This window comes from Artemia franciscana, chromosome 16 (assembly GCF_032884065.1).
Source record: "Artemia franciscana chromosome 16, ASM3288406v1, whole genome shotgun sequence".
Lineage (NCBI taxonomy): Eukaryota > Metazoa > Arthropoda > Branchiopoda > Anostraca > Artemiidae > Artemia > Artemia franciscana.
In genome coordinates, this window is record NC_088878.1 from 33,441,977 (window position 1) to 33,586,155 (window position 144,179).

Genomic DNA, 144,179 nt, shown 5'->3' on the forward strand with positions numbered 1-144,179 from the left:
TCTTCTATATATCAAGTTTTATCGAGATCCAATAACCCATTCGTAAGATACCTCGATTGCACGTTTTCCAAGAACTCCGGCTTCCCGCTCCAACTCCCTTCAATGTCACCGGATCTGGTCGGGATTTAAATGAGAGTTTTAAAGCACAAGATCCTTCTAGATATCAAATTTCATTAAGATCTAATCACCCGTTCGTAAGTTACAAATACCTCATTTTTTCTAATGTTTCCGAATTGCCCCCCCTCCAACTCCACCAAAGAGAGCGGATCCGATCCGGTTATGTCAGTCACCTATCTTGGACTTGTGCTTATTCTTTCCACCAAGTTTCATCCTGATCTCTCCGCTTTAAGCGTTTTCCAAGATTTTCCGTCCCCCCCCGCCTAATGACACTGGACCCAGTCGTGAAAAAAAATAGATCTGAGTTTCGAGGTCCTTCTAAATATGAAATTTCATTAAGATACGATCACTCTTTCGCAAGTTAAAAATACTTCATTTTTTCGAATTTTTTAGGATTAACCCCCCCCCCCCCCCCACATCCCCAAAGAGAACAGATCCGTTCCGGTTATGTCAATCCCGTATCTATTTTTCCCACCAAGTTTCATCCCGATCCCTCCACTCTAAGCATTTTCCAAGATTTTAGGTTCCCCCCTCCAACTCCTCCCAATGTCACCGGATCTGGTCAGGATTTAAAATAAGAGCTATGAGACACGATATCCTTCCAAAAATCAAGTTTCATTAAGATCCCATCACCCGTTCGTAAGTTAAAAATACTTTATTTTTCTATTTTTTCCGAATTAACCGGCCCCCACTCCCCCCCCCCCCCTAGATGGTCAAATCGGGAAAATGACCATTTCTAATTTAATTTGGTCCGATCCCTGATACACATGACAAGTTTCATCGTCCTAGCTTGCCTGGAAGCGCCTGAAGTAGCAAAACCGGGACAGACAGACAGACCGACAGAATTTGCGATCGCTATATGTCACTTGGTGAATACCAAGTGCCATAATAATCTGTTCAGAGAGAAAATACAAAAATTGCCAGCATTCCGCTTAGGAGAAATATTTCTGATTATAGTGGCTTCATACATCAGCTCATGGGTATTCTTGTAATGAAAAATTAAATAAAAAAACAAGTTTTTTTAACTGAAAGTAAGGAGCGAGATTAAAACTTAAAACGAACAGAAATTACCCCGTATATGAAAGGAGCTTTTCCCTCCTCAACACCTCGCTCTTTGTGCTAAAGTTTGACTCTTTCTCTCAACTCTATTTTGTAAAATTTCCGTTCGAATAAGCCCTCTCGCAAAATTCTAGGACCAACTGGGTCGAGACGATCACCTGAAAAAAAAAAAAAAAACAAACAAACAAATAAACACGCATCCGTGATCTGTCTTCTTGCACAAAATACAAAATTCCACGTTTTTGTAGATATGAGCTTGAAATTTGTACAGTAGGGTTCTCTGGTACGCTGAATCTGATGGTGTGATTTTCGTTAAGATTATATGACTTTTTGGGGGGTGTTTTCTCCTATTTTCTAAAATAAGGCAAATTTTCTCAGGCTCGTAACTTTTGATGGGCAAAACTAAACTTGATGACACTTATATATTTAAAATCAGCAATAAAATGCGATTCTTTTGATGTAACTATTAGTATCAAAATTCCGTTTTTTAGAATTTTGGTTACTATTGATCCGGGTCGCTCCTTACTACAGTCTGTTACAGTACTGTTTGATCAAAAGTTGACGGCATATTTTTACCAGAATGACCCCTTATTAAGTTGTTTTTCTTGTTTTTTTCTATAATCATACGAACTTTCTTGCATACTAATAACTGCAGTAATTACTAATAATCAAATACAGATTGGATCACCATAAAAGCGGATTCTTTGATTGAATTAAATAAAAAAAACTAATTTTTTTAGCTGAAGTAAGGAGCGACATTAAAACTTAAAACGAACAGAAATTACTCCGTACATGAAATCGGTTGTCCCCTCCGCAATCCCTCGCTCTTTACGCTAAAGCTTTTAATTGTTTTAAAAAGTAGAATTGTGACAAAGAGTCAAACTTTAGCGTAAAGAGCGAGGGATTGCGGAGGGGACAACCCATTTCATATACAGAGTAATTTCTGTTCGTTTTAAGTTTTAATGTCGCTCCTTACTTTCAGCTAAAAAAATTAGTTTTTTTTTTATTTAATTTCTGAATGTTTTTGAATTAATGCATGTTTGGTTTGGCTCTCCGCACATAAATTATTAAAATGAAATTTGTATATTAATTCTTTTTTGGCTAAATGGCTTTCTCTTTTTTTGATCAGACGATTTTGAGAAATAAGGGGTGGAGAAGGAGGCCTAGTTGCCCTCCAATTTTTCGGTTACTGAAAAAGGCAACTAGAACTTTTAATTTTTAACGAACGTTTTTATTAGTAAAAAATATACGTAACTTAAGAATTAACTTACGTAACAAACTTTCATAACCTTATATTTTTATTATGTATACGAGGGGGTTTGTACCCTCGTTAATACCTCGCTCTTTACACTAAATCGTAAGTTTTGTCCCAATTCTTTAAGAATGACCCCTGAATCAGAAAGGCCGTAGAATAAATAGTTGTAATTACTTAAAAATACTTTAGCATAAAGAGCGAGGTATTTATCTCCTCCTAAATACCTCGCTCTTTATGCTAAAGTATTATTAGAACCCCTCATATTCGTAATAATATCTGTTCGTTTTAAGTTTCAATGCTACTCCTTCCTTTCATTTGAAAAAAGTTTTCATGTTTATTTTTCATTGTTTTCTTATAGTAATGCTAGAAAATCCTGCGCCCTTTTCATTGAATTTTTCTTCCCCCATGGCAGATTCCTCCAAGGAAAGATCCTCCAACATAGCCCCCTCTCCTCAGCCCCACCCCCAAACAAAATAAAATCCCCCTGAAAACGTCTGTACACTTCCCAATAACCATTACTATATGTAAACACTGGTCAAAGTTTGTAACTTGCAGCCCCTCCCCCAGGGATTGTGGGGGAGTAAGTCATCCCCAAAGACATAGTTATTATGGTTTTCGACTATGCTGAACAAAATGGCTATCTCAAAATTTTGATCCGTTGACTTTGGGAAAAAATGAGCGTGGGAGGGGGCCTAGATGCCCTCCAATTTTTTTGGTCACTTAAAAAGGGCACTAGAACTTTTCATTTCCGTTAGAATGAGCCCTCTTGCGACATTCTAGGACCACTTGGTCGATACGATGTCCCCTGGGAAAAAAAACAAACAAACAAATAAACACGCACCCGTGATTTGTCTTCTGGCAAAAAATACAAAATTCCACATTTTCGTAGAGAGGAACTTGAAACTTCTACAGTAGGATTCTCTGATACGCTGAATCTGATAGTGTCATTTTCGTTAAGATCCTACGACTTTTAGGGGGTGTTTTCTCCTATTTTCTTAAATAAGGCAAATTTTCTCAGGCTCGTAACTTTTGATGGGTAAGACTAAACTTGATGAAACTTATATATTTAAAATCAGCATTAAAATGCGATTCTTTCGATGTAACTATTGATATCAAAATTCAATTTTTTAGAGTTTTGGTTACTATTGAGCCGGGTCGCTCCTTACTACAGTTCGTTACCACGAACTGTTTGATGTTATCAATAGTTAGGTTCTTATACATTCATTATTGACAAGAATCGTTATTTACTTACCATTCATTACTATGAAAAATTTGATCTTTTTTTTTGTCACTCAGTCACAAATTAGAACTTATATTTTCTTATTAAGCGTAAAAATCTATTGGCAGGCAGCTAACAATGGGACAGCACACATTTTTTTCCATAGCTTTTCCCTATACATCTCTTTTTTCTTTGGTTTCCTTATCATTACTTTATAGTCCCAAATTCCCAGGAGGGCTTTACCTTCCCCCCGTACCGGCGCCCATTGTTTTAATGTTGCTCTTTATTTACAACTGATGAAACTCCTTTTTATTGAGTTCATGTTTGTTTCCCAGCTTTGTTCGTTCGACGGGGAACTCGTAAACTACGTTGAACAAGTTAGAAAAATCATTAACATATTTAAAAAATTTAAATCATGTAATGTAATCATAGAGCACGACTCCCTCCCCATGCCTCTTATATGTGCCACGGATCAAACTTGATTTGAACGACATCCCAAGGAAAGTAGGAAACCTGGGTAAAGAAAATCTGCTCTTAATTTCCGAAACATAGCCATCCATACCTCATGAAATTTGATTTGGAATTGTACGCTTACACACAAACATATATATACATTCATATATATATATATATATATATATATATATATATATATATATATATATATATATATATATATATATATATATATATATATATATATATATATATATATATATATATACAAATGTAAATACATATATTTGGAAATGGTATCAAACTGTCTCAGAGCTCTTATTTCAAATCCTGACCAGACCTGTTGACGTTGGGGGGAGTTGGAGGGGGAAATCGGAAATCTTGGAAAACGCTTAGAGTGGAGGAATCGGGATGAAGCTTGGTGGGTAGAATAAGCAAATGCCGTAGATACGTGATTGACGTAACCGTACTGGTTTCGCTCTCTATGGGGGAGTTAAGTGCTTTGGCGAGTTTGGTGTTTCTGGACGTGCTAGGACGATGAAAATCGGTAGGCGTGTCAGGGAGCTGCACAAATTGACTTGATAAAGCCGTTTTCCCTGATTCGACCATGTGGGGGGCTGAAGGGAGAGGAAAAATTAGAAAAAGTGAGGTATTTATAACTTACAAGCGGGTGATTGTCAAATTTATTTTTCAGGTCAACTAGAGAAATTTTTAAAAGGGTGTATGTTGTTAAAAATTGTTAAAAGATTTTTTCCAGCATACAAATAGCAGGCCAAACTATAAATTCTTAAAGAAAAATCAAAAAGATTTACACTATTATTTTCTTTTTCCCTGAAAAGACTGTGTCAATACAAAACGAACCGAAATTAATTAGAAAAGCTCTTTCCACAAAACAAGTTTTTTAAAGAAAAGTAATGAACTCCGTTAGGCCAGAAATGGGCAAAAATAAAATCAAATAATCTGCGAAGCTTAAAATACCACAAATCAGCATCGATAAATATATGAAAGCCAAAACAAACAGAAATTACAATAAATAATCGACTCAAATTCAAACCGAGCAGAAATTAATTTGAGTAGGGCTCAAAACCATCCATGCCTTCCCAAGGCCAGAACATAATTTGAACTTTACTTGCACTTATGTTTTCACTTTTATAAATTTTATATATCAAATACTATCAACATTTGAAGGAATAAATATCAGCATATGTGTATTAAACTGACAATGCACATTCATTTGAATTTTTTCAGTAAAAGTTTTTTTTAATTTATTAGTTCTAAGACGAATCGAAATAATAGTTACCATTCCTGAATCAGTATTACATGAGATTTTTTTTTCTCACAGGGCAGTTTTTCAACTTTTGGTTACTATGGCTGTGGTTCACTCTTTACTAGATTGCAGCTACTGCTGCAACCATGATACAAGGTTTTTAACCATACTTATTCCAATGGTACAATTTTGTCTTGATCTGACACCATTTTCAATGAGTTTCAGGATTTTTTTTCAAATCTTTTCGCAATAAACTCTTACTTTTAATATCAACCGAAGTAATAGTTACCATTCCTGAATCAGAGTCAGATGGCAATTTTTTTTTCACCAGGGAATTTTTTAATTACGTTATTCCACTTTTAATTACTAGGGGGCTGTGTTTTGCTCTTTACTATTTTGCAGTTACTGCTGCAACCATGATAGAAGGCACAAAACCATGATTAAAAAAACACCCAACGCCGATACGCGCGATACCAATACGCCCACTACCGATACACACGATACCATGTATAGCTCTTTCTTTAGAGACTATAGAGGATAATATCCTCACCAAAACCTTAGCTAATATACCTTTAAAGTATGCTGAATGAAACGACTATCTCAAAATTTTGATCCGACGACTTGGGTGGGGGGAGGAGAGGGCTAGCTGCCCTCCAATCTTTCTTTACACGTCTCTCTATGATGCTCTGGTCACCCATTAGGCCTGGTAAAAAAAAAAGAAAAAAAGGAAGACGGATCAGTGCTACCCATGCAAAAAACTGATTTTCTATGTTGTTCAAGGAGGGGGACTGTAATTTCCCTGAGCAAGGTTTTCGACCATGCTGATTCTAATAGTATACTTTTCATTCTGATCTGACACCATTTTCGAGGGGTTACGGGCTTTTTTCGAAACCACCCTAAATTTCTTTTCGGAATAAACTTTTACTTTTGAAAGGAATCGATAGAAGTTACCATTCCTGAATAAGTGTCAGAAGGCATTTTTTTTCACCAGGCATTTTTTTTCTAAACGCGTTTTTTAACTTTTTCTTACTATGGGCTGTGCTTCGCTCTTTACAAGGTTGCAGCTAATGCTGCAACCATAATCAGAGGATGCAACTTACAATTAAAACAATAACTAAGAAAAATTGCCCATAGTTTACTTCTATAGACTAGCCCTTCTAACCTATAGCTGCCCCGGCGTATGTTGGGCGTAAGATACCCAATACTCTGATACTAAATATCTCTAGAAATAACACAATCCAAACTAGGGGACTACAGATTCCCAAGCTGAAACAATATCTGACAAAGTTTCCACTTTGTTCAAGGTAAAGGAAAAAAAAACTAACACCTAAGGAAACTCAAATGTTTTATTTTTAAGCTAAGGGCAAAAATATAACTGACAATTATAAAACAACAAAGAGAAAGTTGCCTTATTTCACAGGCCATGAAAAAACACAATGAATGAAAACAAACTTAATTCAAACATATCCAAAACTATATTCGATAAGACAATGAATACACGTGAGGATAAAAATTTGCCATAAGACATACTGAAATAGCAATAAGTCATCCGATTAACAATTACGTAATATCAGACAGATATTCAAACTATACTTTTTAAAATAGGTTCAAAAGGATGTAAATCAACATTTCAAAGAAGCACACATTAGACAGATCACTATGAACCCTTCAAGGGATGTCCTCTAACGTGATTTCTCATGATATTTTGAGATGTTAACTAAACAAAACATCTTTTACTACTGCCTTATCTTACCCGTGTGTCTCCCCTATTGAGTAAGGTAAATTTTAACTTTTACGCTTCGGTTTAGGAACATTCTCGTTTGTATGTATTTAGTATGTGTCATTAAAAAAAGTTGAAAGAATTTATTTTATATATTAAGCATTTTTAAACCAACGATTTCACATGCTTATAAGGCCTCAAAACTCTAATCAACCGAATGTCCTCTAAGAATCTTTGTTGAATTGAAATTACTCATTGAAATTACTATAAATCTCATTCATATTACTATTTTCATTGTGTGTCACGTTTTAAATAATTATGTAATATATTTTATGGGTGTTTAAAATCATACTACAAGTCAAATGACGCATTTGAATTTTTTTTATTAGTTACTAGTCATAAGGTTTTTCACCACAGTTTGACCGAACGTGTCAAATAAGACTTTTGAGCAATTTTTTTACAACATATTTGGCATTTATAAGATTCTTCGCCTAAGCATAACCTCATGCGGACAATCAAATTACTATTTTTAGATTTTTTTTTTTTTTTACATACATTGCATTTGTACATTCGTTCAGCATAGTGTAACCGCATATGATTTAAATTAATATAAATTTCGAAGTAAAATTTTAATTGCATACTTAGCAATCATAAGGTTTTTCACCACAGTATGAATTAAAGTGATGAGTCAAATGACGCTTTTGACTCAATTATTTACTACATACTTTGCAATCATAGGGTTTTCACCCGAGTACAACCTCAAATGAACAATCAAAATGCTATTTTTAGCATGACCTTTATTTCATATTTTACATTCGTACCGCTTATCATCCTTGTGTAACCGCATATGAGTAGTTAAATAAGACCTCGAAGAAAACTTTTTACTGCATACTTTGCAGTCATAAGGCTTTTCACCTGAGTGTGAACGGAAGTGATAAGTCAAAGTGGACTTTTGAGTGAATTTTTTATTGCATATGTTACAGTCAAAAGGTTTTTCACCAGAGTGTAGCCTCAAATGAACCACTAAATTACTATTTTGAGAAAAACTTTTATCACACACTTCACATTTGTATAGTCGTTCACCATCGTGTAAACGCTTGTGTTTGCTCAAAGATGATTTTAAAGAAAACTTTTTAGTGCAAACATTGCAGTCAAAAGATTTTTCACCGGAGTGTGACCCAAAGTGATCAGTTAAATGACATTTTTGATTGAATTTTTTATTACATATTTTACATTCATAAGGTTTTTCACCAGAGTGTAGCCTCATATGAATTATCAAACTGCCATTTTGAGAAAAAATTTTATTGCATATTTTACATTCGTATGGTCTTTCACCACTATGTAATCGCATGTGAATACTTAAATAAGAACGCGAGGCATACTTTTTATTGCATATTTTACATTGGTATGGCATTTCACCACTATGTAGCCGCATGTGATGGCTTAAATAAGATCTATAAGCGAACTTTTTATCGCATATTTTGCAGCCATAAGGTTTTTCGCCAGAATGTGATCTAAGGTGGCGAATAAAATTAGATTTTTGAGCAAACCTTTTATTACATGCTTGACACTTGTACGGTTTTTCACCTGTGTGTACCCTCATATGATCATTCAAATTGTATTTTTGTGAAAATTTTTTACTGCAGAACTTACAGACAAATGGTTTTTCGCCAAAGTGAAACCTCATATGAACAATCAAGTGACTATTTTGTGAAAAACTTTTAGTACAAACTTTACATTTGTATGACCGTTCACCAGTGTGCATCCGCATGTGACTAGTTAAACAAGATCTCAAAGCAAACCTTTTATAGCATGTTTTACATTGGTACGGTAATTCACCACTGTGTAATCGCATGTGATAAGCTAAATAATATCTCGAAGAAAACTTTTTATTGCATACTTTGCAGCCATAAGGTTTTTCACCGGAATGTGATCTTAAGTGAAAAATTAAATTCGACTTTTGAGCAAACTTTTTATTGCAAATTTTACACACATATGGTTTTTCACCAGAGTGCAGCCTCGAATGAACATTCAAACTGTTGACACTTGAAAATATTTTCTTGCAAATTTCGCATTGGTATGGATTAACACTACTGCTTAGCGTTGATTGTCTTTTCACAGACGACTGGTTTGGTAAACTTTTATTGAAAGTTTTAGGCTTTTGGGGATCCTCACTACTGTTATGTACAAAAGGGCTAATTGAATATTGTTTTTTTGTATCTTTAGTTGACAAATTGTGATCTTTAGTGCTTGAATCGTGACGACCAGACGGATTTAAATAAAAGCGTCTACTAGCTAACGGTAAGTTTAAAAATGATTCAAATCGAGGCGAATTATATGAAAAATGACCTTCCAAATGCTGTTTTATGTCACCAATTTTTTCATGTAGACAAATTGGACATTTCCTAGTTTTTCCAAGTTGATGTTCCACAAAATGTGTAACAAAGTCAGAATAATCTTTAATTACTGCAGGGCAGATGTCACATTCAATTGGAGATAGTTTTTCACATCCTGTGTTCTGATGGAGGTCTAACATCAAGAAGCAGTTTTCAATTTTACCACAAAGATCACATCGCCATATGCCATTTGTCACTTCATCAATATGCCTGCTGGTCAGCTCCGGTAGCATAATCATGGGTATTGCCTTCACTAGCACCCTTGGCTGGATATTATTCAAATTATTTCTCAGAGGAATTGTGTCCATATTGAACTCTTGAAAACTTGAATATTTTTCGTCAATATATATATGAACTGGATGAGGTACTACAATTTCAGAAACTGGACGAATTTCTGGCTCTGTATATCCACTAGGAGGGCAGGAAGAATTCAAAACATCGTTTTCATTTGTGGACTCTTTTTTGCATAGCAGTAGATCTGTTTGCAAACCTAAAATATATATATATATATATATATATATATATATATATATATAAAGAAAAAAGAAATTACCAGTGCAACAGCACAAACACAGAAAGAAACACCATAAAAACAAACATACAAAATATAAACTATTAAAAAATAATAAAATATATATAAAATATTATCTATATTATATATATATATGTATATATATATATATATATATATATATATATATATATATATATATATATATATATATATATATATATATATAAATGTGTGTCCGTCTGTACTCTAACCAAAAAAAAAAAGAAAGAAAAAAACTAAAAAGAAAAAAAATAATAAAAACTAAAAAAGAGAAAAACTAAAAAAGAAAACAGCTAAAAGAAAAAACTAAAAAGAAAAAAGCTATAAAAAAGAAAAAAGAAAAAAATTAAAAAAATTAAAAAAAAAGAAAAAACTAAAAAAAAGGAAAAAGGAGAAAGAGCTACTAAAAAAAATAAATAAATAAATTGATAAATACGACTTAGTAATGTATGACTAAAAATTTTTCAATGTCAATTCCTTAAGGTGCTATGCTATATAAATGATCACTCAAATAGCAATGAGCGATGCAAACTTTTTAAGAAAAAAGTTAGTAAAAAAAAATAAAATTAATGTTTTAAAATGTGAAGCAGAGTTTTGCAGCGCTTCCCAATTGAAATTGCGTAACTTTCGACAGTCCTGACTATAAAGCTATTCCGCTTGGAATAGAATTACAAATAAGAATTTTGATGAAGGGAGATACCTCAGTTGCGTAGTAAAAGTTCAAAAGCATTTCAAGAGTTAGTTCAGTGCCCTTCAAGTTCAAAAGTTAAAAGCGACTGAAGGGAAACCAGCCCCTCTCTCACGTTCCTTTTCGTCCCCCTACTCCAAAGATATCCGATTAATTTTTTAGCCACTTTGCTCAGAATATTTTAGAGGTTCCTTAATTGTACTTCTGATGTTGAAACAACTTCCGAAACTCTTATGACAAGGACTATATATTTCGTCATTCGGCCATTGCTTACATATGTAATTTCTTAATAGAAAGGCGGGAGGGGGGTACGTGTTATATCTTAGGTCTGAAAAAAGGATAAGCGTATTAGGTACTAAATCCACTATTTGCATTTGTTGTCTAAGGTGGGTATCAGAGACATCTAAGGAAGAATTAGGTTATATGACCTTTATAGGGTATTCTGACGGGATAGGGAACAAACCAAAAGGCACTATACATACTACTACTACTACAAGTGCTGCTACACCAATTAAAACTACTATTACTACTAATTAGCCTAGGGGTATTAAGGTAAACATTCAGGCCATGTTGATTGGAATATCGAACTACATCAAAACGTTCATGCAGGCGTATCAGCAATATATCAGAAACGGCTTAAGAGTACTAAACTGAAACTTTCAGGGCATGTTGAAGGGGATATTGAACTAACCAACAGGTGAGCTAAATAAAAACACACTGTGTGCAAGTAGGTTATCAAAAGAGCATATCAACAAATTCCAAAGTTTACTGGACTCTCGCCCAAATAATACATTTTCGCTATCTTAGAGAAAAGCGGTGTTAAATATTATATTCTACAGCTATATAACTATACTGACGCGCAAGGTCTATCTCAACTTCTTTATTTTTTGCGTTATATATTGCAGAACAACATGCATGAAGGTCGTGCATGAAGATGAACGACGTGCATAAGGTCGTGCATGAAGATGAACGACGTGCATGAAGGTCGTGCATGAAGATGAACGACGTGCATGCATGAAGATGAACGACATGCATGAAGGTATCTTGCTCTGCAAGCTAAAAAATCGTGGACCTGCTGAGGTATTTTTCAGTACAATTGATTCACATATAAAAGAAAAAAAAATTACAGTGGAAGAATTGTCTCGGTATATGCACTGACGGTGTGCGGGCTATAAGCAGGAAAAATAGCAGTGTGGCTACGAGGGTTTTTGAACACAGTCTGTGTACTTTGTGGGACACAGAGTAGCCTTCATAGACAAGTACTGGTTTCTAAAACATTGCCCATTGATTTCAGAGCAGCACGTGATACAGCATTAAAAACAATAAAATATATTTAACCAAATCCCTTACAAGCCCACCTATTTCAAAAACTTTGTGAAGAAATGGGTAGGACCGATACATTTCTTCTTCTACACACAGAAATTCGCTGGTTTCCCAGGAGAAAAGTAATGACGCGATTAGTGCAATTGGGTAGTGAAGCTTCAATTTATTTGGAAGGAAAAACTGGATATATTAAATATCTACTGGATAAGCAGATTAGACATTTTTGCAGTTCAGGATAAAATCTGACCGTTCAAAGCTTATGCTAAGGAAAAGTTGCATTGATAATGGAAAGTGTGATTGTTTTGAGATACTTAAATCTTTTAATGAACGTAATGTCTGAAGTTTCCTGTAACTTATCATTTCCATAGTCATTTCCTGTCATTTATTCTTAAAAAATAAGTTTGGCAACTCCACCATAAAATGCCCTTTTGAAAAAATACCCCTCCCCCAACCACGATTGGTTTGTCTTTTTTCCCTTTTGACTTATAAAAAAGACTAGCAAAGGACTAGAATTTGTGATGTAATGAGCATCTTCCGAAGTCTCTGTGACCTTGAGGTGAATGGGGAAATAATGAAGGTAGTTCTACTCATTTTGAGATTGAATATTTCTTTTTACTTTCAAAAATAGAGCGTAGACCTGAAATATTCCCAGAAACCAAGAAGGATTAAGTATCAATTTCACATTTTGATGCGTTTTTTTTAACTTTTTCGGTACCCCCCAAACAAAAGTTTTAATCACTACCCAGGGGATTAGCCATCAATTTATTGGAGAAGAAGTGAAAAAGTTAGATTCGTTGAGTTTAGATTTGTAACCCATATCATGAAGAATTAACAACCTGTATGTCAACAAAAGAGATAGAACAAATCATTGATTTATCAGAAGATACCTCACTGAAAAATAGCTTTAATCGTAAACAGTTATGGAAATGCAGGTTCTCAATTACTTGTCACTCTCCTTGCCTTTTTGATGAAGTTCTGAAAATCCTCCCCCTAGGCACTAGGTCATAACTATGTGAGGCCCGAATTTCAGCTATGGTTTACATTCTAACTAAATATGGAAATAAGTAGGAGTTATCAAGCTTACTAAGAACAAACAGAGAGAAAATTATTAATGAAGAACACACAAACGGGAACTCGGCCAGTAGATGACGCGGATGGTTTTGCCTGTATGAACATGAAGTGTCTTCAACGCACAGAAACAACCTTAAAAACAAATAAAAACCAAAACCAAGGAATAAAAACAACTAATATTAATATCCACAAATGTCGCAACTGATCTACATAGCTCATAGAAGGTATTAGTTATTTATAGTCAGGTGGTTTCAGGGGCTTATCCAGGCTTCTTTTTTTTTCAAGGGGTGTTTTACTCAAGGATTTTTTTTCGGGAAGGAGGGTTTATACACAAAAAAACAAAACCCATTAAAACTTGTTTACTTCATTTTTGTTACGTTTTTGCGAGTCAGACACACATATTTTTTTGGGAGGGGGAGGGGTCAGAACACTTAACCCCCCCCCCCTCCGGATACAGCCTCGGTTGCTTTGTTGTTCTCATCGAGGCAACTCTATTAGCTTCTGTAACCTGCGTGGATTAGCTGCAACAATGGTAGATATTAATATTGGCTGTTTTTATTCCTTGTTTTCGGTTTTTATTTGTTTTAGGTTATTTTAATTTTTTCTTTGTTTCATCAGCATTGAAGACGCCTTGTTTTTATACAAGCGAAATATACGCGCCATTTTGGTTTTTAGTTTCTCTTTCTACCTGCGTAGTCCCATTTGTTTGTTCTTTGTCATGGCTGGCCAGTTCGGCTTCAGATCTTTCATTAATAAAGCTCACTGCTTAATGAAGTAACTAAAGTTGAAGTTGGTCAAGTCAAAGTCAAGTAACTAAAGTTGAAGTTGGTCAAGTCAAAGTCAAGTAACTAAAGTTGAAGTTGGTCAAGTCAAAGTCAAGTAACTAAAGTTGAAGTTGGTCAAGTCAAAGTCAAGTAACTAAAGTTGAAGTTGGTCAAGTCAAAGTCAAGTAACTAAAGTTGAAGTTGGTGCTGACTGTTATGAAGAAACATCGGAAACCAAACAAATCCTTCCTATTGAAATAACTTTGTATAAAAAAAAACTTGCAAGTGTAATTATGTAAATAATAACAAAATTATTTACGTCTTGTTAATTCCGCAACTCCGCATCTGGACAATACCAATATTACTGCTCGCGACCACGACCCACTCAATATTCGCTCGCACCTTACTTATGGGTTATGACCCACAGCTTTGGAGCCACTGGCTTAGGATATTAGTTTGAAATTTTTAGGGTAGGTTGAGGTTATTTGATACTGAGCTAACTAAAAGATACTACTTGCTGCTACTCCTGCACAAAAACTAGTACTAAGCCTAAGGGTGTTAAGCTGAAACTTTAAGATCATGTTGCTGGGGATGTTGAAGTAAACTACTTGCTGCTAAAAGATACTACTTGCTGCTACTCCTGCACAAAAACTAGTACTAAGCCTAAGGGTGTTAAGCAGAAACTTTAAGATCATGTTGCTGGGGATGTTGAAGTAAATCAAAACATACATCCAGGTTGTTAGAAAGGGCGTATCATCAATACACCAGAAACCGCTTAGAATCTGTAGCAGACAAGCTGCAGATTCAGCAGCATGTGCATATTCCCGAATCTGCAGCGGACAAGCAATGTATCTGAAACCTATAAAGCCTGGCTTAGGATATTAGCTTGAAATTTTCAGGGTAGGTTGAGGTTATTTGATACTGAGCTAACTAAAAGATACTACTTGCTGCTACTCCTGCACAAAAACTAGTACTAAGCCTAAGGGTGTTAAGCTGAAACTTTAAGATCATGTTGCTGTGGATGTTGAAGTAAATCAAAACATACATACAGGTTGTTAGAAAGGGCGTATCATCAATATACCAGAAACCGCGTAGAATCTGTAGCAGATAAGCTGCAGATTCAGCAGGATGTGCATATTCATGAATCTGCAGCAGACTAGCACTGTATCTGAAACCTATAAAGCCTGGTTTAGGATATTAGTTTAAAATTGTCATTGTAGGTTAAGGTTATTTGATACTGAGCTAACTAAAAGATACTACTTGCTGCTACTCCTGCACAAAAATAGTACTAAGCCTAAGGGTGTTAAACTGAAACTTTAAGATCATGTTGCTGGGGATGTTGAAGTAAATCAAAACATACATCCAGGTTGTTAGAAAGGGCGTATCATCAATATACCAGAAACCGCTTAGAATCTGTAGCAGACAAGCTGCAGATTCAGCAGCATGTGCATATTCCTGAATCTGCAGCGGATAAGCAATGTATCTGAAACCTATAAAGCCTGGCTTAGGATATTAGTTTGAAATTTTCAGGGTAGGTTGAGGTTATTTGATACTGAGCTAACTAAAAGATACTACTTACTGCTACTCCTGCACAAAAACTAGCACTAAGCCTAAGGGTGTTAAGCTGAAACTTTAAGATCATGTTGCTGGGGATGTTGAAGTAAATCAAAACATACATACAGGTTGTTAGAAAGGGCGTATCATCAATATACCAGAAACCGCTTAGAATCTGTAGCAGATAAGCAGCAGATTCAGCAGCATTTGCATATTCATGAATCTGCAGCAGACGAGCACTGTATCTGAAACCTATAAAGCCTGGCTTAGGATATTAGTTTGAAATTTTCAGGGTAGGTTGAGGTTATTTGATACTGACCTAACTAAAAGATACTACTTGCTGCTACTCCTGCACAAAAACTAGTACTAAGCCTAAGGGTGTTAAGGTGAAACTTTAAGAACATGTTGCTGGGGATGTTGAACTAAATCAAAACATACATCCAGGTTGTTAGAAAGGGCGCATCATCAATATATCAGAAACTGCTTAGAATCTGTAGCAGACAAGCTGCAGATTCAGCAGCATGTGTATATTCATAAATATGCAGCAAACGAGCACTGTATCTGAAACCTATAAAGCCTCTCGTGAAGAGGTTGTATGTTTCAGTTTTGAATAAATGTTGCAAGAAGAGAGTCGAGAAACAAGTATGAATAATAACAAAAATTTTCACAAGAATAAACACTACTCAGAATCATTCTGGATTGTCGATTATGTTCTGGATTAGACAGAAACAACTTGATTTTATATTTGTATTTTTGTCATCTTTGTTTACTTTCTTTTTCTAGTTTCTTTTAGTTCACCGTTGGTTTTTACTTTTATGCTCTTTTTTATCTTTTTAGGTTAAAGTAATTTTTAAATGTCCGCCCTTTTTTTAATTTGCACTGAAGACGCTTTGTTCAACCGTTCAAGGCAGTGGTTCTCAAACTGCGGTGCGTGTACTGCTTGGGGGTACGCAAAAATTTTTAGGGGGTACTAAAAAATGAAATTTTTATGACAATACATACATCACCAGAATCCTTTTTTGCACTGATTTTGAACATTTGAAATTCATTAGTTTTTTAAATTTAACTAAATTTAAATTTTAGAGCATGTTAAGTGGGATATGGAAGTAAAGAAAAGAAAACTATGTGATGTTACCACTACTGTTATAATTGCTAGTAATGCTACTAAAACTACATATACTAAAGCCAAGAAAATTAAGACGAAATATTCAGGAAATGTCGAAGATGACGGTGGAATAAATCAAAACGCATTATGTGCATACAGGTTGTAGAAAGAGCGTATCAGCAGAAGCTCAGGAGTAGCTTTGGGCATTAGTTTGAACATTCCTGAGTACGTTAAGGAGGATTCTCAGCAAACGAAAAAACGATATTTGTAAACTATTACGACTACTTGTGATTCTGTTAGGGATTTAAAGTGAAGCTTAGAGATAGTTGAGAGGGAGGGGGCTCAACTTTCTAATTATTAAGTGTATAATATTACAATTAATATGTACATACTACAAACTAAGTGAATGTATGTTGTCAAAAATCCTTATCAGCGACATCCCAGGAACACCTAAGGGCTATAAGTTGAAACTTTCAGCGTTTGTTGAACAAACAAAAAGTGACTGCGTATATGCTACTACTACTATGTGTACAAATGCTTTTACTATTACTACTACTGCTACTAAAACTGCTACTAACACTTCTAAGGGTAAAAATATTACGATGAAACTTTCAGGGAATATTGAACGGGATATCAAATTAAACAAAAGGTATTGTGTGTGTGTTAGTACTACTACTATTACTACCACTCAATCTAACCCTATACGGATGAAACATTCATGGAATTTTAAACTAAATAAAAACACCATGTATATGCAAGTTGCTAAATGACATACCAGCAAAATCTTAGAAACGGCTAAGGGTATTCACTTGAAACTTTCAAGGCATGTTGAGTGGGATGTTGAACTAACTAACAGGGACTATGGAACTACTACTGTTGCTACATATACTACTAAAGATAAAATTATAAGGGCGAAGATTTCACATAATTAAGACAGAGGCTTTGATCTATCCAAAATGTTCTGGTCCGAAATATTCTGGTCTTTTTTTCTGGGCCATTTTATACAAAGATTTTGTTTTGAGAAAGTTTATATGTTTCACTGGATTTCACAAAATAGTATATTTGAATGAGGAATTTGTAATGTTTTCCATTTGTGATTTCTTACTAAAATCTTATGGCTGAACTCCTATCAAGGCGAAAAAATCGCAGATGAGATATTTTTTGTATATTTTTTATTCTGTTTTTTCACTGGCTGTTATTGTCCTCATTTCTCTCTTGTTCGCGATTTTTCCTTTTGACATGACTAGCCAGTGTGGTCTAAGAAATTATTTATACTCCTATACATTTACTGAAGTGTTTTAGCTAAGCCTACTATGAAACATTTTTAGCTGAAGCGTTTATGATTAAGGGTTATCAAGGAAACCAATATTATAGAGAAAGAGAACTTCAAATAGAAATCTGTCCGATATACATAAATTTGTCCTATATCTGTTCTCAATGAAACAGTCTCCAACTGACATCAGCAAAGAGCGGTGGGAGACAAAGTTTCCCTCGGAGAATACGATTGCTGTACCATAGTTAAATTAAGTACCAACATGATACCGTTTATGCAATTTTAAAATGACAACGAACCGCCCCCACACTACCTGAAAATAAATTCTGAATCTAATAATGGGATACGATTCTGAAAAAAAAAGAAAAAAAAGAATTCATCGTCCATTTTGGCCAACTATCTAGGGCAAAACAAAAAAAGAAGTCTGTACCAAATACAGTATTTTCAGAAAATTAGGACTTCTTGGAAAAGCATAAAGATGGATGTTTAAACAGATTCGGATCAAAGGAGAATGTTCCCAACAGCTGTCTTGGGCCCAACAGCTTGGTGCTACAGTAGGTTTTGAGTAGTAGGAGTAAAAATTTCTAGGAGTCTTGATTCTATAGTAAAAAAGTAAGTAAGTAAGATGGCACTAGACCCTTAAGGTCCAAACCGGCGGTGCTGATCTCCGTTTCAAGGCCCTTCAGCCAGGAAGTGCAATGAGGGGTTGGGGGCCAGCCATCCTGAGCTTTCACACACCCTTCCTGCTTACCTTCCCCGGATTTCTTCAGGTACCCATTTAGAGCTGGGTCGACTCTAGCTGAGCTTACAGAGTCACGCCAATAACCCCCGTCCCAAACTAAAGGACTGGTCACAACTGGGATTGAATCTGTGCCCCTTGAACACAGAATTCCCACGCCAGCGTGCCAACCACTCAGCCAAGACGGCTGTTCTATAGAGAGGTTTCAAAATAAATTAACAGATACTTTGTAGGAGATGAATATTTGAAAACATACATTCGTCATTGATAATAGCTGACTCAACTTTCAATAGGTTCGGATCATGTTCTAGTTTTGTACACGATTTGATAATATTTGCTGAGAGACCGTTTCCCTGTGAAGGTGACGGAAGAGGATCTGCAATTTCACATAGCTGTTCATAAACAACTGGAATTTCGTCTTCAGCTTCTGAAACAGAGTAAAATAAATTTACATTCCAAAATGAATTCCATCCCAAATGAACAGTAGAAAAAAACACGTAAAAGGAGCAATTTGCTTAAACAATGCTAAAATATTTAACCACAGCTTAAATAACGTGCAACAAAACTGTTTTCAACTTCACAACTTTGCCCAATCCCAATTACGATGTTTCAAAGATCTGCAAACATTTCTTAAATTTCGGGAAACGCTTTGGTATGATTTAAAATTCTACTCAAATAACAGGAATAGGATTTCCAGAACTAAAACCAGAGAAAAAGAAAATGATCACTGAAATTTATATAGAAGTTATTTTGAAGAAAAAACAAGAACAATATCTGGGGCTCTGCTACCTAAAAAATAATATTACCAACAAATCCAAACCCTGTTGTACAATGCTTTAGTTATTCCACAATTTTTTATTGTTTCGTCACCATCTGGAACATTTTTTTTCTGCAAATAACAGAAGAAAGCTGCATTCAAATTTTTATAAGTTTTATATAAATATTTATAAGTTTTATAATTTTTATACAGTTTTTTTTATAAATTTTTACAAATTTGTAAAATGTTTTCTTAACTCACAACTGTGGGAAAAGAATTCACCAGCGTCACGTCGTTGCAACATTACTGACTCCATTGCAGCTTTTACTTCGTTTTCGGAACAACTCTGATAATTGATCCTGAATAGCAGCATTGTCATTGTTTCTGTGTTTAAGTCCTTGTGGGTAAGCAAAAAGTATCTAATTTGTTCTCGTTCTTTTTTTATAATACGTAGTCTTTTCTTCTTCCACTTATTAAGCACAATTTTTATTTTGGCACTGTTTTTTCGAAAGGCTATCAAAATCAACAATCAATTAATCATAATGCTCAAACATAAAAATAGAAAAATTTCAGGAGAAAGGTAAGGTTTTTTCTCGATAAATAATGGATGGAAAAATAATCATAAATCCGCTAGTTTGCAATATGATGATATATGGGGGCAACAGCCAATGGTGTTTACTTTCAACGGACGGTGTTCTCTTTGTCAAATTTATGAAAAATATGAACTTATTCTGCAAGGGAAATATATATTTATTTGTTTGTAAAATATTTCCCTACTTTTTGAACTTAAAGTAGAAAGAACAAGCGGAGAACTGTGCTTATTATTGCTTCTATAAACATGTAGATCTACAATTTAATGGTCCGTTCACGGAAATCTCCTCCCACTTTGCATATGACATATTCACATTCAATAAAACTTAAATCATTCGAATATGAACTTTTTGCGATTAAACAGAGTAGAATTTTATTTTTAAATTTCAGGAAAGAGCAGTCCCGAAAATTGCTCTTGCATAACTGCTAGGAAAGCGTTAAAAACCACAAATGTCCTTATTCACGTGAATGTTCGTTGCAGTATTAATAATAAAAATATATCCATTCTTTTTTGCTATTTGACGTTTCTGACGTCTTTTTTGCTATTTGACATTTCTGAGCCTTTGACGTTTTCTAACATTCTGCAGATACAGGATAATTGCCAAAGATCGTCCTTGTCAGTCAGCCATCAGCTGAATAAAGTCAGATAAGCAGTCAGCTGAATTAAAATTTGGTTCCATCCAACTTTTTCGGATTATTATAAAAAAAAGTTGAGATGGCTAGCAAACGTTCGGCAGATGAAGTAGAACAAAAAGTATGTACCCGAATGAAGTAGGAGGGGATAATAACGGACGATTTGAGGGCTAAGAGAACTTCTTGGAAGGGTGTAAAGAGGGAGACTTTGAATGGGTTGAGATGGACGAGGAGCGTGCTTATCTGTGATGGCCTCAGGCACATTGTTGCTGCAGTAAGTTGTTAGTACAGTATACACAGCGATTGGTTCAGACAATATAAGCTCTTGAAGAAAGATTGAAGTAGATTCTTAATTTATTTCTAAAATGAGGAGGAGTAAAAAAATAAATCAGTTTTATGTCAAAATGACAATTAAATTAGAGACAAGCAAAAGGGAACATCATAAGCAGAAACAGAATTATGGTGAATGTTTTCAGCACTAGTTTAATTAACGGTGCGGGATGAAAAAATCAAATCGGTCACATAAAGTTGTTTTAATGTTGTTTTTCTATTGGATGATTTTTTATACCCACTTCAAAAGTAGGCCGCATAAACTATGCTGTGTCGTTATTACATATCGTCCAACTATTCCTCGTAGTGAAATTCAAACTAGGCAATCAGAACCAAAAATCAATACTTAGGCGTCAAGCACAATAGCAGTGGCATCTAAAAGTATACTCTAGAATCATGCATTACCTAAATTAGTAAAGATGATCAAAAAATAAATAATTATAAAATACGTTAGATGACACGGGGTGCCAAACTACACACGGCCAGATTATCGAGGGTCCACTTTATAATTTTCTTAACCATTAAGAACAAAATAGTCTGCAGCAGAGAGAACGTCCTACCACAGGAAGTCCCCGTATGCAGTTAAAAAATTACAATTTTACACAGTTATTACAGTTTAATTGTACAGAAAGAAAACTATTATTTAAAAAATTAGCTAGACCAGAACAACCACAACAATTTTTTTGGCTGCTATTTAACAAAATCGTGACATTATCCTTTATTTCTAATTATCTTAATCGCAGCGCTGTTTCTCACCCATACACAAATTTATTCAAAAATATCTTTTTACACTCAATTCTTCTCACCCCAGCTGCCATTCTCACTGCCATTTTTATATACAATATTCAACATTAATCTAAAAATCAAAATAATAAAATAATCTCTCTACTCTTTACTTACTTTCAATAATTCAATTTTCTTCTCGTCTAAACTCCTAAAACCTCCCAAAACACCGTTTTTTTTTTTCTTTTTCTTCTACACCAAACATTTGGACACATATTTCCAATTATTTAATACGGAGTTTTTCCTTTTCCATTTCTAACTCCAGATTTAGAATAATTTCCGCCACTTCTTCTTTTCTTCATCTCTCTAAAACTTAGTTTCGTATCTTTCACTTAACCCAAAAACTAACTAAAAAAGCCCTTCATTTTCATTATAGTGAAGAACTCGTGATCCAAACCATCTTTCACTACTTACAAGCAAAAAGGGCACTTTTTATCTTCAGTTTACAAGACCATTTATTTTTGGTAAAATCAGGTTTATAGTACATCTCCTTCGGTAATTTTATCTTCAGTTTACAAGACCATTTATTTCTGGTAAAATCAAGTTTATATTACATCTTCTCCTTTGGTAATTTCGTAATTTTACCTACAGTTTACAAGACCATTCATTTCTGGTAAAATCAAGTTATATTACATCTCCTTTTTTTCTTAGCGATTTTATACAAAGATTTTTTTGGAGAAAGTCTATATATTTTACGGGGTTTCGCGAAATTGTATTTTTGAACATGGAATTGGCGAAATTTCCAGCAGTTCTACTGTTCCCTAAAATCTTGTGGCTAAATTTCTATAAATTGGCTGAAGTATTTTAGCTATTAAGTAGTAAGTAAATATGACGGCACTAGACCCTCAAGGTCCAAGCCGACAGTGCTGATCTCAGTTCCGTGGCCCTTCAGCCAGGAAGTGCGACGGGTCGGGGGCAACCATACTGTGCTTTCACACACCCTTCCTGCTTACCTTCTCCAGATTTCTCCGGGTACCCATTTATAGCTGGTAGTATTTTAGCTGGCAGCATTTTAGCTAGGCTACTATGAAGCATTTATGGTTAAGGGTTATCTATGAGAAAGAGAACTTTATGAAAAAAAAAAAAAAAAAAAAAAAAAAACGATTAGAATTTTCAATTAGTCTGGAAAATCATCCTAAAACAAAAATCCCTAGCGAACAAAATCAAATAAAAGTTGTTCCTATATACATAAATTGGAATATAACTATACCTGTTCTCAATGAAACAGTCTCCAGCCAACATCAAAAAAGAGGGGTGGATAACAAAGTTACCCTTGGAGAACACGATTACTGTGCCATGGTTCAATAAGTACTAGTATGATACTGTTACGTAGATTTTACAACGACAATATACCGCCTCTTAATTCCCTGACAAGGTAATTTGGAAAAATTGGGGATACGATTCTGAAAAAAAATTATCATCCTCTTTGGCCAACCAACAAGGGCAAAAAGAAAAAAAGGCCGTCAAGGAATAAAGAATTTAAAAGCCTTCCAGGAATATAGGGCTCAAGACGAAGTGGAGGCAAAGGCTTTGGCTCAATGGGAATTGATATTTCACGAGCCATTTCAGCAAAACGAAAAAAAGCTGAAGTAAATGTAAATAATATTAAAAAAAAGTTTCCATAGGCTCACTATGTTATGTTAACTATGTTATTAAAGATATGTTTCGAGAAATACGAATTTAACGCCCAATTTTAAACATGCCTAACGCCCAATTTTAAACATAAATATATAATGGAAAGGCAGTGTGGTCTTCTTCGCTGGATACGATTCCGAAAAAAAAAAAAAATCATCCTCTTCGGTCAACCAACAAAGGCAAAAAGAAAAAGAGGCCGTCAAGGAATAAAGAATTTAAAAGCCTTCCAGGAATATAGGGCTCAAGACGAAGTGGAGGGAAAGGCTTTGGCTCAATGGGAATTGATATTTCACGAGCCATTTCAGAAAAACGAAAAAAAGCTGAAGTATTTGTAAATAATATTAAAAAAAAGTTACCACAGGCTCACTATGTTATGTTAACTATGTTATTAAAGATATGTTTCGAGAAATACGAATTTAACGCCCAATTTTAAGCATGCCCAACACCCAATTTTAAACATAAATATATAATGGAAAGGCAGTGTGGTCTTCGTCACTGGATGCGATTCCGAAAAAAAAAAAATCATCCTCTTCGGTCAACCAACAAGGGCAAAAAGAAAAAGAGGCCGTCAAGGAATAAAGAATTTAAAAGCCTTCCAGGAATATAGGGCTCAAGACGAAGTGGAGGCAAAGGCTTTGGCTCAATGGGAATTGATATTTCACGAGCCATTTCAGCAAAACGAAAAAAAGCTGAACTAAATGTAAATAATATTAAAAAAAAGTTTCCATAGGCTCACTATGTTATGTTAACTATGTTATTAAAGATATGTTTCGGAAATACGAATTTAACGCCCAATTTTAAGCATGCCTAACGCCCAATTTTAAACATAAATATATAATGGAAAGGCAGTGTGGTCTTCTTCGCTGGATACGATTCCGAAAAAAAAAAATCATCCTCTTCGGTCAACCAACAAAGGCAAAAAGAAAAAGAGGCCGTCAAGGAATAAAGAATTTAAAAGCCTTCCAGGAATATAGGGCTCAAGACGAAGTGGAGGGAAAGGCTTTGGCTCAATGGGAATTGATATTTCACGAGCCATTTCAGCAAAACGAAAAAAGCTGAAGTATTTGCAAATAATATTAAAAAAAAATTAACACAGGCTAACTATGTTATGTTAACTATGTTATTAAAGATATGTTTCGAGAAATACGAATTTAACGCCCAATTTTAAGCATGCCCAACACCCAATTTTACACATAAATATATAATAGAAAGGCAGTGTGGTCTTCGTCACTGGATACGATTCCGAAAAAAAAAATCATCCTCTTCGGTCAACCAACAAGGGCAAAAAGAAAAAGAGGCCGTCAAGGAATAAAGAATTTAAAAGCCTTCCAGGAATATAGGGCTCAAGACGAAGTGGAGGCAAAGGCTTTGGCTCAATGGGAATTGATATTTCACGAGCCATTTCAGCAAAACGAAAAAAAGCTGAAGTAAATGTAAATAATATTAAAAAAAGTTACCATAGGCTAACTATATTATGTTAACTATGTTATTAAAGATATGTTTCGAGAAATACGAATTTAACGCCTAATTTTAAGCATGCCCAACACCCAATTTTAAGCATGCCCAATACCCAATTTTAAACATAAATATATGATGGAAAGGCAGTGTGATCTCCGTCACTGGATGCGATTCCGAAAAAAAGATCATCCTCTTCGGTCAATCAACAAGGGCAAAAAGAAAAAGAGGCCGTCAACCAATAAAAAATTTAAAAGAAATCGCCAATTTTTGAAAAGGCATAAAAATGAAAGTTTTGAATAGATTGAAATGAAGGAGGAAACGTGCAAACTGTGTTACGCCGCTTTCTGCTGCAGTAATTTTTTAGCAGCAGGAGTAAAAAATATTAAAGTGTTGAATCCACAAAAAGGTGTTGAAACAAATTAACAGAAATTTTATAGATTCAGGTGCTGGATATTTGTAAGCATACCTTGTTCATTGATGATAGGCGACTCAACTTTCAATAGGCTGGGATCATGTTCTAGCTTTGTACACGATCTGAGATTCTTAGCTGAAAGATTGTTTCCTTGTTTAGGTGACAAAAGAGGATCTGCAACTTCAGAAAGTTGTTCATAATCAGCTGAGATTTCGTCTTCAACTTCTGAAACAAAGTTACAAATAAATTTATGTTCATAATCAAGTATACACAATATTCCAGGTTGCATCCCAATAAACTGTAGAATAAAAAACGCAAAAGCAGCAATACATAAAGAAGCTGCTCAGCATAGCCCCAATACCTATAAAATATTATTGAGTCAAGTATGGTTTCTCTGTATGCTCTGCAGATGTCATTTTGAAGAAAAAGCAAGAAAAATATCTAGGGCTCTGATATCTACAAAATGATACTATCAGCAAATTCCAACCCAGTTGTACAATGCTTTAGTTGCACCACAGCCCTTTTTTGCTTCGTAACCATCTGGAGTATTTTTTTCTGCAAATAACAGAAGAAAGCTGCAATCAGATTTTTATAAGGAGGTAAATGTTTTCTTAAGTTAATACAATGGAAATAAAAATCACCAGCGTCACATCGTTGCAGCATCATTGACTCCATTGCACCTTTTACTTCATGTTAGCCAGAAGTCTGAAAGCTGATCCATACTAGCTGCCTTGTCATTCTTAACTGACAACCGTGGAAAAAGAATTCACCAGCGTCACATCGTTTTCATAGTCCTAGCACGTCCAGAAGCACCAAAATCGCCAAAGCACTAAACCCCATCCCATAACTCCCCCAAAGTGAGCGAATCCAGTACGGTTACGTCAATCACGTATCTACGACATTTGCTTATTCTACCCACCAAGCTTCATCTCGATTCCTCCACTCTAAGCGTTTTCAGATTTCCAATTTCCCCCTCCAACTCCACCCAATGTCAACAGATTTGGTTTGGATTTGATATACGAGCTCTGAGACATGAGTTCCTTCTAAATATCAAATTTCAATAAGATCCGGTCAACCGTTTTTAAGTTAAAAATACCTCAATTTTTCTAATGTTTCCAAATTAACACCCCTCCAGCTCCTCCGAGAGAACAGATTCGTTCCAATAGTATAAATCACGCATCTAGAACTTGTGCTTATTCTTCCCATGAAGTTTCATCCCGGTCTCACTGCTCTAAGCGTTTTCCGAGATTTCTGTTTCTCCCCTCCAACCTCCTATGTCCCCGGATCCCATTCGAGTTGAAAATAGAGCATCTAAGACATAAGATCCTTCTATACATCAAGTTTCATTAAGATCCGATTACCTATTCGTAAGGTAAAGATTAAGATCTGATCTCCCGTTCGCAAGTTACAAACACCTCATTGTTTCTAATTTTTCTGAATTGTTCCCCCCCCCCCCAACTCCACCAAAGAGAGCGGATCCGGTCCGGTTATGTCCGTCACGTATCCTGGACTTGTTTTTATTCTTCCCCCCCCCCAGTTCATCCTGATCTCTTTGCTTTAAGTATTTTCTAACATTTCCGGTCCCCCCCCACAAACTGCCTCCCCCCCCAATGAGGCTGGATCGGGTTGATATTTAAAATAAGAGATCTGAGTCACGAGGTCCTTCTAAATATGAAGTTTCATGACGATCAGATCACTCCTTCGTAAGTTAAAACTCCATCATTTTTTCTAATTTTTCAGAATTAACCCTCCCCTTCAACTCCCCCGAATAGAGCGGATCCGTTCCAATTATGTCAATCACGTATCTAAGACTTATGCTTAATTTTCTAACCAAATTTCATCCCAATCACTACACTCTAAGCGTTTTCCAATATTTTTAAGTCCCCCTAAACTCCCCCAATGTCACCAGATCCGGTCGGGATTTAAAAGAAGAGCTTTGAGACACAATATCCTTCTAAATATCAAATTTCATTGAGATCCGATTACTGTTCACAAGCTACAAATACCTCATTTTTTCTAGGTTTTCAGAATTAACCCCCCCCCCCACTACCCCAAAGAGAGCAGATCCGTTCCAGTTAAGTCAATTTCGTATCTAGGACTTGTGCTTATTTTTCCCACCAAGTTTCAGCCAGACCCCTCCATTCTAAGCGTTTTCCAAGATTTTAGGTTCCCCCAACCCCCCATAATGTCACCAGATCCGGTCGGGATTTAAAATAAGAGCTCTGAGACACGACATCCTTCCAAACATCAAATTTCATCAAGATCTGATCACCTGTTTGCAAGTTAAAAATATCTCATTTTTTCTAATTTTTCCCATTTAACCGATCCCTACTCCACCCCAGATGGTTAAATCAGGGAAAAAACAATTTCTAATTTAATCTGGTCTGGTGCATGATATGCCTGCCAAGTTTCGTCGTCCTAGCTTACCTGGAAGTGCCTAAAGTAGCAAAACCAGGACCGACAGAATTTGCGATTGCTATATGTCACTTGGTAGATACCAAAGTGCCATAAAAACAAAAATACTGACTTCACAACTTTATTAGTAAATTTTACCATCAATAGAGAAAAACAGACCATCCTTAGACCATGGTGACCTAAAATGTGAAGCATGGGACTCGTAAAAATTGCCTCTTATTATGAATCTAGTCCATTGTCATTTAAAATTAAACTCACTAAATTTTAAATAGATTTCGGGGTTATTTGGTTTAAATTAATACCTATTAATGGTTTATGTTTATCAATTTTTGAATAGGAAAAAGTTTCAATAGGTTGTAAAATTTTAGCTCCCATTGTGCACGGGCTGGGGTTTTACGAATACGTCACTGGATGTGCCATTCCCAAAAATAGCAACAAATTGAAACAAAAGCTGCACCATTGAAATCAACATAGACAGGATACAGGAATCCAATTTGAGACTTACAGTCCATAGCGAATTTTTTTTTTGGATGGCAGACAGTAATGCCTTTCCTTTTTCTATTGATCCTAGTGAGCCAGTGACATACTATAAGTGACGTTTAATGGCTCAGTTTGAAGGAGATTTCTGCATATACGTGCTTCTTGTAAGTAACAAAACATAAGATTAAAAATAAAATGACAAAAACTGGCTCTTCATATTTCTCACATCTTCATAAGCATCATAAGCTTGCAACAACTGCGTATCTTCCGCTTGATAGGGCAAGAGCTTTGCTTTTTTTTACGAAACGGTCAAACTGGCCACCATTGGGATTCACATAGACATTTATTTGCAGAATTTAGATACTCAGCCCCTCAGCCCCCTCCCAAAAAAACTGACACTGACATATTATAAGTGACATTTAATGAACTGAGAACAAGATGCAAAAACTGCACCTTCGTAAATGACGAAACAACACACAAATGGCGTGAAATGCTGAAGGTTACAAGAATAAATGACGTCATCATAGTTACAACAACAGCTACAATCAAGGTTGCAGTAGTAGCTTCAACCTAGTAAAAGGCAAACCACATCCCATAGTAACTAAAATTCAAAAGTTGAAAAACACGTTTGAAGAAAAAACCTGCAGTATGAGAAAAAAAATTGCCATCTGACATTGATTCAGAAATGGTAAGCGTTATTTCAGTTAACCTTATAAGCAAAAGTTTATTACAAACAATATTTATTGTGATTCCAAAAAAAAGCCTGGAAAAGATCCTGTAAAAAAGAAATTGATTATCCTCTTCAACCAACCAACTAGGGCAAAACAAAAAAGAAGTCGTCAACCAATAAAGAATTTAAAGGAAATCGGGACTTCTTGGAGAGGCATAAAGATGGAAGCTTTGAATGGATTGATCTGCACTGAGTTTTCAGTACTAGCAGAAAAAAATTCTGGGAGTATTGAACCAATAGAGGTGTTGAAAAAACTAACAGATTCAGGTGCTGGATCTTTGAAAACATACCTTCGTCATTGATAGTAGTTGACTCTGCTTTTAATGGGTTAGGATCATTTTCCAGCTTTATAGACAATATGGGATAAATAGCCGAAAGATTGTTTTCCTGTTCACCAGACCTATGAGGATCTGTAACCTCATGTAGCTGTCCATAATTAGTAAGGATTTCGTCTTCAAATTCTGAAACAGAGTTACAAATAAAGTCACACCCAAAATCTGATATGGACAATATTATAAATTACATCCCCATTTCCACAGTTAACAGCATATAAAAAAAACAAAAGGGGTTAATTATGACGAAACTACACGACGTAACCCCAAAACAATCAAAGGACTATTGGGTCGGATAGTTCTGTGTATACCTTATAGATGTCATTTTGAGGAAAAAGCAAGAAAATATATAGGGTTCTGCCATTAAAATATATATATATATATATATATATATATATATATATATATATATATATATATATATATATATATATATATATATATATATATATATATATATATATATATATATATATATATATATATATATATATATATATATATATATACATATATATATATATATATATACATATATATATATATATATATATATATATATATATATATATATATATATATACATATATATATATATATATATATATATATATATATATATATATATATATATATATATATATATATATATATATATATATATATATATATATGTATATATATATATATATATATATATATATATGTATATATATATATGTATATATATATATATATATATATATATATATATATATATATGAAACATTTATTTAACATTTATGAAATGTTTAATTTCCCCATAGTTTCTTGGGATTTCTGACAAAATTAGGACATTTATTAAGAATCTAGATACATGTGTGACGCCTTTTTCGGGGGATTTTACAGTATACAATTATCCAGTCAAGTCAAGCCCAGTTATTAACACATTTTCTGTCTAACTTTTTACCCTTTTTGAAGTAATTAGCAATTGTAATGTTATTTTTTTTGTAAAGAGAGTTTGCTTTCCACAGCAAAATAGAATTATCTTTGATATTAGGGCGTTTATTCCCCCTTTTCAGGATAAAGTACAGCTTTTAATGGATCAATTTTGGAAACTGTCATTTTTCATTAAAATCTACGTTTTTGCAATAGAAGAACTACCCCCCACAGCACCAGTATTGCACTGTTAACCCTAAAATTTCCCTTTCAGTGGGATATAATAGATTGATCACTGGTTCTAAATCACTATGACATAATCTGAGCCTAAAATGTACTTTTGAGGCTTCAGTCTTCTTCCCCCCCCCCATCCGCTACAATACTACAGATTAAAGCTAATCTGTATTTTCTGATATACATGCTGTTTGCATTACTAAATAAAAAAAAGTGCTATTTTATATCTGCTGTTTCGAAGGTTTTCCCCCCCCCCCTGAAAAAAATTCTTGCATACGTGCCTGTTTTCAACACTATGATTTATTGGATTTACAGCCAAGATGATTACTTTCAATTGATGGTGTCTTATTTATAGCCTTTATTCAATTCAATTCAATTTATTTCCGACCTGTCAACAAAACAAAAGAGGGTGTGTAGCCCTAGTGACAGAGTAAGACAAAAAAAGAGAAAATAAACAACCAACAAAAAGAGAGATTACAATCAACAAACATAAGCACATACTATACAAAGAGGGAAGGCAACTGGTGGTTAAGCGGAGGACTTGAAATCTTCCACTCTTTTATCAATAATGTTTGCAGGTAAAATCAATTTGAATTTTCGTACCAGAGAAGAATTACTGATCCAAGGAGGCAGAAACAGCAGTTACTTGGCGAATTTAAAATAGATTTGGTTGATATTTTTTTATATGAAGCAGAAAAGATTCCAAATGGGGGACATAGCAAGAAGATGGGACACAGTTAAACTGTTGTAAAGTTTGGAAAGGTGAAAAAAGTTATGATCAACTTGAATGTATTTTGCAAGGGAAATATGTTTTTAATAACTTTGAAAGTGTTTTCCTACATTTTGAACCAAAAGTGGCAAGAACAAAAGGAAAATTTACTTATTATTGCTTCCCTTGACAAATATAGCTGCTAGTTTACCTTGCTTCACAGTGGCCTGGTTTGAAAAGTTTGCTGTATTCATATTGTTCTTATCCAGTAAAACACTCAGGTGGACATTCTTCAGCCAAGTTATTACTACTGTTGATTTGATATCTCCAAATTCTAAAAAATATCCAAATTCAATATGTTATATCTACTTATTATACTCTCATAGCTTGAACAACACAGAAAATATGTTGGCTTGAAAAACCAGATAATGGGCTTTTACTATGATATTCCAGATCAAAGGCATCTTTTTTCTTTTTTAACCAGCATAAGAACATCATTGAGAGCTGTTTAATTTATTTTAAAGAAAATTACTACATTTAGTGCTTTTGGTAATAATTTTTTATTAATAGAATAATTTTTTATACAAAAACTGCATTTTTCTGTAAAACTGTAGTAGCAACTGTTATTAATATATTAACATTGCATACAAAGATCAAAATATAATTTTTAACATTATAAAAAGCATGTAGATTTAGTTGTATAAAATGTAGTAACTATTTCAGGGTTTAACAAAAATCTTATTTGTCAATCAAAACTAGATTATTGCCTGAAAATAATCTAAAAGCATGCTGGGCCCATAACCCAGAGGTCAGTGGATCAAAACTGCTAGCTGCTAATTTTATGTCCTGTGGTGGAGCAGTGGATTTGACCTTAGCTTGGTAATACGGGACCCAGAGATCGAATCACGCTGCAGGGACACAGGGACCATAGTAGTCAAGAAGCGTCGTTAATTATTAAATAATAATAATGGTAAAGAAACATCCATAGTCAGGTTAATATTTAGCAGAAGTTTAAAATGTTGAATTAGGATATGTAGTTTGTAAATTCCAGCAGTACTTGCAGTGCATTCATAGAGAAAATGTTGCAGTTTCTTCGGTCAAGCTTCAAAGCCTACAATTTGGGCCTACAAAAGCCTACTATGTTGCTTCAATCTGTATTTTCTCCTACCAGTATTATGGCTAACCTTTTTATTATAAAGTAGGCCTGATTTTTTTCAGGCTCTTTGAAGATTGGAACTAGAGCAGGAGGAGGCTTTCTATCAGGATGGTGGTTTATAATTGTGTCTCTAAGTGTGATTCAATACTTTTGAGCAAGCTGTGGGTTGATACACCTTACTGTCTCAACAGCAAGACTGCCTGTTTAAGACCATTTTAAGACTGTCCTTCAATAAACAAATCTTCTATTGCCTTAAACTGAGTGTCAATTTCCACTTTAAGTTCAACTTTAAAGCTAGCAAAAGAGTCCTTAACTGCCTCCTTAATCTTAACATCCAGGGTCTTTACTGCATTCACAAAACCACTAAGAGAGTTCTTAATAGATGCATCAACAACTTGCACAATCTTGGAGGCATTAACATTGCTTGCTTGGGGGCTTCCCTTTCACATTGGACATTTCCATTGACAACCTATACAGCAAGTCATTTTTGTAACTAAGATGTATTCTGGTTCCAAAAGCTCACAACATTCAATACATAACCAGCAATAACAATCATCACAATTCATAGCACTTGATTCCTTGCTTAAATTAACTGCACAAGAAAAACACTTGTCCTGTCCTTTTACTGGACTAGAACACACCTGATTGTTACCAGCCACAACTCTTGGAAAAATAGGCAAATGTTCAGTGGCAATTCATGGACAAATAACAAAATGCAAAATTTAAAAGCAACCCATGTTGTGGCTGCTATCCATGGAAGGAATCAATGCTTCACACTTCACTTAATGTCTATAAACTATCTATGTAGGTTTTTAATGTTCATTGTACAACATTGTAATAACATCAACAATAACAAATCCATGTGGCTGCATAAATTTGAACCCTGGATATATATGTATTAAACTGTAAGATAAAACTGTTCTTCTTTGTTTTTTGCACTATCCCTGGTGTTGTATTACCCTAGGTGTTGATTTAAGGGACCTACCTCAGTGCTGTGATTGATATATTTAGACTTTTGGGCAATTCATTTTGGAATTGCACATCTTCCCGTTCTTCATTATTTACCTATACAGTGTTGCCGGTCTAAATTTGTGAAGTATCTGTTTTTTTGATAAAGCCACAGATTACGTAAGCAGAATCGTTTATCTTCTGCATTTGGGGAAACCTGTGCAGAAGAGAGCGATAACAAACACGAAGAGCCGTATTGGTACCGGCGGGATATCCATCCTTAAACTGCTGGGGATAGGCGATTTGAGTATCCACGCTTCCCACAGGTCCCCCAAGTTCTGAAAACCCCGTGATAAGTTGATATCTGTTGGCTGAAAGCTTTTTTTCCCCCGCATTTTTTTCCAGCGCTTTTTTCTCATATCATGCCGCCACCTAGCGAAATTAAGGCCACATCAAGTAGAAGACCAAAAAGGACTCATATAAGTCCGAAAATGGGATCAGACAATTGTCTTGCCTGCAATATTGCATTAGAAAATGATTCTTATGCCATTCTTTGTGATGGGTGTGACAAGTGGATATGTACCGAGTGTCTAGACATGCCTGAACCTGAATATCTGCTTATCACGAAAATCTCCCGACGTGTAGATTTTTGTATCAAGTGCCCAGCATGTAAATACGGATCAACATCTGTTAATACTCAAAATCCTAGTGTTGAGAATATCGTAAAAGCTACAATAAATAGCATGAAAAATGAGATCATTGATAAAATTCCATCTCAAGCGGCCTTTCAAGAAATTGTCCAAGCATCTTTAAAAGACTTGGAAACATCATTAAAAGCTGAAATCTCACAAACTGTCAGTGAGATAAAATCACAAGTTTCAGCACTGGAAACCCGGGTGTCCGAAAAATGCTCACTCTCTGAAAGGCGTTCCGAAGTCCAGACGGTAGTTTTTCAAGAGACAACAAGCATAGCATTTAGCACTGGCTTAATTTCCTCCGGATTTGACATATTTCACATTAATTTGAGGTCAGAGAGAATTGAAAAATGATCTAGCATACTCTCTGGTATATTTGAAGAGATAGGAAGGGTCTGAATTAGTGGAATCTTTGGTTAGATTGTTCAGGTAATATGTTGGAAAATGTTGTATTCATACTGTAAAAGCAAAATCATCTATAAAAAGTCCTAAATGATAAGACTTTAGCTTTGTTGAGCTACCCTAAACATGGGATAAAATTCTAGTTTGACTTCTTTTTGTTTTGATTTGGAATTCTACTAGCCTACAGGCTATAGATTAAATTTCCAGTCAAATTCCAGTTTAGCTACTTTTTGCTATCTTTGAATGGGGTCATGTTAGGAGAATGAAACTTTCAGTGATTAATCCATAGCTAAAAACATACTCTGAGAAGCTATTGCTAAGCATATGTGATAACCCTCTTCCGTTTTTAAGTCTGGGAATTTTGCATACTGGACTGGTCTATAACTATTAAAATTTTGGTAAAACATCTTACCTTAATTTTCAGCAAGCAGTTTCTGTTTCTCTGGTTTTAGCTCTGAAAATGCAATTCTGGTTATTTGAGTAGAATTTTAAGCCATATCAGTGTTTCATATTAAAATATAGGAAAATGTATTTCCTGAAAGTTTCCAAATCTTGGAAACTTCATAAATTGAAATTGAGCAAAGTTATGACACTAAAAACGCTTTTTTCTTGTCATTTAAGTAGAAGATTTATTTTGCAAGGGTTTCACTTTTATAACACAAGCATTTTTAAGGGCGTGCACCAAATATTGAGATTTCCAACTGTCATCATCACTAACCAGCAATTCTACAGGATTTAATCCTTATTTCATTAGACAATGTGATTTAAGGTAATTTAAGGCAAACATTTTTAAGAGAGAGAAAGAATAGAGTTAGATGCTCCAAAATACTTTCCCATGATATAGTTTAGTCTCTAAACCCATCCCTAAAAGTTTCATTTTCCTAACCTAAACCTTTTTCAAGATAATACAAATTTATCTAAACTATAATTTTACCAAACAGAAGTTTAACCTAATAATTTGTAATAACATATTGTTCAGGCTAGCCTTTGCAATCCCTACAAATTTTTGTAACATATGGACCAGCAACCCCCTCCCCCCCCTTTCAGAACTCAAAACCAAGTCTCTCATTTCGTTCACTTTAGAAGGTTTCAAACAAAAGTTTTACAAAAGCAAAACAAAGTTTTACTTTTCGGCACAAGTTTCACAGCAAGCAATTTTGCTTACAATTTCGCAATTACAGCAAGTTTTACAGCTTCCAATTTTGGTAGTCCAAAACAATACCTTTTTTAAATGATAGTTTTACAGCAAGCAATTTTGCTTACAATTTCGCAATTACAGCAAGTTTTACAGCTTCCAATTTTGGTAGTCAAAAACAATACCTTTTTTATGATAGTTTTACAGCAAGCAATTTTGGTTACAATTTCGTAATTACAGCTACCAATTTTGGTAGTCGAAAATGATACAAAATGATACTTTTTTTTACTACCAAAATTAGATTTATGTCGTATAATGCAAAATAAGAGTCGTGTTGCAACATTTCTGAGGTCAGTCTACCCAGTGCTTAATTTAGAAATCCGGGTTGATTCGGGATATATAAGGTGAACCAAAAGTTAGGTAAAAGCAGAGTTTTTGTAATCCGTCTTTGATGTACATCATATTGCTATCTTTCATTGAAGTCATTTTACCTGAAGTTGTATATGAAGTAAGAAAATAAAATTATTGTCAATAATTGTGTTTGTCTTCGAGTCAAGGTACAGATACAGTTCCTATTGTCTACTGGTTCGTTCCCAAGGGAATCTGCCCATCTCGGCAGACCTGAACGTCGTGATAATGATTTCATCTCCACGGTTATAGAGACTTGTCAATAGAACCCTCCTAATCTATGTTTCTTAACTATAAGGCTCCCATGCTACAATCCAACTTAAACTATAAGAAACACTAGAATCCAATAACTTTACCCCCCCCCCCCATAACATTTTGACTCTTCACAATAAAGCACTATTACAGGCTTAGCCTAACAAAAGAACAGTAGGCCTACCTAACTGATTTGAAAGCAAAATCTTAGCTATATAAAGACCAAAAATTCCATTTGATTATCAATATCTTACTCAAAACAGAGGAACCCTGAATTCAGAGAGCAATAGTTATCTAGAATTTTACTAGCTGCTTTTTCTCTGCCTTTAGTTCTGAAAATACAATTCCTGCTATTTGAGTAGAATTTAAGCCCATGGTAATTAAAACAAAACAATGAAGATTAACTTTAAAATACTTGACAATGCATAAATATAACAGTCATAAAGAAAAACCATTCACAAAATTTTACTTTTGTGCTCAGTTGCCATCCTGACCAATTGTCCTAAATTTTTAAACCTCACAAAACATTCACAAGCCATTTCTTACAACCTACACTCTTGTCTATACATCAACAGTTCATTGAAAAGGAAGGCCCACCTTAATGGCATTCTTCCCTTTGTACTTATATTTAATGGGTTTAAAAGAAAGCTTCTATGGCTAAGTCAGAAGCCCAGTAAAAAACTAAGTGGTCCTTTAGCCAGGAAGTGCAATAGGAAGCTAGGGACCAGTCATTCTATGCTTTTGGAAGCCCTTCCTGCTTACTGACCCTAGATTTCTCTAGGTAACCTTTCAAGGTTGGGCCAGTTCTGGCTGAACCTACATAGCATATATTGACCATATCCAAAATCTTATTTCACAAAGAATGCTGCATCCGGATGCAGGGCTAATTCTGAATACTCAGTCTGAAAGCTGTTTTTGTTATTTGTTCTTTGAAGCTAAAATCCCTACTCAACAGCAACTGAGTAGTAGGGGAAGAAACAGAAATATGGCCTATTGGTTGAATGCATCAAACCCCAAACAACATCAATCATCAGCTTGAAAACAGCTTCCATGTAGCTCCTAATCACTTTGCTACTACTGCAAATTAAAGTACTGGACATTCTTTTGCTCTGTCTGATGGAGGAGCAAGTTTTTCTCTTACAGATAATGCATGCACAATTGTCAAGACTTTGATTTTGGATAGCTTAGGTCAGACACTGGGTATATCTAGCATTTACTATAGTCTTTGGTAGGCCTATGCCTTACAATAAGTAAGGTCCGTGACTTTTTTATGATGGCAATCAAGATCAAAGGTCATCACTAGATTCAAGGATCAAATTTTCTCTGGCCTTTGAAATCTAGTGGTCATGAAAAAATTGGTTGATCATTAGATTTGTAACATAGTGCATATCCACTTATGCACTAAATATATCTCTAGAGAAAATAAAATGCAAATGTCTCCAGAACCATCTAGACCATATCTAGTAGGCTAATATAACTGAGATTTTCCATTACAAAGCTGCTGCTAAGAATCAGAAACACAAAGAATTGAGATTAGAAGGCAGTTGTGATTATAAGCCTTGATTACTTAGACCAATTAGATTTATCCTATGTCTTACCACCTTTTAGCTGAATTCTTTTGTTTTGCATTTGCTTTGCTAAAAAGTTGTCTTAAAAAGTTCCAAGTTTAGAGAATTATGTTAATATTTTTCTTGCTGATCAGAACAGTTGTCTTTACAATTCCTTCTGTTTAAAGCATTTTAGAGAGATTATAAGTGCACCATGGCCATATTGCAGTCTCAAATGAGCTTCTGGAAAACAAATAGAACATATAATTTTTCTTATTTTGTATTATTTCAAGACTAGAATATCACAGAATTAAGCTTTCATATTGCTTATTGTATCTTAAGCAAATACAATTCCTGATGGAGTTTTGTTTATACCTGTCTCAAATTTAATTTGTCTAAATAAGATGCATATTGTTTATGGGCAGCAACTATGAATTGAGTTTTTTTTAATATTTTCTTTTTTCAAACAATTGTTGTTCTGTGGACACATTTGTGTTCCTTCCTAAGGGGCTGGCTCTCTAGCTTGAGAATCCTTTGTCCAAAGGGCACAGGTTTAATTCCTGGCATTACCAGTTTATTTGGTTTGGGACAGGGATCAGTTATGTGACTCTGTTAGCTCAGCTAGAATTGGCCCAACTTTAAAAGGTTGGGACAGTAAGCAGGAAGGGCATGCAAAAGCACAGGATGGCTGGCCCCTAGCTTCCTATTGCACTTCCTGGCTAAAGCACCTGGTCCTTTTGACTTAGCCATATGAGCTTTCTTTTAAACTTATTAAACATAAGTACAAATGAAGAAAGTCAGTAGGGTAGTTGTTCCTTTTAATGAATTGTTGATGTGTAGACAAGAGTGTAGGTCAAGAGAGATGGCTGGTGAATGTTTTGCAAGGTTTAAAAATTTAGGTAATTGCTCAGTTTGGCAACTGAGCACAAAAGTAAAATTTTGTGAATGGTTTTTCTTTGTGACTGTTATACTTATGTAATGTCAAGTATTTTATAGTTAATCTTTATTGTTTTGTTTTAATTGCAATGGCCCTAGGACTTTAGTGTAATTAAACCAACTTACATCCATCCATTTTCTTCAAACAGACAGGAGTTCTATGTTCCCTAGCTTCAATAAATCTATATGTAATTTTGAGACCAAGGGTTACAAAGTATGTCAAAACCTGCAAATGGAACTGTGGTGCAACTAATTAATTTGTAAGGAATGTAAAGAATTAAAAAAAAATCATTTAGAATTCAAACAAGACAAATAAATAAATAAAAGTATCCCTTTACAATCATTTAATGAATTGTCACAAATGTAGGTCACTCTTAAGATTGAAAAGAACAAAGCTTCAATTATGAATCTGTTTTCTTTCAACAGACTGAAGGGGCAAACCTCCAAGCTTTGATAAATTCAATCTCACTTTTGGGGTCTTTTCAATGGGAACTTTCTTTGGATTTTTTTTTTTACCATCTAAAAACAGTAGGGAAAGCATCAGGTATAAGTGACTTAAGAGACTTGACAACATGTAGAAAAAGCTACATGCAACCTGATCTAAATAAGGATGCTATTGTAGAGTATCAAAGAGAAGCCTGCAGATATATCCCAAATACAGTAAAGACATATTACAAAGAACAAGAACAGGTTCATAGAATACCATTGAAGTGGTAAAGAAACAAGAAAATTGCAAAAATTGAGATTATAAGATTAACAAGAAACTATGAAAATTGCAAGTACACTACTAGCCTCCTTCCAACAGGACAAATAAGGGGATTCACACCCCAAAGCTCTGACTATTTTCAACTACACCTGTAGGAGCCAAAAAAATTAAATACATTTTTTCACATATGTCAAATATGACAATTGACTGAGGAGTTTAGGGTCAGGGATTCAATACTCTGTGGTGCCACAAATGGAAGGACCTTTGCTGTCATAAGCATTGTTAATCCTGGTACACACCCACACTCAAATATAACATTCCGTAAAATCAGAAACATCTTAAACAGCAAAAATAAAAAACTTTTTTTATTTTTGATAAATATTATTTGAAAAAGGACACTACAAGTATTTGTTGCTACCTTTTAGCGGTTGAACCCCGATAAGTAAAAATTCCATTGGACAAGTAAACGAACAGGGGACAAGGAGGGTGTTCCAGGTGAAAAATCAAGTAACTTTAAAGTAACTAGAGAAGTTACTTGAATTTTACATTCACCAGGAACGGCTTTTGAAGTAACTAAGGTCTTATTCAAATAGAAAAAAATATCACGACCAAGATTTTGATAACATTTGTTTTAGACTCATTTAGTCTGAATTTAGAATAACTTCCTGTGCATAAGTCCTTGTAAATATTGTACCTAAGGCCGCCAACCAGTAGAGGAAACTCTTAGAATATTTTGGAACTGATCTTGAAATCAAAAAAATTAGATACACTCTAGGGGTGTATGAATAGGATATTCTAGGCTAGTTGCATGTTTAAACTTGTTTGTCTTGGGTATAGTTTGAATAACATAACCTCTTGCCAAGATAGCAAAAAGTATCTAAACTAGAATTTTACCACAATTATTTTTTCTCCATTGTTTCCTGATTGATTAAGCTAGCCTAACCTATATCTTAAATTTAACCCACTGTATAAAATTGACCTACATTGTTCACAAAAAGAAAAGCAGAATGCTGCATCAATAACTTAATGCCAAATTCATTATGGAAAGTTATTAATTTTGCAATAAATCTGTGGGCATTAACCTAGATTTGGTTTAAATATCCTGTTTCCATATTAATTTCAGTGCATTAGTGTCTGAGATAGCATACAGTAGTGTTGATTATTGAAACTCTTTGGCTTAGGCCTATCTTTTTCTTACATTCAGTTGAACTATTAAGGTTATAATTTTAGACTAGGCTAGTTAAAATTTCCAAATGATGGCCTTTTCACTAGGCTATCTTTAAAAGTATTTGAGCTTACTAATTTTTTTTTTAATAATGGATCTGCATCAAATGAGAGGGAGCTCCCCTAGATTTGGTAAAATACTTTGGGAATTTTCATTGAAATATATAGGCTATATTTTGGTACATCCATCAAGGAACCCCCCTCCTCAGATTTTCAAAATACATTCCCTTCCCCCTCCCATTTACAGTTTTGTAAATTAGTGCCATTTGTGAATTAGCATAGCAGAAAGACTGGTTTTGTCCTGGATTTTGTTTTATTTTATACTTGACTGATTTCAGCTTATTCATAGAAAATTGTAAGGGTTTCATGTCTTCATTTTTATGGAATTTGTTTTTTTATTTATTTGCATAATTTTATAGTATTTGCCTATGAATAGGTTAAACTTGTATCAGATCAAAGGCATAAGCTATATAAAAAATGCCAATTTTTCATGATAATTAAAAATGTTTTCTTGGGCATTAATTTGTGAACACAGAACATTTTGTTGTTAGGGCAATATGATTTTCAGAAACTTGTTTAATAACCAAATCAGGCTCATACTTAGGCCCATGACCTAAACTTAACAAGAGAAAGAAACAGAAACTTGCAGGTAGGATTTAATTTAGAGCAAAGTGGATGACATATATTTGAAATATTCAATTCACCAAGTTTAACCTTTATAAAGCAGAGTAGTCACAACACAGTTTTCAGTTTACTGTATTTGCTTCTAATTAAATCTAGGCTTTCTTTGGGACCACAGTCCAAGATAAAAATGATCAATAAAGGAACAAAATTTTACAGCCTCCATCAAATATTCCAAAATTTATGAAAAATATAGCATAGAGATGGGTGCATAAAAATTCAATGGCTGATTTAGGATTTTTCTGTGAAGGGAAATTTCTCTCTTCTGATGGCTGTTCAAAAACTGTTGTCTTTTGATAGGTAGAAAACAAAAATAACTGAACCTATAGACTTTGTATGCATTCCTTTCATCTCAAATACTTGATACTCTTCAAAACACTCACTATTATTGAAACAGATATCCTAAAATATCAAATAACTTCAAAAATTCAATAGATTATCTCAGCTAGAAACAATTTTAGATTTTACAATTTTGCAGCTTTTTTCAAATCTTCATACAATGAACTCTGCCAGTGGTACATCAGAAATGCCACAACATTATTTAGTTCTACAGTTGCTTATTGATGAAATAATGGATACTGATGTAGGATCAGATAAAAATGAAGAAAAATGGTGGTAAGTTGTAATATAATATTCAATTTAATCTTGCAAGTTATTATTTTTCTAGACACAATCTTGTATATTCAGGTATGGACAAGTTCCAAAGCTGCCAATAGCACAATTAAATAGAATTCCAAAAGCTGCTGACACTTTAGCAGCAACTGCCAAATAGCATTACTACTTAGCTACCCCATTTTCTCTATTGTGGGGTATATGTATAAATGAATGTTGGAGTGGAGACAAGTATTATGTTGACTAATAATTTGTAATTTTTTTTATTACATAGAAACAGTTTTTTAGGACCAAGAAAAAAGGATTCAGATTTTATTTAAAAATACATTATTTTGTTTTGCTTCAAAGTCATTTATTGTTGTAACCTGCGATTATGATGTTATTCATCATCTTGTATACAAAGATGTCATCTTGTATACAATAATTGTGAGTCTTTATTTTGATGTGCATATTTGAAGAAAAAGTTTACCATATGTATAGACCAACTAACCCAATAGGAACATTTTGACTAAATACCTGACAGCCTGTACAACCAACAAATCTCTTTTTGCTTCCTGGCTTTTGGCTATGGTCTGTTTTATGCTTTCTATTTAGCTAATTTTGTTTTGCTGGTTAAATAGCAGAAATATTCTTTATTTGACTATGTTTTTGAGTTTAGGCTATTTTATGGTTTTCATTTAGTTATTTTCTTTTTTTCCCAAGAAAGAATGTTGGTTAAATAGCAGAAATAATCATATAGGCTACATCACCTATCACTGTCTTTGTACAATAAACTTCTAATTTCTTGGAATTAATTTTTTCAGGTTTGGCATTAATAAATTTACTCATAGATAACATTGGCCTCCAAAATTACAGTTTTGAAAATTCCGTAAAGTATTTTGCCAAATTTCATGCTATTTGATATGTTAATTCCGAAAATGGTTCCCATCATTACCATAATGTCAGGATTTTCTTGAAAAATACATATTATTTTAAACAAAACCCAATTTGGAAAAGAATGATGTTGCCCAATTTCTTGTGTACTATCTGGTAACATTACTTTCACCCAAAGCCAATAATTTGTTATTTCTTTATATTACATAGAAACAGTTTTTTAGGACTTAAAAGTTTCTGATTTTATTTAAATGGCCCTTGTGTTTCAAGAGTTAAAGAATTAAAACAAAAGGTCAAACTGTAGCATAAAGAGCAGAGTATTGTGGAGGGGAAATCAAATCACATAACTTTTCCTAGCTAGAATTTCTCTTTGTGGAGAATTTTTCCTGCAGAAAATTCTCCCATCAAATATTTTTTTTTCCTCAGAAATGCATTGATAAGCATCTTATCACTTTGGTTATGGATGCAGTTGTTGGCTTGTTGCAAAATTAAAAATTTCTGATGGGATGTAAACATTAACTTGCTTTTCTGAATTTACAACAAATTAGTGCAAACATAAATGCTTAGTTTGGTGGTGTCCATTGTAAATCTGAGTAACTTGCAATGTCAAGGATAATAACATCTTTGTTTTATTATACTTGACATCTAAAGTTTGTGTTTCCAAGATTTGTCAGGGGCTAGTAGCTACAGTAAATTCTTAAATGATTCATAAATGAGGGTAGCTTCCCCCTCCTTAATAACTCATTTTTCACCCTGAAGTTTTTAATATCTTGTTAGTTTCTTAGGGGCCATTTTCACAAGGATTCAAGTTCAACTAAAATCCTTGTGAAACCAACAAAAGATGGATAAAATTCATCTTTTGTTCAACTTAGAGATGGGCTTCATAATCCAGTTAAAAATGCGGCAAAAAACATAATCCATCTCAGTGATACCTTAACTCATATAGCAAATTTCAAGCAGAACTAGCTTTGCCTACTAGCAGTTGTCTTTCATTTTTGAAAAGGCCAGGCCACCCAAGCAAAGGGTGTATTGTCATTACAAATGATTTTGCTGAAATGAGCTGGTGGAAAACTATTAGGAAATGTAATGAATCTAGTTTACTGTTTAGAGATTAGGATATGACAAAATTAAGCATTCAATATGCTTGTTTGTAAATCTTAAGTAAATACAAAACCTGTTGGAATTTTGTTGATATCCATCTCACAAGTAGTGTGTCTAAAGAAAGTTTCCAAAGAGCATTCAGTTTTCAGCATGCATTTTATCTTTATTGATGGTTAAAGAAAGCAATAGATATACCTGCTGTAGTTGATTAGTAATAAATAACTTGCTGCCTTTCTGCATAAAAATGTGCATTTTTATGTATAATGTATAGCTTTTAAAGTCATTAATTCCTGAGAAGCCCCTTCTCCAGTTATGCCAGCTTTATGGGTAGTAAAGCCTTTTTAAAATAATCTGAAATAATTCTTTGGGGGTCCTTACCAGTGACTTTTCTTTCTACTGCAATTAGCAATGGGTGAAATATATTGTAGTCACTAAAAATTTACAATCTTACCTATTTTACCACTATTAAGTTGCAAAAAGGGTGAACTAAATATTTACCATTGAATTTGCCACAAAAGAAATTTCTAGCTTCAAGAAATTCAATCATGCCTTTAGAACAAGGGATCCTAAGTTAGGTCAAAGTCTTGAAAATGTGCTTCTAGTATAAGTAATTTGTAAATAAAAATTTGTATCTTACTAAAAATGAGACAAAAAAAATCCTGCAGAAAAGAAACAAGACAGATTAATAAAGGAAGAAATACCATGGATGCCCATGAAATGTAAGATAGAAATGAACAAAACTTCAATTATGCATCTGTTTTCTTTAAACAGACAGGAGGAATAAACCTCCAAGCTTTGACAAATTCAATCTCACTTTTGGAACCAGGTATAAGACTAATTTCCAGGGAATGAAAACAGTAAATCCCTGGCTTTTCTATTGACACAGGCAGTGAAGGGAATAAAAACACATTTATTGTTCTGCCTATTTGTTCAACTTCTCTGTCTGTTCTACAAATTCTGTATTATATTTATTTGATAAAAAAAAAGGCAAAATGTCATAGATAAGATTTATTTGCCAAAAAGCCTGCAGGCCATAGCAAACACATGCAACTTTATACAAGCACCTAATTCAAAACAACTTAAAAAAGCAAACAAACTTGCAAACAACTTAAACAAGCAAACAAACTTTCAAACACTTTATGAATTCAGAAACACCCATGAATAAACTCTTACCAAGCTAACTCCTCAAACAGGATTCCCTATGCTTAATCCCTAAACAAAGATTAAATAAAAAAAAAAAAAAACTAGTTTTTTAAACTGAAAGTAAGGAGCAATATTAAAACTTAAAATGAACAGAAATTACTCCGTATATGAAATGGGTTGTCCCCTCTGCAATCCCTCACTCTTTACGCTAAAGTTTTTAATTGTTTTAAAAAGTAGAATTGTGGCAAAGAATCAAACTTTAGCATAAAGAGCAAGGAATTGCAGAGGGGGACAACCCATTTCATATACAGAGTAATTTCTGTTTGTTTTAAGTTTTAATATTGCTCCTTACTTTCAGTTTAAAAAACTAGTTTTTTTTATTTAATTTCTAAACATTTTTGAATTAATGCATTTTTGATTTTGGCTCTCGGCACATAAATTATTAAAATGAAATTTGCATATTAATTTTTTTTTGGCTAAACAGCTTTTCTCTTAGTTTTGATCAGACAATTTTGAGAAATTAGGGGTGGGGAAGGTGGTTGTCCCAATTCTTTAAGAATGACCCCTGAATCAGAGAGGCTGTGGAATAAATAGTTGAAATTACCACCACTACTACTATATCATCTACAAATAATATACATGATACCCTAAACCAATCCAAAGATACAAATGGGGCTCCATTATTTTTTCATAAAACTGTCTAAATCATTAACAAACAAGGAGAAAAGCTTTGGGGATAAAGTACATCCTTGTTTCACACCAAAATGAGACATAACTAGTCTAGAAAATTTCCCCATCACCTTTACAACAAACTTCACCCTCCTATACATAGCTGCTATTATTGCTACAAAACAAGACAGCAAGCCTATTTCTAACAGGCTTTCAATTAACAACCTCCTATTTACTGAATCAAAAGCACTTCTCAGGTCTAAAAAGATACAAATAGCCAACCATTTTTCCATCTCAATATTTCCTAAGTAAAAATATGGTCAATAGTGCTGAATGTCAATCTGAATCCCACTTGTACTGGACTCAGTATTTCCTCTTTATCTAACCAATCTCTTAGCCTAAATTCCAAAACCTTATTTGCACATTAGGGGAAGGGGGGGGGGGGTGCATTATATCAAATACCTAACCTAACCACCTCTATATATAAATATTAATTTAAATGTAATTGCATCATAGTTTGTTTCACACAAGAACCTAACTTTACTTATTGAGTGTGTTCTGAATAACACACAAGTACCTAACAACCATATTGATGCATAGCTTAGATTTCTTGTTATGCATTGACGTATAGAATTCTTCTCAATTCCTATTTTGATAGCAGTACATGAGGGTTTGAGTTTCACATTATTTTGCATAATTGTATAGCCTACTAGTTTTGACCCTATTTTCTAATGTAGCAAGAAGTTAGGCCTACTTAAAAAAGAAAAAAATTGTATGCTGACCAATGGTCAGCATTGCACAGCAAGTGATATCCTGATTCAATGTCTGTAGCTGGGAGTGTTACAAAACATTGATTCTTCATTTGAGTGCAAAAAACATTTGATTCTTTTGAAGTTTTTCCTCTAAATTTCTCCAGGTAGGATAATCATTATAGCTAGGTGTACTGTGGCTAAACTTACAGAGTCACACCATTGACCCCTATCCCAACCAAAATAACAGCAACACCAGGCCTTAAACTCCTAAGCTTAGGTTTTCAAGCCTGGAGTAACCTACAAGAAAATTTGCTAGGAGGGCTCAAATGTATCTATAAATTAATATTAAAAAGTTGTTACAGGCTACCAATAAACTGCAAAGTTTTTTGAAGCACTTCAATGAATAACAGGATTCAATCTAGCCAAGGCTAGCTTAAGTAATTATCATTGAATGTTTTAAATCAGCTTCCAGAGTAACACAGTATTTCTTTGTGTCAAGTCGGATTGAACTAAGCTTTCTTTGAACTATATACATTTTTTTCTGGACAATTAGACCTATTACTCACTCTAGGCTATGCCATCTCTACAAAACAATTTACCACTGACATTGTATAGGCTAGCAACTGTCCAAGGATTACAGGAATTTAATTAGAAGCTTCCTAAAGCAAGACCTGAAGACTTCATCCCCAACAAACAATTCAACCAAGCTTCTCTAGATATGCCCAGAAGATCACATTAATGCTTGAACTTTACCAATGTATTTTTTATTAAAAATCAGTTTAAGGTCAAAATAAGATTGCTTACCATCACTAGTTCTTTGAACAATTGCAGTTCCATTCTCTTCCCTGCATAAAGGCTCATAGTCTTCAAACTTTTGTGTGTTAGCCATCATAAAAGTTTATTGTAGTGATGATAATGATGTTCAGTTACTTAACTAAAGATGCTCGTTAACTATCTTTAGCAAAAGTTACTTTGAAGTAACTTTTCTGTCGTTCCAGCTGCTAAATAGCCTCAGCTGGAACGGAAAAAGTTACTTTTAGTAACTTTTCCGTAACTTTTAGTTACTTTTTGTCTCAGCTGGAACACGCTCAAGAATTCCCTCAATCTTTTACACTCTGGATCGTTTATTTCTTCAACATTGTTGTTTAGTTGACGTTTGAGGGAATAATATGCTCATATACGTATGATCCTTTAATAAACGTAATAATTTCTGTCTGTTTTAAGTTTTAATGCTGTTTTTTATTCTCAGTTTCAAAAACTTGTTTTTTATTTAATTTCTTGTTGTTTTGTAAATAATGCCTGAAAACCTGGCTCCACCTCTGCGGAAAACCCCTCACCCTCATAGACATATCTTTTACACCATTAAATCTTGGTTAAAATTCACACTGGAAGATGACCCTAAACATCTCTACGCCTAAACTTGATTCAGCAAAGGGGAAAGCAAGACATATAAGGAATTTCAAATATATCTCTCGCTTTCTTCGTTTCGTTTTGTTGTTCTGATATGTAGAAACTCTGACCTTGTCATGAGTGCTTGTTGCAAACGCAAATGCTTGGTAAAATTAAAAACGTGTTTCTTTTTTTGCAAATAAAAACAGGTTAAAAAATAGAATCAGTGCATATGCTTAATCACAATTTAAAAAAAAACAACAGAAGTTTTAACTGAGAGTAAGAAGCAACATTTAAACGAACAGGAATTGATTTGTATAATAAGGGTGTTGCCCTTGCCTCAGCTTCTCGCCCTTCATGCTAAAGTTTTTTAGTGTTTCAAAATTATTTTTGTTAGTCTAAATAAACGAAGCTTGTGCTGCAAGAGTCGTTCTAAAGGTATTGGGAAAATAATTTGAACTTTAGCGTAAGGAGCGAGGTATGGAGGAAGGGGTATTCCTCCTCATATACTTAATAATTTCTGTTAGTTTTAAGATTTAATATTGCTCCTTACTTTCAGCTGCAAATTTTGATCATTTATTTTTGATCGTTTGTTAAATAATGTCGCAAAATCTGGATCCACCTCCGCAGAATACTCTACCTCCCCACGGATATATCCTTCAGACAATTCAGTTTTGATTAAATTTTACGCTGGGCAATTACACTTAGCATCTCTACGCTTAATATTTAACCATCAAAGAGAAAACCAGACTTAAAACAATGTTGCATAAGACTTCCCCCTGTAATATTCACCCACCTGGGAAACTTCTCCAATGACCCCCCCCCCAACAGAAAAATCACCATTCCCTCAACCGAAAAATGTATCCTCAGCCCCTCACCCTTCATGCTGAAGTTTTTAGTGTTTCTAAAATTATTTTGGTTAATCTAATTAAACGAAGCCTGTGCTGCAAGAGTCGTTCGTATTGGAAATAGTTTGAACTTTAGCGTAAAGAGTGAGGTATAGAGGAAGGGGTATCTCTCCGCATATACTTAATAATTTCTGTTACTCTTAAGATTTAATGTTGCTCCTTACTTTCAGCTGTAATTTTTTTTTTCATTTATTTTTTGATTGTTTTTTAAATGATGTTGGGAAATCTGGTTCCACATCCGCAGAATACCCTTCCTCAACACGGATATATCCTTCAGACAGTTAAATTCTGATTTAGTTTTACCCTGGACAATTACACTTAACATCTCTACGCTTAATATTTAGTCATCAAAGAGAAAACCAGACATAAAAAGAATGTCGCATAGGACTTCCCCCTGTAATATTCACCCACCTGGGAAACTTCTCAGATGACCCCCTCCCCCAGCAGAATAATCACCACTCCCTCAACCGAAAAATGTGTCCGTTCTTTCCAATAACAAACACTGAACATAAACAACGGACGATTTCATAAATTAAACCTTTCCCCAAGGACTTTGAGGGGCATTTTACATACAAAGGCTTAGTTATTGGGCTTTTAAACTATGTCAAACTATATGGCTATCTTACAACTTTGATCAGACGATTTCAAAAAAAGGCCTTGGGAGAAGGCCTAACTTCCCTCCAAAAATTAACATCAGGGTGATTCACCAAGTTTTAAGATGTTATATCTTAAGACTTTTCATAAACCATATTAGTGAACTCTCTCAAAAAAATTTGGCGAATGTTGTCATGGAAGGAAAATCAAGTTGACATTAATCCATGGCTAATTGGAGAAATAATCAAAACACTTAATAGTTTGAGTGAGAGGCGCAGCTGGCCTAAGTTTTTTTCCGGAGTACATAAAATGATGTCAGTTTCCCTTGTTGATAGATACTCTATTCTCCATCCATCCAGGCTGGGATAGAACTAAATTAGATAGTCAAAGATCTTTAGGAATAATTGAAATTTCTGGGTTGACTCATGACAAACAATGTTGACTGGACTTGTATGCGAAATGGGGAGGGGGAGGGACTGAATTTACTTGAACTCATATGCAAACAAGTGACCAAACTTTCGGATCATTTACATAACTTTTTCGTGAATGGTCCAGAAATTATTTATTTAGTTTTGTATAAAAATATAAGTTTTAGTTTGCATTCTTTAGTATTTCTGCTGATGACTCTAGACTTTTATATCTGTTTTCACTGTCTAAATAAATGGACTTATATCCAGTTGAACGTTTGTTTGTTAGCCCTAGAAAGGCAGTGGGGTCTGGAAAAAGGATACGTAATTTAAAGTATTAGGTCAAATATGTTATTAAAAAAAAAATATTTGCTCTTGTAGAAAATATGCTAGGAGAAACCAACAAAATTCAGAAAATTTGACCCCACAGCACGAAATCTCAAAATATTGTTCCTTAAAGTCAAATTAAAAAAAAAACAATGTTAAATAAATTTTAGGTCGGTAGTTGGGGAACGTCTGCTTGAACATCCACACCATTACTTTATGTTTGATGAAGAAGAAATAATAAATAGTTGTATTAGGTTATTAAAAAGTCTATATGAAATTACAGAATTTAAACTGAATGTCTATAAAATTCAATTTACAATAGTTAAAAAAAATTTCCTTTTAATAGTAAAGAAGACAATTTTTTTTTGTAGATTCAATCTCATACAAGTTCGACTTCAAATGTAAGGTAAAATAAACTTTAGAAAAGTCATAAATCTTGTATAGCAACGCAAAAAGATTCATGGACTGAACGCAATAATTTCTTGATTAAAATAAAAAATAAAACACAATAGTTTATTTTTAATGAATTTTACCTAGAACACAAGTAGAATTTTAAAACAAAAATAATATTTCATCTTTCTAGAGTCCCGTAAAAGAAGATCATTTAACACGTATATGTACAATTGTATTTAAAAACATACCGACATATACCTTATGTATAGGTGCTTGATCTGACTTTATTTAAATGCAGATTTTCTTTCGTTATTTTTTAATGTTTATTTTTTTATAACGTTTGTTTTTTTCCATTATTTTTCGTCTTTTGTTAAGCTAGCTGTTTTCAATTTTTTTACGCTCACATAGGCTTCCAGGTGCGAAGCCCAAATATTTTGACTTTTTAAAAAAAATGTGTGTTGAAACGATTTTTACCAGTTTCTAAAAATTAAAATGTGATGTGTATTTTGCTTACATAAGGAACTGTTAATTAGTCATCCTCATCATTTATAAAATTATACTTGCAAGATAAACAGATATAAATTTTTATTTTTTTTTGCAAGTTTGAGCTACGCATCTTAAGCCAGCTTCTAGTTCCAGCAACAAAAGCCGCATCTTGTGTCCAGGTCCAGTCGGGAACAAGGAACACGTGAAGCAGTAAGTCGAATCCTTTTCCAAACTATCAAACAGTTCGTGGTAACGAACTGTAGTAAGGAGCGACCCAGCACAATAGTAACAAAATCTCTAAAAAACGGAATTTGGATGCCAATAGTCACATCAAAGAATCGCATTTTAATGCTGATTTTAAGTATATAAGTTTCATCAAGATTAGTCTTACCCGTCAAAAGTTACGAGCCTGAGAAAATTTGCCTCATTTTACAAAATAGGGGGAAATAACCCCTAAAAGTCATACGATCTTAACGAAAATCACACCATCAGATTCTGCGTATCATAAAACCTTATTGTAGACGTTATTGTAGAATTTCGCATTTTTTGCCAGAAGACAAATCACGGATGCGTGTTTATTTGTTTTTTTCCCTGGGGGTGATCGTATCGACTCAGTGGTCCTAGAATGTCGCGGAAGTGCTCATTTTAACGGAAACCAAAAATTCTAGTGCCCTTTTTAAGTGACAAAAAAATTTGGAGGGCACCTAGGCCCCCTCCCACGCTCATTTTTCCCCAAAGTCACCGGATCAAAATTCTGAAATAGCCATTTTATTCACCATAGTCGAAAAACCTAATAACTATGTCTTTGGGGACGACTTACTCCCCCGCAGTCTCCGTGGGAGGAGCTGCAAGTTACATACTTTGACCTGTGTTTACATATAGTAATGGTTACTGGAAAGTGTACAGACGTTTCCAGGGGAATTTTTTTGGTTTGGGTGGAGATTTGGGCAGGAGGGGGTGGGGGGGTACGTGAGAGGATCTTTCCATGGAGGGGGCGCAGGATTTTCTAGCATTATTTAAAAAACAATGAAAAAATAAATATGAAAAGTTTTTTCTACTGAAAGTGAGGAGCAGCATTAAAACTTAAAACGAACAGAAATTATTACGCATATGAGGGGTTTGCCTCCTCGTAATACCTCGCTGTTTACGCTAAAGTATTTTTAGTAATTTCAACTATTTATTCCACGGCCCTTGTGATTCAGGGGTCATTCTTAAGGAATTGGGACAAAATTTAAGCTTTAGTGTATAGAGCGAGGTATCGACGAGGGGTGATCCCTCTCATATACGCAATAAAAACATACAAATATAGAAGTTCGCTACGTAAGTTAATTCGTAAGTTATGTATATTTTTTACTTAGAAAACGTTCGTTAAAAAATAAAAAGTCTTATGAAAGGTCTTAAAAAAGTGAAGCGCCTTTTGTGGGGTGTTTTATTTAATTTTTTAAAATTCACCATTGGTCGGACAAGTTTCAAAGACCTTTTTTGCTGTTTATCGGTAACTTGACACAACTTCGAAGGCAAAAGCAACAAGAAACAGTCTCAGGACCTGAAAACGACAATAGTTCTAAGCAACAATTCTAATTAAAATTTTTTATTATGATTTAAAACGTCTGAAATGCATATATAACAGTCACATTAAAAACTGAAAAAAATGCGCAGAAAAAAACATTGTGTGTACGGATTCCCATACATACAAACAAATTTAGTCATTTGGAGACTATACAGTTTTCTTTATATCTAAAGTCAGAGCAACAGCTTATATATTGCTTCTGCTTATGTTGGGAAGGTAATCAATTCAGGGGGAGGGGTATGTTGCCCTCTGTTTCCCTCCTTCCAGCTTGTATTATGAATATACCTTTTTAGGAGCCAATATTGGACTGTTGACTTAGATTGGATAAATTCACTTATAGAGATTAGTTGATTAAGACCATACTCTGAAACAAAAGTTAATAAGACATTTTTCATATCTCTTCAAATTCCATTTTTTGAAAAAAAATTAATTTTTTTTTAAAGCTCATGTGCCACTGTATATTCTGTCAACACCCATGAAGTGAAAATTCAAAAAGAAAATTTTCATTATCTATATTTTTTTATACCCTACTGGTCCAAATATCCTGAAATGGTTCTTTTAGTATCATTATTGCAGTATTCACAACTATGGGATCTATTATGGCTAATCAAAGAAGGCTTTTGACTAAATACCTTATCACATAGCCTATTGATAGTCAAATGAGGCCTTCGATTAAACTGTTAATTGCAGATTTTACATTAGTATGGTTTTTGCCATTGCGTGATCTCATAAGCTTGGTCAAATAGTTCCATGAAAATTTTGAATTACATGTTTTACACTTGTATGGTTTTTCACAATTGTGTGTTCTTTTGTGCTCGATTCAAGTATATTTGCCGGAAAAGCTTTTATTGCATGTATTACACCAGTATGGTTTTTCTCTAGTGTGTCTTTGTATGATTATTCAAATGATTTATTTGAGTGAAACTTTGATTACATATTTTACATTTGTATGGTTTTTCACCATTGTGCAACCGCATATGAACAGTTAAACCACCGCTGTATGAAAAATTCTTATTGCATATTTTACACTGGTATGGTTTTTCACCACTGTGAGACCTAATGTGACTAATCAAATGAGGCCTTTGAGAAAAATTTTTGTTGCATATTTTACATGCAAATGGTCTTTCGCCAGTGTGTACCCTCATGTGAAGAGTCAAAGATTCATTTCGGGGAAATCTTTTGTTGCATATTTTACATTCGTATGGTTTTTCGCCATTGTGTGATCTCATATGAGTAGTCATGTGGTTCCATGAAAATTTTGAATTACATATTTTACACTCGTATGGTTTTTCCCCATTGTGTATCCTATTGTGCGCAGTCAAAGACTGGTTGGATGAAAAGCTTTTATTGCATATACTACACTGGTATGGTTTTTCCCCAGAGTGTCCCTTTGTATGTCTAATCAAATGACTGTTTTGAGTGAAACTTTGGCTACATATTTTACATTTGTATGGTTTTTCGCCATTGTGCGACCGCATATGAACTTTTAAACTACTGCTGTATGGAAATTTTTTATTGCATATTTTACACTGGTATGGTTTTTCACCACTGTGAGATCTAATGTGACTAATCAAATGAGGCCTTTGAGAAAATTTTTTGTTACATATTTTACATTCATATGGTTTTTCACCAGTGTGTAACCTCATGTGAATAGTCAAAACAGGCTTTTCAGCAAATGTTTTGTTGCATATTTTGCATGCGTATGGTTTTTCGCCAGTGTGTAACCTCATGTGAACAGTAAAGTTTGATAAATTAGATATCTTTTTATTGCATACTTTGCATTTGTATGGTCGATCACCATTCTGATACCTTGATTGAAGAGGCAAACTGCCACTATTTGAAATTTTGTTCTTATATATTTTTTGTTGGTATGCTTCACTACTATTACTTGCTGACTGGTTTAAAAACCGTTTCTTGGAAGTTTTCAACCGGTTGGTCTTTTTGCAGCTCTTTGGATGGCATGAATATACTTTTTTTATATCGCTAGAAGTCGAGCCATAATGTGAAGAATTTGAATGGCGACTGGGTCCTAAATCTAACGATAGTATACTAGCCACTGATGAAATAACAGGTGACTCAAGCCAAGTTGTATTTTTGGAAAAATGTCCCTTCAAAAGTAAATGCTCTTTAGGGTCACAAATATTTTCCTGTAAACAGATTGGGCACTTCCTAGCATGTCCAAGTTGATGTTCGACAAAATGTGACGCAAAGTCAGAATAATCTTTAATTACTGAAGGACATTTATCACACTCAATTGGTGATAATTTCTCACATCCAGTGCTCTCATGGAGGTCTAACATCAAATAACAGTTTTCAATTTTTCCACAAATATTGCATCGCCAGATACCAGCTGCCACTTCATCTATAACACTTCTAGGTAGTTTCTGTAACATAATCACTGGCTTTGCCTTCAAAAGAGGTCTTGGATGAACATTATTTAAATTATTCATTAAGGATAAGCCATCATTTTTGAAGTCTTGAAAACTTGCATAATGCTCATCAACAAACAAATGAACTGGGTGAGGCACCAGAATCTCACAAACTTGATTTTTTCCTGATTCTCCACAAATACTAGAAATGTTAACAAAAGATAACATATTGACCTTCCTTGTGAACTTCTTATAGCAAAACAGTAGATCTACTTTCAACTCTGAAATAAGAAGTGTAATTAAAACTTAGACTTAGTTAGATGCATCCAATTATTTTCAAAAGCTACTTTTTAATGTAGGGAGCTTGACCATAAAATGACATTGATATTAAAAAAAAGAAGAATACAAAGGAAAAAAAGTCTACTAATATAATTCATAAACAGAAACAAGGATTTTTTGAGCCAGTGGAAAAAAGACAATAAAAAGACAAAGCTGATATATCAGCAACAACCTCTACCAATTTGTCATCATTACAAAAAAAAAACGGAAAGAAAAAATGCATATACAAATGCACAAAGTAACTTTTTGAAGCAAGCACAGTACAAAAACAGAGAAAGATTGAATAAAAATCAAGCAAAAACAAGAGCCAAGAGCTCATATGGCACTTATCGCGAGGTCAGAAGAGCCAGGAGCTTCTTCGCGTCAAGTTTCTTTACGATCTCTCCACTCTAAGCATTTTCCAAGATTTCCAATTCCTCTCTCCAACTCCCCCCAATGTCACCGGATCTGGCCAGGATTCAAAACAAGAGCTTTGAGACACGAGGTCCTTCTAAATATCAAATTTCATTCAGATCGGATAACCTGTTTCTAAGTTAAAAATACCTCACTTTTTCTAATTTTTCCGAATTAACCGTCTGTCCCCCCCCCCAGATGGTCAGATCGGGGAAGCGAACATTGATGGTTTAATCGGGTCGGGTGCCTGATATGTCTGTAAACTTTCATTGATTGCTATGTTGATCACGTATTTAGTTTTGGATCTTCTTCATGTAAAAATTTGGGTGGTTCAGGATTTGCACCTGAGACCTCTCACACGCTAAGTGAGAATCATACCCCGAGACCAAAAGCCATACTTAAGAAGAGCAAGCATTTGTTTTATCGGCAAATAAAATTCTTCTCAACTATCTTGTTTGCTTGCTCCCCCCCCTTCAGATGGTCGAATCGGGGAAGAGACTGTTTTTAATTTAACCTCGTCTGGTCCCTGATACGCTTACCAACTTTCTTCAACCTAGCTTATCTGGAAGTATCCAAACTAGCAAAAGCAGAACCGACAGACTAACAGAAATTGCGATCATTATATGCCACTTGGTTAATAACATGTGCCATAAAAATGAAAGACCAGTCAAAATTTACATATCTTAGGCAAAATTAGCTGTCCTAGCTAAGTGGTTAGCATGCATGATTGGAAATACTTTGTACAAGGGGGGCATATTCAATTTCCAGCGCGGTCAGTTATTTGGTTTGGGATGCGGTCAGTGGCGTGACTCTGTAATATCAGGCGGAGTCAATCCAGCTCTAAATGAGTACCAGGAGAAATCTAGGGAAGATAAGCACAAAGGGTCTGCAAAAGCAAAGGGTTGTTGGCTGTCAGCCTCCCAGTACAATTAACTCCCCCATAGCCGGTCCCAAGCCCGGTTGAAAAAGGAGGAGGGGCCGACGGGGGAGGGGACCCGTCGGTTAAATAAATTCCCATGAAACATCTATGAAGAAATTAATAGTCCCAGAAATATAGTGCCTGCTACGGCGTCCCCGGTTTCAAGTGACGCGATCTCGCTCTCTGGAATAGCAGTGAGATCAAAAAGTGTGCGAGCTATTCCCTGCGAAATAAATCTACAGAAGTATGAATTCCGAGTCTATAGCTGGAATGTGAGATCCGTGAAGCATGAATCAACAAGGCTAGTGATGGCTATAGAAATGAATTGTTACCAAGCAGATGTTCTTTGTCTATCAGAGACAAGATTGAATGGAGTGTCTGAAGAAACCATGCCAGTCCGTGATTCCGACAACTCTTACTTATTTCTCAGCTCTGGTGCGCATGATGGATCTGGTGACCATGGAGTCAGATTTATGATAGGGCGCCGTGCGCAAAAAGCTCTTCTTGCATGGGATCCAGTGAACCCGAGAATAGCCAGACTAAAACTTAAGGAAGATTATTCAACTTTTCTATCATTACTGTCTACGCACCAACGAGAGTGGCAACGAATGCTGATAAAGACTCATTCTAATCTGATCTGGAAATTACAATGCCGAAATGCTCTAAACGAGACTTCCTAATTCTAGCGGGTGACTGGAACTCACGGGTTGGCCTAACAGACCCCAATGTTCGCGATATTTTTGGTCCTTTCACATATGGCCAACGGTGATAGACTCCAGTGAGATCTCCAGTTCGCGAGATCTCATAACCTTTTCATCACCAACACAATGTTCCAACACAAACCCTCTCAAAGGTTAACTTGGCGCTCAAACGATGGCTCCACAGCTGCCCAAATTGAACATATATTGATCCGTTAGCGTTGGCGCTCCTCAGTCATTGATTCTCGAGCTTATAGAGGGGCATGCACGGGGTCAAAACCTGGGAGGGATCATACGCTTGTAGGTGCGAAAATATTCTAGAAGTTGAGCGCGAGGAAGAGAAAACCCCCCTAAAAAGGAAATTAGACGTGGAGAAAATGAAAATCCAAACAGTGAAAGAAGACTTTTGCCTGAAGTTACAGAACCGGTTTGCGAGCCAGACAGACTGCGATAAAGACCCTACCAACCAATGGAGAAAATTCCGCAACACCACGGAAAAGATGGTTGCTGAAGTTATCGGCTATGACGATGAAAATTTATGTCTGAGAAAACTGTAAAGCTAATCGAGGCTAGGCGACAGGCATCAAACGCATCAATTGCAATAAAAAAGGTGCTACGTAAACAGGTTAAATCCAACTTGCGTCAGGACCACCAACAATTTTGGGATGAGGTTGCTATAGAGATGGAAAAAGTTGCCAGAAATAATGATACGAGAATCCTGTATAGAACCCTCAAAGAAGTAACTGGAAAAAAGTCACCTATCGCTGGTCCTCTAAAAGACGCTCAAGGAAGCATGTTCCTTGATGTGCAAGGTAAACTTGATCATTGGAAGAATCACTTTAAAAACCTCATTAATTACAAATACAGATGGGCAAGATGCAACCCCATTGCTGCCACCAACAGCTAAAAGACCACCATATGAAGCCGACATGGCACCACCTTCAGCTTCAGAGATCCTAAGCGTGATAAAACAGCTAAAAAACAATAAGTCACTTAGAGAAGATGGTCTCCCTCCTGAGGTTTACAAGGCCTCTCACCACACGTTAAAGCGCAGCAGCTAGAAACCCTCTTCAGTCTGATATGGGAGAAGAAGACCTTCCCGTTTGATTGGAAGGTGTCAGTGATAATCCCAGTATTTAAAAAGGGGGACAAATACGACAGCCGTAACTACCGAGGGATATCACTCATAGATATGGCTACCAAAGTATTTGCGATAATTTTGCTTAAAAGGTTCAAAGAAGCAAGGAATGAGCGAAAACGTGAAAATCAATACGGGTTATGAACAGGGAGAGGGTGCAGTGACCAGATCTTCACTCTTCGCCTTATTCTTCAACAGTGCAAACGTTACAATCTCCCCATATTTAACATATTCTTTGATTTTTTGGCAGCGTTTGACTCAGTAACCCACGGAAACCTTTGGCGAATCATGTGGAAGACGGTATGCCAGTTGAATTCTTGGAGTTGTTGAAAGCCTACTACGAACATTGCAGATCGATCGTAAGAGTGCTGGACGGAGAAGCTGAGCCCTTCAATGTAGAAAGCAGTGCGAAACAGGGGTGTACATTGTGCCCTGTTTTGTTTAACTACTGTATAGATTGGATTCTAAAAAGGACATTCTCAAGTTTTGATGGTGTTGTTATGGGATCGGGGATTAATGTGTCTGACCTGGACAACACGGATGACATCGACACTCTTGCTGCTGATCCAGCAACTGCCCAAGCAATGTTAAATAAAACTGCACATTTCTCTCAGCTACTGGGTATGAAGATCAACACGGCCAAAACTAAAGTCATGGATCTAAATATACAGTTGGATTATCACCTTGTTCTTTACAGACAAGAGTTGGAAAGAAATTGATAGCATCATTTATCTTGGCTCAGTAATAACCCTCATGGAGGCTGCGACCTGGACGTACAGAACAGAATAAATAAAGCCCAGGCTGTCTTCTCACAACTCTGCCGCCATTTGAGGAACCAGCGGGAGATCAGCATGAAGACAAAATTATCTATATATAAAGCGGCTGTTAGATCTGTCCTGTTTTATGCAGTCGAAACTTGGCCGCTGAAGGCACTTCATGTCCATGAATTGGAAGTCTTTGATCGCTGCTGTCTACGAAAAATCCTGAAGATTCGATAATCCGACAGAATCTCAAATGTTGATATGCACCACCACTGCTGTAAAATCAAACCGCCACGATTGTCAAACAGAGAAGACTGCGTTGGCTTGGTTATGTGCTTAGAAGACCCAATAACGGCATCATAAAGCAAGTACTTCTAGCTGCCCCATTGCCAGATTGGCGCAGGCGACCTGACAGTCAATTAAAGAATTGGTGGGCAACTGTCAAAAACAAACTCAACCCCGATGGCGGATTTCGAAGATTTGGCAGAAAGTGGGAGAGCTGCTGGCTCCGGTTTGCTGAAGAGTTGGCACAAGATCGTGACAAATGGGAGTCAACCATATGTAGTCTTCTAGATGCCAGGTGAGGCGTCCTCGTCTGGTCACGCTACAAGTATAGGGCACTTCCAAGTTCCAAGTTCCTTTTATTACCAATATCCATCCATTTATAAACAAAAAATATCCCAAAGGGCTCAATGGCCCGTTATTTGGGGAAAAAAAAAACAACAAAACAAAACATAAATAACTATTAATTACATTCACACTTAAAATATATTTAGAGTCTACTCACCAATCCTCACCCGAGTACAACCGGTCTCCGCACGACCTACTTACAAAAAATAAATAAAAATAAAAAAATATATATACATCGAGGATCCAACACTCACACCACCCAAATCTACATAAATAAATTCAATCTAAATAATTAAATAAATAAATTAAATCTTGATAACTAAACAATATAAATAACTGATCAATATTATAATTTAATTTATTTTTTTTTTATTAAAAAATTCTTCAACCGTTTCTTGAAGGATCCTATGGTACAGGACCGTCGAATCCCAACAGGAATGGAATTCCAGGCACGTCCGACAGCAACTATCAGACCAAAGTCCGAGCGCACTGCAGGGGTGGATGGCACTAGCACATCATCCTTGTTTCTAGTTTCATAAGGACTGACATTTCGAACAATTTCAAAAAGCCCGGAAAAACTTGATGGAAGGTCTCCACGGAAATACTGAAACGCAATGAAAGAGAGGTGTAATGTATGAATATCTTTAATCTTCAGAAGTTCAACAGAAATATGGGTGGTAGACTGAAGAACTTTTGCTGCTTTCAGTTGGAGATTATGTAAAGGTGTACACCTTTACACCTTTACATCCTGGCTAAAGGGTCATGGAATGGAGACCAGAACTGCTGTTTTGGACCTTAAGGGTTTAGTGCTGGCATGCTTACTTGCATTTCCAAAATTATTAAACCCTATCCACTGACCTAAATTGCATTTATGTTACTAATTGATTTAGTTTTAAAAATTAGGAAATACACAACTTTGCATTAAATTGTAATAAATTGGACTTCCAAAAAAATAAACAGTGCCCTGTTTCAAATTGAGGTCTTTATGTATATAATTTTAATTTCAACTGCCTCCCTAAATGATAAAAGTAAAAAGTTTACTGTGGAGCCTAAGGCTACTTCATCAAAAAGGGCTAAGTGATCTGGAGAGCAATCTGGAGATCTGCAAGTTTAGTCAAAATTGAGTAAAATAATATATACCACAGGGATTTATTTACTAAAAGCTAGTGTTTGTGTAGCCTTTTTCCCAATGGTTGATGGCTTCTGCACCATCAACTTTTATACAAGAGCACCAGACTCAATTCACACCTCAATTAACTTTAGGATCTATTTTGATCTTTTGCAAAAATCATAGAATGTTCAAAGTATAGCTCATTTTTAAAGCAGAATGAAAAAATGCGTTTCTAAAAGTATTTTTCAAACACTTCTCATAATTTTCTTTTGATTTTACCTTTCTCAATCTTTTTTCTATAATTGGATTGGTAATTGAAATGGAGTAACTATTCCAGTGTAGTGTTGTTAATCTAATTAAGTCGAAACCATCAGGAATTCACTTGAAAAAAAACTTTTTCAGTAAAATTGAAAACCAACATTAAACTAAGCAATACCAGAAAAAAATCAAATAATAGTTCAAATGATGTGGAGCGAGTCTTAATGAACAAGTGAAAGTCAAAATGAACAGAAAACTAAGTCTAACTTAAAAAAGAAACAAATCAACAGATGCATGATTAACATTCCATATTCCTTCTCAAGACCATAAAATAATTGAAAATTTACAGCTAAAATCTTCAACAGATCATTTTAAAAACAAAACTCGTACTAATATAATCAATGCAATCATACTTTTCTTCAACCATTTATTGTCCTTGATAACCTCCCCTTTTTTCTCAATGTCAGAATTAAAATCAATTTTATCCAATCAAACCCATCTTATATTTCTTTAAAGGACCCCAAAAACCTCGGAAAAAATCAGGTTAACACTATTAGCAACTTCTGAAAAACTACCTGCTGGTTTGACAATATAGATGCACATTGTTCTGGAAGTCTTAACTAAATGCTCTTTGCTGTTCTTAAGATTGGAGAGGGGGGTAAAATATAGTAGAGCTGCAAGCAAAATGCGGTAACTGCAATTATTCTGCATATTATGAAGTAAGAATTTTTTTTTTAACATGTTTCCATCTCAAAATATCCCTAGTATTCAGTAGATCCCAGATAGCCTATTGCACCTGAAATGAACAAAAAAAAAAAGCAAATAACCAGCTTGGTGGTATGAAAATAAGGAAACAAGTTTGTTTCAGAGTATTATTTTACTTAGGAAAAAATCACAATAAAAATATGGCACTTGTGGCAAAGTCAGAAGACCCAAGAGCTTCTTCCCACTAAGTTTCATTAAAACTTCTCCACTCTAAGTGTTTTCCAAGGTTTCTAGTTTCCCCCTCCAAAACCCCCTAATGGCACTGGATCCAGTCAGGATTTAAATTAAGATCTCTGAGACATGAGGTCCTTCTAAATATCAAACTTCTTTAAGATCTGGTAACCTGTTTGTAAGTTAAAAACACCTCATTTTTTCTGATTTTTCCAAATTAACCATTCTTCCACTGCCCCCCAGATGGTGAAATTGGGGAATTGACTATTTCTAATTAATCTGGTTGGGTCCCTAATATACCTACCAGCTTTCAGTGATTGCTATATTGATCATGTATCTAGTTTTGGATCTCCTTCATGAAAAAAACGAAATGGTCCAGGATCCAAACCCAAGACCTCTTGCACCCTAACCAAGAATCATACCCCTCGGCCACAAGCCATACTTAAGAAAAACACTCATTTGCTTTATAGGCAAATGAAATTCTTCTCAACTATCTTGTTTGCACATTCCCCCCCCCTCAGACGGTCAAATCGGGGAAGAGACTATTTCTAATTTAATCTAGTCTGGTCCCTAATATGCCCACCAACTTTCATTGTCATAGGTTATCTGAAGCGCCCAAAGCTACAAATTCCCCCCAACTCCTCCAAAGAGAAAAAATCTGGTCTGATTATGTCAATAACGTATCTAGGAAATGTGCTCATTCTTCCCACCAAGTTTCATCCTGATCTCTACACTCTAAGCATTTTCCAAGATTTCTGGTTTCTCTTCCCAATTCCCACCAATGTCACCGGATCCAGTCGGGATTTAATATAAGAGCTCTGAGACACGAGATCTTTCTAAATGTCAAATTTCATTAAGATCTGATATCCCATTTGTAACTTAAAAATATATAATTTTTTCAATTTTTCCAAATCCCCCCCAACTCCCCCAAAGAGAGCCAGTACAGTCTGATTATGTCAATCACGTATCTAGGCTTTGTGCTTATTCTTCCAACCAACCATCATCACAATCTCTCCACTCTAAGCATTGTCCGAGATTTCTAGTTTCCTCCTCCAGCTCCCCCCCCAATGTCACCAGATCCAGTCAGGATTTAAAATAAGAGCTCTGAGACACGTGATCCTTCTAAATATTAAATTTCATTAAGATCCAATCACCTTTTTGTAAGTTAAAAATACCTAATTTTTTCTAATTTTTCCAAATTACCAAATTAGGTACCCCCACCAAATTCCCCACAGAGAGCGGATCCAGTCTATTTTAAGTCAATCATGTATCTAGGACTTGTTCTAAATCTTCCCAACAAGTTTCATCCTGGTCTCTCCACTCTAAGCATTTTCCAAGATTTCTGGTTTCTCCCCCCAATGACACTGGATCTGGTTGGGATTTAAAATAAGAGGTCTGAGTTACAAGGTCTTTCTAAATCAAATTTCATGAACATTTAATCACTTGTTCATAATTTAAAAATACCTTATTTTTTCTAATTTTTCCGAGTTAAGCCACCCAACTCCCCCAAAGAAGCGCATCTGTTACAGTTATGTCAATCATGTATCTATGACTTGTGATTACCTTTCCCACCAAGTTAAGCCTGATCTCTCCACTCTAATCATTTTCCGATATTTCAGGTTGCCCCCTCGAATTTCCTCAATATCACTGGATCCAGACAGGATTTAAAATAAAATCTCTAAGACACAATAACCTTCTAAATATAAAATTTCATCAATATCCAATCACCCATATGCAAGTTAAAAATACCTCTTTTTTCTAGTTTTTCACAATTAACTGTCCCCCCACTCCCCCTCAGATGGTAGAATCGGGGAAACGAATATTTCTAATTTAATCTGGTCCCTGATATACCAGCCAAATTTTGACATTCTACCATATCTGCAAGTGCCCAAACTAGCAAAACTGGGACAGACAGACAAGCAGAAATTGCAATTGCTATATGCCACTTGGTATAGCGCCATAAGTGCCAAAAAAAATATAAACAGCACCTGGTGTTCCCAGACAGTCACCCATCCAATTACTGACTGTGACCAATGTTGTTTGACTTCTAGGCAGTGCTTTTACTATTCTATTTCAATTCTCCCTGTTTTCACAGCAATTTTCCCTAAAATTCCTTGTTGTTAGGTCTGATTTCTTCCTAGAAAAAAGGGATATTTTACCCTAGATTTCCAAAGAACTTATATGAAAAGCAGAGCACAATATCAAATTGTTATCTTTTTACTTTAGATAACAATTAACATAAAATCTTTTCCAGACATACATTTACAGATATACATTTATTTATTAAGAAAAGAAAACAAACACTATTTGCCTGCCAAGAAAGGCAATAAGCTTGTAAGGGCAAGCAAGGTAATCACCCTCAGCTAATTAAAACCACATTCGTATCACACTACTCAATACAAAAGAAACTCAACTGATGAAGGAAGAAAGGAAAAAAAGAGAAAGGGGAAAAAGAGAAGAAGAAGACAGAAAAAAAATTAACAGAAAAAACTAACAGCAAGTAAATCAGGGAAATGCCTTGAATAGAATGCCAACCTGGAATGGGCCTTACATCAAAATTACTGACGATTCTTTACCCGTGACTTGAAAGCCGGAAGACTAGGCACATTTTTCACACCCTTGGGCAAAATATTCCAAACATGGGGACCATAATGGCGAATCACAAAAGATGCCCCAGTAGCAATCCTAAACTCATGAGTTAAGTTATCAGCTTTTCTTGTATTATGATCATGATGGTCTATATTAAAAATAAAAAGATTTTCAAAAGCAGGGGTGAGCAGGCAATTCAAATATTTATGCAAGAAAATCTGGTTACACTAACCAGAATGCATAAAAACGTTAAATTAAGTGTCATACCCAGCACCTCATTACTTGTAATATTTGCCTTTGTACTGAAGCAAGCCACAGCTTTTGGTATGTTGACAGTTGAAGAAGTTTTATCTTTATTTTTCAACCAGTAGTTGACCAAAATAAGTCAAATAAGGTTGACTCTCACAACTATTTTGGATGTCTTTTTTTTATTAATTTCAGGAGACTAAGAAAATGCTCAGCTTGTTCATTGCTAAAAAAAAAACAAAAAACAAGAAGATCAGCAATATACACTTCCACAGTACTGGGTATTTGATTTTGCAATTGCAAATCTTCAGACCAAGTATCTTCATCCAGTACTACTCAACTGATAGGTCTTGAACTTGGGCATCTCCCCATTAAAGCTTGGTGATATAAGTCATTACTTAAATAGCGACGAAGACCACACTGCCTTTCCATAACAAACAAATACAACGTAGAAACAATAGGGAAAGTTTTTTCAAGACAATGGAAATTATTTATGTAGATATTTCGGCCCTATGTCCAAGGGTCGTCTTCAGCACAATACAATACTATATATATATATAAAAGAACTTACATCAAATTGTGAGAATTAAAACTGAATATAAAAACACTTATTAAAACAATTTTTTTTAAAAATATAGCCCTAGCATCCTTACTTCAGCGAAGTTCAACCAGGACTGGCGAAAAGAATGAAATGAAGAAATATAAACTCATTCAAACTAAAGAGAATAAAATGATTAGATGCAATTTCTTAAAGCTAATCTTGCTTGTTTAGCAGCCTGTCTCAAAGGCCTTTTCGTAGTTGGTTCAGTACTATTATAAATTGGTTTAGTAAAATATTTTGTTAGATCATTTTTAATTAAATTTGAGTATAAAGAATTTAGTGAGTATTCCCCCAAGTCCCTGTTCAAAGAAATATTTTTATTGATTTTGAGATTAATTTCAATTGATTCTCGAACCACCTGTTTTATTCCCAAATCATTACTAATGAGTGAAGAGTTTTCAAAAAGTATCATGTGGGACGGATTATTAAAAATATGCCAACCTAGAGCAGAATCAAAGGAATTGTTGGAACCATTTGAAATTAAGGCCTTGTCTATGTCATTTTTATGCTGATGTAACCTTTTGTCTAGATTCTGATGGGTCCTGCCGACATAGTATTTTCCGCAATCACAGGGTATTTGATAGACCCCTCTTTGGCGAGTAAATGGGGTCTTATCTTTACCCGAATTTAAGAAATTGATGATTTTAAAATTATTAGTAAAAACTACGTACAGATTATTTTTTGTGCAAATATTTTTTAATTTTGTTGTAATCTTTGGGATATACGGAAGATAGACAATATTTGAGGGCTTATCAATAGCCTCACACTGTGAAGTATCTTCTTCGATTTTACAAGAATGTCTTTTTATTCTACGGCTAATTATTTTATTTACAAAAGGAATGGGGTATCCATTACCAAAAAGAATATCTCTGATAAAATTTATTTCTGCATTTATATATGAATGGGAGCAAATATTTAGGGCACGATCAATGAGGGAAATTACAACTGCTCTTTTAACTTGTGGGGGGTGATTTGAATTAAAGTGAAGATATCTATTGTTTTGTGTTGGCTTTCGATATATAGTAAAATCCAGTTCATCAGCTTTACGAATAATTAATACATCTAAAAACGGTAGTTTATTTTCAATTTCAACTTCAAGGGTGAACTGCAAATTTCGGTCATAAGTGTTAAGATGATCTAAGAAGCCCCGAAGTTCAGCTTCCCCATAATTCCAAAGTGAAATTACGTCATCCATATAACGACCCCAATAGACATGTTTTAGAAAATAAGAATTCAATGCCCAATTCTCAAGATTCTCGACGTAAATATTTGCTAGTAGCCCGGATAAAGGTGCCCCCATGGGTAATCCATTTTTTTGCTGATAAAAAGAATCGCGAAATTGAAAATACATAGAAAACTTATTACAAATTTTAACAAGAGTCATTAAAACTTCACAATCAATTCCTGTCGCTGAAGTCTCGATCAAGTGGTAATTTTCTTCTATTTTGTTTTTTAATAATTCCTCTGAAATAGTTACATCTATATTTGTGTACATGGAAACAATGTCGAAACTACTAACTATTGTGTTTTCTGAAATACTTGTGTTGCTAAGTTTTTTAATCAAATCTGCCGAGTTATGAATATAGGAATTTTGAGAATACAATAAAGGTTTGAAAGCTGCACAAAGCCATTTTCCAATATTGGCAGCGGGAGCTTTAGTACAAGCCACAATAGGTCTTAAGGGAATACCCTGTTTATGTATTTTTGGTAAACCGTAGAGTTTAGGACAGAAACTACCACGGGGAAAAAATTTATTGTATAGTTGTGGGGTGATTTTACCATTTTGTTTTAGCTGCTTTAATTCATTTATAATATTATTAGTGAACTGATCAGTAGGATCATGAGTTATTGTTTGATATGTAATTGTGTCATTTAAATGCGAAAAAATTTTGTTGTCATAGTCTGTTGTATTCATGACAACAAGTGAATTGCTTTTGTCTGCTTTAGTTATTATAATAGAAGGATCTTTTCGGAGATTAGATAGTATTTTTATGTCATGCAGATTTTCCGGTGTGGAATTAGTAGGAGGCTTAAACTTTTTTTGGCTATTATAGAGGATATTTATTAGACCAGATCTAACTTCATCCGGGTTAGAGACAGAAGGATAGTGTTTATGCAAAGCGGACTCTAGAGAGGAAACTATATCTGCCACAGGAACCTGTTTCGGTAGGAAAGAAAATTTTGGACCTTTTTCTAGTGTTTCAATTTCCTGGGGTTCCAATGTTTTAGAAGAGAGGTTAACGATAGCAGGCCCAGGAGTGAATCTTGGAGAATAAATACGGTTTCTCATCGAAGATTCATTTCGTAAGCCCTCTAATTTTTTATAGAGGCGTTCCTTGGACAAGCGAAAATCGTGGCTAAACAAATTCCTTTCTAATCTAACAACTTGAGCAAAATCAACGGTGGACAGGTTTTCCAGCAAAAAAGTTTCCAACGATTTTCTCTCTGAAGAAATAATATGTCGTTTCTGTTTTTTGTCCTTAATAATATGGACTAGGGTTTTTAACTGTAGTGTATGGGCAAATTGCGCTTCTTTTCGGGTATTTAAATGTAATTTATATCTTAAAGACTTTGGAATAAGGTTTTTCTTTCTACAGGATTCTAAAAATTTTTGTTGATTGATAATATTAGCATGTTTTTTACCTAGACTAATAAAATAAAAGATATCATAGGTCAACTGCTCCCCATAAGCTAGACGAAAATAGCGACGAAGACCACACTGCCTTTCCATAACAAACAAATACAACGTAGAAACAATAGGGAAAGTTTTTTCAAGACAATGGAAATTATTTATGTAGATATTTCGGCCCTATGTCCAAGGGCCGTCTTCAGCACAATACAATACTATATATATATATAAAAGAACTTACATCAAATTGTGAGAATTAAAACTGAATATAAAAACACTTATTAAAACAATTTTTTTTAAAAATATAGCCCTAGCATCCTTACTTCAGCGAAGTTCAACCAGGACTGGCGAAAAGAATGAAATGAAGAAATATAAACTCATTCAAACTAAAGAGAATAAAATGATTAGATGCAATTTCTTAAAGCTAATCTTGCTTGTTTAGCAGCCTGTCTCAAAGGCCTTTTCGTAGTTGGTTCAGTACTATTATAAATTGGTTTAGTAAAATATTTTGTTAGATCATTTTTAATTAAATTTGAGTATAAAGAATTTAGTGAGTATTCCCCCAAGTCCCTGTTCAAAGAAATATTTTTATTGATTTTGAGATTAATTTCAATTGATTCTCGAACCACCTGTTTTATTCCCAAATCATTACTAATGAGTGAAGAGTTTTCAAAAAGTATCATGTGGGACGGATTATTAAAAATATGCCAACCTAGAGCAGAATCAAAGGAATTGTTGGAACCATTTGAAATTAAGGCCTTGTCTATGTCATTTTTATGCTGATGTAACCTTTTGTCTAGATTCTGATGGGTCCTGCCGACATAGTATTTTCCGCAATCACAGGGTATTTGATAGACCCCTCTTTGGCGAGTAAATGGGGTCTTATCTTTACCCGAATTTAAGAAATTGATGATTTTAAAATTATTAGTAAAAACTACGTACAGATTATTTTTTGTGCAAATATTTTTTAATTTTGTTGTAATCTTTGGGATATACGGAAGATAGACAATATTTGAGGGCTTATCAATAGCCTCACACTGTGAAGTATCTTCTTCGATTTTACAAGAATGTCTTTTTATTCTACGGCTAATTATTTTATTTACAAAAGGAATGGGGTATCCATTACCAAAAAGAATATCTCTGATAAAATTTATTTCTGCATTTATATATGAATGGGAGCAAATATTTAGGGCACGATCAATGAGGGAAATTACAACTGCTCTTTTAACTTGTGGGGGGTGATTTGAATTAAAGTGAAGATATCTATTGTTTTGTGTTGGCTTTCGATATATAGTAAAATCCAGTTCATCAGCTTTACGAATAATTAATACATCTAAAAACGGTAGTTTATTTTCAATTTCAACTTCAAGGGTGAACTGCAAATTTCGGTCATAAGTGTTAAGATGATCTAAGAAGCCCCGAAGTTCAGCTTCCCCATAATTCCAAAGTGAAATTACGTCATCCATATAACGACCCCAATAGACATGTTTTAGAAAATAAGAATTCAATGCCCAATTCTCAAGATTCTCGACGTAAATATTTGCTAGTAGCCCGGATAAAGGTGCCCCCATGGGTAATCCATTTTTTTGCTGATAAAAAGAATCGCGAAATTGAAAATACATAGAAAACTTATTACAAATTTTAACAAGAGTCATTAAAACTTCACAATCAATTCCTGTCGCTGAAGTCTCGATCAAGTGGTAATTTTCTTCTATTTTGTTTTTTAATAATTCCTCTGAAATAGTTACATCTATATTTGTGTACATGGAAACAATGTCGAAACTACTAACTATTGTGTTTTCTGAAATACTTGTGTTGCTAAGTTTTTTAATCAAATCTGCCGAGTTATGAATATAGGAATTTTGAGAATACAATAAAGGTTTGAAAGCTGCACAAAGCCATTTTCCAATATTGGCAGCGGGAGCTTTAGTACAAGCCACAATAGGTCTTAAGGGAATACCCTGTTTATGTATTTTTGGTAAACCGTAGAGTTTAGGACAGAAACTACCACGGGGAAAAAATTTATTGTATAGTTGTGGGGTGATTTTACCATTTTGTTTTAGCTGCTTTAATTCATTTATAATATTATTAGTGAACTGATCAGTAGGATCATGAGTTATTGTTTGATATGTAATTGTGTCATTTAAATGCGAAAAAATTTTGTTGTCATAGTCTGTTGTATTCATGACAACAAGTGAATTGCTTTTGTCTGCTTTAGTTATTATAATAGAAGGATCTTTTCGGAGATTAGATAGTATTTTTATGTCATGCAGATTTTCCGGTGTGGAATTAGTAGGAGGCTTAAACTTTTTTTGGCTATTATAGAGGATATTTATTAGACCAGATCTAACTTCATCCGGGTTAGAGACAGAAGGATAGTGTTTATGCAAAGCGGACTCTAGAGAGGAAACTATATCTGCCACAGGAACCTGTTTCGGTAGGAAAGAAAATTTTGGACCTTTTTCTAGTGTTTCAATTTCCTGGGGTTCCAATGTTTTAGAAGAGAGGTTAACGATAGCAGGCCCAGGAGTGAATCTTGGAGAATAAATACGGTTTCTCATCGAAGATTCATTTCGTAAGCCCTCTAATTTTTTATAGAGGCGTTCCTTGGACAAGCGAAAATCGTGGCTAAACAAATTCCTTTCTAATCTAACAACTTGAGCAAAATCAACGGTGGACAGGTTTTCCAGCAAAAAAGTTTCCAACGATTTTCTCTCTGAAGAAATAATATGTCGTTTCTGTTTTTTGTCCTTAATAATATGGACTAGGGTTTTTAACTGTAGTGTATGGGCAAATTGCGCTTCTTTTCGGGTATTTAAATGTAATTTATATCTTAAAGACTTTGGAATAAGGTTTTCCTTTCTACAGGATTCTAAAAATTTTTGTTGATTGATAATATTAGCATGTTTTTTACCTAGACTAATAAAATAAAAGATATCATAGGTCAACTGCTCCCCATAAGCTAGACGAAAATAGCGACGAAGACCACACTGCCTTTCCATAACAAACAAATACAACATAGAAACAATAGGGAAAGTTTTTTCAAGACAATGGAAATTATTTATGTAGATATTTCGGCCCTATGTCCAAGGGCCGTCTTCAGCACAATACAATACTATATATATATATATAAAAGAACTTACATCAAATTGTGAGAATTAAAACTGAATATAAAAACACTTATTAAAACAATTTTTTTTAAAAATATAGCCCTAGCATCCTTACTTCAGCGAAGTTCAACCAGGACTGGCGAAAAGAATGAAATGAAGAAATATAAACTCATTCAAACTAAAGAGAATAAAATGATTAGATGCAATTTCTTAAAGCTAATCTTGCTTGTTTAGCAGCCTGTCTCAAAGGCCTTTTCGTAGTTGGTTCAGTACTATTATAAATTGGTTTAGTAAAATATTTTGTTAGATCATTTTTAATTAAATTTGAGTATAAAGAATTTAGTGAGTATTCCCCCAAGTCCCTGTTCAAAGAAATATTTTTATTGATTTTGAGATTAATTTCAATTGATTCTCGAACCACCTGTTTTATTCCCAAATCATTACTAATGAGTGAAGAGTTTTCAAAAAGTATCATGTGGGACGGATTATTAAAAATATGCCAACCTAGAGCAGAATCAAAGGAATTGTTGGAACCATTTGAAATTAAGGCCTTGTCTATGTCATTTTTATGCTGATGTAACCTTTTGTCTAGATTCTGATGGGTCCTGCCGACATAGTATTTTCCGCAATCACAGGGTATTTGATAGACCCCTCTTTGGCGAGTAAATGGGGTCTTATCTTTACCCGAATTTAAGAAATTGATGATTTTAAAATTATTAGTAAAAACTACGTACAGATTATTTTTTGTGCAAATATTTTTTAATTTTGTTGTAATCTTTGGGATATACGGAAGATAGACAATATTTGAGGGCTTATCAATAGCCTCACACTGTGAAGTATCTTCTTCGATTTTACAAGAATGTCTTTTTATTCTACGGCTAATTATTTTATTTACAAAAGGAATGGGGTATCCATTACCAAAAAGAATATCTCTGATAAAATTTATTTCTGCATTTATATATGAATGGGAGCAAATATTTAGGGCACGATCAATGAGGGAAATTACAACTGCTCTTTTAACTTGTGGGGGGTGATTTGAATTAAAGTGAAGATATCTATTGTTTTGTGTTGGCTTTCGATATATAGTAAAATCCAGTTCATCAGCTTTACGAATAATTAATACATCTAAAAACGGTAGTTTATTTTCAATTTCAACTTCAAGGGTGAACTGCAAATTTCGGTCATAAGTGTTAAGATGATCTAAGAAGCCCCGAAGTTCAGCTTCCCCATAATTCCAAAGTGAAATTACGTCATCCATATAACGACCCCAATAGACATGTTTTAGAAAATAAGAATTCAATGCCCAATTCTCAAGATTCTCGACGTAAATATTTGCTAGTAGCCCGGATAAAGGTGCCCCCATGGGTAATCCATTTTTTTGCTGATAAAAAGAATCGCGAAATTGAAAATACATAGAAAACTTATTACAAATTTTAACAAGAGTCATTAAAACTTCACAATCAATTCCTGTCGCTGAAGTCTCGATCAAGTGGTAATTTTCTTCTATTTTGTTTTTTAATAATTCCTCTGAAATAGTTACATCTATATTTGTGTACATGGAAACAATGTCGAAACTACTAACTATTGTGTTTTCTGAAATACTTGTGTTGCTAAGTTTTTTAATCAAATCTGCCGAGTTATGAATATAGGAATTTTGAGAATACAATAAAGGTTTGAAAGCTGCACAAAGCCATTTTCCAATATTGGCAGCGGGAGCTTTAGTACAAGCCACAATAGGTCTTAAGGGAATACCCTGTTTATGTATTTTTGGTAAACCGTAGAGTTTAGGACAGAAACTACCACGGGGAAAAAATTTATTGTATAGTTGTGGGGTGATTTTACCATTTTGTTTTAGCTGCTTTAATTCATTTATAATATTATTAGTGAACTGATCAGTAGGATCATGAGTTATTGTTTGATATGTAATTGTGTCATTTAAATGCGAAAAAATTTTGTTGTCATAGTCTGTTGTATTCATGACAACAAGTGAATTGCTTTTGTCTGCTTTAGTTATTATAATAGAAGGATCTTTTCGGAGATTAGATAGTATTTTTATGTCATGCAGATTTTCTGGTGTGGAATTAGTAGGAGGCTTAAACTTTTTTTGGCTATTATAGAGGATATTTATTAGACCAGATCTAACTTCATCCGGGTTAGAGACAGAAGGATAGTGTTTATGCAAAGCGGACTCTAGAGAGGAAACTATATCTGCCACAGGAACCTGTTTCGGTAGGAAAGAAAATTTTGGACCTTTTTCTAGTGTTTCGATTTCCTGGGGTTCCAATGTTTTAGAAGAGAGGTTAACGATAGCAGGCCCAGGAGTGAATCTTGGAGAATAAATACGGTTTCTCATCGAAGATTCATTTCGTAAGCCCTCTAATTTTTTTTAGAGGCGTTCCTTGGACAAGCGAAAATCGTGGCTAAACAAATTCCTTTCTAATCTAACAACTTGAGCAAAATCAACGGTGGACAGGTTTTCCAGCAAAAAAGTTTCCAACGATTTTCTCTCTGAAGAAATAATATGTCGTTTCTGTTTTTTGTCCTTAATAATATGGACTAGGGTTTTTAACTGTAGTGTATGGGCAAATTGCGCTTCTTTTCGGGTATTTAAATGTAATTTATATCTTAAAGACTTTGGAATAAGGTTTTCCTTTCTACAGGATTCTAAAAATTTTTGTTGATTGATAATATTAGCATGTTTTTTACCTAGACTAATAAAATAAAAGATATCATAGGTCAACTGCTCCCCATAAGCTAGACGAAAATAGCGACGAAGACCACACTGCCTTTCCATAACAAACAAATACAACGTAGAAACAATAGGGAAAGTTTTTTCAAGACAATGGAAATTATTTATGTAGATATTTCGGCCCTATGTCCAAGGGCCGTCTTCAGCACAATACAATACTATATATATATATAAAAGAACTTACATCAAATTGTGAGAATTAAAACTGAATATAAAAACACTTATTAAAACAATTTTTTTTAAAAATATAGCCCTAGCATCCTTACTTCAGCGAAGTTCAACCAGGACTGGCGAAAAGAATGAAATGAAGAAATATAAACTCATTCAAACTAAAGAGAATAAAATGATTAGATGCAATTTCTTAAAGCTAATCTTGCTTGTTTAGCAGCCTGTCTCAAAGGCCTTTTCGATAGAAAAACAATAGATATCTTCACTTTAATTCAAATCACCCCCCACAAGTTAAAAGAGCAGTTGTAATTTCCCTCATTGATCGTGCCCTAAATATTTGCTCCCATTCATATATAAATGCAGAAATAAATTTTATCATAGATATTCTTTTTGGTAATGGATACCCCATTCCTTTTGTAAATAAAATAATTAGCCGTAGAATAAAAAGACATTCTTGTAAAATCGAAGAAGATACTTCACAGTGTGAGGCTATTGATAAGCCCTCAAATATTGTCTATCTTCCGTATATCCCAAAGATTACAACAAAATTAAAAAATATTTGCACAAAAAATAATCTGTACGTAGTTTTTACTAATAATTTTAAAATCATCAATTTCTTAAATTCGGGTAAAGATAAGACCCCATTTACTCGCCAAAGAGGGGTCTATCAAATACCCTGTGATTGCGGAAAATACTATGTTGGCAGGACCCATCAGAATCTAGACAAAAGGTTACATCAGCATAAAAATGACATAGACAAGGCCTTAATTTCAAATGGTTCCAACAATTCCTTTGATTCTGCTCTAGGTTGGCATATTTTTAATAATCCGTCCCACATGATACTTTTTGAAAACTCTTCACTCATTAGTAATGATTTGGGAATAAAACAGGTGGTTCGAGAATCAATTGAAATTAATCTCAAAATCAATAAAAATATTTCTTTGAACAGGGACTTGGGGGAATACTCACTAAATTCTTTATACTCAAATTTAATTAAAAATGATCTAACAAAATATTTTACTAAACCAATTTATAATAGTACTGAACCAACTACGAAAAGGCCTTTGGGACAGGCTGCTAAACAAGCAAGATTAGCTTTAAGAAATTGCATCTAATCATTTTATTCTCTTTAGTTTGAATGAGTTTATATTTCTTCATTTCATTCTTTTCGCCAGTCCTGGTTTAACTTCGCTGAAGTAAGGATGCTAGGGCTATATTTTTAAAAAAAATTGTTTTAATAAGTGTTTTTATATTCAGTTTTAATTCTCACAATTTGATGTAAGTTCTTTTATATATATATATAGTATTGTATTGTGCTGAAGACGGCCCTTGGACATAGGGCCGAAATATCTACATAAATAATTTCCATTGTCTTGAAAAAACTTTCCCTATTGTTTCTACGTTGTATTTGTAAGTCATTACTTGTGACCTCCATTCTACATGTCTCTTCTGGAGGCAACACTTTTTCATTTAAAACAGAAAATCTTGCAAACAGTGGCCTTGGAGATTTTGGCTTCCAATTTACTGTATTGGTTTATCCAAAGTCATAATATCAAAGATTTCATCTTCAAACTTAAAATGGTCTTTTATCTGTTTGATCAGGACTAGTATTTTTGACAAGACAGTAAAGAGATATCAATGGTATTGCTTGACTCTTGAGCATTTTTGAGTTTTAATGTTGAATTTCTTACAGCTATTCCCAGATGTGTTTGGTTTAAAGGGAGATAATCACTTGAAAGGTATGCATCCAGTTTGGTAAAAAAAAATCATCCCTGCAAATGTAGTCCAGTTCCTTGAAGTTAGAAGCAACATCATTCACAAGTTTTCTGACACTTTCCTTTAGAAGAAGAAGAAGAAGTGGGAGCTGCAATCAAAAAAAAACTATTCTGAAATCATTGGAGAGGCCAAGAGAGCAGTCCATGAATTCAAGGTATGGATTTGTCAACTTACTTTGTTTTATTTACAAGATAAGGTAATTGGTTGCAGTTGGGTGGTCAAATATGGTTTCTATAAAATACAGAGTAAGAGCAACCCTATGCACAATAAGGTGCTTTATACAGACCTAAAGGGCAAAACAGCATGTCTGTCCTGGTGCAAGATTTTGATGTGCTTTGCACTGAAATAGCTCCTAAATTTGGAACACTTATCTTGGCAAGGAAGTACCTCTGGAAAAGTGGGCATAGATATTTTATGCTGATTCTTCTAGAGTCTAGAGAAGGGACATGCTTGTATAGGATCAACATAAGTGAATAAGGTGGCATGAGTATTTCATATACAAGATATGGGGCATCATGGCAATCATTGACAATGAAGCAAATCTATTGGCTACAAACATGAGATTAATTTAATTGTATCACAGTTCATATAATTAACTTACCAGTGAAGTAAACATAAAACTCAATGCCTTTTTTATGCTCTTTACTAATATAATCATCACTTCCATCACAAATTTAAATTTAAGCTCTTTTTGACCTAACCCAATCCCTCTATTCAACCAAACCCAACCTAGTTTAACCTAACTATAAATAATTTTGGCACTGAGAAAACACAATATTAAGTTCTAGGCTACCTGAATAATATTCCACATTCAAGATTTTGGTAAAATTCTAGTCAATTGACTTCTTGCTATCTTGGATAGGGTTTAGGTTAGGAAAATGAAACTTTTGGGGATGGGTCTACAGGCTAAAGTATGTCCTGGGAAGGCATTTTGAAGTACCCACTTCCACTCCTTCTTCTGCTAGAGGGCCTTGAAATTTGCCTACATGACATGTCTATACATATTGAAATTTTGACATAACAACATTTTACCTGAATTTTTAGTTACTAGTTGCTTTTTCTCAGCCTTTAGTTCTGAAAATGCAATTCCTGTTATTTGAGTAGAATTTTGAGCCATATCAGTGTTTTTTGTTTTTTTTAGTTTAGGAAATGTATTTGCATATCTTTAAAACCTTATAAATTGGGATTGAGCAAAGCTATGAAGCTGAAAACGATTTTGTTGTACTTTAATTAAGCATAAGATCTATTTTGCAAGGTTTCACTTTTGTAACACACATATTTTTAAAGGTTATCAAAGGTAAGGGCCCTCTAGAGGGAGAAGGAGTAGAGTTAGGTACTTCAAAATACCTTCCTGGGACATACTTTAGCCTGTAGACCCATCCCTGAAAGTTTCATTTTCCTAACCAAAACCCTTTCCAAGATAGTGAGAAGTCAATTAACTAGAATTTAACCCAGATTTTTAAAATTTCAACAATTTCAGCATTGTAAGCCTATGTTGCTTCAGAAGTTTATTTTTTTTAACTGAACATATTTAATCCTTCAGATTTTTTCAACCTATCATTTGAAAAAAACAAGCTTTCCCAGAATATCCCTGAAAATTCTAACTTCACCCCAGATTTTCCTGTATTCCTATATTCAACCTAACCCAACATAGTCTTACCTAACTGTAAACAATTTTGGTACTGAGAAAATAAGGTATTATATTATTAAAGATGACCAAGAAAACATAGTATTATTTTGTCAAAATACAACCAATAACTTGTACTTTAATTGAAAATTTGTCATTTTAAGAGCTCAAAAATTGCTTAAATTTGAATTTGTAATAGAAGCAATTATTATATTCATAAAGAGTATATAAAAGGCATCCAGTGGTGTGTTCACTTTATTGGTAAGTCAATTATATGAACTGTGATATATTTACTGAGATTAGTAGTACCTGCACAAAATTCAACAATATTTTGCTTGAAAATTAATTAATTTTTTTCTGTGACTTGTCTGATGCAGTTATTCAAACCCTCAGCCAATCCATTACTATGCTTAAACATTTCTGATATTTCATCAAGAAGTTTTAGATCTTCCTTGCTAAAAAACAAACAAACTGTAAATTCAGGAAATTTATTTGCACTTCTGAAATCTAATAAACTGGGATTGAGCAAGGTTATGAAGCTAGAAACAGTTTCTGGTTAATTTTAAAGTAAACAGTATTACTGGCTTTTGTATAAAGTGAATATACCACTTGATGTCTTTTTTATGCTCTTTACAAATATAATAATTGCTTCTACTGGAAATTCAGATTTAAACACTTTTTGACCTCTTAAAAAGGACCTAAATATGGGTTATAAAAAAGGCTTAAAACATTGGTCTCAGACTTTAAAACATTGGACTCAAATTTTACTGTTTCATTATAAATCCATTTTGTTAATGTTATATTATCCACAAGCAGTGATTTTCCATAATTAAATTGGATAAATAAACTTTATCAATGTTATGGTGTTCTCTTCTTCCTTGACATTGAATTTTTAATAAAAGCATGGGTTTTTGGTCAAAAATATGAAAGCCGCTATTACAAATGCCAGTTATACTGTTTGCTATAAATTTAACTATATTAAATACAGCAATGGCTAGTTTACATATTTAATGTATGCTATGCTTTACCCCCCCCCCCTGATGTGCAAATATATAGCCCAAATTTGTTTCTAAACTATTACGGATTTGTAATTTCAAATATCCCATTATATTGTAAAAAACAACAGAAAACACATGCTTTAATTGAAATTTTTGGCAACAAGGAAGAAGAAAATGCCATAACATTGATAAAATTTATTTATCCAATTCAATTGTGGAAAATCAGTGCTTGTGGATAATATAACATTAAAAAATGGATTTATAATGAAACAGTAAGTTTGAGTCCAATGTTATAAAGTTTGAGACCAATGTTTTAAGCCTTTTTTATACCCCATATTTAGGTCATTTATAGAGGTCAAAAAGTGCTTAAATCTGAATTTCTGGTAGAAGCAATTATTATATTTGTAAAGAATATAAAAAAAGGCATCAAGTGGTATATTCAGTTTATACAAAAGCCAGTAATACTGTTTGCTATAAGTTTACCCAGTTTCCTTGTCCTTAATTTCAACAAAAGATCTATTTTACAAGGTTTCACTTTTATAACACAAAAAGATTTATAAGGTAAACAAAAGTCACTGCCCTCTTGAGAGACAAAGTGGAGGTAAGAAATACCTTCCCAGGACATACTTCACTCTGGAGACCCATCCCTGAAAGTTTAGTTTTCTTAACCTAACGCCTTTTCAAGACGGCAAAAGAGTAGCTAAACTAGAGTTTTACTATCTTGTGATCCCTAGGGCATAGACTACTATGTATAGATTAAGGATCAGATTTGTTTACTCGGTCTGAAGGCAAGGAGAGAAAGTTCACTTGCTTCTATTCTTCAATAGCTGCAAGGCACAACTAATCCTCCTTTACATCGGTAGTTTGCACCAATCCATCCCTAAATAAGAACATAGCCTAAGTTCTAGGCTACCTAATTAATATTCCACGTCCCAGATTGTTTAAATTTCGGCAACTTCAGTCCTTTCAGCACTTCTGCGATTTCAAGCGAAATCCTGCGATTTGATGATAATGACAAAAATCATGCGAAGTAATAGCTTTTTTAATTTTTTAGTTCTCATTTATGCAGTTATTCCTTTCTAATCGCTAGAAGAAGCAGAAGATAAAAGATGGCAACAAAATTTCAACTTGTTAGGAGTCTTGATGACTTTGAACTTCTAGTAAAGTAAAGTTTTTAGTATGTAAACTTACGGGTAAATTACTAGATAATATTAGGATAAAATTGTAGTTTATCTACCTTTTTGTATTGGAAAGAGGTTAGATTAGGAAAATGAATGAATCCACAGCCTAGGCCTACTCTGGAAAGGTAGCCTATTCCAAGCTTCCATGTTAACCCTCTTCTGATCTCTAAGTCTTAAAAATTTGAATGAAATTCTTGTTTAGCTACGTTTTGCCATTTGGAAAGGGGTTGGATTAGGGAAATGGCACTTTCAGGGATTGGTTCATTGACTGAATTGTGTCCTGGAAAGGTAGGCTATTTTGAAGTACTTGTAAAATTCTAGTTAATTGACTTCTTGCTATCTCAGAAAGGGTTTAGGTTAGGAAAAATGAACTTTTCAGGGATGAATCTACAGACTAAAGTGTGTCCTGAGAAGGTATTTTGAAGCAACTACCTCCACTCCTTCTACCTTTAGAGGGCCCTGACCTTTGACGACCTTTAAAAATATGTGTGTTTTAAAAGTGAAATCTTGCAAAATAGATCTTCTGCTTAATTGAAGTACAACAAAATTGTTTTCAGCTTCATAACTTTGCTCAATTCCATTTTATAAGGTTTTAAAGATATGCAAATACATTCCCTAAATTTTGAAAAAAACATCAATATGGCTCAAAATTCTACTCAAATAACAGGAATTGCATTTTCAGATCTAAAGGCAGAGAAAAAAGCCTGTCATGTAGGCAAATTCCAGGGCCCTCTATAGGGAGAAGGAGTGGAGGTGGGTACTTTAAAATACCTTCCTAGGACATATTTTAGCCTATAGGCCCATCCCTGAAAGTTTCATTTTCCTAACCTAAACCCTTTCCGAGATAGCAAGAAGTCAATTAACTAGAATTTTACCAAAGTACATACCTCCATTCCTTTTCCCTCTAGAGGGCAATGATCTTCAAAACCTTTGGGTTATGAAAATGAAACCTTGCAAAACAGACCTTTGTCTTAAATTAAATACATTTAAACTGTTTTCAGATTCACAAATTAGCTCAATGCCAATTTATAGGTTTCAAAATCCTGCAAATATACTTCCAGAGCTTAGAAAAAAAACAATTGAAACAAGTTTAAATTCCACAAAAATAACAGGATTTACATTTTCCCAACTAAAACCAATGACAAAGTAACTATTAACTGTAAATTAGGATAGATGTTTGTTTTGTGAAAATTTCAATGTTGTTTTGTCAAAACCTGTCTAGACCTGTAAATTTCAATCAGTAGGCAAAATCTTGATAAAATTCTAAACTAGCTAGCCTACTTTTCACTATCCTGGAAAGTGATTAGGCCTAGGTTAGGAAAATAGAACTTCCAGGGATGGATCTAAAGACTAAAATATGTCATAGGAAGATGTTTGAAGTACCTACCTTGGTAATTGTTTAGTTTTGTCACAAACTGTCTAAACTTGAAACTATGCTGCACCATACTATGGCTCTTAGAAATACTAATTCTAGAAGTGCATCCATTTCTGGTTGACCCTCCTCCTCCCTGGGGCAACCTAAAATGTGTAAAGTGGGCAGGGTTTTGAAACCAAGGGGAAAGTTGGGTTGTATAAACTTGTCAGTATATCTTTTGAAAATGGTATCTTCCCTAGTGCTTTAAAGTGTGCTTATATTGTTATGCTTTTTAAAGGTAGATCACAGAATGACCCTGCTAGCTATCATGCTATATATCTTTTATCAATGTTTATTAATTTTTTTTTTAATCCTATGGCTTCTTGACTTCTTGATTTTCTTAATTCAAAACTTTTTTTCATGATTCACAGTTTGGTTTTTAGGCAAAGGACTCAACTGAGCATGTATGTGTGAATATCTTGAATTATATACTTACATCTCTTGACTTAGGGCTGATACCTGCTGCTCTTTTTCTTGTTGTATAAAAAGAATTTGTTTCAATAACAGACAAGAATACCATCCCACATTAGAATATGATGGAGTACTTATTCTTGTGCTCTAACATATTTAACTGGTCAAGTTATCTTGGTTGATTCTCTCATTTCCAAGCCATCTGAAATAGTTTGGTGTTCCTCAAGGACCTGTGATTGGGCTTATACTTTTTATTTTATGTTAATGACCTCATAAATATGGTTAAAAATCACATTCTACTGAAGTATTGGAATATGCTGCTTTGTTGTTTTAATTTTCATATTGCTATGTATCAGTGTGTAGTTTTGCTAGGAGTAGAGCAAGATTTTTTTTTCTTAGATATGTATGTGACTAGTTAGGTACAATTTTGCCAATTTGTTTATGAGTTTTGCTTTTTGTGGCTGTTGTAGGTTCATTGAGTGGACTGCATTAGAGTTTAGTATAAAGAGGAACATATTAGGTGTTAATTTATTTAGATTTTCATCTGGCTGTTTGTTGATGATTTCATTAATTCTCAATAATGCTTCTGATTTGTTTCTACTTGGGAGGGGTGGCCAGTCTTCTATCATTGATAGAAGATGATAGAATGATAGAAGATGATCTTCTATCATTAGTTGCAGAGGCTAGATGGTTTGTCGTTGGTGATTCTCTCAGATAAGAATGTGAGCTGGGTTGTTTTGAGGAAGGAGTCTTATGGGGGGTGCTTGATGCTTTTGGTAGAATGGGTGGTCTGTGGGTGAAAGTGTTGGGTGGTTTCATAGAGTTTTTGGTCTGGTGGGATTGAGCTGCATTTGCTTCCATTGCTGCAAATAGGTAAGGTTTGGATATTTCTGTTGCTATTTGGAGTGTTAGTGCTTGTTTTTCATATACAGGGCATAAAGTTTTGTTGGAAGAATCACGGGGACCTTTGCAGTTGATACATTTTGGCTGATCATTTTTACCATTTGTCATTCCAGTGGGGTGGGAGCTTTTACAATTATTGCATACATATAATATTTCACTGCATGTGTTTTTTCTGTGTCCTAGTTTTAGACATTTTTGGCATTGGATAGGTTTTGGCTTGTAGTGCTTGTGGGGTTTCCTTTGTCCAAAAAGGAATATCTGACCCAGGTTATTATTTTCTTCTCTTGGTGTGAATAAGAAAGCCTTGCTTAACTTTTGGCCATTGACATCCAGTTTACCCAATTAGGTTACATCAGCAACTGGGATTGGGTTACCAGTTCTGTCAGAAAGCCCCTCCTTTAGCTCCTGAATACATATGTCTGGAGGGATGTTGTACACTACTATTTTGGTTTGGGGTCCTGAGAGCGGATTTTATTGAGATGTTAACAAGAGATTTCTGTTGTGTATCTGCTGATTTAGAATCTTGAAGGGCTATTAGTAGAAATATATCACAGTTAATTTTTAACAAGAACATTGATTTTAACAGTTCAAAAATGGCAACTCTTAATAGAGCTATCTTTTTTATCTCAAAGGGGGTATCTGCAGTGATTTTTAAGTATATTCCAATTTTCTGTGAGGGAAGAGTTGGATCTTGGGGAGCAGAATTATTTTTGATTGGGGAGATTTTTTTTCCTTTTTTTGGAGCTCCTTGATAAGATCTCTTGAAATTCAGTGTCATTATTGTCCTGGATAGTGACATACGCCCCCACTTCCACCATTGTAGTATTCAATGACCCATCATGTGAGATTTGAGAATGACTTGGCCCGGCAAGAGGTTGAAGGTTTTTGGTAGTACTTGGGTAGGGTTGGGGGGGACTTTTTTGGGGGGTGTTCTATGCATTGTCTATTGGAATAAGCTTTGATACAAGTAAAAAGAGAAGAAAATTGATATTATAATACCAGACTGTCTGCACTCTTTCAAAAGGGAGAACTTCACCATCCACACAAAACCACCACAGTGTAGTCTAGAAGATGGTTTGTGGCACAATTGATTCAGTTTACTGCTTATAAGTCAAGGCAAATATCACAAGAAATATTTATTATAAATTTCTTAAATTCTATCAAGAAAAAGTCAATATGGCTACATTTTGGAGAAGACAAAATATATCTTGATGCTTTGGTGCTGATCCCAACTTTTTTTTGCTAAAAAAGAACCAAGTTATGACAGTTTGAACATTACAAAGCAAAAAAAAATTTTGGGAGCTCGTTTGTGTCAAAAACAGGAAAGTGATTGGATTTAATATCCTTTTCTTATCTGGGTGTATCAAACAGTTTGTGGTAACAAAGTGTAGTAAGGAGAGAACCAGCTCAATAGTAACCAAAACTCTAAAAAAGCGGAATTTTGATACTAATAATTACATCAAAAGAACTGCATGTTAATGCTGATTTTAAATGTGTAAGTTTCATCAAGTTTAATCATACTCATCAAAAGTTACAAGCCTGAGAATTTGCTGAATTTGCTTAATTTTAGAAAATAGGAGGAAACACTACTTAGCCTACAAGTCATAGAATGTTAACAAAAATCCCACCATCAGACTCTTTTTGCCACAAGTCAGATCACAGATGCATGTTAATTTTTTTTCATGGGTGATCATATCAAGCCAGTGGTCCTAGAATGTCGCGTAAGGGCTCATTCTAACGAAAATTAAAAGTTCTAGTGCCATATTTAAGTGACCAAAAAATTGGAGGACATCTAGGCCCCCTCCAATGCTCATTGTTTTCTCAAAGTCACTGGATAAAAGTTCTGAGATAGTTATTTTGTTCAGTTTAGTCAAAAAACCAAAAAAATATGTCTTTGGGGGTGACTTAATCGCCCACAGTTCCCATGGGAGGAGCTGCAAGTTACAAACTTTGACCAGTGTTTACACATAGTAATGGTTATTGGGAAGTGTACAGACACTTTCAGGGGGATTTTTTGGTTGGGGGGTTGAGGGGAGGGGTTACGTGGGGGGAAATTTCCATGGAGGAATTTTTAATGGGGAAAGAGAATGTCCTTGAAGGGGGCACAGGATATTTTAGTATTTTTTTAAAGAACAATTAAAAAAAAATATGAAAAAGTTTCTTCAACTGGAAGTAAGGAGCAGCATTAAAACTTAAAATGAACAGAAATTATTACGCATATGAGGGCTTCACCTCCTCCTAATACCTTGCTCTTTAAACTAAAGTAATTTTATTAATTTCAACTATTTATTCTATGGCCTTTGTGATTCAGGGGTCATTCTAAAGGAATTGGGAAAAAAATTGAGCTTTAGTGTAAAGATCAAGGTATTGACAAGAGGGAGATACGAATTTAGAAGTTAGATTTGTAAGTTATTTTCGTAATTTACATAAATTTTCATTGATAAATACGTTCGTAAAATTTAAAGTTCTAGTTACCTTTATAAGTACCCAAAAAATTGGAGGGTAACTAGGCCTACTCTCCTGCTCCTTTTTATCGAAATCATCTGATCAAAACTATGAGAAAGCCATTTAGCCAAAAAATTAATTAATATGCAAATTTTGTTTTAATTATTCATATTGGGAGGGCCAAAATCAAAACATGCATTAATTCAAAAACGTTCAGAGATTAAATTTAAAAAAAACTAGTTTTTTTTTTAACTGAAAGTAAGGGGCGACATTAAAACTTAAAACGAACAGAAATTACTCCGTATATGAAAGGGACTCTTCCCTTCTCAACGCCCGCTCTTTACGCTAAAGTATTTTACTGTTTTAAAAGTAGTGTTGAGAGAAAGAGTCAAACTTTAGCGTAAAGAGCGGGGTGTTGAGGAGGGAACAGCCTCTTTCATATAGCCTACAGAGTAATTTCTGTTCGTTTTAAGTTTTAACGTCGCTCCTTACTTTCGCTTAAAAAAAAACTAGCTTTTTTTTATTTAATTTGATAAGGTGTCTAAGTTTTCGCTTTGTCAAAATATAACGACGGCTTGAAAGAATGGTGTTCTGAGTCATGACGAAACAGAGCTATCCTTTTTTGAAGGAAAATTTTGACAATGGTTTAAAAATTCCCATGTCAAATCACCAGTGCCTTTACCTTAAAATTAAATAATAAAAAACAAGTTTTTTTAACTGAATGTAAATAGCGACGTTAAAACTTAAAACGAACAGAAATTACTCCGTATATGAAAGGGGTCGTTTCCTCCTCAACGCCCCGCTCTTTACGCTTAAGTTTTTACTGTTTTAAAATGTAGAATTAATCGAAAGAGTTAAAGTTTGAAAGCGTAAAGAATGGGGCGTCGAGGAGGGAACAGCCCTTTCATATATGGAGTAATTTCTGTTCTTTTTGAGTTTTAATGTTGCTCCTTACTTTCAGTTAAAACAAACTTTTTTTTATTTAATTTCTGAACGTTTTTGAATTAATGCCTGTTTTGATCTTAGGTCTCAGCACATAAATAATTAAAACGAAATTTGCATATTAATTTTTTGGCTAAATATCTTTCTCATAGTTTTAATCAGTTCACTTTGAGAAAAAAGGAGCAGGGGAGGAAGCCTAGTTTCCCTCCAATTTTTTTATTACTTAAGAAGGCAACTAGAACTTTTAATTTTTACAATCGTTTTCATTAATAAAAAATATACGTAACTTACGAATTAACTTACATAACTAACTTCTATATTTTTATGTTTTTATTACGTATCTGAGGGGGGTTTACCCCCTTGTCAATACCTCGCTCTTTACACTAAGGCTTAAATTTTGTCCCAATTCCTTAAGAATGATCCCTGAATCACAAAGGCCATAGAATAAATAGTTGAAATTACTAAAAATACTTTAGCGTAAATAATGAGGTATTACGAGGAGGTGAACCCCACATACGTGTAATAATTTCTGTTCGTTTTTAATTTTAATGCTGCTCCTTATTTTCAGTTGAAAAAAACTTTTTTTATTTATTTTTTTCATTGTTTTTTTAATATAATGCTAGAAAATCTTGCGTCCCCCTTCATTGAAATTCTCTTCCCCCATGACAAATTCCTCAGGAAAAAAGAGATTCCCCAACTATAAGGTCATTCCTTAGGGCAAAATCAATCAGAAGCAATCCCGGTTTTGTTTCTTGCACCTAGACCATATTGGCCATGAACTTGTGGGCTGGAAGATTAGTCGTTTCCTACTTTAGTGTTAAAGTCTCCAAGCAAAAACACAAGGTCATGACTTGCCTATATCTTTGATTACAGCTTGAAGTGATCAGTAAAACTTTTTCTTCACCAGTGGTTTCATTTGTTGGGACGTAGCAAACAACAACTGGCAATTTAGTATATGTTCTCAAAAACTTTATAGTTAATATTCTGGGGGGTACAGGAGTCCATTTTTGGGGTGACTTGTGGATCTGCTTTGGCATGATCATGGAAATTTCGGCTTCTTGGTTATTTGGTGGTCACTGTGTATATGATGGCATGGTCAGAATCAAGTTCCCAAACCAGTCCACCACACTTCTGACAATGTTGATAAGTCTAGGTGGTAATCCCTCTTCTTTTATTGTAAGATTATATTCCAAAAACCAAACTTCAGGCTATTATTCGCTTTCATAAATTGTGTCTTTGGGTGCGCTGGTGCTGTTATCATTAAGGGGTTCAATATGAGGCTTAGTCTTGATAATTAAGTTGCTGATTGTTTCCCCTGAGGGCATATATATAAGGCTGGTCTTTGTTTATGATCCAAAGTCAAAACAGCAAGCTATTTGAGATGGTTTTGGAATGTGATTTTGTTGTATTTATGTTGCCATTAAAATCACCAATTAGTAACAAATCAGATCTATTTTTTACAAATCCTAGTGATCAAGCTTTCCAGCAAGACAAAAGTCTTAGTAAATGCAGTAAAAGAAAGCATATTGCTCCTATTATGCGTTTTGTAAAAATTAATCAAAACAACATCACCTTTTCTGATCGCGAGATAATGATCATCAGATTAAGATCCATGGCATGACAATAGCTTCAGTAAGGATGCAAATCATAAAAACAGGAACTTGCAATCCATCTGAGTCACAGTTTTGGAGAAGATCAGTAATATTGGGATGGTTAACTAAGGATTTTGGCCGGTATGCTTCAGACAAAACTCAAACAGGGTACATAGATATAAACAGCTCCCTTTGGATCACATACACAAGAAATATAAAAAAACGTTTGCTGCATATTATATAACTATGTCATTCTCAGCGCATGCGTCAAGTTCAAAACAGGTGAATCAGGAGAAATTTTGCTGCATACTTTAAAGAGGAACAGGCAAATGGCTCGATACAGCCTGGCATATGACAGAGTAAACAAGTCAATGACACAGTTAAAGAAAAACTTAGGTCAAGAACTCGCTTGGGATAAATTATGACCTCACTGAAATGAATGCAGACAGGGAATTGTAGTTAGATGTTAAATCATTGAACGCTGAATCAAAAGTTATTAAGAATACACACATACACAATCAACCATAAAGAATAATCCATGGACAGGCAGTCGTGTCGTCAATAAGTATAAGTCGTCATTTACCAAACAATAAAAACAGTAAAGACAAATAATTCAGAGGCAACAACCCAACACAAGGGCTCATCAGGAGAATACACACTTGTCTATAGGGTTTCGGCACTTTAATAATATTTTATTTTTAAATATTAATATAATATTATACTTTTTTTTAGTGTTCTGTTATAATCACACCTTGTTTTTCTTTGTAGAGAACTGATAGAAGTTGTGACATCCCAACGAGCAAACCGAACCCAAAGTATTAAAGAAATTGTTGATACTATGCTTTTTCTTGACAATAATATGAAACAGTTGCTTGAGGTATGTGAAAGTCTTTTATTCTTCATTTTTAAGAACCACTTTACTGCTGTCAAAAATCTTTTGCTTGTTTAGAATGTTCTGTAAATAATACAAATTTAAAAACTTTTTATAAGCACTAAGAAAGAAAATATGGAAAGTGTGAATAAAAAATGTAAAAAAGTAGTAACACGAAACCATTCCATGAGCAACAAAATACTGCCTTTTAAGGAGTGTTCATACGCGTGTCTACTCCCGCTTATATGTCTTGACACAGGCCTATCTAAACTTCAAGATTCAGACAGTTTTGTTCATATATTAAGGTTAGTTTGTATCCTTCATCAACTTATAGCCAGTTATCCAGCTCTTGGGCCTACAACATTGCTTCTTTAATTTTGTATTCTAGAAAGTGGTAATCTGGGTTAGTCCATACAGGCGCGTATAACTCAATCCCAATTTAAGTCTCAATTCAGCCTTTGACTAATTAACACAAAAAGAGTTACATGTTACTTTTTGGATATAATCCCATGGATATTAGGTAAATTTTCATTGGGTGTATTCAGCTCTGCCTTCCTTTGATCCTGCCCGCACATTTTGTCATCAGTCGATGCTAGTAATTTATCTTTCACCATCATATTCAGCTCCCAGCTTTCACAGCTTACTAAGAATGGATATATACTTGCTTCCCTTTATTCATAATTTATTTCTTTTTTTCATTCATTCTTGTTTTTAACTCCATAGTATAATTAAAAACAGCCTTCTTACATCTTCACTACCTCCCTCTTCTATTAGACTAGCTCTATCAAATATGAACTGCCTGTTGTTCAGCTGCTCACCGGGTAGGATAGCAATCTATCTTTCACCATTCTACTCAGTTCCCAGCTTTTAAATCTTGGTAAGATTGGGCAACAAGAGCACCATCCCCATCTTGCTTCAGGTTCATTTACCTCCCCCCTGGAAAATACCCCGGAAATAACTCCCCGTTGAAATCCCCCCCCCCCCCCCCGGAAAATAAGGCTTTTCAAATGTGGGAATTTTATTTGAACTTTGTTTTTTTTTTTCGTAGAGGGAAGAAATTTTGATACTTGTATATTACGCGCCACACAGTCAAGTTTACGCTGTGTAAAACTCGAGAACAAACCGGTTTCTTTGTTAGTTTCTTTCAGCTCAGCATGAGAGAAGACAAAGATAAGTGACAAAATAGATGGGAAATATGTAATTTGGTAAACAAATACAAAGTAAAAACAATAGGGAAAATCTTTTCAAGACAGTGGAAATCAGTTCTGTGAATCTTTCGGCCCTATGTCCAAAGGCCGTCTTCAGCACAATACGAGAACAAGAGAGAAAATATGTATATATAAATAAACTTACATTAAATTGTGAGAATTAAAACTAAATAATGTTCTTACTTCAACGAAGTTCAACCAGGACTAGGTAAAAAACATGCTAATATTATCAATCAGCAAAAATTTTTAGAATCCTGTAGAAATGAAAACCCTATTCCCAAGTCTTTAAGATATAAATTACATTTAAATACCCGGAAAGAAGCGCAATTCGCCCATACACTACAGTTGAAAACCTTAGTCCATATTATTAGGGACAAAAAACAGAAACGACATATAATTTCTTCAGAGAGAAAATCGTTGGAAACTTTTTTGCTGGAAAACCTGTCCACTGTTGATTTTGCTCAAGTTGTTAGATTAGAAAAGACTTTGTTTAGCCACGATTTTCACTTGTCCAAGGGACGCCTCTATAAAAAATTGGAAGGCTTGCGAAATGAATCTTCGATGAGAAACCGTATTTATTCTCCAAGATTCACTCCTGGACCTGCTATTGTTAACCTCTCTTCTAAAACATTGGAACCCCAGGAAATCGAAACACTGGAAAAAGGTCCAAAATTCTCTTTTCTACTGAAACAGGTTCCTGTGGCAGATATAGTAGTCTCTTTATGCGGCAGATATAGAAGTCCTGGTTGAACTTCGTTGAATTAAGGATGCTAAGGCTGTTTTTAAAAAAGTTTTTAAATACCATTATTTAGTTTTAATTCTCACAATTTAATGTAAGTTTATTTATATATACATATTTTCTCTCTTGTTCTCGTATTGTGCTGATTTCCACTGTCTTGAAAAGATTTTCCCTATTGTTTCTACTTTGTATTTGTTTGCTATGGAAAGGCAGTGTGGTCTTCGTCGCTATTTTATGTAATTTGGTCTATATAATTGCACATAAGGGGGGGAGGGGTTAAGTGTTTTGGACAGTTTGAAGTCAGAAAATGATTCTTATTTCACAATATGCAGAATAATTGTACACAACACATTTTGCATGTTGACCCGCTATACTTTACCCCACCTTTTCTGTTTAAGTTTCATTTATTTATTAATGGTTATTTTTTTTTAATTTAACTTTATTTCTACTTATTTTGGTTAAATGTAGCTCTTTACTTTTCTTTGATAAGCCTTTTTGTGGAAAAGTTTTAAAAATTAATTCATCTTTTAGAACCTTTTTTTTTTTTGCAGAAATTTTTAAGTCTTATTGGTTTCTTCCCCATACCCCTCGATTTTTTTTTGAATTCGTTCTTATTATTGCGTATTCCTAGACTAGAGCCTGCATCGAATTAAAGTTTAGGACTTTTTTCCAGACTTTTTTTTCCAGCTCCCAAGTGCAAAGTAGTGGAATTTTCTTTTTTTTTTACGAGAAGAATGATCACGGATTTTTTTGTTATTTTATTTATTTTTATATTGTTTTTTTTTGTCCCCAAGGGTGATCGCATGGAAATAATTATCATAGATTACCGGGAAAGGGTTCATTCAAAAGGAAATTAAAAGTTCTATTGCCCTTTTAATTGACAAACAAGAGCTAAGAGCTCATATGGCACTTGTGACCGGGCAAGAAGAGCTAAGAGCCAAGAGCTCATATGGTATGAGCTCTAACACAATTCTAAGAGTCAATAGATGGATTTAAAAGGAAAATCAGAGGCTTAATGCCGGTCAGGATTTAAAATAAGAACTCTGAGTCACGATGTCCTTCCTTCTAAATATCAAAATTCATTAAGATCCGATCACCCACTCGTAAGTAATAAATACCTAATTTTTTATGGCACTTGGTATTAACCAAGTGACATATAGCAATCGCCAATTCAGTCGGTCCCGGTTTTGCTACTTTAGGCACTTCCAGGTAAGCTAGGACGATGAAATTTGGCAAGCGTATCAGGGACCGGACCAGATTAAATTAGAAATAGTCGTTTTCCCGATTTGACCATCTGGGGGGGGGAGTAGGGGGCCGGTTAATTCGCAAAAAATAGAAAAAAAATGAAGTATTTTTAACTTATGAGTGGGTGATTGGATCTTAATGAAATTTGATATTTGGAATGATATTGTGTCTCAGAGCTCTTATTTTAAATCCCGACCGGATCTGATGACATTGGGGGGAGTTGGAGGGGGGGAACCTAAAGTCCCGGTTTTGCTACTTTAGGTACTTCCAGGTAAGCTAGGACGATGAAATTTGGCAAGCGTATCAGGGACCGGACCAGATTAAATTAGAAATAGTCGTTTTCCCGATTTGAACATCTGGGGGGGGGAACCCGGCTAATTCGAAAAAAATAGAAAAAATGAAGTATTTTTAACTTATGAGCGGGTGATTGGATCTTAATGAAATTTGATGTTTGGAATGATATTGTGTCTCAGAGCTCTTATTTTAAATCCCGACCGGATCTGATAACATTGGGGGGAGTTGGAGGGGGAAACCTAAAATCTTGGAAAACACTTAGAGTGGAGGGATCGGGATGAAACTTGAAGGGGAAAATAAGCGAAAGTTCCAGATACATGATTGACATAATCGGAACTGATTCGCTTTCTTTGGGGTAGTTGGGGGGGAGTAATTCTTAAAAATTAGAAAAAATGAGGTATTTTCAACTTACGAACGGGTGATCGGATCTCAATGAAATTTGATGTTTAGAAGGATATCGTGTCTTAGAGCTCTTGTTTTATTACCAGAACGGATCCGCTCTCTTTGGGGTAGTTGGGGGGGGGTTAATTCTGAAAAATTAGAAAAAATGGGGTATTTTTAACTTACGAACGGGTGATTGGATCTCCATGAAATTTAATATTTAGAAGGGTATTGTGTCTCAAAGCTCTTATTTTAAAATCCTGACCGATCTGGTGACATTGGGGGAAGTCTGGGGCGGGAAACCTAAAATGATGGAAAACGCTTAGATTGGAGGGATTGGGATGAAACTTGGTTGGAAAAATAAGCAGAAGTCTTGTATACGTGATTTACATAATTGGAACGGATCCGCTCAATTTTTTTTTGGGGGGGGGGGGGGTAATTCTGAAAAATAAGAAAAAAATGACGTATTTTAACTTACGAAGGAGTGATCGGAATCTTCATGAAACTTCATATTTAGAAAGACCTCGTAACTCAGATATCTTATTTTAAATCTCAACTGGATCAAGCCTAATTGGGGGGGGGGTAGTTGAGGGTACCGGAAATCTTAGAAAATACTTAAAGCGGTGAGATCAGGATGAAACTGGATGGGAAGAATAGAAACCTGTCTAAGATACGTGACTGACATAACTGGACCGGATCTGCTCTCTTTGGTGGAATTGGGGGGGGGGGGTTATTTTGAAAATTGAGGTATTTGTAACTTACGAAAGGGTGACCAGATCTTAATGAAATTTGATATTTAGAAGGATCTTGTGCTTTAAAGTTCTAATTTCAAATTCCGACCAGATCCTGTGACATTCGGGGGAGTTGGAGGGGGAAACCGGAATTCTTGGAAAACATGAAAATTGGGGTATTTTTATCTTACGAATAGATGATTGGATCGTAATGAAATTTGATTTTTAGAAGGAATTCAAGTCTCAGAGCTCTTATTTCACATCCCGACCAGATCTTTTGACATTGGGGGGAGTTGGAGGGGAAATCTTGGAAAAACACTTAGAGTGGAGGAATCGGGATGAAGCTTGGTGGATAGAATAAACAAATGTCCTTGATACGTGATTGACAGAATCGTACTGGATTCGCTCTCTTTGGGGGAGTTGGGGGGGGAGGGGGTTCAGTGATTTGGCGAGTTCGGTGCTTCTGGACGTGCTAGGGCGATGAAAACTGGTAGGCATGTCAGGGAGCTGCACAATTTGACTTGATAAAGTCATTTTCCCAGATTCGACCATCTGGGGGGCAAAAGGGAGAGGAAAAATTAGAAAAAATTAGGTATTTATAACTTACGAGTGGGTGATCGGATCTTAATAAATTTTGATATTTAGTAGGACTTTGTGACTCAGAGCTCTTATTTTAAATCTTGACCGGCATTAAGCCTCTTATTTTCCTTTTTAAATCAATCTATTGATTCATAGAATTTTGTTACAGCTCATACCATATGATCTCTTGGCTCTTCTCGCCTCGTCACAAGTGCCATATGAGCTCTGAGCTCTTGTTCCTCTCCCTTTAGCCCCCCAGATAGTCGAATCTGAGAAAACGACTTTATCAAGTCAATTTGTGCAGATCCCCGAAACGCCTACCACTTTTCATCGTCCTAGCACGTCCAGAAGCACCTGACTCGCAAATCACTGAGCCCCTGCCCCCAACTCCCCCAAAGAGAGCGAATCCAGTACGGTTCCGTCAATCACGTATCAAGGACATTTGCTTATTCTATCCACCAAGGCTTCATCCCGATTCATCCACTCCAAGTGTTTTTCCAAGATTTCCCCCCCTCCAACTCCCCCCAATGTCAAAAAAATCTGGTCGGGATTTGAAATAAGAGCTCTGAGACATGAATTCTTTCTAAATATCAAATTTCGTTAAGATCTGATCACCTATTCATATGATAAAAATACTCCAATTTTCACGTTAACTAAGAATTCCGGTTCCCCCTCCAACTCCCCCCAATGTCACAGGATTGGTCGGAATTTAATATTAGTACTTTAAAGCACAATATCCTTCTAAATATCAAATTTCATTAAGATCTGGTCACCCTTTCGTAAGTTACAAATACCTCAATTTTCAAAATTAACACCCCCCCCCCCCCCTACTCCACCAAAGAGAGCAGATCCGGTCCGGTTATGTCAGTCACGTATCTTAGACAGTTTTTATTCTTCCCATCCAGTTTCATCCTGATCTCTCCGCTTTAAGTTTTTTCTAAGATTTCTGGTCCCCCCAACTGCCCCCCCCCCCCAGTGACTCTGGATCCGGTTGAGATTTAAAATAAGAGATTGGAGTTACGAGGTCCTTCTAAATAAGAAGTTTCATGAAGATCCGATCACTCCTTCGTAAGTTAAAAATACGTCATTTTTCCTAATTTTTCAGAATTACCCCCCCCCCCCCAATAGAGCGGATCCGTTTCAATTATGTAAATCATGTATCTCTGACTTCTGCTTATTTTTCCCACCAAGTTTCATCCCGATCCCTACACTCTAAGCGTTTTCCAAGATTTTAGGTTCCCCCCAAGCTCCCCCCAATGTCACCAGATCTGGTCAGGATTTAAAATAAGAGCTTTTAGACACGATATCCTTCTAAATATCAAATTTCATTGAGATCCGATCACCCGTTCGTAAGTTAAAAATACCTCATTTTTCTAATTTTTCAGAATTAACCCCTCCCCCAACTACCCCAAAGAGAGCAGATCCGTTCCGGTCATGTCAGTCTTGTATCTAGGACTTGTGCTTATTTTTCCCACCAAGTTTCATCTCGATCCCTCCACTTTAATTGTTGTCCAAGATTTTAGGTTTCCCCCTCCCAATGTCACCAGATTCGGTTGGGATTTAAAATAAGAGCTCTGAGACACGATATCCTCCTAAATATCAAATTTCATTGAGATCCTATTACCCAATCGTAAGTTAAAAATACCTCTTTTTTTATTTTTTCAGAATTAACCCTCATCTCCCCCAACTACCCCAAAGAGAGCGGATCCTTCCAAAATTCAAATTTCATTAAGATCTGATACTTCTATTTTTCTATTTTTTCCGAATTAACGGACCCCCCACTCCCCTCCAGGTGGTCAAATCGAAAACGACTATTTCTAATTTAATCTTGTCCGGTCCCTGATGCGCCTGCCAAATTTCATCGTCCTAGCTTACCTGGAAGTGCCTAAAGTAGCAAAACCGGGACCGACAGACCGACAGAATTTGCGATTGCTATATGTCACTCTCCCATCCCCGTTTTTCCTCAATGTCGACCGATATAAATTTTCAAAATTCTGAGATAGTTATTTTGTTCAGCATAGTTGAAAAGTCTAATAGCTGCTGTTGCGGATTACATGACTCCCGACAGTCCCTAGGGAAAGGTATGTAAGTCATAAATTTTATCCATTGTTTACGTATACCATTGTTGGGAAGTATACAGATACTTTTTTTGGGGGGGGGGGTGAATTATCTGTTACGAGGATTTTCCACGGGGAGGGAAATCTCCAGATGGGGAAATTTACGCTAGAGAAATTTGCAAGAATTCTTATACGAAGTTATTTTTATTTGTCTTACTTTATCTTTGCCAACTTAATTTTGCATGTACAGATGTTAAGGAGAATCATCCACGGGGAGTTTTTTTACCGGGTTGGAATTGTCTGAAATGTATCTCTCCGTAGGGGGCGGGAATCTCCCACGAGAGAAATTTTCCATTGGGAACTTTCTGCGGTATCAACTTTCTACTAAGGAGTAGAGTTGGGGCTACTTGTGAGAAAACATTTCCACAGAGGAGAGGATTTAGAGGATTTCTGGTATGACTTTAAAGCAATCAGAAACTTAAGTCTTTTTCAAATAAAAATGCCCTACGAAAGAATTTTCCCCTGAAATTTTCCGAGTGGAATTTTCCACTGGAATGGGATTGTCTGGGGGAATTTCCCTGAAGGGGGGAGGTATTTTAAGTGGAAAGAACTCTTTGTGAAGGAACTTCCCATGAAGGGGGAGCTGTATTTTCTGGCATTGTATCAAAACGATCAGAAACTAAATTTTTTAAAAAAAGTTTCTTTGACTGAAAGTAAGGATCAACATCAAACAGTTCGTGGTCATCACTCTGTAGTAGTACACACTGTAACATCAAACTGTAGTAAGGAGCGACCCGGCTCAATAGTAAACTAAACTCTAAAAAACGGAATTTTGATGCTAAAATATACATCAAAAGAATTAGATTTTTATGCTGATGTTAAATATATAAGTTTCATCAAATTTAGTCTTTGTCATCAAAAGTTACGAGCCTGAGAAAATTTGTCTTGTTTTGGAAAATAGGGGGAAACACCCCTTAGAAATCATAGAATCTTAACGAAAATCACACCATCGCATTCGCCGTATCAGAGAACCCTATAGCAAAAATTCCAAGCCCCCTATCTACAAAAATGTGGAATTTCGTATTTTTTGCCAGAAGACAAATCACGGGTGCGTGTTTATTTGTTGTTTTTTTTGTTTTGTTTTTTTCCCAGGAGTCATCGTATCGACCGAGTGGTCCTAGAATGTCGCAAGGGGGCTGATTCTAACGGAAATGAAAAGTTCTAGTGCCCTTTTTAAGGGACCAAAAAGATTGTAGGGCACCTAGGCACCCTCCCACGCTAATCTTTTCTCCAAAGTCAACGGATCAAAATTTTGAGATAGCCATTTTGTTCCGCATAGTCAAAAACCATAATCACTATGTCTTTGGGAATGACTTACTCCCCCAGAGTCCCTGGGAGAGGGGCTACAAGTTACAAACTTCGACCAGTGTTTACATATAATAATGGTTATTGGGGAATTGTACAGACGTTTTCAGGGGATTTTTTCTAGTTTTGGGGGTGGGGTTGAGGGGAGGGGGCTATGTGGGAGGATCTTTCCTTGGAGAAATATATCATGGGGGAACAGAAACTCAATGAAAAGGGCGCAGGATTTTCTAAAATTACTATAAAAAAAAACAATGAAAAAATAAACATGGAAAAGTTTTTTCAATTGAAAGTAAGGAGTAGCATTGAAACTTAAAACGAACAGAGATTATTACGCATATGAGGGGTTCTAAAATACTTTAGCATAAAGAGCGAGGTATTTAGGAGGAGATAAATACCTCGCTCTTTATGCTTTAGTATTTTTAGTAATTTCAACTATTTATTCTACGGCCTTTCTGATTCAGGGGTCATTCTTAAGTAATTGGGACAAAACTTACGATTTCGTGTAAAGAGCAAGGTATTAACGAGGGCACAAACCCCCTCATATACATAATAAAAATTTAAGAATATAAAAGTTTGTTACGTAAGTTAATTCTTAAGTTACGTATATTTTTTACTAATAAAAACATTCGTTAAAAATTTAAATTTATAGTTGCCTTTTTATGTAACCGAAAAATTGCAGGGCAACTAGGCCTCCTTCCCCACCCCTTATTTTTCAAAATCGTCTGATCAAAACTAAGAGAAAGCCATTTAACCAAAAAAGGAATTAATATGCAAATTTCATTTTAATAATTTATGTGTGGAGAGCCAAAATCAAACATGGATTAATTCAAAAACATTCAGAAATTACATAACAAAACTAATTTTTTTAACTGAAAGTAAGGAGCGACATTAAAGCTTAAAACGAACAGAAATTACTCCGTATATGAAATGGGTTGTCCCCTCCTCAACGCCTCGCTATTTACGCTAACGTTTTTAATTGTTTTAAAAAGTAGAATTTTGGCCAAAAGTGTGGCCAACAGAAATTATTACATATATGAACGGGGTTGTCCCCTCCTCAAGACCTCGCTCTTTACTCTAAAGTTTTGACTTTTCTCCCGATTCTTTAAGAACGACACCTAAAACATAAAGGCCGTTCAATTAGAATAATATGATATTTTTTAGTTTCTAACAAAATCTTCAATGTAAAGAATGAGGTCTTGGGGAGGGGGCAGCCCGTTTCATATAAGCAATAATTTCTATTCGTTTTAGGTTTGATGTTGCTCCATATTTTCAGCTGAAAAAAACTTCTTTTTTTTTATATTTAGAATCAGAAAAATACATCCTAGACCAAAAAGACACATTTTGAGATTGCTGGTTTTGTGCTCATTTTCGTGTTTTTATCAATGTTTTGAGAATTCATCCCCAACTCCTCTCTAATGATCTCATATAGCCCTAGGCTGAAGAAAAAAGTAATTCATTAATTAAATTGATTAATTAAATCAATTACTTAAATTGAGTAAAAGTAGAAAAAAGTAATTCATTAATTCAATTGATCAATTAATTAAATTGAGCAAAAGTAGAAAAAGTAATTCATTAATTGACGAACACTGATTCAAAATAAATAAAGATGGGGAGCATATTATAAAGTAAGAGTTCCGTAATTTCTTTGGTTACTTCTTTCATAGCCTAGGGCTATATGAGACCATTAGAGGAAGGCTGGAGATGAGTTGTTGAAACCGTGACAAGACTATGAATATGAGCATATAGTTAGCAATCTTATGCCTCTTTTTGCTCTAGGATGTCTCCTTTTGAAGAGCTACTATTTGTAACCTTTACCAATTGATGTTCTCAAACTGTTTTATTGCTCCAGAGATTGTAAATCTTTTTTTTTCTTTGATGAATGAATGAATTTTTCCATAAAATAATACAAAACAATTCTCACTTGGGGGGGGATTACTCCTCATAATATTAATGTTGCTTTTGAAAAAATAGGAGAGATCGACTGTCTTTATTTTATGAAGGTTTTAATTACGGCGTTTCTGACTATGAGTGTCAGGAATGTCATCAAATAGTTGTAAACTTGTTTTTTAACTTTATGCATTCTTTGAGTTACAAGGAGAATAAAATTTATTTTACAACCTTTGTTTCTAGATTACAAAATGAAGCAGTGGATAGTCAGGTCAATGAACTGCCGGGTATAGAAGGGAAGGGGGGGGTACCAGAAACAGGGATTGCTTAACATATATTAATTCATTTTTTGGGAATAAAAACTGATTTTCTACAAATGATATTCTTAAGCAATATCATTTGGTTCAGCAAAACAATAAAATGATTCATTATGAGAATACAAAAAATGGATACTACGATAATGGTTGTAAGCTTACTTCTTCACTTTATGTTCTTTGCTTCACAAGGAGAATAAAAGCCCATGCGTGAGCTGCTAAAAAAACTAAGGAGTGGATATTCAGATCAATGAACTCTGGATCACTAGAGAAAGGGAATGCTTGGCACATAGCAGTTCATTTTTTAAGGTGATTAAAACTCATTTGCAATCAAATACATTGCTTAAAAATAGTAATCGCTTCTTATAATGAAAAAAGAAATCACCAATGCAACAGCACAAACACATAAATAAAAATACAGCATAAAAAAAAGAAAGACAGAAGGAGAAAGGAAGACTGCTTTCCTACTTTAGTAATTAATAAGATAAGAACTTGAATGAGGCCTTAACCCTACTCATCCATACTATCACATAGGCCAAACAGCATAGCCGTACACAAACAACCATAAAGAATAATCCATGTACAGGCAGTCGTGTCGCAAGTAAGTTTAAGTCGTCATTTGCCAAATATTAAAAACAATAAAAAAGACAAATAATTTCAGAGGCGACAACCGAACACAAGGGCTCATCAGGATAATACACACTTGCCTATATAATAGAAGTAAGTATAATATTGATTACTATTACCAAAAGCTTACACATAATATTTAATTAATTATTTATTATGTCTATCTCTCCAGAAATATTTTCTTGCCAGTTGCACCATTGTATGTTTTGATGTCAAATCGTTGTTTTTTGTGTCTCTCAAGCTGTTGGACTGTTTAAGTATTTTTTTTTATTTTTTTCATTTTTTTTCACCCAACACAAGGCCTCATCAGGAGAATACACACTTGCCTATAGGGTTTCGGCACTTATGTTACAATAAAATATCAAACTAAAAAACTTTATCGTAAAGAGCGAGTTGTTGCGGAGGAGGCAATCCCCTTCATATACGCAATAATTTTTGCTCGTTTTAAGTTTTAATCTTGCTCCTTACTTTCAGTTGAAAAAACTTGTTTTGTTTATTAATTCGACATAAAGACCAGTTTTGTATGAAGTTATTTTACCACAAATTAATTTCTAGGCCACTCTTGTAAGCTCGCTTCCCACTTTATAAAGTCTTTGAGTGAAAAGGGTAGTAAGAGTTATGTGCAAGCTTTGATTTTATGGTTAAAAATGAAGCAGTAAATATTGTTTAAGAAATAGTAATTGCTTTTTATGCAAAGCTAAAATTTCACCTTTTGAAATAAAAGTAATACATTCTTAAAGGTCACAAAAAAAGGCAAGAAAACGTAAGTAGTGGACTGATAATAGCATGATCTATTCTCAGTATTGATACAAAAGAAAATACCTGAAAGTGATAAAAACTAGTTTTCTAAACTGTTTCAGCTTAAGTCTGGAATAAGGTCTGATTTTGAAAGATTATAAATCCAAGCTGAATTCCACATATCTGGTCAGGCATGCGTATATTTGAATTGTGGCTTGGCTAGGAATTGTCGGCTTTCGGCATCAAGACTAGACACTGGTTGATGAGAAGGAAGGGAGAATTTTGTTTCTAGTAAAAAGAGCGGCCTAACCTCCCCCCCACTAAAAATTTCTACAGTTTTCCCCTTTTTCCTAAGATCTATACATGTGTGCATCAATACGGATACTCTACTTTTGTCCAACTTCTATTTTCGCTGTGTGGATAGACCACAATAAGACTATCCGAAAGTATTCTTTCTAGGGCTGAACTCTATGCCAATGGCTTATTTACTTTTTGTTTTGTTTTAGAAAGCAGAAGAACAAGTTGAGGTTCACCAGAAAGTCATTGCTTTACAGGCTGAGATAAACCAAATGGATAAACTGACAAATGAACTTCAAAAGCAGCTATCAGACGCAGAACAACTTCTGGTAAATATGTTGAAGTTTAATGAAACTCGTCCTGTTACTATTAATACCTGTACACCTATTGGCCCGACCTTAAGGTAGAGGGGAGCAAGTTTAGTTTTTTTTTTTGTGTATATGGTGGGTGGAGTCACAATGGGAAAGTGCGAATTCTAGTCCATCATTGTTCTATTTTTCGGGGGGGGGGGGTCGTTAAAGCCAATGGCAAGTTCAATTTCATTGTTAATGTCAAGTTAAAGATAGAAGTAAAGTATCGTTTAATGATAAAGAAATCTTTCAAGACAAATAGACAGAACAATCTGAAAATATATTCAGTCATGGTACAGCTGTAGAAAATAATATAGGGGAGAAGGATAAAATTTTTGACGGTTTGAATGTAAAAGGAGGAGGAGGAGGTAAAAATAGTTGAAGAAGATGATATTGATGGGTCCAATATTACTTCAGGCTTAGTTTAATCGTAAACAAAATGAAATTACCTCAGATAAAAGTTGGGCTGCCAGCCTCCTTAAGCCAAATTAAAAACTAGAGTCATCGGTGCCTATTATGAAAAGTGTTTTCTTTTAATATGGCTGTCAAAAAAAAAAAAGAAAAATGTTAATCGTGTTTCCAGACAAAAATTCTGAGAATAAATACAGTAGGATAATAAATCTAGTTTATCCTTTTTTTTCTTTTTTTTTGTCACTGATTTGTCGTTTTTATTCCAAGCCAGTTAAAAGTAGAGGAATCTGATACATTTCTAAATGTCATTTTATATGTCAGTTGGCAAGTTTTGAAAGCAAGACAAGTTTTCCTCCTTATTATAAGGTGTTTTTGACTACTTTGAGTTTAATTAAAATTTTTATGCCACTCTTTAGTGATTTTTACTTCGTGTATTTTGGACTTTTACGGTCCATGTGCATTCATATGGCGCCATAATCATTCCGAAGGAATTTTTGCGTATTCTGATTGATTAGTTTAGCATATTTTAACCTTTTTCGTTATTTAATACAGACTTAAAGGAAGGTGTACTATTTTTATTTCAAGCAATTCTTTTCGCGTTTTTCACTCAGAATTATGACTTTAGAATATTTAGTAGTTTTTGGGGGAGACGATTTACTAGGGAGGGAACCCAATAATTACTGCCTGGAGAGGAAAGTCCTAAATCCAATAGAATAAAAAAAAACTAAGATTAGCTAAAACTCAGACGAATGTTTTGGGGTATAGAGTCCTGATACATTATTATCATTGTTTTTATTATTATTATTTCTCTCTACACTTAATTTAAAATAATTAGTCTTTATTGCTTGTTATTTTCTTATGTTTTTAACTTATTATATTGTAATTGTTTTTGGAATAGGAGGATTTGGCATAAAAATTTTCCTCTTGGAAAAGTTGAGAAGATTGACAAATAAGTGTGACAAAAATAAGTAACAATATGCTACAGAAAATAGTAAAGAGAGAGAGAGAGAAATTAAAACGAAGACACTGAGAAACTAAGAGTCAAAGATAAAAATGACAGAAACCCAATTATTAGGTAGCGGTTCCTGTGGAACTAAGCCTTCGTCTAACGGAACCCCCTGCAACTCTGCCCATTTAACTGAACCTTCTCCCGACTTAATCCCTGTTTCATTGAACCTCGTTGAACACAACCCTCACTGAATTAAACCATCATGCAACTTAGTCCCCGTTTAGCTCAACCCTAGCAACTCTACCTCCTTATAATTCAAGCTTTAGGATAGGTTGAATTCGCTGGGAGTAGACTTAAATAAGGGTTGAATAACACAGTGGATGAGTTGAATAGGGTTGAGTCAAACGGGTTACGGTTGAACGAATGTTCAGTTAAATGGGTTCAGTGTAACCAGCATCTCTTAAACAGGGGGCTTGTTACAGATAGGCTACACGATTAGGAGATACGCATAATCGTATAAAGGAATTTTTTTCACGAATGTTTTTACAACCTGAGAAAATGTTTGTCTTTACTATAAAATATTATCTGTTATTTCCCGCTTCAAAAAAAGAATCTTGCCTCAACATAACTCCATCTACTGATCATTATTTAGTGATACGTTAATCTCCATAATGTGAAGATTCGTGTTCTTTCCTGGTTACGCTGTGATTGCAAAGTATTTTTTTTTTCTTCAATGGAACAAATTCTGTCCTCTACCCCACCTGAAAAACCGTGGAAAGGTTTCTTCATATGTGCTCTCAAATATTCACCAGTTTTTGTAAAGATCTCTAACGACGCCGCTTGGATACTCAAGGAGACACTTAGGCTCCTGCTTACGATAGTATACCCAGGGGACTCAGAGATTGATTGGAGTCAATGTGCAGTTTGTGTAATTGCTTCCCTGACTACACAAGTTGACGATATATTTTCATTTTATTTTATTTGTTATCGGATGATTTTGGGAAAAGAGGGGCCTGTTTGCCCTCTAATCTTTTTGGTCAATCAAAAAGCGTACTAGAACTTTTAATTTCAGTTCGAGTTAGCCCTCTCACGAAGTTTTAGGACCACTGGGTCGATGCGATTGCCCCTGAAAAAAAAAAAGACAAACACGCATCCGTGATCTTTCTTCTGGCAAAAAAAAAATACAAAATTCCTCATTTTTGCAGATAGAAGCTTGAGACCTCTACAGTAGGGTTTTCTAATACGCTGAATCTGACAGTATGATTTTCACTCTAATTCTATGACTTTTAGGGGTTGTTTTCCCCTTTTTTCGAAAATCAAGCAAATTTTCTCAGGCTTGTATTTTATATTATTTGTAAATTGAAAGGTTGTGGTTTCAGATTTTTATTTTTATTTTTCATTATTTTCAGGGTACGAATGTCAGTTGTTTAGTTATAGCTGGAAAACCTGAACACGTTTTTCACTTTTCAACCTCTCCTGTGCGAAATGTATTCTAAATTGAGTATTGCCTTTTGAATGACGTCAGCGATAGCGTATACCGACTTTATTTGAAATGTATGCACACATAAGTGGGAAAAGTTAAAAATGGATTTTGAGTTTTTTGGGGTTTGTTAAAGAACTGATTTGTAAGCACTTAAGTTTCTTGCTTGGCAAAGAAGGTAAGGAAACAATAATTGAAATTATTTTCCCAAAATCATCCGATCAAAATTTTGAGATAGCCATTTTGTTCATCCATATTTGAAAGGCCCAACAACTATGCCTTTCGATATAACATGACCCCTCCCCTCGAAACAGCTCCAGGGGAATGGGAGTGTATTTGTCATTGTTTACGGATAGTATTTGTTATTGGGGAAGTATTTATAAATTTTCGCATAAGGGAGAGTATTTTCTGCTGGTGATTTTTTTACGGGGTAAATTTCTATGGGAGGGAAGTTTCCAGGGGATAAAATTGTCGAAGGAAATCATACACTGATGGAATTTGCCAGAATTCCTAAACAAAATTCTTTTTATATGTCTTGCTTTCTCTTTTCTGTCTCAATTTTCCTTGTGGAATTGATAATGGTAATTATCAGGGGTAAGTTTTCACCGAGGTTGAATTTTCGAGAGAAAACTTCCGTGAAGGGGGGGGGGATTTCGCCGTGGTGGTGGGGCCAGATTTACGGCACTATTTAAAAATCGATCAGAAATTAAATAAAAAAAAAATTCAACTGAAAGTAAAGAGCAGCGTTAAAACTAAAGTTAAAACAGAAATTATTATGTATATGAAAGGGATTGCCCCTACTCAACACCTTACTCTTTACGCTAAATTTTGAATTTTGTCCCAATTCTTTAAGAACGGGTTCTGAAACACAAGGGTTGTTTAGTTAGAACAATAAGGAGCTTTTTTAAAAGTACTAAAAAACTTCAGCCCAAAGAGCTCAGTGTCGAGGAGGGGGCAATCCCCTTAGTATATGTAATAATTTCTGTTCGTTTTAAGTTTTAATGTTGCTCCTTACTTTTAGTTGAAAAAAACTTTTTTTGCTTATTTAATTTGACTTAAAGACCAGTTTTGTAAGTTGTTTTACCATAAATTATTTTCTAGGCCACTGTTGTTTACCAAGCGAAACAGAAGTTAGAGTCCATTAACAAAGCAGACAAGAAACCAGTTTCCTCTGAGGATTTAGTTAAACTAGCACATAGAATATCTGCTTCAAATGGTGTATGTGCCCCTCTTGCATGGAAAACAGGGGATTTACGACGACCTTACCCTACTGGTAAAATAATCTTAGTGAAGTTTTAGTAGATAAAATCACTGTTTGAACTCCTGGCTAATCTAATGTCTTCTGGAGACGTGTCTGATTTACATTTTTAATCAATAATTCGTCCCAGGGGGACTCAGCGCTACGAGCGGATTAGTTGGGGTGCGCCCCTGTATTTCGCGAATAATCAGGAATTGATAACTACTTAAAATGAATTTCATTTTTCACTGGTTCTTCTTCTTAAACCCAGACGGTCATGAAAGCCAATTGAGAGCTCTTTCACTGGCCTAATGCTACCTTCGAAATTAGGAATAAAGTCAATGAGACAAAAAACCCCAACCTTTGCTATTATCAGTAAGAAAAACTTTGTCTGGAGTTTACTAAAATAAAGTTTTTTGAAGCTCATATATATATATATATATATATATATATATATATATATATATATATATATATAATGTATATATATTTGTGTGTGCGTGTGTGTGTTACCGTGAATGTCCTTTGCTAATTCTCTTGATCCATGATTGTGTTTGTTTTCTTCACTTTAGATAAAAATATATTAAGTTCCACTTTTGCTTTGGGCTTTGGGACTGTCGTTCATTGATTCTAGCTTGATTTTTTGAACCGAATTTTGATCCTTTTATGATATTTTTTTATAGAATCTTTCAAGCCGTTTTTGTAGATCAAGAGTGAAGTTTAAGGGCTTTTCGACATTTTTCGGAGCTCATATTTCGGCTTTAGACCGTTCTTGAAGGATCCACTTGCCCAGCAAAAACTTATTCAGGGTTATAAAAAGTCAAGGTTCTTAAGGGAAGAATTGGTAGAGATAGAAAGTTTGTAAATCTCCCCGGGCCCTAATCCGGATCTTAGATGTGCAATTGAAAGTTTGATTAACATAGCAGTATAGTTTTCCTAGTTGAGGAAGTTTTCCTAGTTAAAGAATTCTGGGCAAGAAGAAGTTTTCCTAGTTAAAGAAGTGAAGAAGTTTTACTAGTTAAAGAATTCTGGGTCCTGAAAAGTCACGGTTCTTAACGGAAGGATTGGTAGAGATAGAAAGTATTTACATCTCCCTTATCTGGATTTTAGATATGCAATTGAAAGTTTGATTCACCTAGCACTGTAGTTTTTCTAGTTAAAGAATGTAATTTTCTTAGTTAAAGAATTCTGGGTAAGAAGAAGTTTTCCTAGTAAAAGAAGTGAAGAAGTTTTCCTAGTTAAAGAGTGTAGTTTTCCTAGTTAAAGAATTTTGGGTCATCAGAAGTCACGGTTCTTAACGGAAGAATTGGCAGAGATAGAAAGTTTGTAAGTCTACCCAGGCCCTAATAATATCTATCTTCTTTCTAGTACCTGATAGCCTAACATTTCTGACCATGACCAAGTGAAAAAAAATGAATGCTTGATTTAATAGAAGTCAAGGGGTAGAAACGCCGTTTCCCATAGGGTTTCAGTCTTGTCACTGATAAAAATAAAGGAAACATTTTCAGAATTAGCCATTAAAACGATTTGAAATGATTAACAGATTTTTACAGCAAATATTAAATTAATTTATGCATATATTGATGATTAACCGATGAAGTCATGCCATTGGACTAAGCTGTGAGCTAGGGAGGAATCAGAAGTTCATTTAAAAAATAAAGACTCTACTAACCTCTACTAACCGCTTTTGCAGTACCAAGGCGCCTGGAGCCAACACAGCTGTGCCACTTACCAATGGAAAAATAGACTTACCTATAGATAGAATTGCTTCAGTTCAAATGGGGTGTTTTTACTCTTTGATTTGGGGCAGATTAATATTTACAGAGTTGCATGATTTCATTTTTTTTCACTTTTTTATAAAAAGATTCGTCATCTGTGATCCTTAGGGAGAAAGGTCACCAATATTTTTGATTGTTTCTTTTACAAACAATTAAAAATTCTCGTCTCACAGACAACAGCGGCGATAAAATAGTGAAATATAAATGCTTTGCCAACACAAGTGCACATAAGTTCGTTCTTTAGAAGAGAAGAGTAGATTTCGGTTCAGTTGTCTTGGGAGGGAGGGGGATCAAAATAGGAAAAGTGAATTTTTAGGCCTTTGCTCTTCGATTTTTCCTGAGAGGAGGTCGCTTTTGTCGAACGTTTGAATGACTCCATCTATCCTCTCCCACGGTGCTTCTAGGTATGTATGATAAGTTATAAGATGTTGAAATTGAATCCACAGAGACGAAAGCGAAAAAAAACTAGACCTTCATTGCTACTTTTTTCAATCAAATTTATTTGTTTTAGTTATGAAATTGTTGTTTTTTTTAGATAAAGATATGAAGAGTGGTTTGCTCTTTCGAATGGGAGATTATAGTGGAAACTCTAGCCAAGGAGTGACGGAATTTGTGAGAAATGACTCAGCTATAGGTATGATATCTGAGGTGTCTTTTTTGACCCACCCTTTTTGTTATAATTCTCTATGTTCGTATTTTTTATTGATTCTCATTCCCAGCTTTTTGAGAATTCTCAAAGAATTCCTTAGAAATCTTTTCAATTCTTTGTCTGAATTCTTCAGGAATGAGTCAGCAGTAAGTAGATCACTTGAGGTTTCTTAGTTTAATCACTGTTTTTCGTCGTAAAGAGAATTTCGTGAATAATCAGTTTAGTCCTCACTTTTATAGATTATGTACAGGCATTTGATTCAGCTAATGACTTAGCTATGATTGTGATATTTAAGGTATCCTATATAACCCTCTATCCCTTATTTGTTACATAATTCTCTGTTGTCTTATTTTTATTCTTTAAATTAATTTTCATATCTAAGTTTATGAGAAAATGGATGAACCATGTTCATGAGAAATGAGTCAGTTTTAGGCACAGCACTTGAGGTTTCTTAGTTTAATCACTGTTTTTTGTCGTAAAGAGAAGTTCGTGAATAATCAGTTTAGTCCTCACTTTTATTGATTATGTACAGGCATTTGATTCAGCTAATGGGGTATTTTAGGTATCCTATATAACTCTCTATCCCTTATTTGTTACATAATTCTCTGTTGTCTTATTTTTATTCTTTAAATTAATTCTCATATCTAAGCTTATGAGAAAATGGATCAACTATGTTCATGAGAAATGAGTCAGTTTTAGGCACAGCACTTGAGGTTTCTTAGTTTAATCACCTTTTTTTGTCGTAAGGAGAAGTTAGTGAATAATCAGTTTAGTCATCACTTTTATTGGTTATGTACAGGCATTCATTTCAGCTAATGGGGTATTTTAGGTATCGTATATAACTCTCTGTCCCTTATTTGTTACATAATTCTCTGTTGTCTTATTTTTAGTCTTTAAATTAATTCTCATATCTAAGTTTATGAGAAAATGGATCAACTATGTTCATGAGAAATGAGTCAGTTTTAGGCACAGCACTTGAGGTTTCTTAGTTTAATCACCTTTTTTTTGTCGTAAGGAGAAATTAGTGAATAATCAGTTTAGTCATCACTTTTATTGGTTATGTACAGGCATTCATTTCAGCTAATGACTAAACTATGATTGGGGTATTTTAGGTATCCTATATAACTCTCTGTCCCTTATTTGTTACATTATTCTCTGTTATGTTATTTTTATTCTTTAAATTAATACTTATATCTAACTTTATGAGAAAATGGATCAACTATGTTCATGAGAACTTAGTCAGTTTTAGGCACAGCACTTAAGGTTTCTTATTATAGCTACTGTTTCTTATCGCATGGATCGTATAATTGAGAAGCGTGAATCACCTGTTTTGTCCTGGCTTTTATTGATCGTGTACATGCATTGGATTTTGTCGATAGAAAATCCTTAGTATGTATGTATCAATCTAGTGTCCATCATACCCTTAAAATACAGCACTGATGGAGTATAAAGAAAGAAAAGGGAAATAAACAAATAAATTCTGACAAATGCAAACAAAACCAAAATAAAGTGGAACTGACAGGAAAAAAAAAGAAAAGAAAAAAAATACAAATAAGTGCAATTATACGTACGACAAGACACATTATCAACGAAGGAACATTTCAGAGGTGCTTTCGCCAATTAAAATTGGGGTTTTCATCAACATTTAGTGGAGGTTCAATCCTTGTATTGTATACCAGATAAATGCATTAGAGTGAATAATGCTAATCATGAGACCAATACTCAAGCGGATTGAATCTGAAGTTACGTAGGACCTATTCATATGGATTATTTTGATTGACTTCGTCCTAAGGACGACGGCAAAGGGCACATCGTTTGTAAATAACAAAAAGTCTGTTAGACCTAGACTGTGTAAATAATCTGATTATCCTAGATAAAAACGTTTGCAGAATGGTTGCATATCTGGAGCTTTTGAGAGTTCGGGGTGCCAGGGTAGGTTTGAAAATTAATGCGAAGACTTAAACTAAATTAAGCATAAGGGCGATGTTGAATAACTAGAAGATTGATCAAGGGGATGGTTTCACTTGCCAGCGTAATATTATTAGGACAGATGATGGACACAGTGAAAATTTAAAAAGAAGAATAGCCAAGGCCCTGGGTCTTGTTTTCAAAAACCTGTGTTGTTTTCACAAACTTTGAAAACTGAAGGATCAGTGTATAAACCGAGATTAAAATATTGAAAACTACTGTAATGACAGGGGTCAATTATGGGTCGGAAGCGTTAAAAATTCAGCAGGCTGATGAAGATTTGTTAAGTGGTTTTTAGAGGAACGGTCTGTGTATAGTTTTGGGTTCCCGTTTGACTAACCTTATATCAAAGGACAAGCTGTACTAAAACGGGGCTCAATGGCACTTTCTATGGCTCTAATGAAAGAAAGATTGAGATGGCTAAAACAGGTTTTACGGATGAGAGATAACAGATTGATAAAGATTGGGCTCTTCTGACCATCTATTTCTGCTAAAAGAAAATCCGGTCGCCCCCGAACGGGATAGAACACATCATAAAGAGGGTTTTGAAGGAAATGGGAGATTGTGGGAAGGGACAAAAAGTGAAGTTTTGGATAGTGTGCAAACCGGGATTAAAATATTGAAAACTATGGTAATGACAGGGGTCAATTATAGGTCTGAAGCGTGAAAAATTCAACAGGCAGAGGAAGATTTGTTATGTGGTTTTAAGAGGAACTGCCTGTGTATAGTTTTGGGTCCCCGTTTGACTAACCTTATATCAAAGGACAAGTTGTACTAAAACGGGGCTCAATGGCACTTTCTATGGTTTTAATGAAAGATAGGTTGAGATGGCTAAAACAGGTTTTACGGACGAGGGATAGCAGATTGACAAAAATTGGGCTTTTGTGACCATCCATTTATGCTAAAAGAAACTCTGGTCGACCACGAATGGGATAGAACAGATCATAAAGAGGGTTTTTAAGGAAATGGGAGATTGTGAGAAGGGACAAAAAGTGACGTTTTGGATATATTGGGATGAAGGAGAATGATGAGCAGCTGTTTTGGCCTCGAGGACTTTGTGCTGCAGTCACTTGTTATGTTCAGCAGTAGTATTCGATAATTTTTATTTACAGTTTTACTGTCGATCAGTTTTGACTCATAGATTACTTCTAATTGACAAGTAAATACAAAACAGAAATATCGAGCAATAATAATAACAATACATTCCAACCCTCTTTACAGGTATGAAATGCACTTGGAGGAGTACAAAAATACAGGAGAATGAATTAAAAATGAAAACATCAACAAGAAAAACTCTCTAGGAAAATAAAATTTCAGCTATTTAGACAACATAATTAATCTACATTTAAGTAGAAAGTCGACTATATTTTCTCTACGCTTACGGAACCTGTCCACAAGCTAGTCCATGTTTGAAGAAATATCAGAAACCCCATATCTACTTGAAATACACCGGTTGCCAAATGTACAACGAACTACTATTTTAAATAAGACAGTTAACTAAATGAGAAAATGTAAAACAAAGAATAACTACAAAAATTTAAAAAATAATAGTAATATATAAATAAAATAAAAAGGAAAGCCCCTACTGTTTCTATTTTACATTTGTAAACTTAACGAATAGAAAGAGAGAAAAAATAGAAAAGGAACTAAAAAAAAAATGCAGCAAAGAAAGAATAAAGCTTACCGCATCAGTAAGTTCTGCCTCCCACAGAGACTATTGGCCATGGCTTTACTGTAATTAGCCATGGCTCTCCAGTTTTTCATCACCTCCACCAAGTTGATTTTAGTTCAAAAATCGACTTGGTGGAAGTGATGGAAAACTTGAGCCTTGATTCTTTTGCAAACACTTAAAAATTTCCTTCTCACAGACAATAGAGGAGAAAAAATAATGAAATATGAATACTTTGCCAACACAAGTACACATAAGTTCGTTATTTAGAAGAAAGGAGTACATTTCAGTTCAGTTGTCTTGGGAGGGAAGGGGATCAAAATAGGAAAAGTGAAATTAGACCTTTGCTCTTCAGTTTTTTCTGAGAGCAGGTCGCTTTTATCGAACGTATGAATGACTCCATCTATCCTGTCCACTGTGCCTCTAGGTATGTATGATAAGTTATAAGATGTTGAGACTGAATCCACAGAGACGAAAGCGAATCTACAGGCCGATAGTCTCTGCGAGAGGCAAAGCGTGCACAACCTTTTTTCAGAATTATATGAAATGTTCAGTAGTTTTAGCTAACATCCGTAGAAGCTTTTGGGTACAACTTTGCTTATGTCAGACTTGTGTGATTATGTTGATTTAGCTTTATTACCACATTAAATAAATTGGCACTATTTCTATATCAGTCCTCAAATAAAAGTTTTTCGGATTTTATTTATGTACAGGGGCATTAGGTATCGAATGTTGTATTCTCGTCGGTTTCGGTTCTTTTTTCAAATGATATCGGACTCGATCCCTCTCTGCTGAGTAAAGTGGGCAGATTAGGCCTTTGACTCTTGAACGCTTATTATCATATCGTTACATTTCTGTTTTTTAGCATATATTATAGATTGATTATATAACTCCCATATTTTCAATTTTACGTCTAGAAACCCTATTAACGAAAGAGAAAACTACCATAAACAACTATAATGATATACAAGGAAACAAAATAAAAACTAAAAGGTCTGAATGACGAGAAAAATCTATATTTGAAAGAATTCTAAAATTATGACCCAGAAGTGTTAAATACTCTTTTCTTCTTGGTTTACGGATGTAAAAAAAAGGTTTCAGTCTTCACTTTTTTCCTTTATTTTGCAGTAATAATTTAACTCTTTCTTCTATACATTTAAAATCAAACGTGCACAAGCATATGTCTTTATGTACATAATTGAAGTATAAGCTTCATTAACCTGGCTAGGAAATTAGCCAGGCTGAATAATTTTGGAAACATGGGGATATGGGAAGCCTATAGACCGAATTTATAGTTTGGGGAAAAAAAATCCGACGTTATTATAACACGTATCTTAGGTTATGATGCTCAAGGTGCTGATTAAAAATTTAAAATTTCAAGGTGCTGATTGTCTACGCTTGTATACAGTTATAACAATTTATAATACAGTTTATAACAAAACATATACAGTTTATAACAATTTGCCAATCAAGCTAAATCCATATGAATCTATTGTGAAAAAATCCAAATTATTTGACCTTTAATGTTAATTATTCAAGGAGTTCAGTTTTTTCTTACTAAGTAAAGAAAATATCCTGACAAATTATTTAGTTGAATTTTTTCTCCTATAGAAGCTGGGACCTATAGCTGGTTTAGTTCTACCCCTCATATCGTGGGAGGAAGCTCAAATGTGATGCAAAGGCAAGAGGATGGGGAGTCTTCTGATTCATCTTCTTCGTCCGATTCAGATTCTCCTTAGTTTCCTGTCCAAAGTTTTCTATACAGCTGAAAAATGTTCGCTTGTAATTTTGCATTTGAGAAGTGTATTCCATCACTGCTGTGCACAGGACGGAGCCATCAATCTTAATGGAGCCCAGAATCTAAAAAATGAAGTGGAAATGGTCTTGTCTTGGATTTATCTCGTGTTTGTGTGACCATCTTGTTGTCCCAAATAGACATTTTTGCGATTTACGTCATATTTTATACGTTTTTGTCGTTAGCTGCTGTGAGATATATTTTAAAAAACGTAAAATTTAACGGTACAATAACAAGTTTGGTCACATTTTGTCTGAACAAAAGGAGAAGAACAATTGCACAAGTCAGAGAGAAGCATAAAACAGCTGCAAATGTAGAACAAAGCAATATAATTAGATTTCAAACTGCTCTTTTTTTTAATAATGGTTATCGATTTCACAGGGGAAATAATCACAAAATTGCTGAGGTGTGGCCGATGTGAAGTTTTGCACCTTTATGGTACAGAGAATGGATGCAATCAGTAAGAGGGGCAGTATTTAATATATAAGATTATTCCAAATAACCCCCCTTCTTTCGGTAAATTGAAAAAATTAGGTCCTAAAAATGCACATATTTAGACCCGTTTACTTTTGTATATTGATTGCTCACTATTCTCGAACCATTTTTTTTCATATTTGCATTCATGATCATATTGTTCTTCCAGGTGTGTATTGTAATGTGTAATTTAGCTCTGCAGTAAACTTAAATTTCTCAGTGCAACTGAATATATATTTTTTTAATGAAGGTCTAACCGACATCTTGGCGGATCGTTCCCATTATATCGCTTGGTTAAATCTCAGTAAGAAAATGATAGTTAATTTAAAGGTTTACTGGTTATACTAGTTAAAGGTTATACATTCGAAATAACATTGATTTTATATATGCTATGCCTGGCTATGCTTGCCAGATGTGGGGTAGTGGGTCTTTATACGTTTGTATATCCCCTTTTGTTGTCTTAGTGCAACTGAATATGTTTGTGTAACTGAATATATATTTTTTTTTATGAAGGTTTAACCGACATCTTGGCAGGTCGTTCCCATTATATCGCTTGGTTAAATATCAGTAAGAAAGTGATAGTTAGTTTAAAGGTTTACTGGTTATACTGGTTAAAGGTTATACATTCAAAATAATATTGATTTTATATGCTACGCCTGGCTATGCTTGCTGGATGTGGAGTATTGGGTCTTTATATGTTTGTATATCCCCTTTTGTTGTCTTAGTGCAATTGAATATATATTTTTTTTAATGAAAGTCTAACATCTTGGCGGATCATTCCCATTATATCGCTTGGTTAAACTTCAGTAAGAAACTGGTAGTTAGTTTAAAGGTTTACGGGTTATCAATGAATATGTTTCTTCTTCCTCCTTCTGCAGTAATTTATGGTTAATTGTTTTCCCTTTTTGTTCTCAATACCGTGTCTATGGAATAAATCCAATCATTTTCAGTTATTATTTGCTCTTTTGTTCTTTGTTGTAATCTCTTCTTCTGATAACAATTAAAGATAAATATATAAATATTCATATAACTTGGCTAGGAAGATATTGAATACATCATTTAACGCCTATTTATGCTCGTTTCTGAATTCAATAATCACTCCTGTGCCTAATTTTTTTTTTGAGCCCTTAAAGGGGCTCAAAACAGTCCTTAGTAACCAACAGTATGAAACATAATTCTAAAAAAACGTTCAGTGAGGAAAAATGGCATTTTTGGCTGTTTTAGGAATGGTAATGACTATTTTCATTAATCTTGATAATAAAATGTTATTTTGAGAAAAATATCGCAAGAAGATCAATGAATTTTTCCTTTAGTTCTTAATTCATTTATTTATTTATTTTTTTTTTTTTTTAATACAAAAGGACAAGAAAGATTTAAAGAAACTCTGTGTAGAAACTCATAATTGTGTAATATTTTGTTATTTTGATATCCCTCAGTTTTTAAAGCCGAACAGATTTTCTGCCAAAAAGAAACGATAAAAGATAGGAATGATACCTCTCCGAAGGTTTTGCCTGAATGTTTACCAAACCTCTTTTATTTTAAATTTTTGTTCCACTTTACTTTTAAGCAGTAATACAGCTAGTGTATAGTTATTGGAAAGAAAAAGTTCTTTTGTTTTACTTTACTAAAATAGGGGAGTTTGGGTGGTGAAAATGGATTAGGTAAAGCAATATATTTGTTTTAATAAAATATATAAGTTTTCAAGCACACCCCATACAAAAACATAACATTCTACATGCCGCACAAAGCTCTGATGGTGAGTGTATTTGGTAAAAAAGAAAACACTAAAGAGGAAAATGAAAAAGACGGGCAGTCGCAGTTGAGTTGAGCTTAGATGAGTTAAGGCTGCATGGTTCTTCTGTTGAGGTTATTTCCCAGCAATTCATTTTACCTAAGCCTGAGAGAGGGAGTTAGACAAACAGTCTTCAAAAATTTATATGCCTGAAAAGAAAAGACTTCTCTACGAAGAGGAAATACATGCTAAAAATTTGGATTGTAACTGATACCAAAGGCAAAAATCTTATGAATTCCATCGATTTTTGGAGATTTGGTATAAAATGGGCAAGTACGTTTTTTAAAAACTAATTTTCTGTTTGTCTTTAAAGTCTAAGAATCTGCAATATCTGAAAATGAAAACAAAGGAAAAATTTAATTAGTTCTGTGAACAATATCCGTATGAATGTGGCATTTTGAAATCTTTTCGTAGGAAAAATGCTTCTCTTTGTTTTAAAAACTGGTAGAGATTAGTAGCATGTGTAACTTCACCTAAATATGTAAACACCAGCAGCAAGCACAAATTCTTCTAAAAATAGGTATAAATATGCATCGGTATAATCCAAAAATGTATAGGTATAAAATTGTTCTACTAATATGGACGTATTCGGGACACCATAATGCTTCAGTCCTTTTGCCTTTTGGTGATTTATTCTAAAAGAAAATAGTGAGTTTTTATTGCTTTCAGTGGCAACCCTGGCTATGCCTGATTAAACAATTTTTGAAGAGCTTCTAAATTTAAGACTGGTTAACACCGGCTCGTTTAAACTCGGACTCCAATATGTTTTAGGAACTTTGAACATGAAAGTTTCGTAATTAGTTATAGTCATTCGAACTTTGTAAAAGTGTCGTGTCGTAACAAAATACGTTTATCTTGGCAAAAGCATTTGTTCGACAGCATAAGAATATACGCGGAGTATATATATATGTATATACTCTTATGCAGTAAGTTGGTCATGCTTGATATTCGGGGTTGCTAACTTCAGTGATTGATCACCAAATTAGGTGACTTATCTTAAATTAGTGATGTCATCATAAAATTTTATGATTTTACTACGCTTGGGTTACAGCTTTTGAATATAGAGAGCTAAAATCTGATGAGAATACTATTAAATAGTATTGATTGTTAGTGGATGATGAACTCATTATATTTAAAAATAGCCTATCATAGGTAGCACAATAGTGCTGCCTAAGGTCAGAGCGATATGGGCACAATGTATTATTTTCGTGTTTTAGTTTCCCAGTCTTTGTTGTTGTTTTTTAGACCAGGGCACTTCGCATAGAAGGAGTTGTCGTAAAAATATTGAAAGGGGCTCATTCGATTAGAAATTGAAAGGGCTGGCCCTCTTTTTAATAGTCAAAATTGATTGAAGGACAACCAGTCCCCTCCCCTCCCCGTCCATCACTCTCCAATATTTATCGAATCCAAATTTTGAAATAGCCATTTTGTTTAGCGTACATGAAAGTTCCTGAAATTGTGTCTTAGAGTATAGCAATCCCCAAAAGCCCTCAGGGCAAGTGTTGTAACTTATGTGCCAGGGATATATCAGGTTTTTGTAGAAAGAGTGATTGCGTAAACTTCAATCGGGGATTACTGAATTGGTAATCAGATTGTCTAGAGCCCTTCTTATAGTCAAAGGGGTTGGTGGGTAGCTACTCCCTCTCCCTCACACGTATTTTTTCCCTGAAATGTATCTTATAGAAATTTTGAGATGATAATTTTTTAAAATAGTCTAAAGATTACATAATAAGCCAGTGGGGTTGACGCAGCCTCCCGGAGTCGGAGGTAAGGGTTGCTATTTGTACACTGGGGCCATATAAATCTTTATGGAAGAAGTGGTAGTGCGAACTTTAGAGGAGGCTCATTTGATTGTAAATGCGTGGTTCTAGCTCTCTTTTAAGAGTAAAAAGTGACGGAGGGCAACTAGCCTTCCGCTCCTTAATATTCTCTTTTCCAAACACATCCAATTGAAATTGTGAGACAGCCATTTTGTTCACAATAGTCCAAAGAGCATATAACAAGGTCGTCAGGGTGGATACAGCCCCTCTTCCCCCATCCAGAGACAAAGGGTAAGGGTTGTAAGCTATGCCTGGGGCATATGAGGTTTTTTTGGAACGGGTGGTTGTATAAACGTCAGGTCGGAAGGGGCTTATTTCACTGAAAGCTGACAGTTCTAGTGCCCTTTTTAAGAATCAAAATTGAATGGTGGGCTACCTTTCCTCTCCCCCTGCTCCAACATTTCAATTTTAAGAAATATTTGGATGTCAACCTCCACACAGTCCTTCTGCCAATTCTTTCATAGCTGATATATAGTATATATTATTGAAAAAGGTATTTATTTTAAAATTTACTTTCAAAACAGACGATGGACATTCAGATAAACCTATCAAACAATACTGAGTAGAGTTTTGAACTAAATAAAAACATGTTACGCATATATGGATTGTGCAAAGGGTGTGTAACTCAGAAACGACTAAGTATATTAATTTGAAACTTTCAGAAAATGGTGAGGGAGATGATAAAAAACAATATTTCCATGCTACCACTACTGCTACTACTAACATACCACTCCACTTACAAGATTGAGAGAAAATTCAAACTAAACCAAAGATGCTAAGTGCATGTACATTGTGAAAAGAGCGTTTCTTGTACAGAGTTCTTACCAAAAGCTGCCTTGATGCTCATTGATCTATCATTTAAAACTAAGATAGAAAATACGAAGAAAAAGCTAATCTTTAATGCTGATAAACTATGTCCCCTGAAATTTCACTTTCTCTATTTTGCCAGGCAAAGGTGAAATCTGTACATCTTAAATAATTTAAGATAATTTTAACAATATGTTCCTTTATAGGTGATTTAGAGAGTATAAAGTGAGGAATTCCTGTGTCATTTTGTTTTCGCAGTATATGCGCTTATTTTGAATTTCGAATTCTTTGAATTTCGCTTTGAATTTCGGCGATCTCAACTTGAACGTAGTCAAAGAAACACGGCAACTAAAAACTGATTACTGTTGATTCAAAATATTTAAAGATGGAAACATGTGACTTATCTCATGAGCTTATCACAGGCATCCAAGCTTGTAAAGATCGAGGGTTACTTCATTCCAGCAAGTGGTAAGGCTACTTGAATAGATTGTGTTGAAATCATAGTTTCCTGGGTTCTTACTATTTTGAAAAGTAAGCCTAATTGTGCTAAATGAAAGTTTCATGATTGAATCAAGCCACTGTTGGGTATGGAAATGTTTTAATGGTAAAATTCTAGTTTAGTGACTTCTTGCTATCTCAGAAAGGGCTTAGGTTTGGAAAATGAAACTTTCAGGGATGGGTCTACAGGCTTAAGTATATCCTGGGAAGGTATTTTAAAGTACCCACCTCCACTCCTTCTCCCCATAGAGAGCCCTGAAATTCATCTAAATGACAGGTCTACACCTATTAAAATTTGACCAAACAATATTTTACCTTAATTTTCAGTTAGGTACCAGTTGCTTTTTCTCTGCCTTTAGTTCTGAGAATGCAATTCTTGTTATTTTAGTAGTATTCTGAGCCATATCAATGTTTTTTTGGTTAAATTCTAGTTGGGTGACTTTTGGCTAGCTCAGAAAGGGGTTAGGTTAGGAAAATAAAACTTTTGGGAATGGGTCTACAGGCTAAAGTATATCCCAGAAAGGTATTTAAATTGAAATTTTGACCAAGCAACATTTTACTTTAATTTTCAGTTACCAGGTGCCTTTTCTCTGCCTTTAGCTCTGAAAATTCAATTCCTGTTATTTGTGTAGAATTTTGGCACCATATCAATGGTTTTATCTCAAAATTTAGGAAATGTATTTGTGTGTCTTTAAAACCTTATAAATTGGGATTGAGCAAAGTTGTGAAGCTGAAAACAATTTTGTTTTACTTCATTTTAGCAGAAGATCTATTTTGCAAGGTTTCACTTTTATAACACTCATATTTTTAAAGGTCAGGGCCCTCTAGAGGGAGAAGGAGTAGAGGTAGGTACTTCAAAATACCTCCCCATGACATACTTTAGCCTTTAGACCCATCCTTGCAAGTTTCATTTTCCTAACCTAACTGTAATGTTGTCTATTGAATAGGTTTATTGACCCAGGGTACCTACAAAAAAACATATCATGAAACTTCCATACAACATAATATAAAAATACTACATCTTCCTTCTCATAATAAAAAGCAACATACTAAACTTCCAAAACACTTTAACTTCAAGGGTGGTCCACTAAAGTCTTGGCTTGGTCCACTTCACTGAGTCTTTGGCTGAGTTAAGGCTGCACCTTTTTGTACTTCTTTTCACTTCACTCCTTTTACAGGTTTAGCTTCAGGGGTCTTCTTAATGTTAGACTGTAATGAGTGCATAGCTGCAATGGTGTTTTGCTGGTACCCTGGGGCTGAGATATGGTGGCTGTCTGGTTGGGGCTTGGGCTGGCCTGCTGACCATCCCACAGTAGCAATGGGGACATGAACAGGTCTGGCTGTGAAGCTGAGGGTGGTGACTCAATAGCCGTTTCTGTTGTCGGTGGTGCTGCTTCATTGCTTGTCTCACTGACTGGGCTCAAACCTTGCTGGCTTTGATGTGGATGGGCTGTGAGATGTTTACAGTTTCTCCTTAGCATGGAACCTTTGTTGGTATGCACCTGGTAGGATCATGTCTGTCCTGTGTAGGATAGCACAACAGTCTGACTCCATGGTCTGTTGGGTGTCTTCTGTACATAAACTGCATCTCCAGGGGTGAGTTGTTTCAGTGATCTAGCTGATTTGTCATGATACAGCTTTTGGCATTTCTGCATTTCAGTTCTTTGTCAAGTGAACTGTGTGGTCAGAATGACTTTCTTCTTGAGGTGTTGTGAGGTGCACGGCAGGATGCATCTTAGCTGATGCGACATTAGGAGCTGGGCTGGTGATGCAAACCCATCGACTGGTGTATTCCTATGCTCTAGTATACCCAGGAAGGGGTCTTCTCTGTTTTCTGTTGCTTTCATCATGATGTTTTTAGAGATTTGTACTGCCTTCTCAATCGGTCCATTGGATTTTGGGTATCCTGGGCTGGATGTGGTTAGTGAGATTCCCCACGTCTTGGCAAAATTGGTGAATTCTCTTGATGTGAACTGAGGTCCATTGTCTGACATTAGCTGAGACGGTATGCCGTGTCGGGCAAAATGGGCCTTGAGTTTCGTGATGACTGCACTGGATGAGGTCACTGGAAGCTCGTTGATTTTGAAAAAACAGCTGCGGTAGTTGACGGTTACCAAGAAACTGGCGCTTTTCCATTTGAAGAGATTGGTTGCAACCTTTTGCCATGGCAGCATCTCAATGTTGTGGTTAATTGTCAGTTCCTTTGAATTACTTGGCATGTTGTTGGTGCATGCTTGTTGGTGCATATTTGTACTGCTTGATGTCTGCATTGAGTCCTGGCCAATATACCAGCATTCTGGCTCATTGTTTCGTTTTTCCCGATTCCAAGATGGGCTGCGTGTAACTGCTGCAGTGTAGCTGCCTGCATATTCTTGGGGATGATCAGCCTTTCTCCTTTGAGTAGGATGCCTTTTTCAAAGGAGAGTTCATGCTGCAAGTTCCAGTATGCTAGGATGTTGGTTGGGCAGTCTTTTCTTGCACTCAGCCCCCCTGCTTGGACTGTTTTGATTAGGGTACTCAGTTCTGAATCCTTTGTTGTTTCCACCTGGATCTCTTTGAGCTTCTGGTCACTGGCAGGTAGGTTTTGTACAATTTGATGTGGGTAGACATCTAGACTTTCTTCCAGTGTTGGATTCACATTGCCCAGGTGTAGGTGGGATAAAGCATCAGCTACAGGAATTTCTGAGCCTGGTCAGAACTTCAGGCTAAGGTCATAAGGCTGGAGCTGGAGCATTAATCTCTGTACTCGGGGTGGGGCCTTGTGGATAGGGTTTGCCACCACCATTTCGAGTGTGCGGTGGTCAGTAGTAACTTCGACATGCTGGCCATAGAGATAATGGTGGAAATGTTTGCAGCCAAATACAATGGCGTACAGCTCTTTTTCTAGCTGAGAATATTTCTGCTCTGTTTTGCTGAGCGATATTGATGTGTATGCTGTGACTTTCCCCCCAAGACCAGGTGTGCACCAAGTCCATGGCTAGAGGCGTCAACTATGAGTTCCATGTTGTTACTCTTGTGGTTGAAGAATGGGGTGTTGGATACTATGGAGCTCTTCCATTCTTCTAGGATCTGTGTGTGTTCCTCTTCCCAGATGAATGGGTCTGCTTTAGTCAGGTCATGGAGTTTTTTGTTCTTTGTTGAGAGACTTGGTATGTACTTGGCTAAGTAATTGATCATCCCAAGAAGTGTTTGGAGTTCTTCTTGGCATGATGGGCTTGGTATGTTGTTTATGGCACGGATCTTATCAGGGCCTGGCTGCATTTCTTCAGAGCTTATGACGTGTCTGAAGTACTTTACTCTGGATACTGAGAACTTGCACTTCTCTTTGTTGAATCGGATGCCCTTGACAAGGGCGCGTTCCAATATTCCTGCTAGGCATTTGTCGTGTTCTTCTTGTGTGTTGCCATACACGATCATGTCATCAATGATGATTTCGAATCCTTCTAGGCCTTTGAAAGCATCTTCCATTCACTGCTGAAATTCATCTTGGGCTGAGATGATTCCGAAGGGCATTTGCTTGAAATGGTATCTCCCATAGATCGTGCTGAATGTCATGAGATAAGGAGAGTCGTCATACAGCAGAATGGACCAGTAACCGGATTGGGCATCAAGTTTGGTGAATACTTTGGCTCCGTGTAGCTTCAAGGTGACACCGTCCAGAGTGGGAATTGGGTAGTGCGGTCGCTTGATGGACTTATTTAGATCAACTGGATCTATGCACAGTCTTATGGAGCCGTCCTTCCTTTCTACCATCACCATTGAGTTAACCCATTTGGTCAGGGTCACTACTTTTTCTATGATACCTAGGCTTTCTAGGCAACTGAGCTCTGTCTTGAGCTTATCCTGCATAGTGGCGGGAATTTGTCGGGCTGGGTAGAGGGTTGGCGTAGCGTTATCCTTTAGGTGTATGTTGCATTCTCCGTCCAGCTTTCCAATTTCTCGGAATACTTCTTTGTACTTTTCCTTCAGGTGTGGTACTTGGGAGGTTGCAACATCTATGTTTAGGACTAGCTTGATCAGGTCCAGATTGAGGCTAGAACTACGTAGTATACTACGTAGAACTGCTTCGCGCTGCTCACGTTGTCTTTGTACCTACAGGATAGTCTGCAGACTCCTGTTACTGGGATCCGTGCTCCACAATAGCTTGTGAGTCGCTTACTGGTGGGTTTTGGTGTGATGAGGTCAAAATACTTCTTTGGGATGATATTCACCTGGGCTCCTGTGTCGAGCTTAAATTGTACAGGGAACTGGTTGTTGATAGTCAGTGGAATAACTGCTTCGTCTTTGTTCTTACTTATCTCAATGGAGTAAAGGAAAACAGTTTCGTTGCTGGGGTTTGTATCTGCGGCATCTTTATCAACTGCATTGACCGTCTTACTTCAACAGACCCTGGCAAAGTGGTTGGTGTTTTTGCATATGGAGCAGGTTATCCCCTTTGCAGGACAGATGTGTGAGGGGGAGTATGTTCTGTCACAGAAGTAGCATGCTTTACTCTTGGAGCTGCTTGTTTCTGTTTGTTTGTTTCTACCACTGTTCTGGTTTTGGTAGCGGGATATAGCATCGATCTCTTGTTTGATGGGGGCTGGCCTCGTTCCGTTGAATGTCTTGAGTTGAGCCTGGGTTGCTTCGTGGCTTCTGCACATAAAGGTTACTTTATCCAGTGTGAGTTCATTGCTTTCAGCCAAGATCTTTTCACGCACATTTTGGATTTGGATTCCACATGCAGTTTGGTCCCAAACCATTTCATCTGGGTCTGAGTAGGAGCATGGTTTCACTAATGTCCTTAGATCTGTGATGTATTTTTCCACAGTCTCTGTGTCGTTTTGGTCTCGCTTCTGGAATAGGTATCGTGCAAAAACTGTGTTCTTCTGAGGTGAAGCATATGCTTTGAATTTAGCGAGGTAAGGTTCGATTTTATGCAGCTCTTCAGGCGTGACGTTGAAGGTGTTGAATATTTTCCGACCTTTTGCTCCAGCCCAGATGAGTAGGTAGGCACACTGTACTTTTTCTGTTTTGCCTGAAAGTGGCCCTGCAAACATCAGCTTAGCATGCTCTTCAAAGCAGTCCCATTCCTCTGAAAGGGAGTTGACCTCCCAGTTTATTGATGGCTGAAGGACGTCCATTGTTATTCAGATCCCACTTCTGACACCATGTAATGTCGTCTATTGAATAGGTTTACTGACCCAGGCTACCTACAAAAAAACATATCATGAAACTTCCATATAACGTAATATAAAAATACTACACTAACCCCTTTCTGAGATAGCAAGAAGTCAATCAACTAGAATTTTACCATTTTTTGAAAATTTAGGAAATTTATTTGCATATCTTTAAAACCTTATAAATTGGGATTGAGCAAAGTTGTGAAGCTGAAAATAATTTTGTTGTACTTCACTCAAGCAGAAGACCTATTTTGCAAGGTTTCACTTTATAACAGACATATTTTTAAAGGTCAGCACCCTCTAGAGAGAGAGGGAGTAGATGTAGGTACTTCAAAATACCTTCCCAGGACATACTTTAGCCTTTAGACCCATCCCTGAAAGTTTCATTTTCCTAACGTAACCCCTTTCCAAGATAGCCATAAGTCACTAAACTAGTATTTTACAATTGAATCAATTATAGTGAAATTCTAGTCTCCTGGCTTCTTACTATTTTGAAAAGTAAGCCTAGTTGTGCTAAATCAGCTAAATGAAAATTACATGATTGAATCAAACTGCAATTGGATATGGAAATGTTTTAATTTTCAATTAAAACAACAAATATATTTGAAAGAGCACACAAAAAGGAATTGATTATCCTACTAGCCCATGTTTGTCTTTTCCCTATGCCTATATAGCCTACCTAATGGTATATCTCTTTTTTTCCTATAAGATTTTTGCCTTTACTAGGCAAGGGTGAAGCTAGAGTGCAAGGGTTAAGTTATTTGTGACTATTCTCTAAATCCTAAAAATTGTTTTTACACAAACAGCTAAATAATAATAATAATATTAATTAATAATTTATTTATCACCCACTTCGCAAAACAGAGGTTAAGTGGAGTAAAATACAAAAGAAAAACAGCAAAAGTAACACAAAAGAAACAAATTTAATCACATACAGAAAAAAGACGGATAAGGCAATCAAAACATCCTAGCCTATAAAGCGCTTCAATAGCTAGCTTCGCAGATAATTTTCTGAAAGCACCAGTAATATCTGTCGCACAATACTTTTTAACCAGTTTTGTATTCCAGTAAGAACAAGGTAGGTATAAAAGAAATTTGCAGTACTGTTAATAATTTATGCGAATACGTTTTAGATCACCAGTCAACAGAAGTGGCCTAATACCAGAACAGAATAGCACAGAATTATCACAAAAATTTGAGTAAAGCCGAGTTAGTGCTCTTCTCCTATAGTATCCACGATTTGCTACAATCTTAGAGTAACTGAGCCTCAGCTTATCACTAATATCTTTGACAGCGCGAGACCGGAGAGCATTCATAGAATTGCAAACTGTTATACCAAACCAACGAAACGATTTAACATGAGGAATACTAAAACCATCGCAGTATAGTGATTCTGAACAATTATTACCATTGAAAACAAGAAACTCGCACTTGTCAATATTTAGGTACAGGCTGATATCACGAAAAGCAGAAGTAACTGACATCACTGAATGGGCAAGACCAGACTCAGTTTGACTAATTAGAAGAAGGTCATCTGCATAAGCCAGATATGAGATATCAAATGGTCCTAGTAGGCATGTAGTCGATATTTTTGATAATACATTTTCAATACAAGCATTAAAAATATACGGCGAAAGAACTCCCCCTTGTCTTACACTGCAACGAACAGGGATATGACCAAAATAAGAATTATCTAATGACTTAAGGCGAAGGTAAGAATGCGAGTACCAATAACGAAGCACGTGAATTACCGACGGATTTACTCCTCTCTGTCATAGTGCTGTCCATTCTTGAGTATGGCAAATACTGTCAAATGCTTTAGACAAGTCTAGGGTTGCAAAATGAAGTACGCGACGAGTGCGATGGGCATCTTTTAATAAAGAAGTCAAAGCCCGGTGAGCATGCTGACAGCCTAACCCAGATCTAGAACCAAATTGATTTTCAACATTTAGAGCAAGCTTAGTGATATAAGGTAGTAGGAGGTGTTCAAAAAGCTTGCTCAAAGTACAAGCTACCGTTATGTGCCTATAAGAACTACAAGGAATCGGTTCTTTTCCTTTTTTTAGAAGTGTCATATCGCTACCGCATAAGAACAAGTCGGGCACACATGAACTACTCGAACACATTTGAAAAAACAGTTGGAGATGAGATACCAGTTCAAAAGAATTCGGAACAAGATTCAAAACACTAATTCCATCAACATCCAAAGATTTTGATTTTAAACCCTTAATACCTTTAAAAATAGCCCACTTTTCAACTGGAATCACATGTCTCTGACATAAACGTGATGTCAAATTGTTTTCAAGCAAACATGAGAAACGCTTATGCACTGCATAATTAACATTCGAAAATATTTTGAATAATGTTCAACCCAAGATGGACGAGATATAATATCACTAGAACTTGCTTCTGGAAACTTGGCAGAATTTATCACTTTTCACCACTCACTATTACTTTTTGGAAAAGTTTCACCGGAGTAAGGAACGGCACGAAGATGGCGTTTATATTCGAGTTTCGTCTTTTGTTTTAGATCAAACACAGTACCCCGAGAAGGTAGACCACAGGCAGACCATATTCTTAACCAGAATTTGGCCTTATTCTTGACTTTTTTCAGCAAAGGATCACACTTCCAAATTGGTTTTTTGGGTATTCCGCCTGACACGGATCAGCGGATAGCTACATCTTCAGCTTGCTTTATACATAAGATAATGTCACGATAATAGCGATTCAAATCAGCACGAGCATTGTCAATAATAGGGGACGCATTTGTGCAAAGAAGATGGAAAGGGACACGTACAGTGGACAGTAGAGCTCCGTGTGTAAAGAGGCCAAGCAAGGTAAAGAGGCATGTTCGCACTAGACCAATCTCGTTTTTCAAACCACTTATGCAACATTAAGGGTTGGTTTGAGTATATGTCAGAAGTAACCATAATATCAAAATACAGAGGTAAATGATCATAATCTCTCTCATCTTCATCAACATGTACTGCTGAAGTTTGTAATGAATGATGGCAGATACAGTGGTCTAAATTTGAGACAGAACAACTACAGTGGATATATGTAAAACTGAGGTCTTTCGTTAGGACCTTAAATACTGAGGGTAGACACTGAAAAAGCACTTCCTTTCGTGTCGAGGAAACGGTGATGTCACAGTTTAAGTCGCCTATAAGCACCCACTTGTATCCCAGACGCTCAATACCAGATATGAGAGTCTTTAATTTATTGCACGTATTCGCATAGCTGGAGAAGGAAGAAACAGATCTTCTATCATGGGGCAAATAGGCGTTGATTATGATCACGTCAGCAAGCCAGATTGCAAGATAGTGTTCAGAGGATTGGTAGCAGCTAGGAGACAAATACCTAGGCAGAGATCGCTTAATTATACAGGCAAGACCGCCAGAAGGCCTGCCTCGGGTACGTCGGGCATTCGTGATGAAAACAGCATGTTGAGAACTTCGCCTTAGAAAGTTTACTCTGCAACTTGGGAGCAGGTGTTCTTGTAAGAGAACAACATCATGATTAGCTAGTTTCTCATCAAGGCTTAACACTTTATCCTTAGTCCCATTGATGTTGAAAGAGCAAACTGAGACTTTATTCTCATTAATGAATGCAAGCGAGAAGGTCGTGAAACTTTGGAATTAGCAAGAGCCTTTAGTTTGGAGCAACGAAAACTGTAAGCAACATGATTTCCACTACAATTTGAACACTTTGGGGTGTTACTGCAAGGTGAGTCACTGGAGTTCATATGGGGACCAGAGCACCGTGAGCATTTGTAGTTTTTATCGGGACATTTTGCAGCAAGGTGGTCAGGTGATTGACATTTCCTGCAGCACCTAGGAATTCGCCGATATTCATACACTCAGAATAGTTCATAGCCTATCTTCAGTCTAGATTTAAGGGCAGAGGAAAGAGAAATTTCGTCTTCGAACGTAATTTTCACACAATTTGAGCTCCCAATTCTCATAGCGTCTCGAACACCCCTGCAAGCTTTAAGAGGCGCAAGATCAAGATCTTGTGCAACGCCTTTCATGATACAAAAAAACTTTTTCTACACCATTTTTGCTTCACAGTCATGAAAAACCGAGCGCGCAGATTAGGGTGGAGCTTATTTTAAAAATTTTGGAAATATTATTTTCTTACCCCCCTAAGTTGTTCCATATCACCTGAAAACATTGTAGAAAAATTTTGAGCCATTTATAATAATGTTTAGGGGTAGCTCAAGTACCTCAAAGATTAAGAAAAAAAGTAAAAAAGAAGGAAAAAGTAAAAAAGAAGGATTTCGAGCAACTTGTATTTTGCTTAAAAACACATAAACAAAATTGTTTAGTTCCTATTTATGGTTGACCGGATAGAGTCTGTTTCCTGCTATCGGGATAAGCTCTGCGGTGTTCATTGACAACTTGCAGCAGAACCAGACATAATTTAGCCGGCAATGCAAAATTTCCATCCTTCAGAGATGAACGTGTTCAGACTTGTTTGCTTTTGACCGGTTGCGCTTACTAGAGTCTCGGACACTAGTTTTTTGCTCGAGGCGATATTGTATCAGTTCTGTTTTGTTATCAGTGTTGTTTTTTTTACAATAATAAGCTAATTGTGTATTAACTTGTCTCAAGACAGTAGATTTCTATAACGTTAATGACTACTGAGCGTTGATTGACGAATTTGAATGTAACTGAGCCTATTCTTTTGTTGGAGAAGCAATGAGTTGAACAATTTTTGCTCTTTTTTCTAAAAAAAATTCACCCTACCTAAGTTCATGATTATAAATTCTGTTTTCTTTTTAGTTCAGACCCAATTGAGACTGAAAATGTTAGCAAATGCAACTAGATCTCGAACGGAGTTATATCTCATTGGTAGCTCTGTGTCTGAATTAAGAGGTAGCAAGCTGCCTTCATTGCGAATGGCTCTTGGGTTCTTCCTTCATCTCCACCTTGAACTGAATGAGACCATTAGGCACTCGTCGGCTGCTGCTGTAACCGAACTAGCAAAGTTTTGGCGGAAAGCTCGAATTCCAATGAGAGATCATCAAAACTGTCAAACTAAGCTTGAGCAGGCATTTGAAGAATGGCGTCTTCTCAAGAAGAACAAAGCACGAAAGTCATCAACTCAACAGGCGAGAGAGGCGGCCTTCGTATCTAGGCTCGAGGATATTTTTGACATCGCTCACGCCGATGCCCTGAACACGATGTCAATACAAGAAGACAAAGATTTCTTTTTAGCCCAGCGAGAAAAAGGGAGACGGGGGTCAATGGTTGGCGTAGATGAAACACTAGCTTGCAAGGAGAAAAGGGTGTCTGAGAGAGAGCAGCAAACACTTAAAAGACGACAGCAAACAGAGAACATACAACAGATAGAGCTTCCACAGCCGAACTTACCACATCTGGTTCAGAGATCAGCGCAGCAGAAGACGTTGACAGTGAGGGGGCTGTTGGAGGAAGCAGAACTCAAAAAAGAAAGAGGGGCCGAAAAGCTGTAGTTACACCTGAACTAGCAGCAGCTCTTGATCGTACTAAAGTATCAGACCGCAAGGCTGTTTTTGTCATAGCAGAAGCTGCCAAAAGCTTAGGAATGACTATTGACCAACTAGCTCTAAATAGAGATTCAGTTCGCCGACTCAGAGCAAAACATCGAATTCACAGTTCTGCAAGCATAAGAGCCAAGTTTCAGAGTGATGTTCCCCTCGTTGTCCACTGGGACGGCAAACTGATCCCCGACCTCATTGGAAAAGAGAAGGTTGATCGTCTGCCTGTTTTGGTTTCCGGAAAAGAAGTTTTACAGCTACTCACAGTAGCCAAGCTTCCATCCGGAACAGGCGAGGCTCAGGCTTCTGCTGTCTTCGGAGCTATTGAAGACTGAGGCATACCCGGCAACATCCGAGCCATGTGTTTCGATACTACAAGCTCAAACACTGGCAGGATCTCTGGTGCTTGTATTCTGTTGGAGCAGAAGCTAGGTAAGGAACTCTTGTCACTGGCTTGTAGAAATCATATTATGGAGCTCGTCATTGGTGCTGCGTTTCGAGTGTGCATGGGATCGACATCTTCTCCTGAGGTTCCACTCTTCAAACGCTTCCAGGACTATTGGAGATTCATAGATACAGATAAATATGAAACAGGAATTGCAGCTGATGATGTGGCGCGTCTAGTGGATGACATCAAACAAAGTACCATCGATTTTGCTAACAAGCACCTTGAACAGAGCCAGCCAAGGGATGATTACAAGGAATTCCTGAAACTTGTGCTCATCTTTCTTGGTGCTACTCCTGCGAGAGGAGTACGATTCATTTCACCCGGAGCGATGCACCATGCCAGATGGATGAGCAAAGTGATATACAGTTTAAAGATCTGGATGCTCAAGGCTCAGTTTAGACTGACTCTCACAGAAGAAAGAGGTTTGCATGACGTGTGTGTGTTTGCAGTACGTGTGTACCTGAAAGCCTGGATCTCTGCACCTTTAGCCTCAGGTGCTCCGTACAGTGACCTACTACTGCTGAAGTCGCTGCTCGAGTACTCGTCCATCCATTTGGCAATCTCAAAGGCCACATCAAACAAGTTTTCCGGTAACTTGTGGTATTTGTCACCCGAACTCGTTGGCTTGGCTTTCTTTTACAGTCGCGTCAGTTCGTCGACGAAGAGACTGATGGTGAGTGCCATGCAGAGTGAAGACGACAAGGAACAGGAACATACCAAGCGTATCACCATTGATCTTGATTCAGCCAAGAATAAAAACCTGGAACATTTTGTTACAGCAAAGTCAGCAAAACTTTTTCAAATGATGGATCTTCTGGATGGATTTCTCACAGTTGATCCAGACTTGTGGGAAGATAGACACGACTACAAGCTAGCGTCAGAAACTGTGAGGTCACTCAAAGTCGTCAATGACCACGCTGAGCGAGGAGTGGCACTCATTCAAGAGTACAGCGGTTTTATAACCCAAGATGAGTCGCAGCTGCAATTTCTGCTGCAAGTTCTCAATGAACACCGCAGAGTTTATCCCGACAGCAGGAAGCAGACTCTGTCAGGTCAACCATAAATAGGAACTAAACAATTTTGTTTATATTTTTTTAAAGCAAAATACAAGTTGATCGAAATCCTTCTTTTTTTTCTTTTTTCTTAATCTTTGAGGTACTTGAGCTACCCCTAAACATTATTATAAATGGCTCAAACTTTTTCTACGATGTTTTCATGTGATATGGAACAACTTAGGGGGGTAAGAAAATAATATTTCCAAAATTTTTAATTTTTAAAATTTTTAATCGAAATCCTTCTTTTTTTTTCTTTTTTCTTAATCTTTGAGGTACTTGAGCTACCCCTAAACATTATTATAAATGGTTCAAACTTTTTCTACAATGTTTTCATGTGATATGGAACAACTTAGGGGGGTAAGAAAATAATATTTCCAAAATTTTTAAAATAAGCTCCACCGTAGCGCAGATTTGCAAAAGTCAGCAGCAGCCATGCTATCGATCTTCACAATAAATTTATCACCAGAGGCTCGCACAGTATCAATGCACTTGTGACCAGAAATACAGTCAATTCTTTCCTTCCGTTTAGATGCATTATCGATATCACGCGGTACATTCGTGATAATAACAGTGGCTTTGCTTATGTCACTTCCAGTAGCAATGCTCGGAAGGCTGGGGAAATTCAGATCATAAGCTGACATTTTCTCATTAATTTGCGAAAGAGTCTGTTAAATTCCATTAAGCTTAGAAGCTATCGTGGAGTAAGCAACTGCTGGAATACAGGGAACTTTGGCTGGGGAACGGATAACAAAGACAGGCATGTCCTCAGAAGCACTCTGATTTTGAAGAAGTTTCTAACATGTCTTTCAAATGATTCAGAGCTGCGTTTGAACCCGTGCGCCTTGGATAGGGCTCGGTCAATTTCGGCAGCAAATCCCACAGGATTTTCTTCGATTTGGAAATATCACTTGACTCGAAGAATTCTACTGGAAATTTTAAGATCACTCTAGCTTCGACAACTTTTTCATTATTAAACTGCAGAAAGTTCAGAACCGGGGCATAAACAAAGCAGTCCGAATCCATTTTCATGAAAATAGTCTATTAATCCAATTCCGAGTCAAAAACATAACCATGGGCAAAACACGTCTTAACTGCACTAAAGCTGAATGGTAGTTGGCTAAAATTCAGAGGCTCAAAATGCCAATAAGCGAGGGAAGCGTAGACTCCTGCTATCTATTCCCCGCAATTTAAGGGAGACACACTCCCGGCAGGTACAACGACGCTTGGTCTGATTGTCCTTTTTCCTTGTTTGTTCTTACTGGCCAAGAATATGACCTATTGGGTAGATACCCAATGTTATATTATTCAGCTTGAGCTTATCTAAAGCTTTGGACAAAGTTAAAAGATGAAGCTGGATGAAACTTATCATCTTTGGCTGTACCAAGATGTAAGTCAGATAAATTAATGTCATGATTGCACACTAAGCCAAGTGAAATTTATAGAGCCTTGTGTAATACTATAATATACCATATGTTATTACTTTATGGATATTATTTTTTTTATATTGACTAAAACTCATAAAGAGAGTCAAGGAAAATAAATAAAAGAAAATTTACATGCCTCTTGGTACCAAAGCCTCTAGTATCCAGTAACATTGTCCAGTTTTTCCTTAAACACTTAACAAGTTAAAACACTTTTTAATTGAGGAATTAACAATAATTGACAATTAATTAAGAACCAGTTTCATGCTGCAGTTCTGCAGTAGTTGCAATTCTGTAAAAGTTTCATGTATAAGACGTTTTATATATAAACTTTCTTCTTGAGGTTGCAATGAACAAGCAAGAAAGCACTTACTTTTTTTTTATAAAGGTTTGCTGTCAAAGTGCCAAAAACAAAGAAATTATTGAGAACAGCTTCAAGTTCTTTTTAGTCCCCCAAATTTTGATAGATATATTTGCTTGATGAATGGTTCTTGCTCTTGCTTAGGGACTTGCTTAGGGACTTATTTCCCTTAGTCTGAATTTTATTTGTACCACTGCTCAAGACCCTTCCAAAAAAGGCAGGTTGACTACTAACTAGCCATGTGTTTTCTTACAGGCTCTCTGAATTATTGTATACCCTTGATGATAAAAATACCGTTTGTATACCTACACCTAAAAAATCCATTTTGGATGAAACATCAGAAGTGCAGATGGAAGATGTGTCTCACGATAGAACATTCATTCTTTCAAAGTGCTACTTTGACCTTAAGGAATATGACAGGTAATTTAGTGTAAAGGGTGAAACATCTAACTTTGGAATTAGACTTGATCTTAAAAACTGATGAATAATTTTCCAAAATTATGAGTTAATTAGAAAGTTGGGATATTTTCATTCTAAAATGAAGCAAAATATTATTTAAATGACTGCCACGCTATCGAATCAACGCAATTTCTCAGTGCATTTTTATTGTTCGGCTGGAGCTGCATCAAGAGCAGCTTTGATGTTATTATTTCAAGGCCTCAATCTTTTCTTGAGCATAACTACAAAACATCCAATAGAATGAAATCACAGTTCCAAAGGCTCCTCACAAAAACTCCCAACAGGGTGAAATCACAGCTCCCTAGATGGCCAGATGGCCAATTGACATCAATATTTTGGGTGATTATTGGATTTCCAAAAACAGTGCACAAAAAAATCAATGGATAAGTTATCTGTGGGTTAAGTAATGAAAACAAGTGTCATCCATGTAACCCAAAAATTGTTTTCAATTCTTGGAAGGAAAAAATCTTGTAGGATAACATGGTAGCATATGCTATTGGCATTAGTGATGGTTCTTTGCTCATTTCTGAAGAGGAATAGTCCAACAATGCTCCCAGACTAACAATGACCCTATGATGTCGTTTTTTTATTAGTCGTTTTTTTTTCACTGGAGCCTTTTAGTACAAAAAGGTATATGGGTATAAACCTAATATTATGGCGGGTCAAGCACTTCTTTTTTTGGAAGGTTTGCTTACTGTTATATGAAAATACTAATGGAAAAAAATTTTGAACTGTATCCCTGCTTCCATCCCTGTCTTCTCATATGCTAGAATGGTTCTAAGTTATAATGCTATGTTGCTGTCCCAATTCCTTGGCTTTTTCTGGTTCTGATTCCTAGTCAAATTTGTTGTGACATTATTACACTTAATGGGGGTTTGAGGAGTATCATATATATATATATATATATATATATATATATATATATATATATATATATATATATATATATATATATATATATATATATATATATATATATATATATATATATATATATATATATATATATATATATATATATATATATATATATATATATATATATATATATATATATATATATATATATATATATATATATATATATATATATATATATATATATATATATATATATATATATATATATATATATATATATATATATATATATATATATATATATATATATATATATATATATATATATATATATATATATATATATATATATATATATATATATATATATATATATATATATATATATATATATATATATATATATATATATATATATATATATATATATATATATCTATATATATAAAAATAAGTTGTCTGTGTGTGGATCTGTGGATCTGTGCATCAGGTGACGTCATGTTTGTCCGCATATGACGTCTGAATTACTTCACACTAATACAAAAGAAGAAAAAAACTAAAAAAGGTAAAAACTACAAAAAAAACTAAAAAGAAAAAAACTAAAAAAGCTAAAAAATTAAAAAAAGGTAAAAATCTAATAACTAAAAAAAAACTGAAAAAAATAAAAAAAAGGCAAAAACTACAAAAAAAAATAAAAACTAATAAAAAAACTAAAAAAGCTAAAAAACTAAAAAAACTAAAAAAAACTAAAAAAAAAGGTAAAAAACTAAAAAAAAACTAAAAACTAAAAGAGAAAAAAACTAAAAAAAAGGAAAAAACTGAAAAATAAAAGAGAAAAAGAAAACTAAAAAAAATATGAATAAATATATATAAAAATAAGTTGTTTGTGGGTTATGTCTGTCTGTCTGTCTGTCGAGTGACGTCGTGTTTGTCCGCATATGACGTCTGAATTATTTCACACTAATACAAAAGAAGAAAAAAAACTAAAAAAGGTAAAAACTACAAAAAAAACTAAAAAAAAAAAAAAACTAAAAAAAACTAAAAAAGGTAAAAAACTAAAAACTAAAAAAAACTGAAAAAACTAAAAAAAGGCAAAAACTAAAAAAAAAAATAAAAACTAATAAAAAAACTAAAAAAGCTAAAAAACTAAAAAAACTAAAAAAACTAAAAAAACTAAAAAAAGGTAAAAAACAAAAAAAAAAACTAAAAACTAAAAAAGAAAAAAACTAAAAAAAAGGAAAAAACTGAAAAATAAGAGAAAAAAAAACTAAAAAAATATTAATAAATATAAAAAATATAAATATAATATAAATTAGCAATCAACAAAGCACCGAGACACAAATGACGACCGGGACACAGGGAGTATAAATGACGACCAGGACATAAGTAAAAAAAAAAAACTATAAAAACTAAAAAAACGGTAAAAACTACAAAAAAACTAAAAACTAATAAAAAAACTAAAAAATCTAAAAATCTAAATAAACTAAAAAAGAAAAAAAAGAAAAAAATAAAGGAGAAAAACAAAACTAAAAAACGAATGTATATACAGACCGGGACACCGGGATACAAATGACGACCGGGACACAGGGAATATAAATGACGACCGGGACACAGGGACACAACTACAATGGGGACGCCGGGGGGCACAGGGGGATATAAATGACGACCGGGACACCGGGACACAAGGAATATAAATGACGCCCGGGACACTCAAAGAGAAATCACAGACTGGAACACCGGGACACAAATGACGACCGGGACACAGGGAATATAAATGACGACCGGGACACAGGGACATAACTACAAAGGGGACGCCGGGGTGCACAGGGGGATATATAAATGACGATGGCGACTCAGGGAATGGTCGATTAGCAATCACCATCAACAAAGCTCAAGGGCAATCATTAGAATCATGAGGTATAGATCTGAATACGGATTGTTTTCCCATGGACCATTATATGTTGCATGTTCAAGAGTCGGTAAACCTGAAAATCTATTTATATGCACAGACAATGGGACAGCAAAGAATGTTGTATATTCGCAAGTTTTACGTAGTTAAAAACATATATATATATATATATATATATATATATATATATATATATATATATATATATATATATATATATATATATATATATATATATATATATATATATATATATATATATATATAATCCAAATAATTTATCCAAATAATCAAAATGTATAATAAAACGGATGATTTCGATTTTGAAGTGATTAATTTCCCATTCCCTGAAAGTAATATACACTCAGATATCACATACTCGGCGTTTTTCTCACAGTTACTTCGATATGCAAGGATTTGTAGTAATTATATTGATTTTAAAAATAGATGTAAAATCTTAAGCCAAAAATTGATTTTAAGAGGTTTTTCTGCAAATAAATTAACTTAGCAATTTAAAAAATTTAGTTTTATATTATAACGAACTTTTAAATAGATACCAAAAGAATTATCTGGAAATACTTAGAGAAATTTTTGGTTAATTTTGTAGGTTTGCGAAAAGTAGATGCAGCGCCATCTATTTTGTGAATTGTGCGTCTAAAAGAGCGGATTTTTAAAAAATAGCCACATGGTACTGATGAAATCTGTAATTGTTTTAGTTCATTCAGGTTTTTCGCAAATAGTTAATATTTGTGATTTGGTAAATTTTATCACATTTAGTTTACCTACTGCTGCTAAGCAGAGGAATATATTAACAGGATAAGCTTGTTTTGGTGTTACTTGGTTTTTCTACATTTGCTTGTTTTTTTTCATAGGTATATATTTTTGGGGGTGATACCTAACACGGGGATACCATAGGTATTCTATGGTAGGCACACCACTTGACTGGGTAGAGAATATAAAGTGCCGAAACCCTAATGGCAAGTGTGTATTCTCCTGATGAGCCCTTGTGTTGGGTTGTTGCCTCTGAATTATTTGTCTTTATTGTTTTTATTGTTTTGTAAATGACGACTTATACTTATTGACGACATGACTGCCTGTCGATGGATTATTCTTTATGGTTTATTGTGTATGGCTATGCTGTTTGACCTGTGTGATTGTATGGATGAGTAGGGTTAAGGCCTCATTCAAGTGCTGGTCTATATTAATCACTAATTTAGGAAAACAGTCTTCCTTTTCTCCTTCTGTCTCCTTTTTTTTTTTTTTTTTTTTTTTTTTTTTTTTTTTTTTTTAATGTGTTTGTGCTGTTGCATTGGTGATTTCTCTTTTCGTTATATATATATATATATATATATATATATATATATATATATATATATATATATATATATATATATATATATATATATATATATATAATTTTATCTGCAAATGCATAATGTTTTAATAGCTTTAGACAGGATTGGCTAAAGAGTCATGCACACCAAGTGTTGGCCCTCAGAATATTTCAAGATACATCAATTGTCCTGTATTTAGTTTTAATTTCAATATTTATTGGGATTTTGATAGACCCACCCAGACAAAAATATTTCAAAATATTTCTGTTGAAACAAACATCTATTTCAAAGGAATTAAAAAAGAATTGATATGTATGACTTGGATTATTAAGGAACAAATTATTGTTGAATTCTAACAAAAATTACCTATTTGGCCTCTCATATTAAACGACAAAAAAAATATGTGGTTGTTAAAGTATGCAACTACATAGCCTCATTAACAATTAACGTTTTTGTAATATTAGTTTCTTTTCAATTGGAGATTTTTGCAGTCTAACAACTATTGGACATATATGAATAGTGTAGGGAAACCTAAAATTTTCTTTGATTCAGAAGTCAGTCTTTTTGGTCGAATCATTATGAGAAAAAAAATTTCCTTGATTCCAAGGGTGATTCAAATCTTAGGAAAAATCTCAGGTTTTTAAGATTCCTAATTCTGACTCCGTTTTATTGTTTCAACATTAATTGCAATTTGGTAATTTCTTTATTTACAGGTGCGCATATTTTTCTAAATAACTGAAGACCAAAAAAGGGAAGTTTTATTTACTGGTACTCACAATATTTATCAGAGGAAAAGAAGACATACTTGAATAGTATAGGGAAACTTAAAATTTTCTTTGATTCAGAAGTCAGTCTTTTTGGTCTAATCATGAGAAAAAAAATTTCCTTGATTTCAAGGGTGATTCAAATCTTAGGAAAAATCTCAGGTTTTTAAGATTCCTAATTCTGACTCCGTTTTATTGTTTCAACATTAATTGCAATTTCGTAATTTCTTTATTTACAGGTGCGCATATTTTTCTAAAAAACTGAAGACCAAAAAAGGGAAGTTTTTATACTGGTACTCACAATATTTATCAGGGGAAAAGAAAAGGATTGAAGATATGTCAGAGTCAGAAAGTAAGTATGAAATACCTAATAACTGAGGACTTTTTGTCTCGGCTGTGGAGGCGAAATTTTCGTAACCTTTTGCTGAATGAAGTCGGAGTTGGACTTCATTCAGAAGTCCAATGAGAAGTCTAAAGTCCAGAAGTCCAAAGAACAGAAATAATTTAAGACCCAAAGTGTATGGGAAACTATAAGAGTGGAAACTTTGGCAATTTAACATGAAAAGATAGGGGTTGAAAACTACTAGTGCCAGACGCAGCGTAGTGGCTGGCGAAATCATTAAAATGGCTTTAAATAAGTAGAAAAAATTCAAGTCAAACCGGATAATTGGTAAAGGCCTAATCAAATAGTATTGCAAACTCACAGTTTCCCATGTTCTTTGGGCCTGATCTGTATATTAATATCACTTAGAGGTGAAGTCTCTGTGTAAGTCATAAAAATCAAGTATTTGGTTGTTTAGGTTAGGCCAACCTACTGTTTAAAAGACATATATAAGGCCTAGCCTATTTGTCTATGATGGCAAAGGGTTATGCCTAATTGTCTTGTTAACATAATTAGGCGTAGTACATATAACTAAACCTAATTATTTGTAGGCCTAGGTTTGATGAGGGCAAATCATGGCAAATTAATTAGGCTTAAAAAATGGCAAATTTTGTCAGTTGCTAGATGGCGTTGGTGATCTTTTTTTTACACTAGTGCCAGTTTCCACTCTTTTGAGTTACCAATACTCTTTGATAAGACCCTTTGGAGTTGTAGCTATTTGTAAGACTCACGCCAAATACTCGTACATACTACTCAAAAGTGGCAATAACAAACAAAATTAATATAGTGGGCCAATTATAGACTATAATTAGCCTGCATTATTACTTTTCTTCTTTTCTCTCATTAAAATAAATTCCTCTCATCAATTTTTGCTCTGAATTAGCAGGAATATTGGAGTCGGGGCTCTCACTTCTTTGAAGAAAGTGTTAATGTTTCAGGCGTCGGCTGTAAAGTAACCCACTTCAAGCACTAGTGGAAGTGACTAATGCTTTACTGAAAGCCAAAAATATATAAAAGTAAAAAGGCAAATTGTCCTTTACACGCTCAGTTTATTGAATGCATGCCTAATTGTAGCTTGCACCAACTTTGTGTAACAAAAATAAAACTTCCAGAAACAGATCAACAGCAAACAACAGCCCCAAGGAAATATTACAGTGCTAAATCATGATTTACAAGCTTTTGAAGAATTTGGAAAATTGTGCTCTATACAACTTTTTGTAATTAATTGTAATTAGTTAATGAGTAAGTGCAGTTATTATTCTGAAGTGAATGCTATTTGAACACAAAATTAATTTCTCGCGAGTTATTTCAAAATTGTAAAAAATGGTCAAGTCTAGTAGTTTAACTTTCCTTCTCTATGCCTCAATGTCGTTCCTATTCAACCTACGAGTATAATTGAAATGAAAAAAAAAATATATAAATTGAATTAATATATATATATATATATATATATATATATATATATATATATATATATATATATATATATATATATATATATATATATATATATATATATATATATACATATCTTAACTATACATAATCTTCTAGACTTAACTGTTCTGAATTTAGCATTCCGTGCGTGACTTCTTTAAGGTGGTTGGGCATTACCCTTACTAACAATTTAGTCTCTTTTCGTAATAAAATTGTTTCTGATGCTAAGGTTAAACTTCAAGTGGGTTATTCTAAAATTGTTGCGAACAGGGGGAAATACAACCGCAAAGCCCTTTCACAAATTTATTCTTGCTTTTGTGATCACTCGGTTTTATATCTTTCTGGATTGTATCCTGTAATAAAAAGAAAAGATTTAAAGGCTCTCAAGTCATCTTATTTTCGTTTCTTCCGATTTTTGTTGTTTCTTCCTCCCTGGTACAAGAGCAGTGATATGGTAACAAATTTCGGGGCTCCAGATTTATTGAATAAATTTAATGTGCTAAACCAGAAACTATCCAACTCGATACATTTTACTATTAACCCTTTTCATGGTCTTCTAAAATGTTTTCTACAGTAATTTAATGTGTTATCAGAAGTTTTTTTTTTTCTGTGTGTTTGATTTTGCCTCCGCTGTTTCAAGTATCAATCTATCTATCTATCTATATCTATAAAAATAAGTTGTCTGTGTGTGTGTGTGTGTCGAGTGACGTCATGTTTGTGTGTCGACTGACGTCATGTTTGTCGACTGACATCATTATAAGGATTGAGCTGTATGCGTCATGAAGTTGTTTGTCGACTGACGTCATGTTTGTCAACTGATGAAATTACATACCGGGACACCAGGACACAAATGACGACCGGGAACCTCGAAGAGAAATTAGAGACTGGGACACCCGGACACAAATCACGACCGGGACACAGGGAATATAAATGACGACCGGGACACAGGGACACATTTACAACGGGGACACCGGGGGCACAGGTGGGATATATAAATGACGACCGGGACACAGGGATTGTTCGAATAGAAATTACAGACGGGGAAACCGGGACACAAATGACGACCGGGACACAAGGACACAGGGAATATAAATGACGACCCGGACACTCAAAGAGAAATTACAAACTGGGACACCGGGACACAAATGACGACCGGGACACAGGGAATATAAATAACGACCAGGACACAGGGACACATCATTAGAATAATAAGGTATAGATCTGAATACGGATTGTTTTTCCCATGGACAATTATATGTTGCATGTTCAAGAGTCAGTAAACCTGACAATCTATTTATATGCACAGACAATGGGACAGCGAAGAATGTTGTATATTCGCATGTTTTACGTAGTTAAAAACATATATATATATATATATATATATATATATATATATATATATATATATATATATATATATATATATATATATATATATATATATATATATATATATATATATATAAATATATCTATCTATCTATATATATATAAAAATAAGTTGTCTGTGTGTGTGTGTGTCTGTCGAGTGACGTCATGTTTGTGTGTCGACTGACGTCATGTTTTCGACTGACGAAATTACAGATCGGGACATCGGGACACAAATCACGACCGGGACACCGGCACATAGGGAATATAAATGACGACCGGGACACTCAAAGAGAAAGCGACTGGGACACAAGGAATGTTCGATTAGCAATCACCATCAACAAAGCACCGGGACACAAATGACGACCGGGACACAGGGAGTATAAATAACGACCAGGACATAAGTAAAAAAACTAAAAAAACTAAAAAAGCTAAAAAAGCTAAAAAAAAAAAACTAAAAAAACTAAAAAAGAAAAAAAAAATAAAAAAGGAAAAAAAATGAAAAATAAAGGAGAAAAACAAAACTAAAAAAATAAAAATAAAAAAAACTAAAAAGAAAAAAGAAAAAAAAACTAAAAAAACTAAAAAAACTAAAAAAAAAGTAAAAACCAAAAAAAAAACTAAAAAGAAAAAAAGGGGAAAAATACAAAAATTTATTTCATCATATACCATTTCAAAAACGAATGTATATACAGACCGGGATACCGGGATACAAATGACGACCGGGACACAGGGAATATAAATGACGACCGGGACACAGGGACACAACTACAACGGGGACGCCGGGGGGGACAGGGGGATATATAAATGACGACGGAGACACAGGGAATGTTCGATTAGCAATCACCATCAACAAAGCTCAAGGGCAATCATTAGAATCATGATGTATAACTAAAAAAAACTAAAAAAAAGGTAAAAAACTAAAAACTAAAAAAAAGACCAATTCAAAAACGAATATATATACAGACCGGGACACAAATGACGACCGGGACACCGGGACACAAGGAATATAAATGACGCCCGGGAAACTCAAAGAGAAATCACAGACTGGGACACCGGGACACAAATGACGACCGGGACACAGGGAATATAAATGACGACCGGGACACAGGGACACAACTACAACGGGGACGCCGGGGGGCACAGGGGGATATATAAATGACGACGGCGACACAGGGAATGGTCGATTAGCAATCACCATCAACAAAGCTCAAGGGCAATCATTAGAATCATGAGGTATAGATCTGAATACGGATTGTTTTCCCATGGACCATTATATGTTGCATGTTCAAGAGTCGGTAAACCTGACAATCTATTTATATGCACAGACAATGGGACAGCAAAGAATGTTGTATATTCGCAAGTTTTACGTAGTTAAAAACATATATATATATATATATATATATATATATATATATATATATATATATATATCTATATTCACAGGTGGGACATAGGGACACAACTACAATGGCGCGTAACGACTTACGCGCGCAGGGGGGGGCTTGGGGGGCACGAAGCGCCCCCACCAACTAGGTGTTGGGGTGGCGAGAAGCGCCACCCCAAAAGCTAGTATATACATATATATATATATATATATATATATATATATATATATATATATATATATATATATATATATATATATATATATATATATATATATATATATATATATATATATATATATATATATATATATATATATATATATATATATATATATATATATATATATATATATATATATATATATATATATATATATATATATATATATATATATATATATATATATATATATATATATATATATATATATATATATATATATATATATATATATATATATATATATATATATATATATATATATATATATATATATATATATATATATATATATATATATATATATATATATATATATATATATATATATATATATATATATATATATATATATATATATATATATATATATATATATATATATATATATATATATATATATATATATATATATATATATATATATAGATATACGGAAATATGGGACATCCAAACATCGGTAGAAGCTTTCATTAACATCAAGGATATTCACAGGTCTAAACCAGAGAAAGAGGTAGTTGGAACTTCGCACAAAGTTTGCTACTTGTCCAACATTATGTATTTTTCTGTGTCTGGACTCCTTTGAATTAAAATAAAGGGTATGTAAGTTAGGCATCCTCCACTTTATGCATGTATTAGTGGTATGATCACGCATTTTCCCGTAAAGTTTTTGAAAGTAGGAAGACAGTAGCCCCAATGTGCCCAACAGTACTCCATTCAGTTGTGCCTGAAGTTTTGTCTTGTTTTCTTTTGAACCAGTTTTTTGTTTGTTTGTTTTTTCTACCCGGAATGCTGTCTACTGTTATTGTTTTTCAGATATTGTACCCTACTGGAGTAGGTGGTTGCATAGTTACCCAAAAGGGTAAGGGATGTAGTTTTCTTCTATGATCTTCCTCTATGCTCATAAAATAAGACCTGACACCTAAAAATGACGAAAATATTTCAGTTTTTGAATAATAAATATATAGTGTACATTTGTGTCCATGTTCACAAAACTACAAAAGAAAAAGCAAAATTAAAGCCTTTCGCTTGGCCTTGTATACAATTTTAAATAAAAAAACAAACAAGTTTTTCAACTGAAAGTAAGGAGCGACATTAAAACTTAAAACGAACAGAGATTACTCTGTGTATGAAACGGGCTGTTCCCTCCTCAACGTCCCGCTCTTTACGCTAAAGTTTGACTCTTTCTCTCAATTCCACTTTATAAAACAGTAAATAACTTTAGCGTAAAGAGCGGGACGTTGAGGAGGGAACAGCCCCTTTCTTACACAGAGTAATCTCTGTTTGTTTTAAGTTTTACCACAAGCGATTTTTATCATTTGTAATTTCTTTGAGATTTTTTTTATTTCCCTGAATTTTTTTGTTTTGCCAATTAATCATTTACTTGAGTGACCATCGGGTTATACTTAAGGTTAGGGAACCCAGCTAGGAATATTATAGAATCTTTATTTTTAATAGAGGAGAGAAGGGGCTTGTACAAGAACTATCTGAGTGACAAATAATATGAAAATAAGAGAAATGAAAAGAAAGGGAAGAAAGCATAAAATATGAACTAAGGAGGTGTGAAGTGAAGACCATGGATAAAATAGCCGAGTTGTCAATCTTGAAGATCAGATGTTCTAGTGTCCCTTTTAAGATTAAGAATGAGCAGAGGGTATATACCTCCGTCTCCCACACACCTCGTATTTTCCCGAAATGTACCTAATAGAAATTCTGAGATGGCCATTTGCTGCCGTGGAAACTTCGAAAAGAGCTCATTCGATTGAAAATTGAAAGGACTAGTGCTCTGTTTGATAGTCGAAAGTGATTGGAGGGCATCTAACCCCCCCACGCCCAACAGTGCTTCAAACACA

The 144,179-nt window shown here is 34.9% G+C and overlaps 5 protein-coding genes across 20 annotated transcripts in view; 2 read left to right on the forward strand and 3 right to left on the reverse strand.

The window, feature by feature from the left end:
* LOC136037362 (S-adenosylmethionine sensor upstream of mTORC1-like) overlaps window positions 1–1,419 on the reverse strand; it is a 67,384-nt gene extending 65,965 nt beyond the window's left edge. Inside the window, exon 1 of the mRNA XM_065720069.1 lies at window positions 1,189–1,419. The gene's annotated coding sequence lies outside the window, so the exon portion shown is untranslated. The remainder of the gene's footprint in view (window positions 1–1,188) is intronic.
* A 5,286-nt stretch (window positions 1,420–6,705) lies between these two features.
* On the reverse strand, window positions 6,706–33,195 carry LOC136037363 (zinc finger protein 345-like). Of its 3 annotated transcripts, XM_065720073.1 has the most exons (6): window positions 33,118–33,195; window positions 31,188–31,310; window positions 29,074–29,244; window positions 25,213–25,383; window positions 18,816–18,986; window positions 6,706–9,979 (listed from the first exon to the last, which is right to left on the reverse strand). In XM_065720073.1, exons 2-6 carry the CDS (start codon window positions 31,228–31,230, stop codon window positions 7,896–7,898), a joined length of 2,640 nt encoding a protein of 879 aa, XP_065576145.1. In that variant the 5' UTR covers window positions 31,231–31,310; window positions 33,118–33,195; the 3' UTR covers window positions 6,706–7,895. The 3 variants fall into 3 exon arrangements, with proteins under 3 accessions (XP_065576145.1, XP_065576146.1, XP_065576147.1); XM_065720074.1 differs by lacking the exon at window positions 29,074–29,244; XM_065720075.1 differs by lacking the exon at window positions 18,816–18,986.
* A 17,641-nt stretch (window positions 33,196–50,836) lies between these two features.
* LOC136037366 (mediator of RNA polymerase II transcription subunit 4-like) lies at window positions 50,837–114,269 on the forward strand. 5 transcript variants are annotated; one of them, XM_065720087.1, is made up of 7 exons: window positions 50,837–50,930; window positions 75,628–75,864; window positions 87,992–88,100; window positions 100,766–100,885; window positions 104,848–105,019; window positions 107,297–107,395; window positions 112,659–114,269. In XM_065720087.1, the coding sequence occupies exons 2-7, from the start codon at window positions 75,854–75,856 to the stop codon at window positions 112,784–112,786; spliced, it is 639 nt and encodes a 212-aa protein (XP_065576159.1). In that variant the 5' UTR covers window positions 50,837–50,930; window positions 75,628–75,853; the 3' UTR covers window positions 112,787–114,269. The 5 variants fall into 5 exon arrangements, with proteins under 5 accessions (XP_065576159.1, XP_065576158.1, XP_065576160.1 ...); XM_065720086.1 differs by lacking the exons at window positions 50,837–50,930; window positions 75,628–75,864 and adding an exon at window positions 79,357–79,500; XM_065720088.1 differs by lacking the exons at window positions 50,837–50,930; window positions 75,628–75,864 and adding an exon at window positions 79,400–79,512.
* Window positions 52,302–79,342, reverse strand: LOC136037365 (zinc finger protein ZFP2-like). Of its 9 annotated transcripts, none has more exons than XM_065720076.1 (4): window positions 79,249–79,342; window positions 63,831–63,979; window positions 59,695–59,730; window positions 52,302–54,940 (listed from the first exon to the last, which is right to left on the reverse strand). In XM_065720076.1, exons 2-4 carry the CDS (start codon window positions 63,853–63,855, stop codon window positions 53,169–53,171), a joined length of 1,833 nt encoding a protein of 610 aa, XP_065576148.1. In that variant the 5' UTR covers window positions 63,856–63,979; window positions 79,249–79,342; the 3' UTR covers window positions 52,302–53,168. The 9 variants fall into 9 exon arrangements, with proteins under 9 accessions (XP_065576148.1, XP_065576150.1, XP_065576153.1 ...); XM_065720078.1 differs by having other exon boundaries at window positions 79,147–79,320; XM_065720081.1 differs by having other exon boundaries at window positions 63,831–63,975; window positions 79,249–79,295.
* Window positions 114,270–118,072: 3,803 nt separating the features above from the next.
* LOC136037367 (cell division cycle protein 23 homolog) lies at window positions 118,073–139,306 on the forward strand. Of its 2 annotated transcripts, none has more exons than XM_065720092.1 (3): window positions 118,073–118,203; window positions 132,457–132,621; window positions 137,768–139,306. In XM_065720092.1, exons 1-3 carry the CDS (start codon window positions 118,121–118,123, stop codon window positions 137,904–137,906), a joined length of 387 nt encoding a protein of 128 aa, XP_065576164.1. In that variant the 5' UTR covers window positions 118,073–118,120; the 3' UTR covers window positions 137,907–139,306. The 2 variants fall into 2 exon arrangements, with proteins under 2 accessions (XP_065576164.1, XP_065576165.1); XM_065720093.1 differs by lacking the exon at window positions 137,768–139,306 and adding an exon at window positions 137,478–137,572.
* Window positions 139,307–144,179: the final 4,873 nt, after the last annotated feature.

What these genes read in the sequence shown, in the direction of transcription:
- LOC136037366 (XM_065720086.1), top strand. Translation starts at nt 79,445, where the DNA reads ATGGCAACAAAATTTCAACTTGTTAGGAGTCTTGATGACTTTGAACTT. An exon ending in ATATGAAACAGTTGCTTGAG is followed by an intron (nt 88,101 to 100,765) that starts GTATGTGAAAGT and finishes GTTTTGTTTTAG; the next exon opens with AAAGCAGAAGAACAAGTTGA. An exon ending in GAGAAATGACTCAGCTATAG is followed by an intron (nt 107,396 to 112,658) that starts GTATGATATCTG and finishes TTTCTCCTATAG; the next exon opens with AAGCTGGGACCTATAGCTGG.
- LOC136037363 (XM_065720073.1), bottom strand. Translation starts at nt 31,230, where the DNA reads ATGAATACAGCAAACTTTTCAAACCAGGCCACTGTGAAGCAAG. An exon ending in CCAGGCCACTGTGAAGCAAG is followed by an intron (nt 29,245 to 31,187) that starts GTAAACTAGCAG and finishes ACTCTGTTTCAG; the next exon opens with AATTTGAAGACGAAATCCTT. An exon ending in GCCTATCATCAATGAACAAG is followed by an intron (nt 18,987 to 25,212) that starts GTATGCTTACAA and finishes ACTCTGTTTCAG; the next exon opens with AAGCTGAAGACGAAATTCCA.
- LOC136037365 (XM_065720076.1), bottom strand. Translation starts at nt 63,855, where the DNA reads ATGGGTGACTGTCTGGGAACACCAG. An exon ending in TGACTGTCTGGGAACACCAG is followed by an intron (nt 59,731 to 63,830) that starts GTGCTGTTTATA and finishes TTTTGTAAGTAG; the next exon opens with GTCGTGCGGAGACCGGTTGT. An exon ending in TTGTACTCGGGTGAGGATTG is followed by an intron (nt 54,941 to 59,694) that starts GTGAGTAGACTC and finishes TTCTTATTTCAG; the next exon opens with AGTTGAAAGTAGATCTACTG.
- LOC136037367 (XM_065720092.1), top strand. Translation starts at nt 118,121, where the DNA reads ATGGAAACATGTGACTTATCTCATGAGCTTATCACAGGCATCCAAGCT. An exon ending in TTACTTCATTCCAGCAAGTG is followed by an intron (nt 118,204 to 132,456) that starts GTAAGGCTACTT and finishes GTTTTCTTACAG; the next exon opens with GCTCTCTGAATTATTGTATA. An exon ending in GACCTTAAGGAATATGACAG is followed by an intron (nt 132,622 to 137,767) that starts GTAATTTAGTGT and finishes CTTTATTTACAG; the next exon opens with GTGCGCATATTTTTCTAAAA.